The 140,733-nt window shown below is 33.9% G+C and overlaps 15 protein-coding genes, 2 long non-coding RNA genes and 1 pseudogene across 25 annotated transcripts; 9 read left to right on the top strand and 9 right to left on the bottom strand.

Annotated features, from left to right (window-relative positions):
* Positions 1–4,267: 4,267 nt before the first annotated feature.
* Positions 4,268–7,095, top strand: LFY (floral meristem identity control protein LEAFY). The gene is made up of 3 exons (XM_011041984.1): positions 4,268–4,726; positions 5,309–5,643; positions 6,311–7,095. Exons 1-3 carry the CDS (start codon positions 4,291–4,293, stop codon positions 6,671–6,673), a joined length of 1,134 nt encoding a protein of 377 aa, XP_011040286.1. The 5' UTR covers positions 4,268–4,290; the 3' UTR covers positions 6,674–7,095.
* A 12,545-nt stretch (positions 7,096–19,640) lies between these two features.
* Positions 19,641–20,271, bottom strand: LOC105136578 (programmed cell death protein 4-like). Its single transcript, XM_011041983.1, has one exon. The coding sequence runs from the start codon at positions 20,068–20,070 to the stop codon at positions 19,843–19,845; it is 228 nt and encodes a 75-aa protein (XP_011040285.1). The 5' UTR covers positions 20,071–20,271; the 3' UTR covers positions 19,641–19,842.
* Positions 20,272–21,246: 975 nt separating this feature from the next.
* On the top strand, positions 21,247–24,851 carry LOC105136577 (Protein Transporter, Pam16). 4 transcript variants are annotated; one of them, XM_011041982.1, is made up of 6 exons: positions 21,247–21,359; positions 22,021–22,090; positions 22,533–22,659; positions 23,634–23,721; positions 23,859–23,989; positions 24,489–24,851. In XM_011041982.1, exons 4-6 carry the CDS (start codon positions 23,679–23,681, stop codon positions 24,609–24,611), a joined length of 297 nt encoding a protein of 98 aa, XP_011040284.1. In that variant the 5' UTR covers positions 21,247–21,359; positions 22,021–22,090; positions 22,533–22,659; positions 23,634–23,678; the 3' UTR covers positions 24,612–24,851. The 4 variants fall into 4 exon arrangements, with proteins under 4 accessions (XP_011040284.1, XP_011040282.1, XP_011040283.1 ...); XM_011041981.1 differs by lacking the exon at positions 21,247–21,359 and adding an exon at positions 21,475–21,558; XM_011041980.1 differs by lacking the exon at positions 22,533–22,659.
* Positions 24,852–26,229: 1,378 nt separating this feature from the next.
* LOC105136576 (60S ribosomal protein L34-like) lies at positions 26,230–27,895 on the top strand. The gene is made up of 4 exons (XM_011041978.1): positions 26,230–26,398; positions 26,536–26,615; positions 27,413–27,522; positions 27,610–27,895. Exons 1-4 carry the CDS (start codon positions 26,320–26,322, stop codon positions 27,701–27,703), a joined length of 363 nt encoding a protein of 120 aa, XP_011040280.1. The 5' UTR covers positions 26,230–26,319; the 3' UTR covers positions 27,704–27,895.
* Positions 27,896–29,365: 1,470 nt separating this feature from the next.
* On the top strand, positions 29,366–31,034 carry LOC105136575 (60S ribosomal protein L34-like). Its single transcript, XM_011041976.1, has 4 exons — positions 29,366–29,523; positions 29,662–29,741; positions 30,547–30,656; positions 30,746–31,034. Exons 1-4 carry the CDS (start codon positions 29,445–29,447, stop codon positions 30,837–30,839), a joined length of 363 nt encoding a protein of 120 aa, XP_011040278.1. The 5' UTR covers positions 29,366–29,444; the 3' UTR covers positions 30,840–31,034.
* A 5,547-nt stretch (positions 31,035–36,581) lies between these two features.
* On the bottom strand, positions 36,582–44,803 carry LOC105136574 (protein BONZAI 1-like). The gene is made up of 16 exons (XM_011041975.1): positions 44,483–44,803; positions 43,900–43,947; positions 43,574–43,722; positions 43,434–43,482; positions 41,143–41,199; positions 40,676–40,864; positions 40,455–40,589; positions 40,289–40,350; positions 40,093–40,195; positions 39,893–40,007; positions 38,391–38,467; positions 38,160–38,297; positions 37,914–38,078; positions 37,527–37,640; positions 37,319–37,415; positions 36,582–37,236 (listed from the first exon to the last, which is right to left on the bottom strand). The coding sequence occupies exons 1-16, from the start codon at positions 44,606–44,608 to the stop codon at positions 37,139–37,141; spliced, it is 1,722 nt and encodes a 573-aa protein (XP_011040277.1). The 5' UTR covers positions 44,609–44,803; the 3' UTR covers positions 36,582–37,138.
* Positions 44,804–49,768: 4,965 nt separating this feature from the next.
* LOC105136573 (uncharacterized) lies at positions 49,769–55,307 on the bottom strand. Its single transcript, XM_011041974.1, has 7 exons — positions 54,975–55,307; positions 54,231–54,684; positions 53,960–54,116; positions 52,957–53,001; positions 51,436–51,601; positions 50,845–51,215; positions 49,769–50,462 (listed from the first exon to the last, which is right to left on the bottom strand). Exons 1-7 carry the CDS (start codon positions 55,197–55,199, stop codon positions 50,144–50,146), a joined length of 1,737 nt encoding a protein of 578 aa, XP_011040276.1. The 5' UTR covers positions 55,200–55,307; the 3' UTR covers positions 49,769–50,143.
* A 2,446-nt stretch (positions 55,308–57,753) lies between these two features.
* Positions 57,754–59,355, bottom strand: LOC105136572 (uncharacterized). The gene is made up of 3 exons (XM_011041973.1): positions 59,228–59,355; positions 58,684–58,911; positions 57,754–58,049 (listed from the first exon to the last, which is right to left on the bottom strand). Exons 1-3 carry the CDS (start codon positions 59,323–59,325, stop codon positions 57,983–57,985), a joined length of 393 nt encoding a protein of 130 aa, XP_011040275.1. The 5' UTR covers positions 59,326–59,355; the 3' UTR covers positions 57,754–57,982.
* A 109-nt stretch (positions 59,356–59,464) lies between these two features.
* On the bottom strand, positions 59,465–61,752 carry APO3 (APO RNA-binding protein (DUF794)). Its single transcript, XM_011041972.1, has 2 exons — positions 61,260–61,752; positions 59,465–60,616 (listed from the first exon to the last, which is right to left on the bottom strand). The coding sequence occupies exons 1-2, from the start codon at positions 61,634–61,636 to the stop codon at positions 59,728–59,730; spliced, it is 1,266 nt and encodes a 421-aa protein (XP_011040274.1). The 5' UTR covers positions 61,637–61,752; the 3' UTR covers positions 59,465–59,727.
* Positions 61,753–65,425: 3,673 nt separating this feature from the next.
* ML1 (MEI2-like protein 1) lies at positions 65,426–74,085 on the bottom strand. 2 transcript variants are annotated; one of them, XM_011041970.1, is made up of 15 exons: positions 73,592–74,085; positions 72,567–72,742; positions 72,292–72,337; positions 71,343–71,681; positions 70,619–71,025; positions 70,355–70,513; positions 70,093–70,209; positions 69,857–70,005; positions 69,514–69,596; positions 68,962–69,354; positions 67,845–68,493; positions 67,267–67,351; positions 67,068–67,136; positions 66,773–66,952; positions 65,426–66,110 (listed from the first exon to the last, which is right to left on the bottom strand). In XM_011041970.1, the coding sequence occupies exons 2-15, from the start codon at positions 72,645–72,647 to the stop codon at positions 65,958–65,960; spliced, it is 2,910 nt and encodes a 969-aa protein (XP_011040272.1). In that variant the 5' UTR covers positions 72,648–72,742; positions 73,592–74,085; the 3' UTR covers positions 65,426–65,957. The 2 variants fall into 2 exon arrangements, with proteins under 2 accessions (XP_011040272.1, XP_011040273.1); XM_011041971.1 differs by lacking the exons at positions 72,292–72,337; positions 73,592–74,085 and having other exon boundaries at positions 72,567–72,655.
* Positions 74,086–84,527: 10,442 nt separating this feature from the next.
* Positions 84,528–87,669, bottom strand: LOC105136569 (Histone superfamily protein). The gene is made up of 6 exons (XM_011041968.1): positions 87,381–87,669; positions 86,797–86,922; positions 86,614–86,685; positions 85,644–85,724; positions 85,198–85,325; positions 84,528–84,836 (listed from the first exon to the last, which is right to left on the bottom strand). Exons 2-6 carry the CDS (start codon positions 86,903–86,905, stop codon positions 84,771–84,773), a joined length of 456 nt encoding a protein of 151 aa, XP_011040270.1. The 5' UTR covers positions 86,906–86,922; positions 87,381–87,669; the 3' UTR covers positions 84,528–84,770.
* A 1,096-nt stretch (positions 87,670–88,765) lies between these two features.
* Positions 88,766–92,229, top strand: LOC105136660 (uncharacterized). The gene is made up of 5 exons (XM_011042086.1): positions 88,766–88,810; positions 89,015–89,099; positions 89,337–89,420; positions 90,159–90,884; positions 91,762–92,229. Exons 1-5 carry the CDS (start codon positions 88,766–88,768, stop codon positions 92,052–92,054), a joined length of 1,233 nt encoding a protein of 410 aa, XP_011040388.1. The 3' UTR covers positions 92,055–92,229.
* LOC105136568 (magnesium protoporphyrin IX methyltransferase, chloroplastic-like) lies at positions 89,189–94,386 on the bottom strand (annotated as a pseudogene).
* A 3,040-nt stretch (positions 94,387–97,426) lies between these two features.
* Positions 97,427–104,462, top strand: LOC105136567 (signal recognition particle-related / SRP-like protein). Its single transcript, XM_011041967.1, has 14 exons — positions 97,427–97,537; positions 97,667–97,762; positions 97,927–97,993; positions 98,085–98,195; positions 98,678–98,873; positions 99,927–100,012; positions 100,607–100,802; positions 101,168–101,279; positions 101,815–101,942; positions 102,107–102,313; positions 102,459–102,568; positions 102,950–103,079; positions 103,272–103,421; positions 103,954–104,462. The coding sequence occupies exons 2-14, from the start codon at positions 97,672–97,674 to the stop codon at positions 104,173–104,175; spliced, it is 1,806 nt and encodes a 601-aa protein (XP_011040269.1). The 5' UTR covers positions 97,427–97,537; positions 97,667–97,671; the 3' UTR covers positions 104,176–104,462.
* A 713-nt stretch (positions 104,463–105,175) lies between these two features.
* AGD1 (ARF-GAP domain 1) lies at positions 105,176–116,696 on the top strand. Of its 3 annotated transcripts, none has more exons than XM_011041964.1 (20): positions 105,176–105,394; positions 105,771–105,847; positions 105,936–106,036; positions 106,878–106,948; positions 107,085–107,147; positions 107,413–107,457; positions 108,578–108,643; positions 108,768–108,815; positions 108,905–109,000; positions 109,087–109,128; positions 109,848–110,063; positions 110,194–110,325; positions 110,434–110,661; positions 110,845–110,931; positions 111,013–111,336; positions 112,663–112,802; positions 112,918–113,011; positions 114,231–114,390; positions 114,464–114,713; positions 116,227–116,696. In XM_011041964.1, the coding sequence occupies exons 1-20, from the start codon at positions 105,350–105,352 to the stop codon at positions 116,351–116,353; spliced, it is 2,412 nt and encodes an 803-aa protein (XP_011040266.1). In that variant the 5' UTR covers positions 105,176–105,349; the 3' UTR covers positions 116,354–116,696. The 3 variants fall into 3 exon arrangements, with proteins under 3 accessions (XP_011040266.1, XP_011040267.1, XP_011040268.1); XM_011041965.1 differs by lacking the exon at positions 116,227–116,696 and adding an exon at positions 115,835–116,217; XM_011041966.1 differs by lacking the exons at positions 105,176–105,394; positions 106,878–106,948.
* Positions 116,697–117,262: 566 nt separating this feature from the next.
* Positions 117,263–122,059, bottom strand: LOC105136564 (Pentatricopeptide repeat (PPR) superfamily protein). 3 transcript variants are annotated; one of them, XM_011041963.1, is made up of 3 exons: positions 121,737–121,857; positions 118,395–121,224; positions 117,263–117,786 (listed from the first exon to the last, which is right to left on the bottom strand). In XM_011041963.1, the coding sequence occupies exons 1-2, from the start codon at positions 121,763–121,765 to the stop codon at positions 118,842–118,844; spliced, it is 2,412 nt and encodes an 803-aa protein (XP_011040265.1). In that variant the 5' UTR covers positions 121,766–121,857; the 3' UTR covers positions 117,263–117,786; positions 118,395–118,841. The 3 variants fall into 3 exon arrangements, with proteins under 3 accessions (XP_011040265.1, XP_011040263.1, XP_011040264.1); XM_011041961.1 differs by having other exon boundaries at positions 118,395–122,059; XM_011041962.1 differs by lacking the exon at positions 117,263–117,786 and adding an exon at positions 118,192–118,306 and having other exon boundaries at positions 118,395–122,059.
* A 7,780-nt stretch (positions 122,060–129,839) lies between these two features.
* LOC105136563 (uncharacterized) lies at positions 129,840–130,121 on the top strand. Its single transcript, XR_844368.1, has 2 exons — positions 129,840–130,006; positions 130,068–130,121. It is a non-coding gene; the product is annotated as an uncharacterized LOC105136563 (long non-coding RNA).
* Positions 130,122–139,498: 9,377 nt separating this feature from the next.
* LOC105136562 (uncharacterized) lies at positions 139,499–139,763 on the top strand. Its single transcript, XR_844367.1, has 2 exons — positions 139,499–139,648; positions 139,710–139,763. It is a non-coding gene; the product is annotated as an uncharacterized LOC105136562 (long non-coding RNA).
* Positions 139,764–140,733: the final 970 nt, after the last annotated feature.

The following is a 140,733-nucleotide window of genomic DNA, read 5'->3' as shown; positions in this document are numbered from 1 at the left end:
GCTAGAATCCAGCACAGACTTGACGTGTCACTACTCGATTGGCAAATCCCAGTATCCTCCAGGTTGACCAAAGTTTTCCCGATTCTGAAAAGAAGATAAAGATACAATTATTTGTCACCCATCCTGATTGGAATTTATTTACATCACTCAAGGTGTTAAATCCCCAACCACTGCAGAGTCGACACGTAGAAGAAAGTAGCTGCAAAACGCAGAGTCGAACCACACATGTTGATCTGAAATGTTGAAGTAAGTAGACATGGGAGCATTTGATTACGACACATAATGAAAGAATTATGTGTCGTGTTGTTTTTATCAAAGTACGAAGCAGCCTTTTTCCAGGGAGGGAAAGAGAGACCTTCGACAACTGATTCAGCTGTAGCCTCACCTGCGTGGTTCTTGTACTTGCCTTCTTTTTCATTAAAAAACAACTTTGGCCCATGATGAATAGTGTTATACTGTTCCATTAGTGTCCTTTTATCGCCTAGATTGACTGAGGTGCCCCGCCCCCTTGAGAAACTTGGCTGGCAATGAAGGCTGCAGGTTTTTCAGGCTTCAGTCACCCAGCGAGCCCTTTTCAGAGGCTACGCTTAGCCTGAACCTGAGGGTTCTTCGTACTCTTTGTTACTGTCGGGATTCAATGTGAGTGAGATAGTGAATGTGAATCCCATCACTAATCCGCTTTCGTTCGTGCAAGAGAGCATCTAAGCATCCTGGCGGAAGAAGCTCCGATTTCGATATTGATGATGCAAAGATAGAATAATTTATGTTTTAATTTATGATAAAGACTCTTTTTTATTGTTAAAAAGGGATTTTAGATACAATTCATGAACATTAAACAAAGCTAGTGTCTAGAGGGAGCCACCCATCATTTTTGTGGAACTCGCATGGCTCACATTGATCACCAGCCTTCTTTGATGTATGTGGATCAATTTTGTAGAGTTTTTTCAATAATTTTTAGAGTGTTTTCATTTGAGTTGTAGTTTAGCTTTGATAATTTTTTTTTCTTATTTATTATTTATAAAAACTAAAATAACATGGTTTCCATTGTGATATTTAAAAATTATTTTTCCCAACTACACCAGTTTCCATTTTTTCTGCTTTTTTTCTTTGCTAAGATATACCAATATTTAAAAAAAAAAAAACAGTTTTCTTACCATGCAAGCAAAAAATTTGAATCTCTTGACAAGCCGCCATGTTTGTCAAGAAAGACATGCCACCGGCCCATTTTCACTGCAGCCATGCGTACACATTCACTACAATCATCACGCCCACTAGATCATCACTAATTCATAGCACAACAAGTTTGTTGAATTTGGCTTGTTTTCTTGATATTTGAAGAAAGATGATATGAATGAAATAAAGATTTTGGTACGTTCTTATATTTTTGGAGAAAGAGGAGTAGATTTTCTTTTTCTAATTTAATAGAAACTAACGAATTTGTTTAATATCATAATGGACTGTTGCTCAAAAACTAACAAGTAAAATTAGACAAATAATAAAAACATATTTATTTATAATGATGTAATTATATAATCATTCAATCTTACAAAAATCTAGTATATATACTAAATAAATATATAAACTTGTAAAAAATACAAGAAAAGTAATCATAGCATGCAAACTAAACAAACATTAAAGTTATACTTAAACAAAACAAATCTAGAATTAAGTTTTTAAAAGATAATTATGACATAGCCACGGGTCACTCATTAATCCTTTATAAACTTTAAAGTGATGCCAAAACATTTTTTTTTTTTTTGCATAATTAAGGAATTCAAAAGTATCTTTTATGAAATATTAATATATTAAAACAATACTTGATATTTCTACAAATAAAAAACCTAAACTCTAGATTGTATAAAAAATAATAATAAAAGAGTAAGTCTTAAAAAAAACCAACAACAAAAATAAAAAAGAACTAGAAAAAATCTTTAATCCATTGCCACCCATCCAAAACTTCTATATTATTAGATTGGGAACCAAAACATTAATACATATAATTCATGAAAATATTCATGAGAGTGTATACTTCACGAGAGAATTAATGAATATTTATAATTAATTAATAACTCACAATAAAATTTATTTTCATCGCATAACTAATATATCAATTCAAGTACTAAGATATTTTATGAACTAAAAGAAATTATTGATCAAAGAAAGACTCAATAACAACTATTTTTTATTAATCAAACTCAAATCCAAACTCATGAACCCACAAATTCACTACCAAATCCATAAACCTATTTTGGATTTGGGATTTTTATTATTCAAGGGTTTTATGGAGACAATTTTTCATTAACTTTTTATTATTAGCCTTTTTTATTACACACTAATATTCTATGTTAAAGTAATTATAAAATTTAATACGGTTTTAATCTTGGACCTCATATATAATTCTGCTTTAAAACTCCGACTCATATTCTAAACCCAATTCCAAACAATTAATCCAAATATTAGAGGGGATGAATTATTTATTTCTTAACAACACGAAAACTAAAGTATATCACTCTGCAAAATGTAATTAATTACAAGTCCTTCGTGTTTAGGCTAGTTTGAAGATGCCTGTGGTTGAAGACCAGAGACATCAAATTACTGTTTTGTTACAGTAACATGCGCTCAAGTTGCATGCATTTTTCGTACCAACAAAATACATGTAAAATCATCATCATCCATGAATCAAATTGCAATGATTCATAGCATATGCATAACGCATGTGTCTGTGCATGTTCTAGCGGGTTCAATTCTCGCAGATTGTACTGCTAAATGTACGTACTAGCACCTCAAATCACAGTGACCTCCCAAATATTGCACAGACCTCTTTGTTTACAAATTTCAAGCATCCTAATTAATCTCCCAAGTGACATCTGGTGGCCATGTTGCGGCCCTGACAAGCAGCTGAGAAAGTCTCCAACATTAGAGGGATTCAATGTTCTGTTCAATGTTTGGATACATTGATTGTGCATTGCAACGCTAATCACGATCTGTTCTCCGGCAAGGGGGGGAAAACAATGATCAGGGATAAGGCAGCGAATGTCTGGTGAAAACAAGGGTATTTTCATACTTTTCTCAGGTTCGTGTAGTCAGCAACGAACGAAACCAGGCAAATCCAACCAAGTAGAAAAACCTCATGAGTAACGAGAAAGTCGAGGAGACAGTATCTGGCACCCTCAGATGCATCATACCTTGCGATGAGCCAGAAACTAAGATGATTCTAGTGACGTCTAAATCATCAATCCCACGGTTAAAAGGACACCATAACCCAAGCCACTAGAATATCTGCTTACGCAGTAACCACGCTGCAAAGCCACGACGAAGAACAACAAAGATACGGATATAACATGATATAAATATATTAATACTTAATTCTTCAAGGATTATGAATTTTTTTGTTCATATTTATTTTATTATATTGAAAAACTCGAAATAAATAAGACGATAATTATAAGAATTCTTAAATCATGTTTTTCAAATTTTGTTATATGCTATCCATGATATTATATTACACTAGTTTAATATTTTAAAATTAAAATATACATAAACTATTAAAAATAAAATAAAATCTCAGTAGTAGAAAAAATGAAATTGTCCCGGTGAGAAGATATATCCACGACATTTCAAATACATAGTTTAAAGTATTTTTAAAATTTGCTTTCCATGAACATTTGAAACAATGTTAAGAACCAAATATTCAATAAATATTGGATCAAATATCATTTCAAAAACCAATCCAATAGAGAAACATGAACAATTTTCAAGAACTATGATTTAATAATAAATCGATCCATTAATTGTTTGTGGATTAATTCACCAAAAACTTAAACGAAAAGTAAGTTTATCAAAAGGAGCTCAATTACCCTCAATGATAAAAATTGGAAGGCAAAAAATATTTTGAATGTTGAAGTAAACTGTAAAAGAGTGAAAGGGAGGTAGTAAAACAATATACGACCTAACAGCAGAGGAGTCCAATCAAGTAGATCATGTGTCAAGAGATGAGTGGATAGAAGAACTTCAAGTGAAGAATGTATGCAGGGAACCAAATGGGTGAATGACACAAAGATCTGACTAGTTCGATTTCAACTGTCCAGTTCCGAAGAAACATCAAAACCCTTTAATTCTGTTAGCTTCCCAATACATACAAAAAAGAAAAAAAGACAAAAAACTCGTCCTGTTGAGGGCAGTTTTGGTATATAAATAAAACAAGAAGCTCACTTGTCTTTATATATCTACCAAATCCAAGACATGCACCAGTGAAAGATCACAGAGAGAGAGACAAGGGGGCAGATAGATATGGATCCGGAGGCTTTCACGGCGAGTTTGTTCAAATGGGATACAAGAGCAATGGTGCCACATCCAAACCGTCTGCTTGAAATGGTTCCCCCGCCTCAGCAGCCACCGGCTGCGGCGTTTGCTGTAAGGCCAAGGGAGCTATGTGGGCTAGAGGAGTTGTTTCAAGCTTATGGTATTAGGTACTACACGGCAGCAAAAATAGCTGAACTCGGGTTCACAGTGAACACCCTTTTGGACATGAAAGATGAGGAGCTTGATGAAATGATGAATAGTTTGTCTCAGATCTTTAGGTGGGATCTTCTTGTTGGTGAGAGGTATGGTATTAAAGCTGCTGTTAGAGCTGAAAGAAGAAGGCTTGATGAGGAGGATCCTAGGCGTAGGCAATTGCTCTCTGGTGATAATAATACAAATACTCTTGATGCTCTCTCCCAAGAAGGTTTGGTTAGCATTGATTCTACCTTTTAGTGTAATTAAGCTAAGCTCATACTATTACTAGCTATAGGAGTCCATGGCCAATTTGTTGTAGTTTTATAGAGTAAATTAATTCTATGTATACTTGGATAAGATAATTAGCTTATTATAAGTTGTTACTTGCCAGCTTATAATTTCCATATACAACAATCGTTTTCATTCCCTTTTCTTTTTCTTACATATGGAATTTAGTTCAAGTATAAGTGCTTGTACACCAATGTATGTTTACTCTAGTCATACCAATTCTACTTTGCAGGGTTGGTTTCTTGCTAATTAATCACCATGCTCAATATTAGAGTAGTAATTCTCTTAACTAAGTCCAGGTTAGCTAGCTTTTGGTTTCATGTTAATTGCCATACATACCTAGCTTAAATTTGTTCTCAAGGTAATAGTTAGCTTAATAGCTTTGAGCTCATACTGGTTTCTAGACAAATGAACAAAATCTGATTGTTTCGAAAAATTAAATATCATGAACTTATTAGACTTATTTTAATTCTTTTCCTTGATTTTTTATTTTTGCTTGTTTCTTGGGTGACTGTGTGTTCAGGTTTCTCTGAGGAGCCAGTACAGCAAGACAAGGAGGCAGCAGGGAGCGGTGGAAGAGGGACATGGGAGGCAGTGGCAGCGGGGGAGAGGAAGAAACAGCCAGGGCGGAAGAAAGGCCAGAGAAAGGTGGTGGACCTTGATGGAGATGATGAACATGGTGGTGCTATCTGTGAGAGACAGCGGGAGCACCCATTCATTGTAACAGAGCCTGGTGAAGTGGCACGTGGCAAAAAGAACGGTCTTGATTACCTCTTCCATTTATATGAACAGTGTCGTGATTTCTTGATCCAAGTCCAAAGCATTGCCAAGGAGAGAGGAGAAAAATGCCCCACCAAGGTATGAAGAGTCCGCTTGGTTCCTTTTTTATTTAGAAATATATTAAAGTAATATTTTTATTATTTTTTAAAATTTATTTTAATACTAATATATTAAAATAATATATAAATACTAAAAAATTAATTGTTTTGAAAAATATTTACAAAACAAACTGTCTAAAGAACAGATTTAGACCGTTAATTTCTGCAAATCTCAACATTTCAATGGTTCTTGTCTTGGACCCACATAGACCAGCCATAGTATTCTGGACTGGACTGGAGTTATGCCCCCACCTGAATTCCTTTCACAGCTGTCCCGATAAAAACGTGACAACTCATGTACTGGTTTCTGGTCCCTGCATTTTTTACCTGCAATTTGCAGTGGGATACTTATTGGTTACTGTTACTAGTTGATCATCGTTATTTGAATATTTCAAATATTCTGATTTTGGAAGTTCGTACGATGTCGTGTCACGTGGATCTTGTGAAACCTGGTTGATGTCAACTATTGTCGAACTGGACCAAAATCCATTACATTCCGAGTTTCTCAAGTGTTTTCCTGCCATGGAACCTGAAAGCCCATGTTGATGGTTAGGACTTGGAATCTGATTAGCCCTAAATGGAACAGTGAGTAATTATGCTAAGAAAAATGGTTTTTTTTTTGTGCTTTTTTTTGTGTTTGGTTATAGGTGACAAATCAGGTGTTTAGGTATGCCAAGAAGGCAGGAGCAAGCTACATCAACAAGCCCAAAATGAGACACTACGTGCATTGCTATGCTTTACATTGCCTCGATGAGGACGCATCTAATGCACTTAGGAGAGCGTTCAAGGAGAGAGGAGAGAATGTTGGGGCATGGAGACAGGCTTGTTACAAGCCCCTTGTAGCCATCGCATCACGCCAAGGCTGGGACATAGATTCCATTTTCAATGCTCATCCTCGGCTTGCCATTTGGTATGTGCCGACCAAGCTCCGTCAACTTTGTTATGCAGAGCGCAATAGTGCCACTTCTTCAAGCTCTGTCTCTGGTACTGGAGCTCACCTGCCGTTTTGAGTACTTAATTATGCCAAGATAAATACTCCTATCTCTATAAAATTGTCAAAAGGTATGTTGTAGCCAGGTCAGGACAAAGTATTGGTTGATGGAGGATGGTTCATTAAATTTCACATCCTTGACTATTTATATATATCATGATATGCTTAAAGGCTCTAACGATTGTTTACGTCGACGGAACTATTATATTTCTAATTTAGTTTCCAGGGAAGTCTAGGCTGCTGGTGCCTACAGTGTCCATAAATTTGAACAAAATGGCCAAAAGGGGCCAATTGGGACCCACTAAATTAATTTGGTGGTGCAGTCCCTCTTACAATACTACTGCATGTAATACTTGTCCAAAATTTGAGCACAGTTCATAGGCTGTTACTTTAAACAGACAAACACATGATGACAAGATAAAAGGCATGGATAATTCTTGTCCTCTTGAGGTGCCAACATGCAAAATGCCATGTCAGGTTGTTGATTTGATTTCTAATTGTTAACCATTACCGTTTTTTTTTGCCATAACCATGCAATGGTGCTAAAGTTAGATGCCATAAAAGATGTATCATGGCAGCCTGCAACGCCAAATAAAAACGGGGAAAAGTTGCCAGAAATTTCAATTACTAAAAATGCAAAATAAAAACGGGGAAACAATGGAAAGTTGCCAGAAATTTCAATTACTAAAAAAACACAAGGATGCATGCTTAACAAATGGCTTCTCCTTTGTAACTAAAAAAACAAACAAACAAATGGATGCACAAAAAGGGCAATGGCTAAAAAAACATCTGGGGTCCGGTGGAATAATATTGGAAATTGGGCGTGACAGCATTCATTTGGTGCTTAAACCAGAGCTTCACCTTTGAAACTCAATCTTCTTTTGAAGCTTGATTATCTGCAGGCAAAGAAACTGTAGTATGCATATAGCATATTGGCCCTTGTGCTTTGGCCGTCAGAGACCTCTTTTACTACACTTGATGCTTCCTCCACATCAACATGGATCTGAACTTTGCTGTCCTCTCAGATGGTAACAGATGAAGTTGAATCCACTGTTCTTGCATTTCGTTTTCCTATTGATGTACCTGCTAGGAAACTTGACACGTAAGCAGAACTTTCTTCTGGACTAACCTCGAAACCATAGCAGGATTTCTGGTTCTATAGTAATTCATAAGATATCAAAACATAGAAAAATGCAAGAGCAGCCAAATGTGCATTAATTCACCTCCCACTTTATAGGTGCCACGCGATTGGAGGGAAACGGAAAACATTCAACTGCTCGTTGCCTGACTTACTAGGCCTAGGGTAGAAAGAATGCTCATAAAGACAGTAAATGATCCGCCCAATACCAAAAGATGGCTCAAGCACTGCATATGGCATTTGTGTGTGTTGAACAAAAGAGTTGCTTATAGCCGTAGAAGAGGCTTGCTTATGTGGTTATGGGCTCTTTTGTCTGTTATCTTAGTGTCGTAAACTGTATGAGAAGAGTGAAGAATTGAGCTTCTTAACTTTTTTTGTTACAATGTTATTCTTAATAGTATGAAAGTATTAAACTTCAATATTCATATAGAGTGTGCACGATTATTTTACAGGTGAAATTTGCTTATGTTATCCAGTCCTGAACATTCTATAATTATAATCCGGAGAATTAATTGCAAGTTTGTAAGTAGAGTATCTATGGTGGTGTTGCATGACAAACTTGAGAGAGTGGCATTTCTGTTAAGTTGTTCACTATATATGTTGCCGGCTGCTGCATCACATGGATAGGACTGTGATAACAGATTCTATAACCATGTTCAATTAATACTATGGTATTTTGTGATAAGAATAATGTTCAAGAGAAGAATTCTGCAACTCCCTTTTTTTATTATATATTTCTCATTCCATATTCTGGTTTTTTAATAGCCTCGTGTGCAATATTCTAGTTCCTTATGTTTAGTAACTACAACAATCTTCTTCCTAAAGTCTAGGAAGTAATGACTCTATCTTTTGCAACTCCGATCACTAAAAATATACAATCCCACAATTATAGGCCTCTGATTCTCACAGATCTGGTATTAATCATGATGATATGTAACATTCCCTTTTAAGTTGATGATAGACATCATTCATGCCAACTTGTTAAGACATTGGTTGAATGCTTGACTTGAAGTTGAGCCTGCCTTTGTGAGTATAGTCTTGTGACCGTACGTGAGAAATCTCAATAATCTCTGCTTCCAGTTTCTTCTTGATAAAGTGTCGGTTGATTTCAACATGCTTCATTCGATCATGTTGTACTAGATTTATGTGCTATATCACATACTGCCTTGTTATCATAATATAACTTCATGGGATGCACCTCTGCAATTTGTAGTTCATGTATAGTTTTAAGGATGAGAGTTTAAGGACAAATGTTTTAAGTTTAACATCTTAACTAACCTAAATGAAACAATTTAGATGAACTCTCCAACCGTAAAACTTGCAGGAAATTTAGCCAATACATAAGAAAATCCAAGAGTTCTCTGAATTATGGACAAACATTATTTATTTCCTAGAACATCTTTAATGTTTGTTTTATTTATCTAGAACTTTCCAAACTTAGCTTCACACTAATTTATAAGTTATAGTATTTTCTAGAATTAGTCTCAGTCTTCTTTTAAGTGTATTAATATTTTAACACTCTTCCTTGATACACTTAACTGATACTTCAAGTTGATCTCATAGTGCCTTAAACTTGACTCGTGAAAGCACTTTCATAAAATATCTTCTAATTGTTCTTCAACCTTACAATACTCGAACTCGATTTCTTTGTTACTAATTACTTGTAGAAAATGATATTTGATTGATATATGCTTAGTCTTGCTATGGAATATAAAATTTTTCATCATAGAAATCATCGACTTATTATCACATATTATCATTGTAGATCCTTGTTGGTTTTCTTCCATATCTTATAATATTTTTCTAATCCATATAGCTTAACTTGTTGCTCTTGTAATTGCCGAGTACTCTATTTCGACTGATGATTGTACTGCAAACTCTTGCCTTTTAGATGCCCAAGAGAATATTCTAGAATCAAGTGAAAATATATAGCTTAAAATGTTTCTCATGTCATCAACCGATTCAGCTTAATCAATATTTAAGTATTTTTGTTTTTGTATTTGGTTTATACCATATGCCATAATTCTTTGTTCTTTGCAATTATCTAAGTATTTTTTTAGCAACTCCAAAGTGGATTTAGCTTGGACTTAACATGAGTCTCGATAGTAGACTTGTTGATACATTATATTTAGTCTTGTTGTTGTTAAATATAATAAGCTATTAATTAAACTTTTGAATGTTGATGCATTTGCTTTTTTTATACATCTTTATTTTGTAATTTCTTATTAGTCACGAGTGGAGTAGCAATTGCTTTGAATTATTTCATCTTGAATTTTTTTTCAGGAAGTTCTTAGTGTATTTTTTTAAAATAAACATTCCTTTATTTTCTTAACTTATTTATATCCTAAAAAAATAATGCATCATAGCCAAATCTATCTTTTTAGATGTCTTTATCATATCTTTTTTGAACTCTTGAATCATCTCCTTATTGTTTTTCGTATAATTAAGATCATCCACATACAAAGATATAATGGGGGTGTCAGAGTTACCTTGAGTTTTGATGTAGAGTGTTGGCCAACTCTTACTTCTCCAGAATCCTTATTTGCTATAGTAGTTGTCGATTCTATTATACCAGACCTTTGGAGTTTGTTTGAGCCCATATAATACTTTCTTCAATTTTAATACTTTGTCTTTGTTACTTTTTACTACAAAGTTAAGTGCTTGCTCCACATAGATTTCTTCTAATAAAACTCCATTCAAGACAGCAAACTTCATGTCAAGTTGATAAATTCTTCATCTATTTTGAGCAATTAAAATAATTAATATTCAAATAGTGTCTAGTTGAGCAACTAAAGTAAATGTTTCATTATAATTGATCCTAGGTAGTTAAGAGTAGCCTTTTGCTACTAACCTTGCTTTATACTTTCGTATTGAGCCATCAAAGTTGTCACACCTGGACATTGCGGTAATCGATTAAAAATTATCTCGATTGGAAAAAAAATAGATATCTAGCATCTTGTTCTTTTAGGGGAAAAGGTCTTATTCAAGGAGTCGCCACCTAGTATTATGATCACTAGGAATCCTAACTGATCAACAAAGATTCTATGATATGGGACTGGTTACACAAAAAGGAAGATGCTATCACCCCTTAAGCATCCTACCTAAGGTAGGCTGCATTACTCGTTTTGTCTAAAATTGCTAAGAATTTGTTCTCTTTTTTTTCCTTTTTATTCTTCCTTTCATGTTCCTGACTCTGGTGTCAGTGAACAATTCCTACGAATATTTTCAACTCTGGTGTTGGTAAATATCGCACAAAACAAAAAGTACAATACTCCTGACTCTAGCGTCAATGAATATTTTCATAAAAATGAATATGAAGAAACTTTTTATGTCTTTTTTTTCTTATTTATCCTTTATTATTATTTGCTCTTTTTAGATGGAAGTTTTAAAAAAAAACATTGCACGACATATTTGCATTTAACAGTAATAGTCCATAAATTGAGTACATCTATAAAAAATACAAACACAAACAAAAAAAAAGATGCGAGGGTCTACAAATAAATCAACGAAGGCTCCCAATATTTTTGGTATTTTATGTTATCAAAAAGGGGTTCGTTTATTCAAATATCAAATTAGAATAGACATAAAAATTATGGCTAAGACATAAAAATTATGGCTAAGGCATAAAAATTATGCTTACCAAGTACACCTCTAGCAAACACAGTAACCAGTTAATTATTTTAGTAAGAAAGGAAGGAAACTTACTTAGACGTGTGGCTGTTGAAGGCGAAGTCGAGGGAGACTGGGAAGAAAAAGGGTTGAGGGGGGGACGACGGCTAGTATAGGGTTCGCCACCCCCTTTTTTTATGTTTCTCTCTTTTAGGGTTTCTGGTAATGGCCTTTTCTTGAGGTTTTTTCTTTTAGGGTTTCTCTCTAATCGTCCTCCCTTTTTTTTTTGTATACTGAGATCAGTATTTAATTATTTATAGTGCAAGAGTCTTATCGTTTGTGAATAGTAAAGTCTCAATCAAACTCATTCTTTTTTTTGAAGTTCGAGTTAGAATCGAATTCGAAAGTAGACAACTATCATTATCTTGAGAATTATCTTGAATAAGATAAGGATTATCTTGAACAAGGTAAGGATTATTTTGAGGATAAGGATAGAATGACAAATGCACATTGTAGTCCGTAGTTTTCACGCAAGTAGACAAATCATACTTTTCATAAAAATAAATCTCTAATTTTTTAATTTTACATTTTAAACCCTGTAAAATTAAACTAAAAGCCAATAAGCCAAAATTGAATTACAACAAAAGTTAAACTTTGTTTTATACATCCACTTAACTATAATGACCTCTTTATCTTTTAATTAATCTATTAGCTCTCATATCTTATTTTTCTCAATCATTCTAATATATTCTTCTAGTATTATCACTCAAACTTCTTCTATATATGCAGTTTCATAACTTTCAAGCTTCATGACTATGAAGTTGTAACTTTTATAAATATCAATTAGTGATCTCATTTTATTAACTAGTGAACTGGAAGGATTTTTCCCTTGCCCTGTAGTTGATAGTGATGTAGGTGAACTTGGAGGGGTTACTGGTTAGCTTGTTGATGAAGAAAATCTTGGTGGTGATGATGGATTTCTAATTTCTTCAACATCTCCTCCATCAATTTGAGTTTGATGAAAATTAATTGTTCTCTTTTCAACTTTTTCTTCATGCTAATTCTAGTTAGCATTGTTATCAAACTTGATACCTCGATTGATAATTAACTTCTTGGTTTGCATGTTGTATACTAAATAGCTTTTTGATATTGAACTATAACTAAGAAACATTCATCGCTCAGTTTTATCATCTAACTTACTTTTTTTTGCATATAGAATATAAGTGTAACATATACTACTCTATAAACTTTAAGATGTTTTGCTTAAGATGTCCTCCCTGAGCATGCTTTATCTAGTTTTAATTTTATCTACCACTATTTTTGTTGGACATATATTTAGTATATATAATAGTGGATATTGCCTCTACTCAAAATTTATTTAGAAGACTTTTCTCCTTCAACATTGATTTTGTCATCTCTATAACAATCTTATTATTTCTTTTTAATATTCCATTTGGTTTGAGAGCATATTTGATATAAGTTATTTTTCAATGTATTCTTTTTTATAGAATTTTGCAAACTCTTTTGAGTTGTATTTCATACGTTTATCACTCTATTGGCCACTTTTCTTATCAGTATATTTTTTGGATTTTTTGAATATGTGGAAAACTTTATGTAAAAAGAGCTATTAGAGGAGTGTGAGTATTATCCTGCAAAACCTACAAAAAAAAAACATTATAATACTTAAATCAATATAGTGTTTTTACAGGTGACGAGGAAGAGTAAATATTCTTTAAACTTAAATGTTCCTTCAACCTTATTTATACTCCTAAAGATATGCTTATATAAACTTATTTAAGATAAATATTTTATGAAATATTTAAGTTTCTTAATTATAAGATATTTAATATAAGTATTTTATAAATATCTAGAATATTTATAAAAAAATAATGAAAATGTGTATATTGTATAAAATATTATATATGTCTGATTGTTCCCCAAAAATTAATATTACTATATAGTTTTTTAACGTATTATAAGAAAAAAAAATTGATAATATCTCATTTTTCCATCCCTCCGAAGTTCCCAGGCCTAGAGGAAAACCAAGCAAAAGATGACAAGCTATTGTGGGAGATACTGAAGAAGAAAAGAAAATATTGAGTACAAGAGAGCCCGTGGGACCTAAAGTGCCTTTGTATTTTGGTTCCACCAGGGAGCACTAGAAGTCCAAAGGGGTGAGCCCACTGTTCAATAACAGGCCAAGTAGAAGGAGCCGCATAACGAGGCTGAGTCCACAAAGTCCATTCTTGAATGCTCTAATACCTTTGGGCTCATCGCCTTCTGTGGTAAATAACCAGAGGCTTCATCGATGCACATTTCTCACTGAATACTTGCTTAAAGTTGAAGGATTTGGTAGCTTTCATTGTCGATGGGTGGGATTTGTTACCTTTTCAATTAGCATATAGGCCTTGTTTTAACCTTTTAACGGGCTAAAATTACAATGCCATTTCTCTATTTGCACGCAATGAATAATTAAATAGCACAAAAATCCCTTAGTACTCTAGGAGTTCTGTACAGGAAAACAGTCTTGTTTCATTAAAATTTCTTCAATTAGTTACAAGTCAGGCTCATTGCATCATATTTGCAGAACGAGTGCACTCTATGGTGATACTCACAGCCATTGAAACATGGTGTAAAATACTGAAAGGAACTGAAGTATGATTCATTTTTCCTTTTTATTATTAGTGTTTCTAGTCATTCATAGATCTGTATGTTGTCTTAGATTTTTTTTATTTCCTTTATGTTTTTGGATTCATAGTTGTTTTCTAGTAGAAGTGGAGTTTTCTCACATATTTAAAATTCTTATAAACCTCTTGAAAAGATAGCCACCATATATTTTACATTTAAAAAATAAAACTGTGAATTGAAGATTCCAATCTACGACCCTCATCGCTCATTAAACATTATGTGTTTTTCAGTGTTTTTACATTGTTGCTATGCTATTCAACTTACGCCTGCATCAAGTGGGATACTTGTGATCTGCATATTATTAAACATGTTGCTTCTATAGGAAGGAAAAACATAGCACCAAGTGCAGTCGTTTCAAGAAACAAACTGCCTTACAACATTGTATTGAATGAAAAAACATAGGTAAAATAACAAAATTATCTCAAACAGTGGTTTACAAGACCTTTATCTCTTGATGAATTTTAAATAAAACGGCGTTTACAATGTCAGTAGAGGAGGGAACTAGCTCCCTCCTTCAGTCTCCAACCCCTTCTGAGTTTATATTGATACATTCAATCTTGAACTCGATTTCGAGGTCAACTGTTTATTACTCTGATTGTTTTATCTTCATAATACTGAAAAATTGACTTTTGATATTGTTGTAGTAAAGTAAGAGCTGCTTCGTTTATATGTCAATGCAGGAGATAAAAATTGGGAGATAAATGGGGGGAATAAAGGGCTGGAATATATATTGACCCAAACGGAATAATATAAAATGTGATCAGAAGGAATGTTAATCTCTTGGGAATCCAATCCTTGGATGTTGAGGGATTGTCTCCAACTTGGTACTCGTCAAGAGATACATTGATTCTCCAAGGAGTAAATGCAAGACAAGAAATCTATACCTTTTTGTTTGGATTACCCTATTTTCTCCAAAACTAGGTGCCTGAATAGGTTTCTGCAGATTGTGCCGCATTAGAATATAGGTTACAACTTGAGCCCTACAAGTAAAGATTACCAACCAAACAGTGCAATGATTTTCACCTCTCTTTGATCTCCCAACTGCAAGTTTCGCAAATCCATGAAGCAATGCTGAAAGAATATGCAAGCTAGAAAACCATGGGGAAAGGTTAGAACTCATAAGAAATTTCAAGGAACAACAGGACTAAAATAACCTAGGGCCAACCATAGCTTCATTTGACTCGTTGTAAATATTAGATAAAATAAACAAAATAGTCTCAAAAAAGGGTTTCAGTCTCTTCCCTTCATTTTTTGAGTGCTTCATTCTCAGTCCATTATCATAATGTCAATGTTAAATAACTTTCTTCGCATTCTCCTCCTTATGGATACTTTAGATCCTCTAACTTTAATTTCATATTGAATTCCATAATCAGCACCTATATGATTATCAAGGAAAATCAAACAATATAATTTTACTATACTTTGAGAAGTTTGATAGACTAAATATTCTATACAAGATATGATTTTAAAAGAAATTTTAATTTAGTCCTCTGCTTGATGATACAAATAGTAGCTCTGAGTTCCAAAATGTATGTGGTTTGATTAAGAATTAATACTGCTTACTTTAACCAAGCAAATGCGTAACTTTGTACTGCAGGACCTAGCTAGATGATGTTGCTGTAGAAGAATTTGCAGACGTCATTAGATCTGCAAGCTAATCATATCAGACCGTTAAAGGCTGGACGGAATTTGGAAGGACAGTTGCCAGAATAGAATGGTAGAGTTGTTGTTTACTGACAGCTTAATTACATTCTTTATGTTTCTACCCAAGTCTCTGCAAATATGACATTAATTTAAAAGGTTGTACTATGTGGTTTGGCAACTTCTGGACAGGTTCATCTGGACAATTGGAGAGATCAGATGCTTGTGCTAGTCAATTTAAAACCAAGATGGATGCCTTAATGTTCTCCAAATCGCGATATTGCGTGCATGGCTAGCTAGTTTCTTTGATTTATTCTTTCAGCTATGGATTCTATGTCTAGAATGTATAGGTTTGTAGTGGCCTCTTGTTGTTCCCAGATTTCACGAGACATGTTTTTCCATTAATAAATGGTTTTATTATCCATCAAGGTTGAATTCCCATTAACCATTCTCTTGAATTTTGAAGTAGAGAATGAGTCAATTGAATAACTATCTATATTGTTCTCCAAAAGTGGGCAACTATATTGTTTTTGCCAGTGTTTTTACAGAAAACCAACAGTACTAGAAAATATCCGAGTGGAAATTGAACAGCAAGGTGCAGATCTGATACGGTTTCTCTATCACCTTTACAGGTAGTAATTAATATTTGGTTATCTGCAAATGAGATAATGTAACAAGATAAAGAAAATGCTGCTGTTGGGTGGAGGATTCCACCAGAATTCAACGCCAAGTCGGCAATTAACTAATCTATATAAACCCCATGAAGGCCTATATTATTGTATAGCCACAGAGGATTTCATGTATATCTCTACAATGGTTGGAGAAGCTCCCAACTCCCTCAAAGGTTTCCAGCATCACATAATTGCTTCAAGTAATGGGAATGTTGGAAACCTTTTGTGGGGGTTTGAGAGCTTACTCCCCATGACTCAATGGGTTGCTAGATTCAGTAAAAAATTATATATATATAGTCCACATTCCACAATTCATTCTCATCAGCACCTCTATTTGTTTCTCTACAAGGATGCTGAAGATCCAACTTCTTCTGAACTCTCTCCTCAACTGCTACTCTAGATCTTGCCAATCCCTGTCAAGTGTTTCTGTGTAGCAGTCGAGGTGAGAGGTTCAGGAAATGTTGGCTCTTAGCTTTGAACTCCGGGCCATTTGCTGTTAGAAGTTTACACTAGCTCACGTTACAGAATTTTCATATCATGTAACTTTTTTTTGTGCTAATTTTCTTCTCCTGCATGTGCACTAGTTTCTTTGCTTGTGAGGTTTATTAATTAATATTAGCCGAGGTTCTTCTCTTCTTAATGATACATCCCTGAAGTTCCTAATATGTGCTTATAACTTATGAGGAGGAGCTACTGAGTTATTTTTTGTTCTTACAAAAATATGTAACGATTGATTTTTTTTTTTCCTTAAATGGAAGATTTTTCTCTCCAATGGAGGGTTATAGTGAAGCTTTGGTGAAATTCTCAGTAGTGAAAGAAAAAAAATTAAATATATACCTTTGTATTTCTTGAATTAGGGAAATTCTGGTTTATTTTCTTAATTTGTTTATTATTTAAACTAATCTAACAATGAAGAAAAATATATTTTGATGTTATTGTTTCTGCAATATTTGAATGTCATGTAAAAGGGGTTTTTTCCTAAAATAAGATTTAAATTATCTTGATATCCCCTTTATTATTGGGTGATGTATGTGACCAACTAATCTCCGATTTAGTGTTCATAATGTTTTTTTATCTTCATTTTGATCTTTCCCCTTGATTATCATGCTTAACATTTTAATTTTTTAAAATAACTCTTCAATTTATTTTTTTAATATTGGATATATATTTTTTATTACTATTTATTTTATTTAAAATAATTTATAAAGTTAGATTTGTTTTTTCAATTTTATCTCCCAATTTCTTCATCTTTCAAATTCAGTCATCATTCTTTTTATTACTATTTATTTAATTTAAAATCATTTTTTAATTTAATTTTTTAAATAATTTCATCATCTTTCATTTTTTTTCCTATCATATTCTATCTTCATTATTTTTTATTGTTACTTTTTACTTTGATAATTTTTTTAAATTTATATTTTTTTTCATCTTTCACCATTAAAGTGGTTAGAAATTAAGTTTTTTTATTGAGCCCGGGTCTAAAATTTTACAAATTACATGTTTGGGAGGTCCAAGGTTTTGGAGATTCACCCAAGTTTGATTAGGTTTTTTTTAAAAAAAAAATTTAGTTTCATCTTTTAATATTTATTTAATTAAAGATTGGTGGTCCGTTAATTTTTTTATTTGCTTTCTATAGGATTTTTTATTGATTTTGAAAATGATATTGGTTATCTCTGGTGTTTTCATTTGTTGTTCTTTGTTAAATTTAGTTTTTTTTTAAAAAAATAAATTAAATTAATTGATTAAATATAAACATGAGATATTTACTTTGTAATATTTTATTTGATTTGTTTTCTAGTTAATTGGTCTGATAACCTTTTTTTAGTGTGATCAAGTAGTTTGTCATAATAGAGTTAGAATTGTATAGATGAGCCTTTTTTGGTAATGAAATAGTGTTCACAACGATGTCTTTAAAGGGTTTTTCTTTTTTTTTCCTCTAAATATGATATTAGTAGTTTATTTTTTATAGTTAATTATTGCAACTTGTTTTTTATTTTATTCATTGCCATATCTTTTACTTTTTTTAATTATAGTTGAATGAATGTATTGAATTCAATTAAGTTAATAACTCAAATTTTATATTTTTCTTATTTCTTTAAAAATACTAGTATTATTTAAACATTATTTTTTTATATAAATAGAAATTAATTTAACTGGCTCATGGTGTGGCGTAGACCACCCTTCTAATTAAAACCTAGTGTAGGCCAAATTTAAATAAATTTAGATGAAAATCGACATGGTTAAACTTCTGATATTCTGGGGAGTGAATACATTATCTAATCAAGACCTAGCTTTACTTTCAATTTTTTTTTCATAAAAATGTTTTGGATTAATCCAATTAATCCGTCTACCTTTGGAGCTGATTTAATAACTTTGGTATGGAAGGAATATTTAAAATAGTGTTTAGATCAAGTCACATTTGCTTTCGAATTGAAAAGAGAAAGTTGCTCTGTCACATATAATGTCTACTTTTAAAATAAAAAGAATCTAACATTAAATGTGGGGTATTGTTGCCGTTTCATATTTTTATTTCTGTTTTCTAAAAATAAAAACTTTTTTTTTCATAATTTTCAGGTTTTTTCATTTTGTTTTAATGACCCAAGTTATTAGTTCTTCCAAGTATCACTACCTTTATTTTCCGATATTTAAAAGTTATTTTCAAAAACAGAAACCAAAGAAAGAAATCGGCAGCCATGACCATGCCAAAAGGGCTTGAACAAAAGCTCCACAGGACCAATCCACGAAAGTTAAACTCCATTGAATCAAGATTGGGATGTGCTGTCACTGCTGTGCAATGAAAGCCCACGATTATATATATAAAAAAAAAAAATTCAAAGAGAGTGGAATGCTTGACTATAACTGTAAAACCAAGCCTAGTCCAATAAAATTACAAATCTGTGTAAAAATCCGGTACTTCAGAACCTAGATTAATCGCTAACCCAGTTGATGATCATGATTTATGACCTAATCAATTTAATTACATTGATGTTGACCAAGATTAGTCAAGATTTATCTTAGTTAAAAGAAAATGGAAATTCCATAAAATCTTAACCTGATAATCGGGATCATTTTCTACGAGCAAGCAACGAATCTCAAACAAGAAAAAAGAAGAACAAATAAAAACACATTTAGTTAAAATGATAGAGATACGTGAACAGGGAATAAGAATAAACATAATGAGTGCGAAAGAGTTATTGGAATCTTACCAGATATATATATTATTGAGCTGATTAAAGGGGAAATCAGGGCATTTTAACAGGCAGGGAGACTATAATAACCTCAACCAGAATTGTTATTTTGCAAATATAAACAAGAAAGATCCCAATAAAACTTATTTATATGACGATAAAACTAGGGATCATTCTACATCGTGATCAGATCATTATCTAAGAGACACCTAAACGACGACGACGACGACGACGACGATGGTGGTGATTGTAGTCAAACAGTCTGGATCTCTTCTGGGTCTTCAAAGTTAGGGTCCTTCACGTCCACAGCTTCCTTCTCGAACCCAATCTCAGCATTAGAGTAGCCATCACCAACCCAAGTGAACTTGCCTCCATGGCCTCCTTTCTTAGGCGATCCACTCATTCCAGTCCCTGATTTCCTATCTTTCCTCGCGTCGGACTTTGGATTGTTGCTGCTGCTGCTTTTGCTGCTCCTCTTCATTCTCTCACGGATTTCTCTCTTCTTTCAACAAGTGTGACCTCTAGAGTGTGAAAAATGGTGGGTTTTATAGTGAAAGTGATCTAGGTCAGAGGTTGGGGTGTAAGATTTTGATTTGTGAATAGGAAATAGATAAGATCGATCCTGTAAAAAATATTATAATATCACGCAAATTTGTGGGTCTCTATCGATTGATCTGATGGCCCATGATCATGGCTTCGGGAGATTCATATATTTTGCCATCTTTGGCCCATATTTATTAAACTTCATTCCAGTCTATCAAGTTTGACACGGCTGAGGTTTTAAATTGAATCAAATTTGACATTGACTCCGTTACATTTGGGTACTCTAATTAGTTAACTCCACTAGACACTGTTTAAATATAACAAGTGAGAACCAAGAATTTTTTTTTTAAAAAAAAAACAATGTTTTGATAAAAATAATAATGATAAAAAAACAAACTCGAGTTAATACATTGATCCATTCAGACTTGTTTATCTAATTATATCTTGAATCTAACAATTATAATTTGTATTATTTTTATAAAATTTTAAATTAAAAAATTAAAATTAAAATAGAATATTCCTATGAATTAATCACCTATCCTTGTTTATCCATTTAAATACAGCAGAAGTACAAAATCATAGTGTTTATTAACTTGTTTATTCATTTTTAAGTAAAATATATTGAAAGTAACTTAAATTTACAAGCCATGATTCTTTTTAACCAAACCTCAGATCATTCCCTCAACTATGAACTCACTCTGAATGTAGTAGCACAAATGTTTCATTCTCTAATGAAAACATCAATCGTCGTCAAAATAGAGATTTGTTTAAATGGGTCCCTAAAGTATTACACAATCTTCAACTAGCTCCTTGTCTAAGATATTTATATTTCTTAATGGAAAACATCAGGTTTTCCTCAAATTCTTGCCTTTCGATTTCACAAAGCACACAATTAGAAGGAGTTTATTAGCTTAATCGAAGAAAATATAAGACTTTAGGGATCCAATCAATAAATTTCATACTCTAGTGACTCAAGTGAGAATTTCTGGATATCTGGAGGACTAGTTTTAAGATTCTCTATTTCCTAACAAGTTTTCGCGACCCTAAAGTTTGGGCCCGAAGTAACCGCCACACTGGCGGTTACTTTGACCCGGCCTTTTTTTAGCGTTCTGGAAAGATTTGTTTTTATCAAGACTTTAAGACCCTGCTTTTTAATCTCCCTTCAGCAAGAAACCTAACATCCTCAAACGAGACAACCGGCTTTGTCGCAGCTTCAAATTTTCTCCTGTAAGAAATTCTGCTTCTTCTATCTAATACAGCTTTAAAAAAAAAAAAAATTCTCGGCTCAATCAGCTGACTCTTTATGTATACTTTATACGGTTATTTCAATTCTAAATGTTTCAGGCCGCTTGGATTGGTTTAGCTTCCTGGGCTGCTTTTAGAATTGATTTTCTCTGCAAGACAATTAATCGTAACAAATATCTTTGTGGGTTATTGTCCTTGTTTTGTTTTTTCATTGTCATTCAAGGAATTTTTTATAATTATGTGGAAAGCAGTGTAAAAGGATATGTTTTGTGGTGTATTTTCAATTTTACACACTCTTCTTATCTTGAGAGAATTATTGTTGGTAATTTGAGTTTTACTTTTTAGAGAAATGACTTGTTTTGTCAATTTTTGATTTTGCTCTTCTACTTTATTGACGATGTTTGTCATTTATGGTTTATTTAAGGTTAATGATAAAAGCTATTGCATAACTACATTGGTTTTTTTTTTTTTTATGGTTAACTGTTTATCTTCTTAGAAAATATATAAATATATATTTACATTCTTTTATGGTTTGATTGTTTTCTCTTAAATATGCAAACGTTTATGAGCATGGAAAGCCTTTACATTCCAACTTGCTCAAGGAAATACATCTGTGTTTTGACTGCTTGCTATGGCATTGTAGGTTTGTTGAATTGTTAAATAATCTTTTTAGCCTTTCCTGTTCCTGGAATTGTACATCTTCTCAACTGATGGTACGTTTTCTATGATCATGTTATCCTTTTTTTCTTTCTTATCTTCTTGCATGCATTATATTGTTCTCGTAGATCGGTATAACGGGATTTGTTACAAGTTAAAACCTTCAAAGACCAAGAACACCGCAACATAACTTTGGGGAGACTCCCAAATATTTAGTTTGTATTCTTCCTTGTCTCCACTTACCAAAAAAACTATTACAATTTTTGATATAGAAAAAACTACAAAACCCTAGTAATACTGAATAGGAAAAATAAACTAGGAAAAGTATTCATTCAAATAGGAAGAAAAAAACTAGAAAAGCATAATAATAAATAATAGGAAAAAATAAAATTAGCTAAGGAGGATATTTATTTTTTCTAAAAAAGCTCCTACATCATGTTTTCACATTTTTTTTCCCCTATCCATCCTTGACTGTTGATAACTTTATTGTGGTATTAGCCTGTTGATAAGCAAGTGAATGACTTGCTGACAAGAGCCTGGTTCGAGCACCTTAGCTGCTGCTTCCTAGAGTCGCCTAGCCAAGTCCACTATCTAGTTATCGAGGAAAGATGGCCTGCAGCAGTAGGTTAGGCCATATACTTGTATTTATACTTTAAGCTAATGCATTACAAGCCCTGTGTACGTGTCCAGTAGGGTAATACTCCTCTTATAGATACAATTGTATAATCAGTTTGTAAATATAATAGACAATTGCACACGTTAACATCTAGAGATGTTACCAAACTTTGGTGTCTATTTTGTGTTCTCTAGTTTAACATGATATCAAAGCTTTAATAACAAAACGGTCAGGAATCTAAATCTTACCACCTTCATTCTATGTAAAGTTAACTGTTGGTGCAGGGGGTTTTTTTTTGGTGAGAGATAGAAGGCTCCCTTATGGCAGCTTCTTGGTAATTGGCATGGCACTTTGGAAATAACTTGAAAAATATAGATGCTTTGAGATTGAATCTATGTGATATGTTGCTAAATGTTTTACTTCACTCGAAGTATGGACACCAGATATCGTAGGGTTATGTTAGCTGCAAATGAAGCCTTCAATTCCCTTGATAATCTCATCTCAGTAAATGATAGAACATCCAGTTTTTGATTGGTGTTGCATGCAGTTTGCATTCTAGGTTGAGATGGACCATCTTGCCTTTTTGTAATTGTTATATGTTGACATCATTTAGGTATTTTAATCACTTTAATCACTGTACAGTCAGATAAGACAGTTTCCTTGTGCTTCAATTTGATAGTCTGTTGCAGAAACCAAGAGATGATTTGATTTGATTATGCTATTTAACTGATATACGCCTGGTCTAAATTTTGGATAATGCTGAAGGCCTCATTGTTCACAGCAAGACTGGTTGTTGGTTTATTATTGTAAGCCAATGTTGTATGCCGTTTGCATGGAGAACAGTAGTAGAGATTGCTATGTGGTTCATTAGACAGTTCTGATTGGCAGGGATCTTTGGCCCAGTACGCCTCAAGTGAAATTGAAAAGGGGATTATTAAAGAGAAATGACCATGTAGCTAACATGCCTTTATGTGTTTATTCAGGCTGCCAGGCTGCTTGCTAATTTACTTGTTGTGGGCTCTGGAATTATGGTGAGGGCATTTGCTCAAGCATACCGTCAGGCACTTGCAAGTATGGTTTTCTTTCCGGATTCAGCACTTGGAGATGCTTAGATTAGGGGTCACCAACTTCCAAAAGCCTCACTTTTAATTATTTTCATATTTTATTTAGCTGCCTCGATATCTGGTTCACAACTTGACCAATTGCAGATGCTTCAAAATCTGGTGTTGCCCACGAAACAGTGCAGAATATTAGAAGAGGAAGTAAAATAATGGCTGAACCAGAGGCCAGGCAAGTTCTAGGCATCACTGAGCATTCAACATGGGAGGAGATCTTGCAGGTATGTTTTCAGCCCCTAGGAATGCATGTCCTTGGTGGAAAACAATACTAGTAACCATAACACTATAAGTAGATATTATTTGTGAACAGTATGCATTCTAGGAAGTTTAGAAATCCTATTTCAATCCCTTCGTTCCTTATTACATGTCCATTTCTGAGAAAGCAAATCCATTTGGATCAAGCATTTAAGATGGTTAAAAAGAAGTGTTTTTTGTATCTTAGTTTAGCTTTTATATGTTGCATGGAACCTAATCTCCTGGAAATATAAATGAGCATCATAGGATATTAGTGCTTTTTAAATTTAATGTTCCAAAATTCTTATGACACAGTGAAAATTAGGGAATTAACATACAAGTTAGATATCATGCCTGGTTCTCCACCAAGACATGAAATATTAGGAATCAATAGTTAGATCAAACTGTACTCCGACTTTTTGTTGCAGCATCAGATCTGATCTTTCATGATTGCTAACAATATGTCAATTGCTGCTTTGCATGTAGAAATATGACAAATTGTTTGAGAATAATGCCAAAAATGGGAGCTTTTATCTGCAATCAAAGGTTCATAGAGCTAAAGAATGCCTTGAAGAAGTATATCAAAAGAAAGCCGAGGGAAATTCATGAATTATTTAGACGTTGCCTGATCTTGGCATGATCTTCAATGTGCTGCTGCACCCCCATGAAATTCATTTTAATTTCATAGAATTATCTGCTATGAAGTTTTGTTTTTGACTTCCTTGAGTTGATCTAGGATCAAATAGACAATGATCCAATTTTTCAACTTTAATTGTAATCTCACCAGTGCAATAAATTTTTATGGACATTGTGGTTTCTATTTATTGGACAGGATACTTTCGATAGCCTCGTAGGTAGCTTCTCCAATGCCTCTGGTGAAAAGCCGAGGCAATTGGTCTTCTAATATCTCTTCAACGATTTCCGCTTTGGGACAGCCGTGTTCTTAATGTATTCTGGAATGATCTTGACGTTTTGCGACTGGAAATATCCGGTCGATCGCAACAACTAACGACCGGATATTCAATCAAGGCTATCCCCTATGATTTTCAAACAAGGGCATCGGAATTTGTTTTAGGATTGACGGGGTGCACACGCCGCTGGAGGTGCTAGTCTCTATGGATGCTGTTTCATTTTCAAAGTTTATTTTTAAAATAGGTAGAGTTTATTTTTTAAAATATTTTTGTTTAAAAATATATTAAAATATTTATTTTTATTTTTTAAAATTTATTTTTAATATTAACATATTAAAATTATCTAAAAACATTTTAAAAATTAAAACTAAAAAGATTTTTAAAATTTTAAAATCATGACTGGAATTTAATACCAAAATCTTGACAATCGAAATTTACGTTTGGAGATGAGGGCAGCAAGCATTGATTTGTGCGTCTGCCTTCTGAGCTTGATTTTTGGGGGCCTGCAGCCTTGCACCTTGCAACTGATGTCGAGATGACTTGTTTAAGATAGAATGAATTGGTTCGATTTAGGTAGCTCCCAGTGCCATTCACTCCCTGTAAGGAGGACAGACAAAAAAAAAAAAAAAACATAGTGTGAGGCATAGATGTAAGACCTGATCCGGGTTGGATCTTGTACAAGGTTCAAGTAATGTATTGGGAAGGAGTGGATTGATTAAATATATATTTTTTAAAATAATTAAAACAACTTTTTTTTCATGGATAAAAGTTCATAATTTTTTATTATGTTTTTTTTATGGATTTATCAAATTAAGGTCAACTCTAGATTTTTACCAGGTCAAGATAAAAAAAAAATTTAATTTGAATCAATTGGATATCGGATCAACCTACAATTCATGTTTTATAATTAATGATTAAAGGATGATCATAATTTCAAATAAACAAGTTTTTATGATTTTATCAAAACAATTTCATCTGACAAAAAAACCAAAATAAGTTCTATAAAAATTATTACAGGAATTTGTTCTATTCCATCATGGTGTGACTCTCCTACACTGGTCTGAGTCCAACCGATTAAGGTTGTATCATGTTGTTGTTGTTGAGATTTGAGAATGAAGGCTTGCCTGGTTAATGGAGAATACAAGATCAATGAGAAAATACAATGAAATTGTACATTTACTCTAGACCGATTATTGGGCCTCAAACATCAGTTTTAGCCCAGTATACTGGGCTGGAGCATTGCAGTCTTGGACCTGAGCCAATAATCCTAGGCCCACCATAAACTCCACTAGGCGTCTCGTTTTGCATTAGGGTTTCAAATAAAACCCTAGCTAAAGACGCTCTCCCGTCTTCCCCTTTGTTTGCACACCATACACAAACACGGAGACTGAAGAGCTGACCTGAAGATGGTGCAGCGTCTGACTTACAGGAAGCGTCACAGCTACGCCACCAAGTCTAACCAACACCGTGTGGTGAAAACTCCTGGTAAGTTAGCAACATGTCCATTACATCACATGTAATGTTGTTGAGTCTTTCTTTTTCTTCTTCTGTTTTTTGGTTATGCTAAACAAATAGCAAATTGGGTAATGAGTTTTTTTCGCGGTTTCGTTTATGGTTTGAAGGTGGGAAATTGGTTTACCAAACCACCAAGAAGAGAGCTAGCGGACCCAAGTGCCCAGTTACTGGCAAGAGGATTCAAGGGGTATAGTTTTTCTATCATCTTTTTTTCTTTCTTTTTATGCATTTATCTGGGATTTTATTTCGTAGATTGAATATGCTGTTATTACTACATTGGATTGCTGAGTTTATTTGATCTTGTATGGAGATTTGTGTACCCTGGATTATTTTGTCCTTCTACTAAGGATTTTGTATGAAATGATACACAGTTGGTGTAAATGCATCAGTTTTTAAGTTTTTTTTTTGTAAGGAGTTGGAAATATAATACTTCGGATCATTTTGAATTACTTTCAGTTCTAGCCATAGGTCTGTTAATGCCTGTATCGGGAGAGGAGTGGTTGGCTGGGAGTTTAGGATTTAGAGATGACTTTTTTTGTCGTGTTGGTTGGTTTCCCCCAGAAATTTGGGGTTGCAGATTACTGCAGTCCCTATCTTGCAAGTGTTAAAAATTAAAGGGGTGAGTTTCAACTGTACTTTGTCGCAAGCAGTTTCTAAGTCTTCCCTTGAAGCCAGCCCTGCTTAAATGCATTTCATTGCTATTTTCCATGTGCTTGAGAATTTAAGTTACTTAGTCTAGTTGTCTAATAAGATGAATTACTGTAATCCTGATAATGATTTTTGCTGGTATATAAATTTTTTATTGCTTATTTGATACAAGGTTTCCATTTATATGTTATTGGTTGATGGTTTCCTCCATATTGTGAAAGCTTTCTTTGTGAGCTATGAATGATTGTTGGCTGCAGTGTTTTTAACTGTTCTTTTCTTTACAAAGCTCCATCCAGTGGTGCTGGTTTTGATGGAATCTTTACTTTCTTTTTTCAGATCCCTCACTTGAGACCTGCTGAATACAAGAGGTCTAGATTGTCTAGGAACCGCAGGACTGTGAACCGTGCCTATGGAGGAGTCTTGTCTGGAAGCGCTGTTCGGGAGAGGTACGATACCCTGATGGTTTCTTGTTTTTTTTGTTTTTTGAAGTGATGAGACCCGCTTTAAGTGGTTTTGGTGTTTTTATTATGCAGAATAATCCGAGCCTTTTTGGTGGAGGAGCAAAAGATTGTGAAGAAGGTTTTGAAGATCCAGAAGTCAAAAGAAAAACAAGCCTCAAAGAGCTAGATGAGAGGTGTATGAAGTGGAGTTTTCCTACTTAGAGGATGTTTCAGCAAACTTTTGTTATCGCTTAATGGCCAGTCAAATGTGGAATTGATTATTAGCTTGCTTGATACTCTGATGACTTGGATATGTTAATTTTACTTATTGTCAATTTGATTTCCTTGCTTATATTTGGATGGTTTGCCAATTTCCTTTCATTCCATGTTCTTGCATCGGGCCTAAATATATCTAAAATCAGCATGTCTCCAACAAGTCTGAATTCTTCCGATTTCTCCCAGTCTCATCAGGATCACTTATCTCATTTTTTTGCCACAACAATTTGACACTACTTTTCAGTCCTGCATATTTGACATATAATTTTAATAATAGATCATAAGTGAAGTTCTTGTTTCTGTCATCCTTAGCACTTTTAAAGTCAATTTTATTACTGATTTCTTATGAAAAATAAAATTTTAGGGGGCAATCCCCTTTGATTTTCAAACAAGGGCATTGGAATTAGTTTAGGATTGACGGGTGCTTATGCCGCTGGAGTTGTTAGTCTCTATAGAATGCTGTTTCATGTCTTTGCATATTTTGAAGTCTTAAAATATTTATAAATTTTTTTTATTAAAATAATACTTTTTATTTTTTATAAATTTATTTCTAACATCAATACATCAAAATTATCTAGATAAATTAAAAAGAAATTAAAACTAAAAAAAATAATGATTGGAATTTAATACAAAATCTTGACAATTGAAATTTACATTTGGAGAGCAAGCATTGATTCAATGATTTGTGCTTCTGCCTCCCGTATTGTGAGGACCTGCAGCCCTGCACCTAGCAACTGATGTCGAGATAATTTGTATAAGATAGAATGAATTTGTTCTAGTGCTATTCACTCTTGGCAAGGAGGATAGACAGGTATAAAAAAAAACATACAGCTTGAGGTATACATTTAAAACTTGACCTCGGCCAGATCTAGTACAAGGTACAACTCATGTATTGAGAGGGGTGGGTTGATTAAAAAAATATTTTTTAAAATAATAAAAATAAGTTTTTATTTCATGAAAAATAATAATTTATGATTATTTTATTCTGTGGATCGATCAGGTCATAATTAATCCTAGTATTTTACCAGGTTAAGATGAGTCATTTATTTATTTACTTGAATAAGTTTATATCTTGAATTGGCTACATCTCAACCTGACATGCAGTTCAAGTTTTATAATAAGTGATCGAGTACAATCATATAGGACTTGCAGTTCAAGTTTTATAATTAGTGATTGAGTACAGTCATAGAGTGAAGAAAGAAGTTTATATGATTTTATCAAAATAATTTTATGTGATAAAAAAACTAAAAAAGGAAATTCTATGAAAATTATTACATGAATCTGTTCTATTACATCAGGGTGTGACTCTCCTACACTGGTCTGAGTCCAACCGACTAAGGTTGTATCATGTTGTTGCTGTTGAGATTTGAGAATGAAGGTTTGGCACAAGATCAATGGGGAAATACAATGAAATTGTCACATTAGTTTGGACCGGTTATTGGGCGTTAAACTCCAGTCTTTAGCCCAGTCTACTAGACTGGAGCATTGCAATATTGGACCGGACCAATGATTCTTAGGCCCACCTTAAACTCCATTGGGCGTATCGTTTTGCATTAGGGTTTCAAAGATAACCCTAGCTATAAACGCTCTCCCGTCTTCCCCTTGGTCAGCACACCATACACAAACACGGAGACTGAAGAGCTGATCTGAAGATGGTGCAGCGTCTGACTTACCGGAAGCGTCACAGCTACGCCACCAAGTCTAACCAACACCGTGTGGTGAAAACTCCTGGTAAGTTAGCAACATGTCCATTACACCACATGTAATGTTGTTAAGTCTTTCTTTTTCTTCTTCTGTTTTTTGTTTATGCTAAAGAAAATAGCGAATTGGGTAATGAGTTTTTGTTGCTGTTTCGTTTATGGTTTGAAGGTGGGAAATTGGTTTACCAAACCACCAAGAAGAGAGCTAGCGGACCCAAGTGCCCAGTTACTGGCAAGAGGATTCAAGGGGTATTGTTTTTGTATAATCTTTTTTTTCTTTTTATGCATCTAACTGGGATGTTATTTATTAGATTGAACTGCTGTTATTTATTGGATTGTTAAGTTTATTTGATCTTGTATGGAGATTTGTGTACCGTGGATTATTTTATCCTTCATACTAAGGATTTTGTATGAGATGATACACAGTTGGTGTAGATGCATCAGTTTTTAAGGTTTTTTTTATTTTTTTGTTATGAGTTGGAAATATAATACTTCGGATCATTTTGAATTACTTTTACAGTTCTAGCCATAGGTCTGTTAATGCCTGTATCGGGAGAGGAGTGGTTGGCTGGGAGTTTAGGATTTATATATGACTTTTTTTGTCGTGTTTGCTGGTTTCCCCCAGAAATTTGGGGTTGAAGGTTACTGCAATCACTATCTTGCAAGTGTTAAAAATTAAAGGGTTGAGTTTTAACTATACTTTGTTGCTTTGTGGCGAGCAGTTTCCAAGTCTTACCTTGAAGCCAGCCCTGCTTAAATGCACTTCATTGCCATTTTCCATTCCTTGAGAATTTAAGTTACTTAGTCTAGTTGTCTAATAAGATGAATTACAGTAATCCTGATAATGATTTTTGCTGGTATATAAATTTGTTATTGCTTATTTGATACAAGGTTTCCATTTATATGTGATTGGTTGATGTTTCCTCCATATTGTGAAAGCTTTCGTTGTGAGCTATGAATGATTGTTGGCTGCAGTGTTTTTAACTCTGCTTTTCTTTACAAAGCTCCATCCAGTGGTGCTGGTTTTGATGGAATCTTTACTTTCTTTTTTCAGATCCCTCACTTGAGACCTGCTGAATACAAGAGGTCTAGATTGTCTAGGAACCGCAGGACTGTGAACCGTGCCTATGGAGGAGTCTTGTCTGGAAGCGCTGTTCGGGAGAGGTACAATACCCTGATGGTTTCTTTTTTCTTTTTGTTTTGTGAAGTGATGAAGACCTGCTTTAAGTGGTTTTGGTGTGTTTATTATGCAGAATAATCCGAGCCTTCTTGGTGGAGGAGCAAAAGATTGTGAAGAAGGTTTTGAAGATCCAGAAGTCAAAAGAAAAACAAGCCTCAAAGAGCTAGATGAGATGTGTATGAAGTGGAGTTTTCCTACTTAGAGGATGTTTCAGCAAAATTTTGTTATTGCTTAATGGCAGTCAAATGTGGATTTCATTTTTTTAGCTTGCTTGATACTCTGATGACTTGGATATGTTAATTTTACTTATTTTCAATTTGATTTCCTTGCCTATATTTGGATGGTTTGCCAATTTCCTTTCATTTCATGTTCTTGCACAGGGCCTAAATATATCTAAAATCCAGAATTTCTCCAACAAGTTTTAATTCTTCCAATTTCTCCCAGTTTCATCATGTTCTGTGATCTCTCATTTTTGTGCCTCATCAATTTGACTACTTTTCAGTAATGATGCATATTGAATATATAATTTTAATAATAGATCACAAGTCAAGTTCTTGTTTCTGTCATCCTTAGCATTTTTAAAGTCAATTTTATTACTGAATTCTTATGAAAATTAAAATTTTAGGGGGGTAAAGCTACCTAGAAACCTCTTGTTGAAACTTTAGGATGGCCAGCTGATGAAAAGGCTGGAATAAAATGGGAAAGGAAAAGCATTTGTTAGAAGGCTCGTATAATTCTCACACCAAATGATGCAAGGGTCTTCACTGATGACCATGGATCCCAAATGGGATTGTATACAACCATGTCCCACGATGAACATATTTGGATAACTGTTGTGACCTTGTTCATTGCGAGTCCTACTGTTTTGCAAAAGCATGATTAGGGTCTTCACTCTTTAACTGATATTATTCTAGGTGGTTCCTTTGTATCAATTCTTCAGCAATGCGGTTGAATCTTCATTAATCATTCAAAACGAGTGAAAAAACTCACTATTTCAAGTGGGAATCAACGTAGATTTTTTTTTGATTTCCTTGCCAATAACTCTTGTAATTAACGAAGTTTGGACGGTTTGCCAATTTCTGATGGGGACACCGGACTCCAAATATTATTTATGCACGTGAATGATCATAGATGATGGAGGATAGCTCAAACAATTGAGAGATTGGGCTTTAACTTATGTTTTGGGTTTAATTTATGTGAACTTTTAATTGAGTTTTATTAATTTGGCTTTATTTGTTGGGTTTGATTTAATTATTGTTGGGTATTTTATGTAGTGGGCCATAAGCCCAATCACTTATTCTAGTTAGGGTTTTAGTATAAATACCCTACTTTTCTAAATATTAAGGACTTTTGATGATTAATGAAAAATATTGCAGATTTTGCATATCTTCAATCCCCTTTCTCCTCTTTCTTTGCTTTCTCTTCTTGCTTCTTCTCTAAAAGCTTCTTTCTATTCTCGGATTTAATTCTTTTGGTTTGTTGTTCCGCATCAAATTTGGTATCAGAGCAAGGCTTTTAATTGTTCTTACAATTAAACGGTCTATAATGTTTATATTAAACCCTAATTCGGTTTGATCTAAAAAAAGAAAATTCCCTGTTCAAAACCCTACTGTTCTGATTACAAAACCTACTGTTCATTGTTCACTGTTCAAAATCATTGTCACTGTTCATCATCTCCATCATCAAACTGGACGCCGCTACCCACAACACCCATCACAGCCAACATCAATTCGGGTTTACAGCAGCAAAGGCAGCGCCTCAGCCAGTGTCGTCCTCTTCAGCGCCAGCAACCGTCCACAATACCATCGCTGCCGCCACACAACACACCATCCTCACGAGAGAGCAGATTAACAACAGCCGTAGAAATCAACATTGCTCACTGTTTATCATGAACGACAACAATCAACAGCGGCGCCTCAACCTATCACAACCAGCACCGACTGGTGGTTCACCGCAACAAAGGCAGCACAACAGATCTTCATCTGCCACCGTCCATCGTGCCATCGCCTTTAGCAACCACAACAGGTCGCCCACGCCAGCAGCAGTAACTCCTCGTTGGTAGTAGCGCCTCAACCAGTGTCATCCTCTCCACGCCATCAACAGATCTCCATCTACCACCGCCCCCAGTGTCGTCGCCCTCCACCGTCAGCCACAGGCAGAGCAGTAGAACCGACCGGCGACAACCACCACCTTCAACAAACTACAACTATCCTCGCCTTCAGCAATCACGTCGCGCCGCCAGCAACAACAACAAAGGAGACTCAACAAAGCAATTGCAACGCGGAAGAAAAGAGTTAAGGTGAAATTAATTAATTCTGCCACATCATCTACCATGTCTGGACCCATGTCATCTGCCACATCATCACTCCGAAGCCACATCATCACCACATCAGTCAAAGGATGCTACACCAGCTGCCACATCGTTAGTTTCTATCGTCTCAGCTGCCATGTCCATGACTGCCCTTTGCTGCCACATGTCTGCCATGTCATTGTCTTCGCCACATCATCAACATCAAATTCCAACATATTACTCCGAAGCTGTCTAGTCAGTAAATTACTCTTCTTTTTGATTTGTTGATTTTACTTTTGGTATTGCACTTGGTCATTAAAGTTGTTATTAACATTACTTTTGTGTCAAAAAAAAAAAATCACACCTTGCATTTTTATCTGTTCACTCTTGCTTAACCATTTTCTTCTTTGATATTTAGCAACTGGTTTTTGAGCTTGTTGAAGTTAGTAAAAATTGTGATCATTATTTGATTAATCATTTACACTTAAAAGGTCTAGCATTGTGTGTTTATAATTTTCCTGGCATAATTTGTTCTTGATTAATCTTCAAAAAATAATAATAATTAAAATTAGCTTTATTTTTGTATTGTGATTTTACATGCAAGAACCATTTGTGATCTCAATTCCAGTTATAAGTTAGTGTTGCAGGCATTTATGTCATGATCATTTAGTGTCCAAGCTTAGGTTTACACTTACTGTAGACTCAACTTTTAGTGATACTCTCAACGATCATTTAAAGGGAACTGCAAATTTAAGTGATCAACATGTTTAAGAGAATTGAGTCCCAAGAGAGTTTTCGAATAAGGCACTCAAAGACTAAGGAACATCATGAGAACAATCATTATGGACAAGTTCACTCTGAGCGCCACCAGTATGACCATCATTTAGGTTACTCTAAACATGATGACTTTGATGAGCGAGTCTTGAGTCCTAGCAAAATAAAACCCCCAACTTTTGATGGTCGTCATGATCCTTGGATACTTGATATGTGGATTCGTGATATGGATCGATTCTTTAAGTGGCAGAACTTGTCTGATAATAGAAAAGTTAGATTTGCTAAAATGATGCTCATTGATGAAGCTAAAATTTATTAGAGAGATGTTGAGGATTGCTTAGAGATGAGAGGTAAACCTCCTATAACTGATTGGATCAAAATGAAACAAAAACTTCAGGAGAAATACCTACCCCAGTCTTATAGGAATAAACTTTTAGACCAATGGAACAATCTAAGACAAGAGAATAAGTCTATCAATGAGTATATAACGCAGTTCAACGATTACATGATTAGATGTGCCATAAGAGAGAGTGAAGCCATGACTTTGCATAGATTTTGTAGAGGCTTAAATGATGATCTTAGAAAAGGAGTTATATTTCAAGGTGTATCTACCCTTAACCAAGCTTATACATTAGTTCAAGATTACAAGTTGGTCATGAAGAATCATTGGATGAATCGTCAGGGCTCTTATAGTATCACTACTAGGTCCCAATTCAGAAGTAGTGATTCTTTGTTAGGTGCTCCACCCAACAGACCTAATCTTAGCAGCGCCCAACTTTGTAAGAAAGATAAGGGCAAACGAGTTGTCAATGAAGTGTCGAAGGTGAGTTCAAAGGATAAGTGTACTAATTGTTTAGGTTTTGGTCATATCTCTTTAGATTGCACCTCTAAACCATTAGTCATCCAAAAACATAAGGACAAAGGTAAAGAGGAATATTGTAGTGTTGAAGTGTATGAGCCTAATCTTGAGGATTTTAGTGACCTAAATGATGAGGATGTGCAAGAAGAGGGACCTAACACAATAAGTCTACATGAGCTTGAAAATGAGGTTAAGAAAGAGTCTGATATGTTTGCTTTAATGGTAAAGGAAGTTTTAGAGAACTCTTCAGTGGAATCACCTATAAAGATAAGTATGGTCTTAAAAGAGTCTCATAATAATAGTCTCCCTGAATTACCTGATTCCTCACCCCACAGGCTTGGTGTCCAGCACATCATAAGTTTAGAGCAACATCATGTTGAACTTCTTGACCCCTTACCTCATGCACGTGATGAGGATGAGGAAGATGAAGATAATCTTAGTTTACTTGATTGTGTCCATACCATATCTACACAGGTTTCAAACAATGTTTGTCTCATTCCACACCCTCAATCATTTAGTATTCATAGTTACAAACCTGAGAAGCCTATAGAACACCTTCCAATATCTCCTCACGATAGAATGTCTAAGTCAGCTGAGTCGTTACCATATAGGGTTCATAATTTGCATATTGAGATCATGAAACAAATTCAAGCAAGTAATGAACAATACAAATTTCGAGCTAATTTACTTAAGTATCATGATGCACTTAATGTTGGAGATTATTTCATAATACAGATTAGACCTGAACGGTGTCCTTTGGAAACCGATCATAAATTGCAAGTAAGTAGTGCTAGACCATTCAAAGTGTTGCAAATGATTAAATCAAATAATTATGTCATTAAATTGCCATTAAACTTTGATATTAGCTCTACTTTTAACTTGAAAGACTTCAATATTTATAAAATACAGCTTATCCCTGATGCTCCTTTTGATTCCCTTACCTCATTATCCATATCTTTGGCACAAAAGGAACATATTAATGCTACTTTGAATGCACAAGTTGTTTTTACCAGGGATGGTGAACTTCAGCAAATCCCAGTATATGAGCTCGACGACCAGATTCAGATTATACTTGAATTATCATAGAGACATCACAACACTTGATCTTTATCTTTAAGAGCGTTATCGGAGTCGCCTTGGTCTATACTCGACAGGGTCGAGTTCTTCCAACCTCGGGAGAATTGATGGGGACACCGGACCCGAAATATTATTTATGCACGCGAATGATCATAGACGATGGAGGATAACCCAAACAATTGAGAGATTGGGCCTTAACTTATGTTTTGGGTTTAATTTATGTGAACTTTTAGTTGAGTTTTATTAATTTGGCTTTATTTGTTGGGTTTGATTTAATTATTGTTGGGTATTTTATGTAGTGGGCCATAAGCCCAATCACTTATTCTAGTTAGGGTTTTAGTATAAATACCCTACTTTTCTAAATATTAAGGACTTTTGATGATTAATGAAAAATATTGCAGATTTTGCATATCTTCAATCCCCTTTCTCCTCTTTCTTTGCTTTCTCTTCTTGCTTCTTCTCTAAAAGCTTCTTTCTATTCCCGGATTTAATTCTTTTGGTTTGTTGTTCCGCATCAATTTCCTTGCCTCCCATGTTATTGCAGTCTTTAACAACAGCAACAACAATGCCTAAATCCCGAACTAGGTGGGGTGGTCAAAAGCTGGCATGTCTTGGAATAAGTCTAATCTTGTTATATTTGTTTGCTCTTTTTAATGATGTTTGTGTTCGATCATTATTTTGGGGAAGATAGGAGAGTGGAGAGGAAAAATATCTTCATGTACATAAAATTATTTCTGTCATGGGAATTTATCATTTTAACAATGTGATTGACAATACCCTATGTTCCTATGCATTTAGCAAATCCGCCAAATAAAGGATCATGACGTCCTGTTTCTTTAGCGTTTTCATAGCTCAGAAGCTTTGGAGGGCAAAACCACCCAGCACCTTTTGTTTTGACTAGCCAGATGATGAAAAAGGAATAAATCGGCCAAATAATTCTCACACCAAACACTGTTGTTGCACTTGCATCTAGTCCAAGATCATGAATCACAAAGTAGCTTGAAAACAATCGTGTCAAATAATGAAGATATGACTGTTACAATCATGACTTAGTTCCTCGCATGTCCTTCAGCTGATATGGTTGAATTGGATTAGTTGGTTCTCCCATCTGCCTAAGTAGGACTGGCTGGTTCCGGAATCCATGAAAAGTTCTTCATCAATCCTCTCAAACATGTTTCAAAGTCGTGAGACGCCACTGTTTCAAGCTGGGAAAAACCATGGAACTTGTCCAGCCAATGAGCGTGGCGAAGAATGCGCAGCCCAACTTCTGCTGTTCAGCATGAGGATTCTGTTGATAGATCTTTAAGCTCAAGTTTGGGAACGCATTTCTTACTACCTCTTCTAGTAAGATGAACAAGGCCTAATCACCTAAGAGCCATAATGCATTTGGCACCATTTGGCCTACGCAGGAAAACTCGTAGCATGAATCCACAAATAGAAAATTATATGTACACTTGTTTACATAATCAAATGTTTGGTTGGATGTCATCTCTGGATCGCATGTAGGATAAAAACTGGGTAGGTAGTTCTGCCAAAAGTGCTTGAACAACAGCAATCTCTCCACCTGCAAATATTATTCATGTTACCACCCAAAAAAAAATCATTGAAGCTTCCATCTCAAATTGATTTACAAGATATATGCTTACTTTGTACATCCCGAAATGGCAGAAACTGGACTATATCACGTGAAGCAACACGTCCACTTGAACTTTCTAGTCTCTCTCCTTTATCAGCATCTAAAATCTGGGCAGCAATAATTAAACTTCAGAAAATCAGAGGTGGTCGATAAAATAACTGAGGTTTACACAATCAAATATTTCCACTGTGGAGAGGTATTGATGTTAAGAAAGATACCTCCATTTCTTTGAAGTCAGCTCCTCCAACTCCAACTATGAGGATTGATAGCGGTAGGTCAGATGCTTTCACTATGGCATCTTTGGTTTCCTGGAGATCAGTTACAACTCCATCCTGAGACAGTCACGTTTCAGTGCAAAAAAAAATAAAAAATTATAGAAATTAAACACGAAAGTCTTATTCTTCTGAGAATATGCTAAATCCATCCTGAAAAACAAATAATTAAATTCTACATCAAAATGGAATGATATTACATTACAGAAGAATAAGCAATTTCTGAATAGAATGTTTAGAAAGGAAAAAGGTGCTAAATTGTGAAATTGGTGAACTGATCAGCATAGCATGTCTGAAAGACAAAACCAGCCAGAATTTCGGTGTCATTCTTACCGTAATTATTAACAAAACAAAGTATTTTTTTCCTCCATTTGCAGGAGACTGGCTAGCAATTAGTGCAGCATTGCTGATCACAGGTCCAAAGAGTGTTGGTCCGGCAAGAGAAACATTATAGAGAGCACTGGTATATGCTGTCATAATTCCCTGGATTCCGTCAACCTGGAAGAGTGGCATATGCTTAAAACACAGGCATTGTAAGTAAGGTAGGAACATCTGACTTCTGATTTCGAAGTATTTCACCTCACAGTGATTATTGCTTCCATTCAAATTAAAACAATGTGAGACTGGACCATCAATTGGTCGTGCCCCAAATCCCCAGGCTGGAAAGCGCTTATCTGAATCATAAAATTTTAACACTTCTCCAACCTCTAAGATTGCCTGGAAAACAAATTGGCCGATGAGGTGATATATGTACATTGTAAAAAGAAGATAAAAGGAAGTAAAGAATACAGCAGAGAGAATTTCTCTTACTCTTTGGTATGCATTTAGCCGTCCAGATGGATCAAGGTAATGCAAGGAATCAGGGAGGCGGGGATTTCCATTTGAAGCTGTAAGAAGAAAATGAAAGGTAGAAGGATACATTAGAGTTCTTAAAACATATAGATTATGGTGTTATTTAGTTATTTTTATGAACAATTTTTTCAAATGGAAACCTCCAACAGTGAAATAAGAATAAATGTGTAAGCAATTTATCCTAAATGCCATAAACTCCTCAAAACATGACTCTGCTTCCAACTAAAAAGCTCCAGCCTCTTATGCTTCATATATAGAAAAAAAAACACAAATTATTCAGAGGTATCTTTAATAAGAGAGAAATTCTGCTTCCTTTTTTTATCTTTTTACAGGTCTGTAGATCAAGGTCATGTTTGTTTCCTGGTTTCCAGAAAACCACTTTCCAGATTTTTTTATATTTGTTTGCTATTAAAAAAGTTGGTCAATGAAAAATACTTTTCAGTAAAAAAAAAATATAGCTTGGTTTCCAAAAAAGTGTTTTCATAAAAAATTTGGGTATAAAACACTTTCTGGAAGTTATGAAAAATTTAGAAATATTATATTATTTACTGATTATATCAAATTTGGTCCTCAAACTTTTGATTGTTACATATATTTTGTTTTGAATATTTATTTTTCAATTTCATCTCTTAAAATTTAATCTTTATATTAACTTTGGTTTTTATTTTTATAATTGTTATTTGTTTTTCCCTTATCATTTTTTTATTGAAAATTTTTATATATCAAATTTGATTTTTATTCTTTTGATTGTTACTTATTTTATTTGAAATAATTTATGAAATGTTAATTATTATTATTTTAATTTCTTCATCTTTTATTTATTTTTTATTTTTTAGATTTGATCTTTATTATTTTGATTATTATTTATTTTATTTGAGATAATTTATGAAATTATTTTTTTTCCATTTCATTCTCATTCAACTTTTTAATTTGTAAGATTTGTTTCTCATTATTTTAATAAACTTGAAAAAAATAAATTATTAATAAGTTATTTTCAGCTCATTTTCCATAACATAACCAAACACTGGAAAATATTGTTTAATTTATTTTTCATTACACTACCAAACATCAGAAAATAATTTACTTTTTCAGAATTCACTTTCCTGAAATTCACTTTCCAAAAGAAAACTTCTTTCCAGCAAACAAACGGGGCCCAAAATAAAAATTCCTACATGTCATGATAACTTTTATAGATAGCTAAAAACATAATCGTGCCTTTTGTATTTAAAATGAAAGAAGAGAAAACGTCAGGAAATTGGCAGAACTAGAATGAGAACAAGGATACACATTAATTCAAGAACATTAATAAATATTGATGTAGAATCACAAACTAAATCATCGAACCAAAAACAAATAATAATTTCCATTGCATTCCTAATGTTATTGAGAAAAAAAGAGTTTGGTCCATAGGGGAAAAAAATCACACATTGTAGCTAAAGTTAAAATTTGTAAACTGTTACCCGTGAAATCAACTGCCACCATGAAGTTCAGTTCACATCCCCCGGCCAAGTAATCCAAAAATGTTCGTTGACTGCTTTGGGAAAACTTGTCCACAAATAGCTGGCTCTTTAACAACTGCATTAAGATAAGCAAATTAGGCATGCAATAGCGAAAAGAGACAGATTCATGATTCCAGTCAATTTGATTCACATAATCAGACCTTATTCTGATGATTATGCCCAACAGTTGTGGGTAAAAATAAATTCTCTCCTTCGCCATTAGAATGAAGCTTTTCCAACTCAACTAATGATTTTTTAACTTTTCTGATAAATCAACAATGAAGAAGATTTATCAACATGCCAGTTATGGAGGTAAGGTAAAAAATAATAAATGAAGAAGAAGATATCACCGTTTACCCAATTAAATCATGCTTGCCACTGCTATTGAAGTTAAAGCACTCAATCATTAATGGATTTTCCTGCAGTTTCAATTAGAAAGGTAACATTGCCCTGGAAGGCCATGGTGGGTAATGGACTCGAATAAAAATACAAAACATGGACAGCTCATGGAGCTTGTTTTTACCTTGCTTCCAACATGTTGAATGCTCAAATAGATTGGTTTCCACACTGGGTTGTGATCATTTTTTAAGACTTCTGTCTTACACACAGGAATGGGGAGCCCAACCTCAACAATTTTTGAGATTAGCAAAAAAGGGTCCTACAGATAAATGACAAAACAATTACTTATGTTTCTCATGAAATGCCTAACAAAACAACAAGAAACAAGATCTCAATAGCCCATACACTTTTTGAGAACAGATCCTTATGTTCCAAATCCGAGCACCTTAATACCATCTCCATTGTAGTCTTTGAGCTTATGCATTCCTCGGCATGCACAATAAGCTGTCCACAATGTCGAAGATTGCCTGACATGGTAGGATCTTCTCTAAATAAAAGATCTAAATTCAATGACCTACTTGGCCTGGTTACAACCTGTGCCGACAGAAAAAAGACTGGTTCAGTAATTAAAAATTTAACTCCAAACAAGTCTCTCAAGGTCATTTAATTTGTAAACCTGTATCCTTCTTACAGAGAACACAGTATATTTGGTCTAAATTTAGATCTTAGGTTTCATCATAGTTACTATAAGGTCCATCTGGCTAGGATTAGAGTCAGAAGAATTCCCTCCTTTGAATAAAAACACCAAGATTCCCATTCTTTAATAATTACTATACAGAAAGAAGTGAAGGAGGGTGGCATTCAAATCATACCTCAGATAATACACAAGATGCTTCGCCAAGAAATTGTAGCTCTTCTAGCTTAAGCATCTGCATTTGTTGAATCATTAATTATCAATAGGGCAAGCTTCTATTCATTCCAATGACAATAACTTGTGATAAACATTCTCCACTGTTTCTAGAAAACATTTTTCTAAGCACTGGACAATATCCATGTAATATCCAAACAGTGTGGCATGTTTAAATTCATTTTACAAATGAACCAGAGAACACCTTTGATATGGAAAGCATACGCCAGAGAAACAGCCAACAATTCCCTCAAAATGTTATCATGGAAAATCTATTTATGAACAAGTTCCTCTCCCCTGTTTGCACAGAAATACCCCATCAGCCATAAATATGTGGTATAGCTAAATTCCAACACCCCCACCCACCCAACAGCCAAAAATAAAAAGCAACCCAGTTCACAAAAAAAAAAAAAAAATTATCCTGAGACCATTCTCTCTTTGGTGCTTCAGTTTATGTTTAGAGCAGTTAATCAATACCTTTCATGATAACAGAGATCTTTTAATGACAGACGGAAGGTAATTTATAGAATTGAGTGCTATAAATGAACTATCAACATTTCCATTTATTTTCTTGGTTTGAATCCATATCATTCTTTAAAAAATCAATGGTCCTAATCTCTTGACAAATAAATTAAAAACTTTTTAGACTAAAATGTCACTGTCATGTACTGTATCTAGAGACAATATTAGCCACCTCCAAAATAGTCCCTCATAAAATACCAATAAGGATAAGAGCCAGTCCCTAATGGGGTTGAAACTCAAATACAGGGATGAGAGAAGTGGCGGAGCCAAATGGGACAATTGCCCCCTTAATTTTTTTTTTCAAAGTATTTTTTATATTAAATATTAATATAATAGCTTTAAAGGGTTAATTTTCTTTGTTAGCTACTAAATGATCCAAGCTCATTTTCTTTTTTCACTATTGTCCCTGCCTCTCTCTTTTCTACAAAATTTCCCTTCAAGCCCTAAGCTATTAATTAGTTGAGCAAGTAACCTCTTATGCTTTATGCTTTATGCTTTAGGGAAGTTTCCTTCATCTTTTCTATTTGTTTCATTATCTAATTTTAGTTTTATTTTTTTATAATTAGTTATTGAAAATGTTGGGGTTTATAATAATTTATGGGTTTGTTGAATTAATGTGTGTATAGGTAATATTATATGCTAATGGATATAAATTGAAATGAGTTTTGATGAATTGATAAGTATTTTGCTATAAATTTCATATGAAAAATGATGGTGATGAATTTACTAGTGATTAAAAATGAAATACAAGACAACTCAAAAAATTAGAGACATAACAGATAAATTAAAAAGAAAACATTTAATATTTATGTTTAATCCACTTGTACAAGACAACAAGTCAGTAAGAACAACATCAATTTCTGACAATCCTTTTAAGTTATGATTTAAGATGTTATGTGTCATATATCAGCATAGAATTGTTGCCAAGAACTTTCCTAGTCCTTGGAAGATTTAGAAATAGATAAATAAAGGTTTGTTGTATATATTGAGAAAGATATTTTTAATGAGATTAAAAATAAAATCTCAAAGAAAACAATGATAACATAAGTTTTTTTATTTTAAAAGTATTTTTAAATTAATTTTACTTGACTTGAGTTGAGTTGGTACATATATTTCAAATTAATTTCTTTATATAACACATGTCTATATAGCATGTAATTAATATCAAATATTTGTTAATAATTTGCCCCCTCATTTAAAAAATCTTAGCTCCGCCACTGGATGAGAGGCCAGAAATTTAAATGATGAGGAAAGGTTTACTCCAATCATGAAGCTCAAAGCTGTCTCAATCTCCCGATGTGCCAAAGAACCAAAAGCAAAAGAGGAAGAAAAAAAAGTAATATGAAGGACAGGCAGTTTATGGAGCCTCTTTAAAAACCTGGAATTGCATATTTCTTTTCCTTATTTTCCTCTTAGTTGCATAGTACTTTTTTTAACATTATGAATACTATAATTATTTGACCATCCATCTCTTTTATTAATTTCATGCTGTAAACTAGGTCTTGCAGTTCCAACCAAGACTTCAATAGAATATTAAGAATGGTGAAATATTTTAACATGTTGTTCCATACAGAGTTATTTTTGAACAAACATATTGATCTTGGAAAGAGAACTGAGTTTGTTAGGGAGATTATTCGACAGTATACTATTGATAAGAAAATCACAATATAACCAAATTTGCCATTAATAAAGGGAAGCAACAAAGGAAACAGCAATCAGACTATAGAAGGATACCTTTACATCTATGTTGTGAAATTGAGTGTCAACATCATATGCATGGAACCTGTGGTAAATGACACAGATCACAATATAGTGAAACCAATAAAACTTGTATTTGGTTGAAAAGAACATGGAGATACAAGCATAGAACTTACACCAACGTTTGAACAGCTTCAAACTGGAATGTAATCACGTGTTTTGTAATCCATGTTGGATTTAATGAATTAAGAATTACTTCTGTTCGGAAAACTTCAGCAAGTGTTCCATCTTTTCCTTTCGTATAACCAATCAATATAGGATCACTCTAAAGCAGATAAAACTTATATGATAAGAAACAGAAGAAAAGAAATCTGAAGCAGTTGAAATTATCAGGTTATTGCACAAGAACTTAAAATATCAAAAGTAACTAAACATACCCCCCTGATCCCCTAATTGAATTTTTTTTACCGCAACGCATAAAAAAAAAGGTAAAGCCACCAACCTTGGACAGTACATCCCGGTCACGCAAGTTTGTAGCAGAAAATGATAACTGCATAGAAATGGTTTTCACAAAGAAGATTCAGTATGGAGAACGAAAAGGGTAACCTAGACATGAAAATGCAATAACAAATAATCTCATTTAATTGCAGCACATATACTCAACTGTAACATTCTTTTCGAGCAATAACCAACCTATACTCGGATTATAATAATGAATTGAATAATTATAATCATAGAAATGGTTTACATAATTCATATTCATTACCAGATGCCTAATCATTCAAAATGAATTGAATTATCAACAGTTAACAATTCTAAGTCAAATTTAATCAAAAAATTGATTAACCTAATAAATAATCAACCAACTCTGCTTCTGGTAACAGCTTCTATTTAATCAGAAAGTTTTTGCATCTCAACACTAATTAAAAGCTGGAAAAAACTTACTCCAGAAATCAATCTAAATAAATAATGCCACGCCTAATATTATCATGTCATAGCTTCCATCCAAAATTATCAACACTCAACAACTCTAAATCATATTTATTTACTGTACTAACAACAAAAGCAATCGAGGACCGACCGACCTCCATCTGAGAGCCGTACATGCCACGAGACTTGAGGAAATGATCGACAGCGTCATTTCCAGCGGCTGCGCCGCTGCCACCAACTGCCGCCCTACCGCCGGCCACGTCAGAGCAGCAATTCCCCATTATACTCCGCCAGCAGCTAACAGAGTCTACTAATTAGCAGCTAATACACGTTTTTCTCTCGAAAACGAAAAAATTCAGATTCCGAAACAGAAATCGAGAAACGGAAAAATGAATAAAAAGAGAAGACAGAAAACAGAGTCTGATTTTTCCTACTAATAATAATAATATCTGGAAAGGAGGAGTAAGTGCAGCGAGTTGATACGCTTGTGGGCCCTCTCTGTTTCCTTCCTCTATATACACAAATCCGTTTCTATGATAACGCGTTGTAAAATTAAACTACATTTTGATCCCTATAAATACAGAAATGTGACATATTGATCCATTATTTTTAAGTATTTGTAATATTACTCTTATAGTTTTTTCAAAGTATCAGTTTCACCCTTTAAAGTCAAATATAATAAATTATCCTTTTTACTTTTTTATTCTTACTTTCTTAGTTTTCTCTCTAATCTTCGTTATGTTACCACAAAAAAATAATAATTAAAGATTAACTTCTTTATGAATTCTTTTGAAATTAAAAAACTATTTCGATAAAAAAAATTACCTGCTCTAAATACAAATATTGTGCTTCTGAGTTTATTATAATACAAAAAAACTTATAAGCTACAAAATTCAAAAAATAGATTCAAAAGGTAGTAGATATTCAATTATCAAGGATAACATAAGAACTTCCTTGGAACTAGAAGGATAATATTGGAAACGTTTACGCTATGCAGGGGTGGGAATAGAGCTTTGGTAAATCTATAGGGGGCAAAGATGAAGTTTCCGTCGATTTCTTGGGGGGTCTAATAAAGTGAGCAGGACTTATTTGAAGCTAACTAACTCACCAATCAATCTTCGCCACGGTTTTGTAAAGAAGTATAACTGGGTTTGACATTAGCTGGATTTACTGTGATGCCATTGAGATTGGGTTGAGAGCAAGTGATTGGGTGTTGAATAAGGTATGGTAAGAGTCTTAAAATTTTAAAAGTCGTTGGTTTGGAATTTGAATTTGAGAAATTCAGCCAATGAACGCGGAGAGGCGGCATTAAGAGTGTCATGTCGTGGACTCCGCTGTGAATTTGAAACTCTGATAATACCACCACGACTACATCCAATTTTGGAAGGCAATTGCATTGTTAATTCGACCAAGGCACCTCAAATCCGTTGACCATGGTGTTTATAAAGAAATCATGATTTTTCTCCTGATCGAAACTGAGAAATGAAGTTAGAATTTCAACTCTATGATTGAATGGTTAATTCGAGAAAATTGAGAGTTAAATCTTGATTTGAATTAGTTTTTTAAATAAATCGATTAAGATCTTGATTTGACTAAATTTATACATTAAAAAAAAATTAACATTTTAAAAAATTAGTTTATCTATGAGATGACTTAAAAATGTATATATTGACCCAATAATATATATATTCTTTAAATTAGTTCTTGTATTAAATCTAATAATTATAGTTTTAAATTCTTAATTATGATATGATAAGGTTTGTGTTTAACACGTTTCAACTAAAAATTTTGGTTCTTTAATTATTGGGATTTTTTTTTAATTTACTCCATGCAGCTTAAACTTTTAATAATTACTATTTTCTTCATCCCGCACAAGTTAAATCTCTTGTCAAATGTGCACATTATATTAAAAATAATAATAATTAGTTAGCTATTTCTATTTTCTTCATGTTTTGATGTTGTATTTCAATTTGTATTTTATATTATTTTTTATTTAAAAAATATTAAATAAATAAATTTTTAATTATTTTTTAATTATTTTAACATGTTATTGTAAAACAAATTTACTGTAATGTATTTTAAAAAATAGCATATCAATATTAAATAGACTGAGCATAAAAACACCAGGCTATAAATATAAAATCATATAACCAATCAGGTTTTAAATGTATTTTTAAATAGTTATGAGTTTGAATTTTTTCAATACTATTAAAGATTTATAAAATTATTAATTTTAAAATTTATAAAATTAGTTAAGATACAGACGAACTAATATAAATATTCATATTAATATATATATATATATCGAGACCTTTCAAAATGTGGTATAGAAGTCAAATTCATCTTGCATACCCCCCTTCCTAATTGCATTGCAGTATCAAATTGTATTTTTTTTACTAGAAAAAAAATAATAATAACCAGTGGGTCCATCACCTGGAAAAATAACCAATTACTTAATCATTTTAATAAAGAACATAAGGACATAATACAGATTTAAAGGTAATATTTTCGTGGACCTAAGGTTGTAATCTCACGACTTTTTGATCAAGTCTATAAAAAGTGTGTAAAACATTAGAAAGGGTGTTATGTCTTGTAGGAAACATCACTTATGATGTCTATTAGAGTGTTAGAACATGAATAATTTGTCCTTGTTAGCTTAAAAAACAAGTGTCTGTGATGGTTACCCGCCCAACAATCCTTTCTTGTACCATTGCGTGTTCAACAATGGTGAACTTTGTTTTTTTCTTCATTGTTTCTCATGATATAAAATCTTGGGTTGATAGTCCATTTTAGGTATAAGCAATTGTCGAATCCTTGCTAGTTACTCCAACGCTCACGAGTCACGCCTAGACAAGGGGAGAATCTTATGTTTGCCCTTCTCAATGAACAATGATATATATAAAAGAATTTGCAATTATCAATTATTTACAAATATTTATATGTTAATAATTTTTCTAATAATACTTTGTCTTCACAAAATTGTATATTTTCAATTATATTAACTGAAAATATTTTTCATGTGTTATAAAAATTATTCAATATACAAGATAAAGAATATTACTTGATAAATAGCAGCATTAATTAAACAATAACGACGACAATGATATTTTATTTTTATTTTAAGTTATTCATTTATTTGAAAGTGAAGCGAATTTTTATTTTATGTAAATTTTTTTTAAAAAAAGGTACATTTATAAATGATATTTTATCATTTTGTAGTAAATCAACAAGATTTCTTTAAGAATCTATGACCGGAACGGTTTTTGACTGGGATTGTTAAATCAACCAGGACGTTCCGACCAAAAACTCGATCAAATGTAGACCTCGAATCACTGTTTTCCGGTATGCCTGCTTGACCACGGTTTACGATGTCTCATCTCGGATTGTCTGATAACACTGCAAGTGAATTCACGAGCCAAGCTAGCTATAACTCAGATTAGACGAACTAAATACCGATTACATGAAATATATTGGAAAATACTCTACAACGATGCTAGCAGCCACTATTCAATGCTGCCAACTGGTAACCATTGAAAGTGAATTATATAAACATACCAGCTCAAAGGGTGCTGCTGCCTGGTTTGGAAAAATTGGGGAGTAATCATGGTTTTGAGAAAATGGGCAGCAATCATGGTTTGCGTTTGACTTTTATGGGAAGCTGTTGTGGTGCAAGTAGGAATAATTAATCAGAAATGTTTATTATTCATCCTAACCCAAGAACATCCCGCTGGGATTCAATTAGTTTATGTTAGGATACATGAAGCCATTATGGGAGAAGAGTAACTGGGGCCCCAAGCAGCATAAAGAAGCTAGCTGGAGCTTCACAAGAAAAGCAGGGACACCAGAAATGGCAAACAAAAGGCAAAAGCCATGCATGTCCCTTGCTATATGGCATGGACAGGGCTCCAATCAGCGGCTTGCTTCCTCTTATCCCCTAAAAGCAAGACACGATCACTAGACCCCATGCCCACTAAACAATAATGTTGCATGGTGACATAATTAGAGTAGAAAACGAAGAATCATCTCTTCAATCAGAAGCATTGCTTACGGTATAAAGTTGAAATTCAGGCCCACAAGGAAATATATTCCAACTACAGTGGTTTTACTGCTTTCTGTATAGCAACACATGGAGAATCCATCCAGGTAGAGTTCTTTTATGGAAATACTGTATTATAATTATAGCAAATCAAAGAGGGTTAAGATAATGTAAGTAAATGCATTTGAAGAGCACGAAGATTGATCTGATGTTCAAAAAAAATGTGGAGGAGTCAACCAGCACAAAGACCAGGAGGTCAACCACTGGAGGATGGACGGTTGTTGGTGAGGATGGACGGTAGTTGGTGAGGATGGAGACCTGCAACGTGTCCTGAGGTGGTCTAATGGCCAATCTTGGTCTATTGTTAGGATTAGAACGCTATGTCATCTTGGCCCATATAACAAGTGAATCCATTTCAAATTTCAAGGTTTCCCCCACGGGGAGAAGATCCAAAATAGAAATCTTCACGCGTTAAATGGAAGTCAAGCCATTGGGGTCAAGTACTTAATCTTCATCCTTGAACAGGGAAATTGCTCCTGTTTTGTTATTAGTGGGTATGCCAGGTCAAGTCCATGGTTGCACTACATTGATTCTCACTAGCATATCCACGAATATCTTCCCGGGAAAAGAGTCATGGCAGTGACGAGGGAACATGAATATCAAGGTTCCAAGATATGCAACAGCTGCCACCACTTGAAAATTGACTGTTTTACAAGAGAAAGTAGTTCAGCCAGTGAAATTGCAAGCTTGCAGATGATCTTCTAGAATGATGAAAATTATGCATGAAAATATGATAAAAATTATTTTTTAAAATAACTTTTACTTGAAAACAAATTAAAAAAAAATATTTTTTTTAAAAAATTATTTTTAACATTAATATATATAATTAAAACACAATGCTAAACGAGACAGAAAATGATAGTTAGACCACAAAGCACAAAATGCAGGATTAGGGTGGAGCACAATGCTTGAAACCAGCTGTATGCTCATCCAGTCTAGCCCATCACTGAAAATAGCAAGATTGGACCAGTGGAAAGCATCCTGAACTTACAAACCAAGCTTCTAAGTTCATAATCCACTTGCATTCTTCATGAATCAACATGCGTTGTTGATTATTCACATTTATAACATGTCATAAGATAAAACGACCACCGTTCAATTAAGGGGTTTTGAGCCAACAATTTCAGATGAGCTTAATCAAGTTTCCACAATGCCTCTAGCATAAAACGGCCACCGTTCAGTTAAGGGGTTTTGTGCCAACAATTTCAGATGAACTTAATCAAGTTTCCACAATGCCTCTAGCGTGCATCGCCTTATTTATGTCATCAAACCAATTTGATCTTTGCAAGTATTAAATCACTGTAGAATTAAAAAAAAACCTCACTGTAGACAAATGCAGGACATTAGTAGAAAATTGAATATGATAACACTCGAACAAATTGAATGGGTTTGGGGAGTGGAGGCTGTTGCCTCCAACAGTGAGGACAGAAAGAAACGAGTTTCACTGCTGTTTCATTTCGAATCATAAGGCCACCTATAACATGTATCAAGGGCCCACAGGTAAAATCTATCAATTTGGCAACTATTTGTTCATCCCACCAGAGTTCTGTCTCTCTCACAATCCAATGGCAAAATCGTGTCAACCCAAAAATGATCTTAAGATAAGCTTGTTCCTCTTCAAAACAAGTTACATAATTCCGCTCAAGGAAAAAATGAGGAGCACAGCCAACATGACCAACAAAAGGAATTGCATAAAATGTATGAAACAAAGCTTCCAAGGCTAGATGATCTTATGTAACCCGATGTGCAGATCTGAAGATATGGAAATCAGAAGTTGGAGAGAGTACTGCCATACTGCTTTAAAGACTCGTTTCTGATGAGCTTTTATGGACTGGGATGGCTTGTCATAATTGTACCTGATATCAAAGATATGGATCACAGGATCTACTGAACCAGATGTGAGGTACAGACCATCAGGAGACCAAGCTTGATTGATCAGAGCTGACTGAGAGTCGCTACTTTCTTGTTTAAACCCAAAAGAATGAATTTCCATTTGCTTCAGTCTTATATCAAACAGCCTAAGTTGCTTCCCATGAGTCCTGAATATGAGATCTTCTATTTTAACATTCAAATAGCTTATAAAAAATATGAAACTATAGTGAATCTTGTTAGGAAAGATGAACAAGAAACTTAGTTCTATCAACATGCCTCCCAGGTGAAAGCAGGAGTTTCTGCAACTGCAATGCACCTTTAGCACTGTTTTTGTGCTTCAAAGTCCTCATAAAGTGATATTAATTTAAAAATACTGTAGTTTATCTAGAAAGTAGAAACCAAATGGAAGAGTTGAAAGTGTGTGAAACAACATCAAACTTAGTTGACCGAGTAGATTTCTAAAAGCATAATAAGGAGACTATTAATACTAATAAACAGATGAGTTGATGAGGACTCGTGTCAGAACAGAAAAAGGGAGATAATTCTTACCCTGTTTGAACCATGAATAAATTGAAATCACAAGGATTTGGCAGAACACTCATGCACTTGCTGTCGAGTTGATGCTTGAAGTCAGCTCTCCCAACTTGCACATCAAACCCAACAATTCTCTTATCTGCACCAGCAGACAGTACAATCTGCTTTTGCTGCATCCCGGCAACCCCCATGACAGCAGAAGAATGCAAATTCCTGTGCAATATCTTTGGCTTCCACGAGTTCTTATCATCTTTCTCATTCCAAAGAACAACACCATGATCACTGCAACCAGTAACAAAACAAGTATTTTCCCAGGGCATGAACTCTATGCTGTTAATAGTACCCTTAATATGAGGCTTGTCATCCAAGAAAGTTACACGTGCTCTCTGCCAACGCAAAAAGATACAGAATTAAAGATTATTTATCCAAAAAACCCTACATTTTAAATGGAAGTGTATGATCCTATCCTATAGCACGATGGCATGTGCACAGAGTATGCTAACTCCACTGCTGTGAATCCATGCTATACATATGTAATTGAGACATATCTATAAAAGTGGCACTGACATATTAATTCAGAAAGTATATTTCAACCATGATCCATACCCCTTGCATTTTATTCAAATTCAGAATTGATATCTGAGAATCCCCACTATCTGCAGTGTAAACAGAAAATAAGCTATTTCCCAGTGGGTGCCAGGCTATATCTTCTGGCCATCGACGTTGCAATGGAGACACGCAATCAGTGGTGCTAAGTATAGAGGCACCTGACCTGAAATTTAAGAGGGGGGGAAACAAGATGCTAGATGAGCACCTTCACATTACAGAACTGAAGATTAAGCCACGAAACTGCATGTTATTGATACAAACAGAAAAATTAGTCCATGCTTCAACCAACTAAAATGGAAGCAACTGAGGATTATTTCTCTTCCATAATCAATAGCACCTACAAATCTGTTCCTTGTCAATGCAATAGCAAATAAATGTGAAACATTTTTTTGCCTGAATAGCAAATGGGTGCTCATAATTTGAAGGAAGCTGGTTGCTCAAACCAAAGAAATATTGATCTTCTGAGATCTTCACTAGAAGTAATCATTAATGTTCATGGAAACAAATCTGCAGTTAAATAGCATTGGCCAGGAGGTTTGTGAATTTGAAGAAGTTGGAGGCAATTTTCATAGGCAGGTGCGGGCACAATACTTTTCTTTCTTTGAAAAAAACCTAATTTGACAAAAATCAAGAGAAGTACACATGAAGCATGCATGAGACACCACCCTTGTCAAAATCTTTATGAAAGCGATCTTGGGAAACATGATATTACTTTCCATTAACCAGTGAATAGCACCCATAAAAAATTTCCATGACTCATCATCTCTTGTAGTTCAAACACTAATATACAAGAGAAGCGTCTCTCCTCCCTCTCCCCTCCACCAAAAAAAAAAAAGAGGCAAATAAGTACAACTCTTAGTAAAGTGCCTTAACTGGAAAACACAGAAAAAGTCACCAAGAACACAGGCCTGGAAGAGAATCATATTCCTGCATCCATCCTCAACTACTCATGGAATTTTGCAAACAAGCCTAGCAATTTCTCAGCCAAAATGCAACCCTCATGTTCATATTTGTGGAAGTGGTTCAAATACAAAGCATTGATTCTTGAAATTATTCAGACATTACAGACCACCCGTTTCTATTAAATTACTCTTGGAATAAATTAGCATCTATGGAAGGCCTTCTACACCCTAATCTTACCAAAAATCTGGCAACATCCCTCTTCTAATAGCAGGCCAATGTCAATCCATAAACCTTACACTCAAACAATTCCAGGATTTAGCAACTACATTCCTGTTTCATGACATGACAGAATAAAGAGTGAAGATGTAAAATTGTCTGCGCTTATGCACAAAGAATATTCCATACAGTTTCTTAAATGTAAGGAATTGACTGTCTAACTGAAATACCAGTACCAAAGCATCAGCCACTTTTTGCAACTCTCCATCTAACATGCTCATTGTGTTCATGGTTCACCATGTGTTATGGCATGGTAGGCATGCTCTTCACATTGTGGATCATCTATCAGCTATTCATGAAAGTTAATGTAAATAAGTTCACACAAACTTTAAGACTTACCCTCGAGCTTGAAGTTGCCATAGGTGGACCATTCCATCCAAAGCACTGTATGTATTCAAAACATTGGACAAAAGTTAGATTTTGTAGATATTACAAGTGAATACAAGAATACCAATACCATGCCTATTTTACATAACAAACATTACAGATTGGAAAAGTATCAAGTAAAGAAAAACATGCAAAATGAATCTGAGATGAACTTCTCCGATGGCCGCACTCATGCATCTTCTTCCTTAAAACCAAAGAACTCATAGCTGGAACAAAAATTCTCCATGCTTGAACCCGCATTCGAGTGCACTCTATGAGTTAGGAACGATGATGTTTTGAGCAATTGTTATAAAGTAAATGCCATTTTTGTGGCCTTCTTTTTCGGTAAAGAAGAAGATATTTTTCAAAAAGTGATGCTGTTATATTTATCCATCTTTCATCTTTTTTGTTACTGCACATATAGTTCTAAATCTACCACTTCATTTTGTATTCTTCTCTTCATGACTCAATCTCTACCCCCGCTAAAAATTTGAGTGCCAAATATTCATCTCCAGGACCCATGCGTGCTTCAGTTGCTCTTCTTTCTACCTGTGGTTGACCAAGTCCCCCCCTCCCCCCCACCAACAAGCATTGATTTATGATGCTCTATGCTTCTATAGATTTGAAAGAACTAATGTGTTTGATTAAGAAGATGACATTCTTCCTATGGAAAACCACAGTTTAAAATGTCAAAATGAAAAGGGAAAATAGCGACAATTTATCATCAGTCAAATCAAAACAACATCTCTAGGTGATAGCAGGGATGTTCATGAACCTATCTTCAACATTCTAAAGGTGAAAGGATAAAAAATTGCAGGATGAATTCAAATTTTATGTCATGTTCTGTAGTTTGATTGGTTGTCATTTGTAGGTAAAATGAAGGAACAAAAAGTTCTCAAGTCTTCAATCATGTCAAAAGAACATGACTTTCATTCATAACAACTACTTCACTCTCGATGTTAATGAGGTGAATCACCTGGACACAAAAAGCTGATCATTGGCTGGACATACAGCAACACTTCTCAACTTTCTTTTGTGCTGACTAGGGATATGATTACTTGTATGGCAGTGGACTGTGCATGGAGAAGAGCTCCTAGACACCAGTGGAATCAATTCCTTGTGTTCTTTCTGTTCTGAGATTATACAGAAAAATTATGTGAACAAGTAATTAAGTTCCAAGTGAAGTGAAATGCAATCCCGGGCATGAAATAACGAAAAGAAAGGAAAAAAAGAAAGAAAAGAGTTACCAATCTTCCTTTTCGTTCCTCTATCCTGAATTTCAATAACCTCAACATCAGGAGACGAACTTTTGTGAGACCTTTCCACCTTGACATCACTATTAGATTTTTCCACTTTCACATCCGCAACACTATTAAGTTTTTCTACTTTCGCATTCGCGACACCATTAGAGGGAGTGGAAGAATTCGGTTGAGCACTAGAACAACTCGAAATTCTCGCACCTGAACCCACCAATTTTAGTGGTTGAGGAACTTTCGGAATCACAAGTTCAGTCCTAGACTGGGGCTGGCTTCCAGGAGAAGCCTCATTTACATGAACCGGACTTGGAGATTTCCTCTCCACCTTCACATTCTTAATTCCATTCTCTACAGAAGGTTTATTAGGCGCTGTTACATTGCCTTTTCCACTTAGCCGACCCAATTTCACCTGCGATTCCTCTAACCTCTTCTCTGCTTCAACAACCTGCACACTTTTCCAAACAAATAATCAACCACCGATTTATTTTTTTAAGAAAGCTAATTAAACAACTCATTTCAGTTTTTTTTTCCTCCTTTTTTTAATTAATCTGTAAAACAGAATTAAAAAAAAAAACAACGAAACGATCTGTTTTGTTAACCTCCAATCGATGATTAAGAAATTCAAAGAAAAACCCTAGATACTATCATAACTATATAAAAAGAAACTATATTTCATAGAAAAAAAGAGGAAATGAAGAGGTATGAAAATTAAAGACAAGAAAGAAAGCAAGCAACCTGAGTTTGATAATAAGAAACGCGTTGCTTAAGATGCTGAAGTTCACGAGAACGATGTTCGATTAGAGCAATCAAAGCGACTTTTTGCTCCTCCATGCTATCTTCTTCTTCTTCTTCTCTGCCGTTGTTCTCTTTGCATTCTTGATTTATTGACACTTCATTATCGTCGTCGTTGTTTTGCTGCTCTACTTTTGGCTTTTTAAGAATCGGAGATGGTTTGCTCATTTTTTATTTTTTTTTAATTAAGTGCTTTGTCCAGTGCTGTTTTGTGATTGCTTTGTTTGTCAAGGAGCGCGCGGGAGAGGAAGGAGGGAGGGAAGGAATTTGTAATTTATAGGGATTGGAGAGGAGAAATGAAAAGTTCTCAGTCGTTACTTAGTTAACTAAGTACATGTTTGTTTTTTAAAAAATTATTTTTTAAATTTTGTTGTATTTGTTTGTTATTAGAAAAGTTAGTTAATAAAAAATATTTTCCAGTCAATAAAAAATACTTTTCAGTTAATAGAAAACACTTTCCGGTCAATGAAAAACACTTTCTGGTTAACAAAAATATTTTTTAGTCAAAAAAAAAATTGGCTTGGTTTTCAGGACAGTGGTTTTCGGAAAAACACTTTCCAAACTTTTTTGTGTTTGTTTTTCAGAAAGTGGTTTCTAGAAAATCACTTTCCAAACTTTCTTGTGTTTCTTTGCTGTTAGAAAAGTTGGTAAACGGAAACACTTTCCAGTCAAAGAAAACTTTAACTTGATTTTCAGGAAAGTGTTTTCCTAAAAAAATTGGGAGGAAAACACTTTCCGGAAGTTGTGAAAAATTTAGTAATGTCATTATTTGTTGATTATATCAAATTTTATCTTCAAACTTTTGATTGCTATATATATTTTGTTTTGAATATTTATTTTTTAATTTAATTTCTTAAAATTTAATTTTTATATTAACTTTGGTCCTCATTTTTATAACTGTTATTTACTTTTCTCCAATTATTTTTTTATTGAAATTTTTTTCTATCAAATTTGGTCCTCATTCTTTTGATTGTTATTTATCTTACTTGAAATACTTTATGAAATGTTAATTATTATTATTTTAATTTCTTCATTTTTTTTTAGATTTGATCTTTATTATTTTGATTATTATTTATTTTATTTGAGATAATTTATGAAATTATTTTTTTTCAATTTCATTACTATTCAACTTTTTAATTTGTAAGATTTATTCCTTATTATTTTAATAAACTTGAGAAAAATAAAATATTAATAAATTATTTTCCAGTTCATTTTCTATAACATAACCAAACACAAGAAAGTATTTTCCAGTTCATTTTCCACAACACTACCAAACATCAGAAAATACTTTACTTTTCAGGAATTCATTTTTCCCGGAATTCACTTTCCCGGAATTCACTTTTCAAAAGGAAACAACTTTCCTGCAAACAAACGGAGCCTAAGACTGAAATAGCATTGTCTATTAAAATAATATTTTTACTTTATTTTTAAAAAATTATTTTTAATATTATTACCTCAGAATAATTTAAAAATATTAAAATAATATTAACTTAAAATAATCATAAAATAATTTTTTTAAAAAACATGATCACATCGCAATACCAAACAAGTTTTATGTAGTGTATATTGAATATGCATTACTAAAAAATTTTAAAAAAATTCATTTTTTATTTTTATTAAAATTTCATATAATTTATAGGTTTTAGATCATGATATTAAAAATATTTTTTAAAAAATTAAAAAATTATTAATATATATTTTAATATAAAAATTATTTAAAAAATAATCACACTGCGGAAGTAATTAATAGCTTAAGCAAAAATCAAAATATAGTGGTCTCTTTCCCGTAGTTAAATTAACAATGAACAGTGTATCATGAGAAAGGTCGATGCCTTTCAATATTTTCAACAATAATACTGTAATGGTTATCATTACAATTATAATTATATATAAAAAAAACTAAGTAAAATTATGAAAACACTCTACAACCAAAGATAAATAAACATCGTGGATTAAGAAAATGTTTTCTTCTCTCTTTTCTTGAAATATTTTATACTCTAGTCACCAACTTTTTCCAATTTTATTATTTTATATTCCATTAATTGGAATTTAATCCTAATAATTAATTATTTGTTTTAACTTGCTCAGGGTTTTGGGAAAAAATATATTTAGTTAACGGTAAATTCCAAAAAAATAAAATTTGATTTTATTATTTATAAAAAACTGAAATTGCAAGGACTAGATTTGACACTCAAGCAAAAAAACACAACAATTTTTATTTTTTCATTTTTATTATTTTTTTATTGAGGTTTTGGCATTTTCATCGTCAACTTTATTTTTATACATTTCAATCCTTCATTCTATGAGGAAAGAAAATTGTTGAAAAACATAATAAAAAGCTATTAAATATCCTCGTTTTAACAACTTAAAAAAAGTGAATATTTATATTAATGAGTTTTATTTGATAAAACGAATTCATTTACTATGTTTTGAATCCTTTATCTTGCTAAAAAAACTAATTAATGCTTAAATCTTTTTGACATTTGAGTTAATTTTCATTTCCTGACTGATTAAATATTGGATCAAGACCAAAAAAAATTTATTAAGGTTTTTAAATCACAGTCTTTTTTTATATATATAAATTCTCATGTGAAAAAAAGCTTGAAAATAGATTTTTCAAATCTTAAAAAAAAAAAAATCTGACCCATCATTCTAACAGCCTCAAATGTCCATATATATATATATATATATATATGTTCCTCCCAATTTAAAAGAAATTAAAGAGTGACGCGTGAGCGGGCATCATAAACTTGAAGAGTTCTGAACTCAAAGACAAATCTGGATGCTGTGAGTACCACGTAAGGAAAACGAAGCCTTCGAGAAATTATGTTGGGGCATATTGCAAGTCTGATCCATAATTTCAGACGGCATGGTGCAGCTTTGGAACCTGAAAATTTTCAACACAGTTCTTACAATCAGAGAGCTGGCTCTGCACATTGTCACATCCATCTTCAGGAAAGAACTGGACGATCAATTTCTCCAGAAATGACGAACTGAACCGACTTTGATACCAAATTCCTGAAAAAAGGTCATGGCAGCCAGGTGCCGAGCTAGGACATGAGGATTGAAAGGGCCAAGTTAGAAACACTAATTTAAAAGGGGCAAAAGTTAAGAATTGCTAATTTCAGAGTTAAAATTTATAATTATTTCAGGAAAAACCGGGATTTTATTTATTTATTATTAGTTTTTGTTTTTTGGCAGAGCCGGGGTCCTGCCAGCCAGCCCCGCCTCCCCCCTAATGACAATATCTTTCAGCAATTAAATGTCTTGCTGATTGAGAGCTAGATAGATTATGTTTTTATATTTTTTTAAAAAAATATTAATTTAATATATATTTAATATTTATTAATAGTATTAATTTGCTGATGTAAAAAATAAAATAAAAATCTGATTTTTTTAATTTTAATGTATTTTCAAGTGAAAAATATTTTTACAAATTATTTTACAAATATCAAACACATAAATATTCGTAGTTCAATTACATTTTTGAAAATACTTGTATGTTTTTTAGCTTTAAATTATATATATATCGTTTTTGAATAAACTCAAAAAAAATAAAAAAAATGAAAATCACTATCACATTATTATCTTAATACGATATCTACTGCCACCAAATCAGTACGAAGTAAAGGACCAGAAATTAAAATTGTACCAGGTACAATGAGAGCGAGGGAATAAGTTACTGCATGGACAATCTTGATGTCTTAAAGAATGTAGACGTCTTGAAACAGTAAATTGCACCGGGTCCAGAATTTCAAGCGCCATGCCGAAGCTTTGGCACCGAAAATCTCCTACAAAAGGCTTATTTACAAATAAAATGGATTCGTCCATCGTCATCACGCTGCTCCAGTAGAGAACTGAAAAGTCAATTTCTGCACACCTGACAAAATAACAAACTTTGATGTCTTAAAGAACCAGATGACAGGAACACTGAGGACGGAGCAGTCCTTTCAGCGATTTAACCCACGAAAACATAATTTAAACTTTAAAGAGAATGAGATCAGTTAGATTGAAGACAGCCCATAGAACAATGCTTCTTCAGTAGCACAAATATGGGCATTTGGGTGTAAATTAGCAGCGCAAGAGTTGTTAGGCAAGAGCAAAATTGAAACTAACTTCTCTTCTTCTTCTTTTTTACAACTTGATCGCATAGATCAGGATAATATCAAGAAAGTAAAAGCCAATTGATAACTTACCAAAGAACATACAGGAAGATTGCTGAAGGGGGCAAGGCAAAGACAGCATCAAATGAGATAAATTTGCAGGTTACTTGAAGTGGACTTTCAATTTCCATATTTAAAAGGGCTTCTTTTCAAAAAATTTCATGCTCGCAACTCTTCATTCCCATTTCATGTGACCTCTCTTCGTAATTGGCTAGCCCCATGGAGTGATTTCTATTTACAAGGTCAATTATAATTTATTTTTTTTAAAAAAAAAAGAGGGGGGTGGGGGCACCAACCCAGCGGCACAACTGCAAGGAGTTGATCTCGCGATATTGAAGAGAACCAACAACCCAATAATAAACCCTGGACAAAGTTTGACATTTTCCACAAGACAGCAACAGAAAACGAAGAGCAAGGGCAGTGGTACACAGACCATAATGCCTAATGAAGCCCCAGCCATGCATCTAGATATGAAATCTAATTTTCTTCACCATCCACAGCTTGTCTAAAAGCTAATAAAAAGGGACATCGATTCAAGCAACAAGATCAACTTCATCACGGTCGGGAGGAACCACATCTAGTCTCATCATACTTCGATATTGATCTGGAACAGGTGCACCAGCCTGCACACACAGCTCCACTACAGCTGGAGCCTTGCCATAGTACCTCTTCAACTTGTTATCCAGAGGAAGCCCATTCGTATCTCGAACATGCCAAACATAATTGGGGGCCACAAGATCATCAATAGTTGCTTCTTGCCATGCATGCAGACCATCACGATGCTGATGCTTTGTTGCCTTGCACATCCTCACCTTGTGTCCCTTGGGGCCTACCTGAACTTCAGGACAATATCCACAGGTTAACACACCATACTTTTCCATGATCTTCTTTGCCCCAGATATCATTTTGAACCATGACTCCATGGTCCCAATGCTTATTTCCCTTAAATCAGTCACTCCCTCTTGTGATTCTTCCAATGGATCAGTTTCTTTATCCACTATAAAATTTCTTGCTTCATCAAATTTGGTCCCAAGATCGGAACCCATCAGAGGATCAAGGTTCTCATCATGCAAATTATGCTCATTTTCATCACTTTCCTTCGCTTGCTCAAAGTCTACAATTCTTCCTTCAATTGAGTACACGGGTTTTGTCCTCCTCTTTGTAGGGTGCTTTTCAAGGTCGACACCAGCCTGTATACAGAGTTCTACAATGGCAGGGATACGAGGGACCCTGCGACTCTCATCATGCACAACTCTTGGCTTGCCAACACGATCATACAGATGATAGGATTTGGGGGAAAAAACCACATCATGCACTCTCCCCTTTCTCCAAACATGAGTGGAACTCCTCATTCCACTTCCAGGACCAGTGCAGGTTCGAATTTCATGACCCACATGACCAATATGTAACTCATGGCAGAACCTGGATTAGAGAACCTAAGGACAATAAGTAGACCAACAAACTAAAAATTAATACAATTACACCAAACCATATTCTCAGAAATCTTAAATTCTCAATCAAAATTGTAAATTTCTTAATTATTCATTATTTACTGCACTAAGAATAAATTCGAAACAAATACCAAAATGACCACATTTGACTCACTCGGAAATCAAGAGTGAAACAAGATCTCCTTTTCCATTCCTAAAGTAGTATTGTTTGGTTAACCAGTAACACGGATTATAATTCTACAATAAATAATAGATCTTATTCTCAGTGAACGCATTATTCCATTCCTTTAATCAATATCCATCACAGTAATAAGTAAATTCAAATTCATTGAAATTGAAATCCTATTCTCCTTCCAATTCCAATCATTTTAAATTCAAATTTCTAAACAGAAATTCAGAAAGAGACCCACAACCACAGGCCAACTGAGTCTCCTTTTCATTTCATTTTGTCTGAACTTGATAATTTACCTCGTTTCTTTACTAACATGAAAATCAAAATAACAAAATTCAAGTTTAAACCAAATTAAAACACAAAACCCATTTAAAATCCAATCTAAACTCACAAAAGGAACCAGACCCAAAAATCCAAATCCAATCTTTCAACCAGTTCTTACCTGCACTTCTGAACAGGAATGACTTTAACAAGCTTAGAAATCCCAGAAAGCAAAACTTCACGGGCTTCATAAACTTGGTAAGCAACAGGGACAAGTTGAGGGACTAACAAACCATTATCAGGTGGATTCTCCAACATTCTACAGGGTTTTAACTTTCTCGCTTCCTTTTCTTCTTTAGCTCTTTTAATGAGCACTTTCATAGGTGTTACATATGGTTTTCTTTCTGACTTGTCTCTAACAGGTTTTGGTATGTCTTTGTATGATGGGTCATTTGTTTCTGTCCCATAGGGTAAGGGAATGGGTGTTTTTGATGAGAAAAAATGGGTTAGGTTTGGTTTTTTTGAGAGCAGATGTTGGGGTTTTAGTATTTTGTGCATTTTAAGGAAGAATTCGTTAGGGTTTCTGAGGTTAGTGATTTTGTGACTGAAAAAAGTCCAGTGCTTGATTAGTTCAGGAGCAACAAAAAACTGAAGAGGACTAGACTGTAGCAGAAAGATCCTCCCACCTTCAATTTTTTTTCTCTTTTATAGACTTGAGGATACGACGTCGTTTTCTAAGGCTTCAATCATCAATTTTACAATTGATTATTATTATTGTTATGAATTAAAAATTGATAAATTTAAATTCACTCAAAAATATTGGTGATTTAAATAAATTTATAAATAATAAGTTTTTATAAACTATTAAAATTATGTGTGTATGTTATTTAATTACATGATAGAAATAAAAAAATTTGAAAAAATAATTTTTTTAAGATATGAATGGAGGTTCACCTAAAGTATTGGAATAAAAGAATCTTACAATTATATAGTTGTAATTATAATTTCTATACAATAGTTTGTATTTATTTATATTCATTAGAAATCTTGATTTGAATTCATCTTAATATAAAAGACCAAATTCGTACATAATTAGAACTTGAGTGGATTGTTTCTGATTTTATGTCTTAAGAAAACTTGAAGGTTTATCATTTACAATATTGGTTTTTATTTAAGAGTTTGTTTGGCATGATTTCCGTAAACTAATATAAATTATTTTTTAAATCTTTGATTAAATAAATAGATTAATTTTAAAATCAGAGTAATTTTTATAAAGATTCTTAACTTATTAATTCTAGCCCATATAACTTCATATTTACAAAAAATCTTCATTTTTTTCTTTTTTAGATATGCAGTGCAACTATAATTATTTTTATCATAAATTGCTATGTTGGAGTTTGGTTGAACAGGATAAATAATTGTACAAATGATCATCTTTTACCACCAATAAAGATCTCTAACAACACCCTCAAGCATGAAAACTCTATCAGAGACAGGTCTTCTTTACCGCTAACGAGGATAGTATCAGAGACTTCGAAGCTGGGCATGAGGTGGTTTGTGATGGGAGACAATGATACTCTATTTTTTCCTGATAATTTGATTAGGGTTTTATCAAGGGTGAGCATGATCGGTATTATTATGCAGGAAGGAGCACATCAGAGAGTCACAAGCAGAATATAGTTTTCAATTGTGGTATGGCTTATGTTGGTGGTGGATTTGCTACATGTTATCCATCAGCAAAGGCTCCAGCAAAGATGCAGGACAGTTGTATTGAGAGATATCCTGGTTTATACCATAATTTCAAAACTCGGCTCGGCCAAACGAGTCGACTTGTGATCCAACCGATTTAGAATTAGATTCGGGCATGGTTTAAGAAAAAATAGAGAAAGTCAAAACCCAGCAGGTTGACCTGACAACTCGGTCAAAATCCAGTTATAACCATATGCTTTTTGTTTTTTTGTACTAAAACGATGTCATTTTGATTTTTTTAAAAAAATAGAATTGACCCAGGTAACCCAGTCAAAACTTAAAACCCGGGTCTTCGGTCGAGTCGGCCACCAGACGGGTTTAAAAACTCTGGTTTCTGATTTATATAGCTCTAATGAAAGGATTCATGATCGTATAATTATTATTATAGTTTTAAAATCTTATCAAAAATTGATTTATTGCAAAACTCAAATCATTGATCAAGAGAGTCAATCCAAGTCTAAATAAGCTAACTCTAATTTGTTTTTCTTAAAAAAGATTAACACGATGCTGTTTTAATCAAAAATAAATATTTTTTTTAAAAAAAAATCAATAGGGTTTTTACTCGAATTTTTCCTCAAATTAACCTAATTATGGGTCAACTTGAGTTTTTGATCGATTTAGATCGGGTTAATTATTTTTTTATTTTTTTAAAACTGAACTAGTTCTAGTTCAGGTCCAAATCAACTAGATCCTAGATTGATTTTTTTTTATTATTATTAAATTTAAACTTGTCCAAGTCTAACTCAACTAAATCCTATGTTAATCTATCAGGATAGGCATGAGTTTTGTAGTTAAAGTTATAATATTATTATTTAGTTTCAAAACTCAATATAAATTAAATTTAAAAAATAATATATAATTATTATTATTTTAATATGCAAATTTTACACTTCTATATTTTATTTTGTTCATAATCATTCGTACGTCTATCAAATATAATTTTGCGTTCACGTCACGTATTCTTGCAATGTTTGATCTTTTGACAATCTATTTTTGAAAATTTTTCTTGCCAGAATGATTTCTACGGCGACATATTTGGATTCCTTGCAGCTCATCCTATAACCCCTTTAGTCTACTTCCACTGTTTCAACAAGATACAACCAACAATTCCTCACAAGAGTAGGTTGCGAGTCCTAGAAAAGCTCAGGGTTCCGGCCAAACTAGACCCTGCTGCACTCATGCAAAAATCCATTTGCCATGCCAAAAAACGAAATTGGAGTGTATCTGTATCTTGGGGCTGTGCAGTTCAAGTATTTCGGGGCATACTTTATCCACGAGAAATATAAATGATCGCCAGAACCTTTTTCATTTGATACCTAACAGTTAATCCTGAAGGTTTCACATTCAGCAACCGACCGTGCTACGAGAATGTATGTTTCACATTTGTGATTGGGAAAGAGGCCGTCCTTTACAAATAGATCGAGTGGAGGTTCATAAGAGACCTAAACCTTACCTTTACCTATGGGATGGAGTAAGAAAGTTCTATAACTATAGTTTTATTTGAAGTTCCTAAGAACTAACGTGACAAAGTTATAGTTCTGATTTTCCATTTGTGTTTTGAGTAGGCTCCTAGAAGAAACTGTTGCAGAACCTTACCCACAGAGAAAAAATGACACGTTGGAAGTTCAGGTAGCAGAATGCAGAGAAGATGAAGTCATTGAAGCTTGGTGACAGAGATTGAAGAACTTGTTTTTTAATGTGCCTTGAGTAATTGATTAATTTTTTCCACTAGCATCTAGCAATACAGATTTTGATGATAGAAAACTTAGGGTAGCGACAGAAAGGGAGTTAAGCTCATTTACGTAGGATACCAGGATTCAATTGTATAGGTTAGTATTTATTTTATTTTGGACAACCTCAAAATTACCTTTTTCTACAGGAGCAAATCAGCTTCATTGATGAGATTGCATGCTTTCACTCAAAATGCTGGCAGGGGATATGAATCTGTCTGATTTGTTTGCATGTGATATGCTCTAGGCTACTTTGCCCCCTGGCCATGTTTCAGCAGTTGATATCGAATGATGTTCCTTTGTGCTGTAAAAGTGATGTTTTATTAGCTTTTAGACAAGCCGTGGATGGTTAAGCAAGTAAGGTTTAATTGTGTTGGAATTGATCTCTGGAAGCATGGCTACAGCTTCGTTAGGTATTGTGGTCTCTGGACCACAGCTGTGGCCCTTGATATTTTCTGTTGTTGTCTCATGGACAACGTCAAAGTTTGCCGCCAAGGCATCACCAGGAGCTCTTCAGCTCTCTCTAATATTTGCTAGTTTCCTCTTGCACGAGTGCCACCGAATAAGGAATTGCCTCTGCAACTGAAGCAGCAATTTTCGAAGGATATTTATGCCTTCTAGTTAATCCTGTTTCACAACTTTGAATTACTTTATCTTCAATCATCGACCAAAGGCGGGTTATTACTACACATTTTGTAGTTTCATGACGTCCAAATTTGTTCTCGAGTTATTAATTGGTATATAACTAGAATCAACATGCAGGCAGGTGTCCAAGCTCCCCAGCTCCCATTGCGAGAAAACCAAAAAAAAAAAAAGCTCCCCAGCTCCCATTGCGAGAAAACCAAAAAAAAAAAAAATACACAGGAGATGAAATGACAAATAAATAGTATTGTTATTAATAGCATTCTGAGGACTTCAAAAATTTCTACAATCAGGAGGATGCATTAGCGTGCAATTACTCTCCTTGAGAAATCATGCCAGACCTAGGGACTGGAACAAGAAACAGAACCAACAAGGAACCCCAAAACATACAAGGAAAAATGAAATTGCAGAGATACAAAACTTTAAAAAACAGGGAAAATCCCTCCTCTCCTGCACAGATAGAGAGCTTCTGTACATCGAAATTGTTTGGTTCAAATATCCGAAATTTGAAGCCTTTGTTAAGCCATCCTCTAAAAATCATAATTAGGCTAGATGGGTAAATTTGTGTGGGAACAAAGAAAATTCTGAACCCACTTGATTCTGAAGATACACTCTGGCGTTCAGAACTTGGTAAATGGAGTCTCTATAGCCAAAAAGGAAGTTGTCACTTGTCAGGTCACCCCTAATATACAGAATTGGGGTGGATACGACATTTTGCACCCATACAGGGTTGGAGTTAGTATGGCAAAGAAAACTACTCAATCGGAACTGGATGGAGAGTGTATTCCATTTGGAGAGTCCTCTCCATTAGCCAAAGTGGAAGGGCTCCCACTATGGTGGTTCTCCTCACTGCCACTGGATCGAGGTTTACCCAACCTTGATCGAATATGAGTGCCCATGGGGAATGGTTCCTGCAAAGAAAAAAAAATTGTTTTAACAACCATTAAAAAAAAAAAGGTGAAACAATCAGTTATTGAAAAGCTAAAATGCTGAATAACACTGAAAATAGTCCTGAAAAATCAATCCTCTTTCATAAATTTTTGTGTACTGAAGTATGACTAGCCACAACTACATACTTGAAACTTGTCGTCCAGAGAGAGAAGATAACCAGTAGAAAAATCCTAATCACCAAACACCAGAGTTCGCCACAACTTCAACCTTCCTAGTATTCCTAATTTCTTTGGTATTTTTTATTCTCATAATGATGTGGGATTTATCATCTGTGACATGCTTTCAGTTGATCCATTATTTTTCGCTTGTTTTTTGGGAAAAATAAAAATTCTAAATTGGTTACTATCAGATGAACTATTAGAAAATAAGTAACAACATGCAAGCATTTGGTTATTAGCCCTAATTAGATATATCACTTCAAAAAGATGCTTGAATCAGAGGCAGTATTATAGCATTCAAAAGATCTCTACCAGCTAATCTGGCAGCACCATTATTTAGGAAGTAATATACCAGAATCAGTATTCAGGAAGTATAACCATGATCAGAAGACATACAAAGAACAACCCAAGGTAGCCAATGATTAGTCCTTCTGACAGGCCAACTGAATGTCAAAGTATCTTACCGGATCACCAGCATTGGGACCATCAGAATGAAAGAGTATAGGACGACAGCGTTTATCCTCATTCATCAAGCTTGAATTCTGGAAATGCGCAATAAGAGCAGTTTTTCCCTGAATACGAGCATATGCAAGAGATGCCACTTTCTCACTGTTGAACTTCTCCCACTTTTTTCCATTGAATGCCTACAGAAGACGTGTTCAGCCACTGTTAGCTTCTACATCTCACATGCAAGAAGGAGAATTCCTTTCATACCAATGAACACAAATTACTATCATTCCACTCAAGCTAATAACACACCTTATGGAATGGAATGATCTGTTGGGGATCGATCATATTGATGAATGCATAGCCCACATTGCATTTGTTCTGTTAAATCATGTTGTAAATCTCAATTAGAGCTTAAAAACAGGAAAGCAATAAGTAATCTCATATACATGTGTGCATTGTGCACCATAATATTATATACTAAGGTTGATCCACCAGAAAATTCACTTGCCTTGAAGTCAATTGGCAAGTAAATAAAATCATAGGTTCCTCGACACTGCTCATCAATTGCAGCCAGAAGCATCTTTGAAGTATATCTACAAGAGACACCAAATAACATGAGAAGACAAAAAAAATATAAAGTGCAAAGAACACGGAAAATGCACCCAAGGGATCCAAATGCTGTCAGATTCCATAGGAAACCAAGAATAAAAATGGCCAAAAGCAGCAAACTTGACATGCAACGAATGTGAACACCACCTTGTTATGTAATAAGCCCCAGTCTATTAACATGGTTGAATTAGATGGCCTGGACCAAAAACATCCTATTGGTCTGGTGGGGTGTTCCCACATGCTGTAAGGTTGCTGGCGGTTCCAATCAGAGAAATTGAAAACTAACTCAAAACATTACCAGCATGGATGGAAATCATGAAAAAACAAGACGTACATAGCAAGTTTGCCACATCAACCAATAACCTTAGCCTTTAAGACATAATTATTTTATTTTATTTTATTTTTTGGGGGTGAGGGGGGAATTCAGATCATGAAGGCAAACAGGAAAAAGGTTGGATGGGCAGGATTTTCACATACTTGTTTGGAATGTTCTTTATCATCAATGTGGTCCGGTTGTCATCGCCACGCAGTATGCAGTCAATGTCAAGTTCATATTGTTTCTTATCTGAATGATTTGAATTCGATTCAATTCTACGATGTGAGAAGTTCCGCACACGCTCATTAGGAGAACCAAAAGAGGCTGGCATTGAAATCATTGGGTTCCTCCCAGGGAACATTTGGCAAATCTGCGGAGAAGTGGGTAGGCCAGTGCCTTTAGTCATGTCTATACAACTTCCACCATGAGAGAAAATGTTGTGGGAGGCAATTTCCATTGGATGTGGTGGAGAGCTACCAGGAAAACCCACACTCCCAAGAGCACCCAAGTGAAAACTAGAAGCTTCAGGAGACTCCCCAGAAAACGTGTGCCGCCTATCCCATAGAGAAGGATTGACAGCTGGTGCAGATCCAATATGATGGGGTGCAGGTGCAGAGTTCAGCATAACTGTATGTCCTCTAGGGAATCCAGGCATGTGTGGAACATGATGAGCATGAACACCATTGGCAAATGATGGTGGATTTGACCAAATCATGGCATTTGAAGGATGTTGCTGACCTGACTTGGAATTCTTCCATACATAATGATGCCCAGGAAGAGTGCAGCTTCCAGTTCCAGGAGATCCAAAAACTTGAAAAAGATCCCACACAATAATGAAAATAACAAAACAATCAGTAAATTAAAAATTGAGGAAGCTTTTATAGCAAAGTTAAGCTAGATTTGAACTTTTAAAGATAATAATAATAATAATAACTGGTTCAGTTAGCACATGGACCAACAGTACTTGCAGCAAAATGGGTTTTCTCCATTAACGCTTTTATAACAAAGTTAGAACACCATAATTATTCAATATGCCTGAAGCATTACAATAGCTGTTCTTTTATATTTATCTATGAATCGAGGACATATTTTCACATTTACAAGCCCGTCAATATCCAATTTTTAAAAATCCCCAAGCCATCTTCAAAATCAGGAATCTAAAATTCTCTCATCATAAAAAAATTCAGTTACTGATTTTCATCCCTCTTTGAAAAGACAACATGAAAAAGAAAGTATAGATGAAATGGTGCATGGCACATGATGATCATCTGAACTTACCCCCTCCATTAAGCTCCATCATTTGCCCGTTTGACCCTACCCCTCGAATATGTAAGCTGTTAATTCCTTCTGTCACTTTGGAAGTGAAACTGTTGGGCATGTCTCTGATAGTGCTTGGAGAGTTGTATGGAATAGTATTGGCAAAACTATCATGGTACTCTGGCAAGGAATGAGGATGAATACTTGGAATACATTTGTTGCCAAACTTCATTTCATCTATGGAGAATTGTTTAGCAGCACTTGCTGTCACTGGAGATGGTAAGTTGTTTGAAACACTAGAACTCCTGTGAAGTTCAGCGAATGCACCCAGCTGTGATGGGATAGCAGAATGTAAAACCTGAGAAGATCCATTAGCCATGTAGCTAGATGCTGATACTCCAGGAGAAAATGCGGCTGTGAAACATGCTTTCAGAGGATGAGAAAAAAAACTCCTTTAAGGAAAACAAGATGCGGCTGTGAAACATGCTTTCAGAGGATGAGAAAAAAAACTCCTTTAAGGAAAACAAGTTCAGCCCATTTAATTGAAACAAATCGTGTCAGACAAGATCCTACCCAATGGTCCAGATGATAAGTCATTAAAGGGGCTCTGTAAAAGATTACGTTCAGCTTGCTCATGCTCAGGCTGTTGCATCAAGCTGCCAATAAAAAAATTGAATAAATTATCAGCAGCAGATAAAGAGGGAGAAGAACAGTTGGAAATCTGCAAGCAATCCAAGTTCAAGCAGAGGAAAGATAGAAGCAAGGAGTTGAAAAGGACGGAAGGTAGCAAGCAATTTGGATTATGCCTTTTTAAGACCACATGATAAATATTAGATCCACAAAGCCCCATTAGAAGTTAATTTCAATCTTAACAGGAAACTATGATGTAGCAACTGTTACATGTGAAGTGAAATACCTTCTAGTGCCCCCTGGGTGACTTGATTCAATCTTGATCTGCTTGCCAGCAACATCACTCCTATTTAGTGCAGAAAGGGCTGCTTCTGCAGCCCTAATATCATAGTACTCTACGAATTTGTGATGATGCTTATGTGAGGATTCACGGATCTGCAAACCACATACAAATAACATTATGAAGCAGGAAATCTTTCATCTTTATGTAAAAACTGAAATAATACTCCGTAAACCAACTACCTCTTTAATCTCCCCATAAACACCAAATATTCGACGAAGCTCGTCAATTGTAACAGAAGAATCAAGGTTAAAGACCACTAGAGTGCCCTGGTTCACATCTTTCTCTGATGGATTGTCCTGATAGAATAAATAGCCAAAAAGAAACACCAAGCTAAAAAAAGGTCAAATGAGCAGGTACAGCAATCAAATATGTACACAGAAATCAGGCAAACAAACTTAATCAAGCCCATAAGTTCAAGATAAAAATATAATACTGACGCACTTTTGGAATTGAATAATGTATGTCAAGATTCCTATGCTTCAATGGCTTATTTTGAAGTGCACTCATTGCATTTCGAGCTGCTCTTATATCATAATAAGAAATCATCACAAAGCCACGGTGCTTGCAGGCTGTATAGAGAGTTCGAATATCTCCATATTGCTGACAGAACAAAACACAAATGTCAGATGACATGCAAGATAAACTGGATGGACTAGCTAATGCAAAAGTCAAATAAATTACTGCAGAATGTAGAACAATATGCACCTCAAAAAGAGCCTTCAATTCAGAAACTTCAACATTGCTATTGATGTTTCTGACAAAAAGTGTTCTAGAAGGATGCCCAACAACAATCGAACCATTAGAGTCCCCTTGACCATTGGAAACTCCCCTGACGAGACCAGAATTTCCACGGGCCACATCCCCTTCTAATTCCATGCCTCCACCACTGCCAAACAGGTCAAAATCTTCCAGATCATCCAAGTTATTGATCTGAGCATCACGCCCAAATTCAGTAGTCACTCCAGAAAATAGGTTATCTTCAGTGGGGAGGAGATTTCCTATAGTTTTCGCCTCAAGTTCTTCAAGTGATTCAAAAGGCTCTTCTTCCTCATGGGAAGAAGTGATGGTCTTAGCAGGTTGATGAGATTGAATGTGATTTCTTGATGACCTCACTGCAAATATGCAGAGTGGATTTTGTCAAACGCATGGCAATTGGTAACTTTAATTCTTTTAGATAAGGCTGGAAGCAAGGAAAAAAAGAATCAACTGATAAAATGCAGTGCTGAAAAGATATAAGATGACAAAATTTAAACATGTTCAAATATTTATCCCAAAAAAATAGAGTTCGCAATTTACATATACATTCACTTGATGATAACAAGACATCCATTACAAAAGCTCTCCTTGACACATGATACGGTAAGGAATGAAATAAGCGAACACATGATAAAAAAAAAAATTAGATGTATGTTGTACAGAGCAGGCTTACACTTTCTACTGAATATTTCAGAAAATGAGCTCGAGAAGAGACTGCTTTCCCACTGGGTCCCACTGATATCAACCCTACTTCTCCCTGTACTATAGGATGCAGGTTGCATTGACAAACTTGACCAGGATTTTGGATGATGATCCATGGAACTCCATGCATGCTTGGATGTATTAGCACTTCCTCCACTAATGAGTGACTTCTCTTTTTGATCTCTGGTTAGAATTGACCGTGATAACTCCGCATGATGCATTAGAATTGGTCCACCTGGTGAATTTTTTTCCAAAGGAAAAGAAGCTACACAGTTGCCACTGGCAATAGGTATCTTTCCATCCATTCCACCTGAGGGACAAGATTATACAATAATTAAAACAGAGATATCCTCCAGGCAAATCCGGTGAGAAATTAAATAGTTCCGAGAAACTTCACATGTTGTCCCAGAACACAACCAGGCAGATTCATTTAAAAGATTTGAACATATAAGTCACTACGATATTAATTAAGAATTGTTAGACACTGAAGCAGGAACACGATGCCAGTGATTACATTATGAAAAATTTCACTGTTGTTTCACAACACTGCAACAGCAACGGGAAACAAAGATTGAAAAAAAGATCTGAACCTGAGTGGAGTAAGATATAAATCTCCATATACAACAAACATGAAATCTAAACAGCCATAGAAATACCAGCGACAGGTATGGAAAGCTACTGATGATGTTAATTCAGTTTAAAATGACATAAATCATTCACTCAATGTATGTGCTCAAACATTCACTCCATTTGGAGCACTCCAATTCTCCAATGACTTGACTTTCACATAAAAAAGGTCCAAGTTAAGCCATGTTAGCTACGACCCACTACAAAAGCCAACTCCATCGAAGGAGACTTTTAAAGGACACTAATTAGCAGATTGGAGTAGTTCAAAAGGCAAATAAATAAATGGCACCAACCTTGGTGATCAGGCATCACATTAGGCTTCCAAAACCCAATTTGTCTCTGTCCAATACAAATTGCAAACAAATTACTTAAATAACAAACAAAAAGATTATCACTGTACCACTTCTTTTAGGTACAATGAAGGCCACAAAGTCATAAACAGAAAGATAATACCACTTCTTTTAGGTACAATGAAGGCCACAAAGTCATAAACAGAAAGATAATCCAAATACAGCTCACGTTAATACAATGCAATCTCAAGGGTCACCAGATATATATTTGAACTTACCTCAGCAGGATAATGGATGTCATCGAAGTAGTGGGAGGATGCAGCAGTACTACCCCTATGATCCATAACTTCAAACGGCATGGTGCAGCTTTAGAGACACCCAGAAACTCTCAACAAAAATCTCTTTTACTATCAAAATTGTTGGCTCTGTCCGCTGCTCATTGCTTGCCCTTCTTCTGTAGAGAACTCAAAAACGTCAAAAGTCAGTTTCTTCAAACAAAACAAACAGTTAAGAGACTTTGATATCTTTTAAATTGTTACAAAAAAGGAGGGGGGCAGTTTAAAGCCCACATCATTTTAAATTATAAACACTGGAAAACAGTTATCAAAATTAAAGATGCATGAACCCATAAAACAACTACTTGTTCAGTGAAACGAAAAGGTTGGTGCTTTCTTGTCAAGTTAGCAAACCCAAAAGAGATTATGTCAAAAAAAAAAACACCTAGATGAAAATGACTCTTTTACATTCAGTATCGTCGTGTGTGTGTGTGTGTGTGTAAAAAAAAACTGTTGCTAACCCACCAACAACCAAATCATTAATGCAAATGCTTTGATTTCTGAAAACAGAATTATAATTATAATAACTTCCTGATTACTTTTAACTCAAAAATAAAATATTAAAACCTTAATGGCTTTGCAGAAAACAAAGGAGGGAATTTTCCCATTTTTAGAAAAAATCAAAGACAGAAAGAAAATTTAACAGATCAAGCAAGAAGAAAAGGTAGCAAGCAAGCTCCAGTTTTGAAGGAATTGTAATTACTTAAAATTAACCATTTTTAAGACAAACTATCAAAAGCTAAAACACAAAAAGAGCTCAGTTTTTTACAAAAAAAAAAAAAAATCCCTGTCTGACCGACCTAAAGGAACCAGAACAAAAAAAATTCAAACTTTGAAATTGATTATAAACTTAAACCTCAAAATTAAGCTAAAAAATCCCAATTTAAAAAAAACAGTAATCACTAAAAAAAAGTCCAATTCCTTATGACCAGAATTTGACCTAGTCTAATAAAACAGAAAAAACCCACCTTTCCAGAAAAACAAAAGGCTAAACCACCTTCATCACCTCCAATTTCCCTCTCTCCCCGGGAATTGTGAATATTACGAGGAGAAAAGAAGAAGAAGAGGAAGAAATACACAATTAAATAAGAAGGATCGAAGAGAGAAAGAGAACGTGAAAGAGAAAATGAAATTTCAATTTTGTGATCTACAAGAGACTCATTTTTCTTTTCTATTCGCCAGCACAAGCTTTTTGGAATGAAGAGAGAGAAAGATACAAATTAAGGGAGAGAAACAACAAAAAGGAGAGAAACAGAATATACTTTTGTTATGACATAATTTGAAATCCGGAGGTAAAAGAAGTGAAAATTCCGGCGAGAATTGGCGGTCGCCGGTGACTCAGTGAGTTTAGAGAGAGAAACAGAGGGGTTGTTAGAGAGAAGGAGAGATGTTTGTTGAGGGAGGTTTGGTTTGAAATGAAGACAAGGCAGGAAAGAAACAGGCGGGTGTGGGTAAGTATAATGTAAGACTCTGATCTGATGGCAAGGGTTTTTTTTTCTTTTCTTTTCTTTTTTTCTTTTTTCTTTTTTCTTTTATGTGTGTGGATAACACGGAACGGATTAATGCAAGACTGGCATTGGACTTTGATTCGACTTTGATTCGGGGAATAAAAAGGGCATCTTTGGTTTGTGCCATGTAATTATGTTGTCTTTGTGATTAAAGTTCAATCGTATTTTTTAAAAATTTTAATTTTTATTAATTTTAAAATATTTTTATATTTTATTATTATTTTGATGTTTAACTAAAAAATAATAATTTATTTTAAAAAAATATTTAAAAAATAACTTTACCATAGATTTTTAGATAGTATTTGTTTTTATGGTTCAAAATTGTTTTTAAAAAAAATTAAATTTTTTATTTTAAATTAATTTTTTATATTTTTAAATCGTTTTGACTTCCTATCGTTATTTTAATATATTTTTAAATAAAAATATTTTAAAATATAATTATTATCATTGTATTAAATATTACATTGACACCTTTATATTGTAAATATAGTTATTGAAATGTTGATTAGCTTGTTGAATCAACTTAATCATTTGTAAATCTAAGTTAGGGGTTTTTTTATAAATATATTAAAAGTTGTATTAAGAGTTTATTTAATCAAACTCTAGTTATCTAATCAAAATCCTAGTAAGATATGATTAACTATTTTTGTTTTTTAATTTTATTTAAAAATATATTAATTTTATTAAAAAAATAATTAATAAATTAGAGTTATTTTTCCATTTATGAATCTGGCATACCCAGCTCACTATTTGAATTTTGAAGTGAATCATAAGTCAAATCGGTCTAATAAATATGATAGGAGGTTTGACTATTGAAAAATCGTTTTGCGTGTATGGGAATTGTATTTATATTTAGGATTATAATTTTGAACTTTTTTATGATATATTTCATAATATTTTTGTGAAGGGAGTGTATATAATTCCTTATGTATTTAATAATTTCAGTCGACTTCTGCTGCGCTTTTTTTTTAAGTTCTCACCATAATAGTATTGATTTATTTTTTAACAGTGTTGATTAAAAATATATTAAAAAAATATTTTTATTTTAAAAAAATTATTTTTTAAAATTAGTACATTAAAAGAATATAAAAACATAATTTTTTTAAAAAAAAATGACTTCAATCTCATTTCTAAACAGATTCTTTGTTTCTATAATTTGGTGGAAGGGGAGTTATCCATACCAATAGTAAGAATTTTTTTTTTTTTTCTGGTGTAATTAAAGAGAAAGCATAATCACCTGGACAGCTGCTCAAGCCGGTTTGTTTGGCTACAGCTATTACTAGCCAAGACAAAGGGTTGGGTGGCTGTGGCTTGGTGGCTCGATTAAGCTTCAATGGTTGCTGTTTGTTGATGCTTTGAAGTCACGGAAACATTTAATGAGCTGGCTTGCCGCTATCATGTATTCCAACTGTACATGATTTACCTTGAGATTAATGGTGTGTTTTGCAGGTTGTTCTTTTTTTTTAATTGATTTTAATCTGTTTTTTGATTTTTTAATTAAAATAAAAGTTGTGAGTGTATCTGGCTGGCAGTTATTTTGGTTCAAATAAATAAATAAATTTATAAATTGAAGCCAGTTGTTTTCTAACTAAAAAAAGGGATTATTTGGTTGGCAGTAATTTATTGATTTTTCAACTCGTATTATCCATATTTTTTTTAAATAAAAGAATTGGCTATATTTTATTTTCCTCAAGCTCTAAATTTGACCTTGGAGAAACTCTCCGTCGGATTTCATCTTTATCTTTTTTATTTATTTCATCGGCATTCACATATTAAAATTATTTTTAAATATATAAAAATATTAATTTAATATATTTTTAAATAAAAATATTTTAAAGATAAACACTCCCAGTTAAAGTGAGGAGAGACAGTTTTTTCTAAAACTTATTTTCTATTTAAACTGTCTATGCCAGGAGTAATTTATATTAAAGAAAAGATATTTTAAATTATAAATATGAGTTGAACATAAATAATTCATGTTACTCGCATGTGTAAATGAACCGTCCCTTTATGTACTGATTAAAAACTATAATTTATATTTATTGATATGATTTGTCTCCTTTAATAAACATTCTTAACTTCGCTGTTGCGCAAGATTATTATTATTATTTTATTATTTTCATCTGCACAAGGAATTCAGTCCATATCTAATGAGATGCGAATATGTAAATGATTCCAGTCAAACCTGCCCAGGTGGACAAAAAATTGAAAATCAGCTTGCTACCATTTCCTTTACTCTTTTTTTTCATGTATAAGGTCAATATTTAAAAATGTGATGGTGGTTATTTAAAAATATATTAAAATATTATTTTTTATTTAAAAAAATATTTTTAATATTAACATATAAAAACAATAAAAAAATATTAAAAAATCATAAAACATGAATTACACCGCAGCCTCACACAGCCTAGAAATAATACACACGCTTGACGGCACAGCAAGGTAGTGAACAGTGAGTCATAATCTTCCTCGGGTGTAAGGGTTGGACACGTGCGAAGACAACCATGCAATTAAGAAATTTGGGGAGTTTGGTATTAGGTGGTTATGAAATTGAAGGCGAGAAAATGAATCAAATGATACCAGAATACTTGTGAACAGTAAAGCACCCCAACGATGATTCTCGTGGCTGACAAGGTAGAGGGCATAATTATGTTAATTGTTATTTTTTAAAATATTTTTTTATTTAAAAATATATTAAAATAAATTTTTATTTTTTAAAAAAATATTTTTTACATCGATATATTAAAAAAATTAACAATAACAAATATAAAATTTGATAAAATATAGTGTGAAATACAGTTACAGGCTATCAAATAACCATCTTAACCTGAAAACTTAAGTTATTAAGTGAGTTTTAAGATATAATTTATATTATTCTCTAGTACCCCATCAGGTTAAAACTATTTGGGTTTGAAATTTACACAAGCCTGCGCTCTCTTATACTTATTTTTTTATCAAATAAATGAAGACAGTGAGATTTGGACTCATAATTACATGATCATCAAGATGCTGATACCATGTTAAAAAATTATTTCAACTCAAAAATTTAAGTTGTTGAGTGAAATTTTAAGATATAATTTATATTATTTCCCAACACAAACTAAGTCTAAAATGAGTGTTTGCCTGTGAAATATTTTGGATTTCAAAACAAATATGTTTGTTGATGTGTTGACATAGTTTATAAAAAATTAAAGAAATGTTCTTGAATTTCAAGGTTGTAGTCCAAACATGCATTGTTGATTTTTATTCGCTTTCTGTAGACAATTATCTTAAATATATACTTATTTTTAGATTGGTGTTCAATTTTATGTTCATTTATTTTCACTGTATAATTAAAATTAAATTAGGTTAAGAGTTGAGTTAGGAAATTTCAAAATCAACTTGTATAATAAGTTTAATAATATAATAAAAAATTATATGCTACTGATATTTTTAAAAAAAAATTGGTTCAACCCCTAATAAAAACATAAACTAATATAGGAGTTGGCTTTATAAAATGACACAACTGAAAATCATATTAGAAAATTTGTTCGGCATATACCTAACTTCGTACATCTCATGCAACCAATAAAGACAGTGAATAAACCATCTAGGTGGTGCCCAAGTGGTAAGAGCTTGGGATCAAGGGGTTTGCTCCCTCTGTGGTCTCAGGTTCGAATCCTTGGTTGCTCATATGATGGCCGCTGGAGGCTTACATGGTCGTTAACTTCAGGGCCCGTGGGATTAGTCGTGGTGCGCACAAGCTGGCCCGGACACCCATGTTAATAATAAAAAAAAAGAAAGATAGTGAATAAACCATCTAGGTGGTGGCCAAGTGGTAAGAGCTTGGGATCAAGGGGTTTGCTCCCTCTGTGGTCTCAGGTTCGAATCCTTGGTTGCTCATATGATGGCCACTGGAAGCTTACATGGTCGTTATTCGAATCCTTGGTTGCTCATATGATGGCCACTGGAGGCTTACATGGTCGTTAACTTCAGGGCCCGTGGGATTAATCGTGGTGCGCGCAAGTTGGCCCGGACACCCATGTTAATAATAAAAAAAAAGAAAGACAGTGAATAATCATCTAGGTGGTGGCCAAGTGGTAAGGACTCGAGATCAAGGGGTTTGCTCCCTCTGTAGTCTCAGGTTCGAGTCCTTGGTTGCTCATATGATAGCCACTGGAGGCTTACATGGTCGTTAACTTCAGGGCCCTGTGGATTAGTCGTGATGCGCGTAAGCTGGCCCAAACACTCACATTAATCTAAAAAAAAAAAAGACAGTGAACTTTTTGATCTTGCAGCATAATCATGTTTTTCTTTTTAAAAAATTACTCTGAATTAATTTTTTCATTGATTTTAGATTGTTTCTATGTTAAAAATATATTTTTTTAAAAATAATACTATATTTGAATATAACTATAAACATAAAACAATTTAAAGAGTAACTGATAAGCACTAACCATCTCTTATCCATTCCAACATGTATTAATTTATTTGATTTTTTTATTTAACATCAATAAAAAAATACAATGGGAATGCTGCCGCTTGGCTTTTGTGTGGAGAGGAGACAACCAAAACCAAACTCACCGGCACCTTTTTCTGACATGCACCAATCTTAGATGCCCAATTGGCCAATCCCTTTTATTTATTATTAGGAAAATCCTCCCCTAATTGATGCCCTAATCATTTCATGTCGACTAACCACCGCAATATTTTATTTTCCCCAGTAAAATGGCTCGATCATACTCTTACCGCGCGGAGAGCTGTCTTTCAAGATTTTCTTTAATTCCATCCATGCAATCGATGCTCTGCCCCCAAACCATTCATTAGTTGTCCCTGTCTTGAATTTAGCTAAACCAGTAACTTTCTTGCAGCTTGCATACCTTTAATCAACTCGAGTAATTGCTGTTTAAATCAATATAATAACATTTTAATCTCACTGCCGACATGTCCCATCATTACTGGTGGGGTGGGGATCAAATATAATATGATAACTTTGATATTAGCACGTTAAAAAATACTTAAAAAATATTAATTTAACATTTTTTTATAATAAACATGCTTTTAAAACGTTTCCGAACACGATTCGAGACACGAAAACAATAGGTAATATTACATCACATTTTTCATTCACTGTGTTCTTCAGGGGGGGGGGGGGAGAGTGCTTGGCATGATATTAGACTTGGCTTCTCGCATAATTATCCACTAATGACTATTGCTTAACGTGTCAAACCATCTATCTAATCACCACCAAACTGTAAGCAAAACAATAACATGGATCATGTCAAGATGTTGTTTGCTCGAAAAGGAAAGAACATGGACAAAGCCAAGCCATCGAAGCCAAGCAAGAGAGGAGGAAAGAGACCGAGTCGTTGTCATTGCCTCAATGAGGCAATGGAGCTCTGGAGGCAAGAATTTTGAAAGATGGTTTCTGCGTAAAGGATTAGAAAAGCATTTATTCGTAGTTCTATTCTCGAGGATCCCATGTGTTATCTTTTCATTGGTCGAGTTATCAAAAGCTGCGACAGAGCTTGAAGTACCTTCTTTTGTTTTTACTAAGGAAAAGGATCGTAGCCCTTTTACTTTTTCTTCTTCGCTGTAGCTTTTTTAATTTATTTTTTATATCAAATAAAAAAATCATTTTTTGGTCAAATATTGTCTGGAAACGCTACCAGAGATTACTTTCGCAGTGGGATTGTCTTATTTTTATTTTCTGAACTTGTTTTTGCATGAAATGGGAAAGTTTTTAACTCCTACAAGGACATTTCTTGCCGGAAAAGAAAATTGATTTCAAGATTTTTGCTGGCGTGGCAATTCCAGGCTCTCAATTTGACGCAACTTGGAAATAATTAAGGTCCACGTTTTCGATATTTTATAAATCATATAATTAAAAGATTTTTAATTTCAACAGAGCATGATTATTTAATTGACCATTCAATCCCCAGAGCTTAAACGCAAATGTGGAAGCAATCTAGTAGGTAGAGAGATCGGGACATTAAAAAAAAATAAAAAAGGTTTAATGTATTTGATGAAGCATAAGAGATCATTTTCCAGATCAAATTTCAAGAAACGAGCTCCTTTCCACCAGATTTTCAAGGGGATTCTTGATAATTTGATAAAGCCCCACTTACAGGGAGGATATATTTAATAAATTCGAGTTATTGGATGAAAATTGGATTTCGAAATCTGCCAGGTGTCATGAGTTGCCACGTGGTTACATGTATTTAGAGCCTGCCTGAATTAGATGGAGCTGGACTGGTCCCATCTGCCTACTAATTCAAGAGACTGTAGTGTAGCAAGACAGATTACCTCTATTTTTTTATGGCAAGATTTACGATTTTAATCTACAGGTTGGCAAATCCCTGTGTACGTGTACAATCTAATGATTGTACTGAAGCTGCAAACTTTATCCAAAATAGTAGCGTGGATTAAGTTTTATAACCACTGTAACTCGGTCTGGTGGTCAGTCAAATTTAAGATTTAGATGATAAATTATAATTTAATTTTTATTTTTTATAAATTAAAATAATATTATTTTAATAAAAAGTAATTACAATAAATTTTTTGATTGAGTCTAATTTTTAAAAATAAAAACATCATTTTTAGATGTTTTCATACTATTTTAATATACTATTATATTTTTAAATTGTTTTTATCGAATTGCAAGCTTAACATATCTGGATTTCTCAGGGGACATTGTTTTATCCATCTAACATAAACACATTTTGCATCATTTAATCTATACAAGAACCGATCAAATTGAAGGGCATATGTTTTTTATTTAGATGTATTTAAAATTCTAGCAAGGATAGACGGTCCGATCGTGGCATTGCTCGCATGAAGAATCATTTATATTTGCCAAATAGCCTAGAAATATCAATCCTGTCGTATGGGTACCAAAACGAGTAAAACACATGAATAAATCCGATGAAAAGCAGAGCATATCAGGTTTGAGAAATTCAATGGGCATGGCATGGTGTGCTAAAATACACACCCATTATGGAAGAACACATTGTCTTTACGTGGCTACACGAGGCAGGCAGGGTCATGCCGTGACGCAGCAGCTTCTAGTAAACTTCCGATGAGTCGGACGGTAGCAATGAAAGCGAAAGAGAGGGGAGGGGGAGAGAAACGGTTAAAGGCAAAAGGTTCACGAGTTAATGGTGGTTTCCTGGCCCCTGGATCTACAGCTAGCTAGCTTGCTCCATCTTGTTGCCTTGCATGCATGAAAGTGACGCAGGAATGGGCATTGATCATGGAGTGGAATGAATCATTGAGGCAAGAAGAAACGTAATGTTTCGTAGAATTTGTTTTTGTTTGGAATTATATTTAAAAGTATTTTTAATTTATTAAAAATACTCTTGACGTCAACATATTAAAATAATTAAATAAAATAATTATTTATTTTTTAAACACATGTGCCCAACAGCAAAACAAACACGGCAAATGTGCCTTGACCTATTATTTTACTTTTCTTAATTGTTTGAAATTGCTAATATGTAAATAATTTATTCGAAACTGAGCCCATAAAATATCCTTCAATTATCAATTAAATAAATTTAAAAAATATATATGTTTTCATACCATATCCCAATCCCAATGGAATTCTATACACAATAGTTAATGCCTATTTATGAGATTTGTCAGCCTGTCTTATCCAACTTCAGGGGCAAAGGAAAAGAAAAGAAAAGAAAAGGAGATTCATGTGAGGGGAGGTGAGCGAGAGGCTGAAAAGGGCATGGACCACAGCCAGTATTGCTTTTATTTAGCGTACTTTGGGTCATAAATTGGGTTTGGCTATAAATTAATTACAAGGCTTTATTGGAAATTTTGTTTTAGTATAGTGGGCCTGAAGCTTGTACTTCAACGTCCAGCACAGAAAGGTGGAACAGAAGCCTGAACACGAAGGGTCTGATTAGCAGCAGCTTTTTAACTTCCGTTTTAAAGAAAATCCCTTTTTGTTTGGTGTTGTATTTATTATTATTTTTTTAATATTTTTAAATTAAGTTGATGTATTCATGCCAACGTAAATTTTAAAAAATTAAAAAAACATTTTAAATATCAATTGTAATAATATTTTATCATGCAAAAAAGAAACGGACGTATGAATATTAAAGAATAGGAGTAGATTAAATGCTACAATTATTTGATTTCTTTATACTAAAATATGATTGAAACAAAGCATGCCATGCATGCATGCATGCATTGATAGCTTTCTAAAAGAAATTCCAGGTTTAAAAAAACTAAAAACTAAAAACTATATATTTTTTATTTTTATTTTTAATTTTTTTTCAGCAAGACTTAAAATTACAGTGGGTGATAACTAAATAAATATTTTTAACAAAAAAAATAAAAAAATAGGTTTTTTTGGGATTTTTCATGCTCCAGCATTGCTGGGATCTCAGAGTAAAGTTGTAAGCAACATTTAACCAAAGCTCACATGTGCGCCAACCTGATAGGGATCGGACAATAGGTTCCATTACCATAGCTCACTGCTCGCACTTTGACAGTGTCCAAGCACACCTTGTCCATGTGGCTGTAGTCTGTAAATGATGATGGAGATTCACTGTCGGGGGCCCGAAGTGAACAAAGACAACCTCTCAACTGTTCCTTTTGTGCTGTGTAATGAAAAGAAAAAGAAGAGGAGAGAAATTCTTATACCATGATTGGTCGGGTAAGAAGAGAAACCAGTGACCCGGCCCCCCTTCATTTTCATGCGCGTGTAAAGTAGCCAATAGCAAAATAATTTCGATAATGTTTGGAGTGATGATAGCAATTTAGTTTTTAAAGTGATTTTTTTTCAGAAATATATAAATATTTTTTATTTTTTAAAAATTATTTTTAATATCAGCACATTAAAATAATTTAAAATTATAAAAAAAATATTTTTTTTTAAAGTGCATTTTGAAAGAGAAAAAAAACACACACTGTCTCCGTTGTCTCCGTTTCCAGTGAATTAATGGTTAAACCCTAGGTTTTGAGCGCAGTTTTAACTTAATCTTTTATTTTGGAAAACTTATAATTTAATCTCTTAACTCTTGTTCATCATTGTCTTATCAAATCATTTGCTGTTTTTTTCTCCTCATATCTAAAATTTAAAATTTAATGATTAAATTCAGTGTTTATTTTATAAAAAACAAAGGTTACTACAAGAGTCCAGGATTAACATTTATATATATTTTCAAACATGAAGGGCTGAGTTATATCTTAGTTTAAAATTCAAGTATCAAGTATTAATCTACTCCGTTTTACAATTCGTGTGTGTGCGTACACAAGTGGAACAAGAAATTGTCCTTACCGTAATTAAGGTTAAAGTAGCGGGTTGGGTGAGTTACATGCTGGATGAGAGGGAGTTTATTTTATTTATTTATTTATTTATATCTATATATATAATATTATTATTTTTTAAAATAGTATTATTTATTATAAAAAAAATTATTGATTTAATGCCAGTGAAGCCCGAGGGAGTTGCTAAAATGACCGGTTAGGCTAGCCGGGTCTTATAACACTGTTCGTGAGAGGTGACGTTAAATTCATTCCATTGTGATTCTTATATTCCGTTAATCATTAATTTTGTAACTGTACGAAGAAAATAAAAAATCCCATCGAATACTGTATTTGAAGCTGAACACTGAAAGGGAAATCTCTCTCTCTCTCTGCTCTGACTCTTCTGCAATTGCTACTGGACTAGCTTAAAGATTCTGCAAAAAGTATGCGATGAACCTCCCTCACAAATTACGTCATCTATCTACCTTTGGTTTAATTTCAAAGTTTTTGTTTTGTAATGTAGAAGTCTTCTAACTTAAGTGCATTTTTTGAAAACGTGGGCTTGAAAACGAATTCCCGCCTTTGTCGTTGGAGTTAGTGAAAAGCCAGTCTAAAAAAAACGAAAGAAATTTGCAAATTTAACTGCGCAATCATTGCCCTTTTTACACGTTTCTCAAAGGCTAGCTAAAGAAAAAAATAAAACGGAAATGAGACAGTAGATGGTTGGTCAGTGGTCAGTGGTTAGAGGACCAATTCAATGAAGAAATTAGAATATTCCCTGGTAATGGTCGTTTTCTTGGCTTTGTATGATGGTATGTGACATGACCCCTCAGCCTCGCAACCAAAGATTAGAATTTTAGGCATCTTCACGAGGAAATTTTGGGGTTTCCTTGCCCATGGAAGACAGGGAATGCATGGACACCCAAGTAATGTCTGGCAAGCCAGAATACCAGAATATTTCGGGATGGACACAGCCCACTGTGAGTGCGAGAAACAATATGGGCTTTTGCTCAAGAATAGAGAGGGCCCATCGCTCAATTCTATCCAATATCTTTTGAGTAAATGGTGTTTCTTGCAATAATACAAGTCTCTTGCCAGAATACAAGACTGTTTGATGTTTAAATTAGTAAATCTAAAAGGAAAAAAAAATGCATGAGGATGCAAAGAAAGTGCGAGAGAATTGTATATATGAGTATTCTTGTAAGCGTTTGGCCGACTCCATATAACAAAATGAGAAACTTCGAAAAATTTTCCATGTAATATTTTGGAACACGGTCGAGCTTCACATTAAAAAGGAGGAAATTGATTCAATATTGGAGGTCAGCTGTGGCCATATCTCAACACCACAGAAGCAGGCACATACAATCAGCTGAGAATAATGATTGCTGCCCGCGGACTATAGATAAAGACCAGAATCAGCGGTCCTTTTGATGACTTCGTTTTGCTTAGTTTGGTTTTCCACCTGGGAAGTCAGCAAAAGGATGTGAGACGGTATATATGTAAATCTGACAAGACATCCTTGTAAAATAAAATGTTATCACTTCCTGTCCATCCATGTAGAGAGTTATAATAAGCATATAGACTGTGCAAGCAAAGTATAAAACGAGTAGTGAAAAGCACTTGAAGTGGAGTATTTGGTAACAGCAGCAAGTGTGGGGAGGATCATTAGAAATTTTATCATATTGCAAAGAGCTTAAAAAATTAACATTACATCCAGTCCTAATTATAGAAATCATCTTTCTGTGTACATACAATTACAATGCACTAGACATGATTCTCCCAAAAATCGAGATGTGCAATTGTTAAATATCAGGAATATTTACAGCACTTGTAGTGGCTTTATCTTCCTTTTTCGATGTTTTCCTCCGCTTTCTCTCAGATTGGGGCTCCTTTTCTTTCAGATCATTGCAAAATGACCTCAATAACGCAGTAAGATGTTCATTTCTGTGAGCTGAAACCAAGACAAAATAAACGCAGAACATTAGAATGAGGATACTAATGATTTCTCCTCACATTTTAAATGGAAAAAAGGGACGCCTTTCCTTCTCACTCTATTTGAGATCTTTTGGCAGAAGTGTGAGAAAAGAGCAAAAATACCACTTGCATCATAATAATAATTGCTAGAAGATTCATAGCAAGTACATGTAAATCAGATATTAAAAAGTACTCAAACAATGAAAGAGAGAGAAAAAAACAGAAAACAACAACAATGTCATTCTTTTTCATAGACTAACAACACAGTCAAAACCCGAAGAGTCACAAAACTCACCAGAAAGTATGACATCTTCCATGTTCACAGATTTACGACCGGCATGCTGTGCAAATGCCTCAAGTTCCTTCGCAAGTTGTTCTGATTTTCAAAAGAGCACCCACTTCATTAATTTAATCAAGATTTATCTAACAATGAAGAAATAAAACTTCTCCATCAGCTTAGAATTTTTTCCAAAGAAGCATCATAAGGAACTGTATTCATAAAATGCATAATTCTGCTTAGGAACGATTGTTTATTAGTGGTTTTTCCTTATGGCAAGTTCCATTACTGATCAGTTAGTAGAGTTTGACCTGCCACTGAAGAATTATACAAGGAATTAGAAGACAATATGCAATGAGCAGCATTAAACCTCCCAGCTCAGTTTGTTAACATCACAAGAATGAACTGTTACTCGTCAGCTTGACCACGCCTCTGTCAAACTAAGCTCAAAAGAATCAGATAGAAGGATATACTTGTTCCCGATAAGTGTGCAACCATCATTTCATAGTCACACCAAAAAGAATCAGCATTAACTCGGTCCATGCTAGTGCAGGTATGACCCAAAGAGGAACGTAATCATCAGACATGTTACAGTACAGTGTGCTAAATGACAGTGTTGGAGATGATGCACTGCGGTAAGTAAATCACCATAAAATCAGCTTTGTCACATATGCATAATAATGAGCTATTCTGTCAAGTTTGGTGCAATGCTTGAATTGAACAAACATTGGGGAACTTGATGGCTCTGACAAAACCAAGTACTGTACATCTAGCTAAATTTAAAAATCCATTGCTGTAAAGACATACCATACCATACTCAAAACATCGCTTAAATTCTGCTAACTGCATGGGCTAAAGATTTGCAGGTAATGTGAAATGCTAATAAATCAGAAACACACCAATATGAACTGTTCTCAAATGGATAGCAATAGAAACAAGCCCTACAAAACTAAAGCAATAGAAACTGGGTGCAGCTTTAGTCTGTTACCTGTATAATTAAGGGCCAAATCAGCAATGCAAGAAGTTATTGGTTCAGATATCTCCACGCCATTTTTCTTTGCTGCTCAAAGGGCATGTTCACAACTGTTAAAATTGGACTAAGAAATAAAACCCATTTAATACATAAGCAACCAAGTAGCAGTGCAAAGAGTGTCATGTTAACAAAGTGAACCTTCATTCTCGGCAATGGATATGGCAGAGAGTCTAAATCGGTCTTGAAGAATATCGCTCACGGAATCATCTTCTTCTCTTTCTGCCTCGCTTGCATTCCCCCCTTCCATGTTAAACTTCGGAATTACTACAAAATGTGCAACAGCTAAAAACTTTTAACAATGACCAAAGAATTCTAAATACACAAGACACCCTATCAAGCAGCAAAATTCTGAAAAACCCACCTTCAATAGCAAGATTACAGGAATGTATCAAATGTGTTAGTTTCAAACAATAAATAATGACCTTCTACATTGAACTTTTACGAACAGATTGACTGCATTACTCACAATATATGATATGACCCACGCGAAACAACAGTTACCAAAAAGATTCTGAATTCAGGAAACACCCAATAAAAAATACCAAGTCACAAAATCCAATTCATCACTTTTTGAAGAAAATTTAAATAAAGATAATGAAATGGGTTAATTTCACTCCAAATAACCTATAAATTTCTTCTTTGAGGACTTCTTACAAACACATTACCTACATTATCAATAACAGATGATGCATTTAAAGAGTCAAGAGTAGAAACTGACTAACCTTGACGTTGATAGAAAAACCACGATAATTGTGATTATTTGAGTGACTTTAAACCCTAATTAGTTGCAGAGAGAAGAGAGGGAGATGGGAGATCCTTGAAAACAGGGAGGGTGGGAGGGAGAGGGATGGGGGCTGCCTTTCTCCTTTTAACGGTTTCCCCTCGGTCTTAGTTAATTCAGTTGATGACCTGGGCTCCCTCCCAAGCATTGTCATCAGCTTCATCGGGTTATGTAAAAGTTAATTACAATTTACCTCCTCGATATTTGCATATTTTGTCAAATAACTACTTGTACTTTACATTTGTTTTCATTTAAGTACCCGAGTTTTAATGAAGAAGTATTTGACATTTGAAATTGAGTAGATTTAAAGGACCTGATAATGGCAAAAAAATGATTAATTAATCACTTGAAGTTTGAGGTAAGTTTTTTAATTTTCAATTAACCATTTGAAGTTTTTCGTATTTTTCTTTTTATATTATTCCTTGAGATTTGGGATATTTTAGCACCTTACCTTTTCTCTTAAAATAAATAGAATTCATGTACATAAAAATACAGCCACTAAGTTAACAGTGCTCTTCAATTTCTTGATCTTGAAAGGAGTGTTTTTAAAAAGTATGGCTGTGATTGTTTTTTAAAATATATTTTATTGAGAAATATATTAAAATAATATTTTTTTTTTTAGTATTAGCAAATGGTTATTTAATCAGTAAAAAAATAATAATAATATTTTTAAATTATTGAGTGCATGTTCTTCACAGCATATGAAAAAGAAAAAGAAAAGGAAGAAATATAGCTTATTCAAAGTTTGATCAATATTAAGATAAAACAATAAAGTCGTTAGAGAAAATCTTTTGAAATTAAGAAAATATATGGAGCCATAATTATCCTCCAAACATTCCAAGATAGAAAAATCAATTTTCCATCATCCAATGTTCACCCTTCTCACTCTCAAGCAATTAAAGGGGTGAGAGTGTTTGCAATTAGAAGAGGTGAGAGTTTTTTGAAAATATAGTATTAGCTATTTTTTAAATTATTTTTTATTTAAAAATATATTAAAATAATATTTTTTTATTTTTTAAAATTATTTTTTACACTAATATATTAAAATGACCTGAAAATTAAATAAAAAAATCAACTTCCAACCAAAAAGAAACAGGTTAAACCATCCAGCCAAACACATTTAAAGGTTGAGCTCATTTCAAGACTGCACTACTGATATCCTAATTTTACATAAATTATCAAAAAAAATTGTGCAATTGATGAAGGTTTAAATTATGAAATTCATTTTGACATTTGCAGTGGCATCTTGATTATAGAGTTCATTTTCTCCTAAAAGATAGCTTCGGATGTCTCAGAATTATTTGCAGTGCAGGAAAAGATAAAAAGATGTATGCGTTTTGCTGTCCTGTAATGAATTTCTTCCTGCACAAGGTAAGTACATTGCAAGAAATTGATCAGCCAACCGTATATACAAGCTTTATACCCTGTGCCTACAGGGAATTTCTTCATAACTCAAATTATAAATGGAAACGACCAAATTTAGCTTGGCACCCCTAATGAAGTTGGATTTTGGACTTGAGAGCACCTGAATCCCGGTGAATCAATGCGTTAATCAATCATGATTTTTTTGTCCAGACTGTATGCAGTGAAAAACATGGAATGGTGGATTTCTTTGATCTGGTAATCAACGGAGTTCTAAACAACCCCTTTTCCATGAAAGGTAGTATAATTAACCATAGGGTGCTATAGACACAAATGACTCCCCCATGGATACAGCAAATGATCCGCAATGAAGTAACGCATGAAAAATATTGCATTCAAAACAATAAAAAAAAAACTGCAGGAAACGGTCAGGTATTAAACACCAAAGTTGATTATGCTGCGTATACAAAGTTAAGAACTCGCCGTAAATGAAAAATTCCATAAAAGCTGGTTTTGAAAATTGCACTCCCTGCAGTATCTCGGGCTCCAGAATTGCCTTACCAATATCTGCCCCCCTTAAGACGGAGACCACAACGGAGCCAACCTGTGCCAGGATATGGTACTGAGGCTAGCCTCTAACTGCAAAGAAAGTTTTCCCATATTTTAACTCACCTTCAACTATGAACAAAACATTGAGAGATTGCGCGCGCACGCAGACATGCATACAAAAGAGCGCACACGCACACGCACAAGCAAAAGAGTGTGCATGTGCACATGCATGCATGCATACAAAAGAGCGTGCGTGCCCGCACACATACAAGCCACTCAAAAAGAGGTGTAAATACAAGGACACACAATGTTATGGTATTGCTAAACAGAAACTGGATGCCCTTTGAACTTTCCGTGACAAAACAAGAAGGTGACATCCCCATTAGGCAAGAGTATCTCCATTTCTGGTAAAATCTTAAAAAACAACACTAACTATTAGGGCCTCCATTGACCATAATGCCTGGGATTATCCTTTATGTTTTCAATTAAGAGAGATAAGGATGCTAATTTAGGGTATCCAAACCAAAGAAAGTATCCTATTAAACACTGAAATACTTGGGGGTGGGTGAGGTTCCCTTTATAGTAGAAAATTGAATAGATGGAAAAAGTTATGAAACTGTTCAGGGTTTATCCTTAGAAACAAGGCACTAGTCCATACCACATACATGATACTGTCCAGACACAAGAAGTACATCCTTCTCTCCTCTCCTACCTCAGGCAGCAAGTTGGATGGTCCTTTGATTTAAGACCATTCAGACATTTTGAGCTTTACTTACTGTCATACACAGTCCATTTGTCATGGTGTCAGAGTCAAATGATGGACAAGAAACACAGGAATTGTCTAGACCCAATGGAGTTAGTAAAGAACAAGCACTAGATGTGGATGACAAAACTAAAACAAGACATCCTCGATGGACTAGGCAAGAAACTTTTGTCCTCGTTGAGGGCAAGAAGGTTGTGGAGAACCGATTTCAATGGAGTCGCAGATCCACTTCAGCCTTGGGATCAGATCAGATTGAATCCAAGTGGGATTCAGTTTCATCATATTGTAGACAGCATGGTGTGAACCGAGGACCTGTTCAATGCCGGAAAAGATGGGGAAACATGTTATGTGATTTTAAGAAGATAAAAACATGGGAGTCTCAGCAGATGAACGAGGCTGAATCATTTTGGATGATGAGGAATGAGTTGAGGAGAGAAAGGAAGCTGCCCAGTTTCTTTGACAAGGAAGTTTACTATGTCCTGGACGGGAGGGTGATCACTACTGATGCAATTCCATTGTCACAAATCACTTTCAAGAAACAAATGGATTGCATTGATAGAGATGAGGCAGCAACAGCAGAGGAAGAGGAGGAGGAACATGAACACACCAAGGCAAATCTTGACAGCAGTCAATGTGATATAGCAGAAGATGGTTTATTTCTGGAATGGGAACAACCTGGACAGGATAAAACTTACTGGAGCTCCAAGAAGGAAACTACAGCAACTGGGAATCTCAGAAAGACACGGGCAAATCCATTGCCCATATCATCAGGTAGAGAAATTATGTTGCAAGGTGAATTACAGAATACAGTTTTGCTCCTTTTTGTACCTCAATCAATGTCAATTTGGTATGGATGTTTTGCATGGAATTCTGCTAGGGGCTTCGGGTACTCTTAACTCAGGTAACGGGAAAATCTGCTAAATATGATTGCTTCTTAAATTCTCTAATTCTTGGACCTTAATATGGGAAACAACTCACACTTGAAATTCCCAAAACAATTCCTCTCGATTGACTCCAAGGCCTTTGCCTAGTGTGGTTACCAATGTTTAAGGTAAAGGACTCGGTTTCACTATAAAAAAAAAAGTCCATCAGCAGGGCTTTCAATTAAATTTATCTTGTGATTGCCCAATCTGTATTCCTAATCACAGAGCTGCTTAACAGATAGAAGGATTTTCACATGTATTATGTGTCACAGCCTCGTTCTAATCTCCCCCCTGGTAGTTTACTTAAGTCTGAAAGTTTCCATATTTGCAAATTGAATATCCATAAATCACTCACAATCAAGTTCCAACCTAAAATATAACCATTTTGAGTCAACTGTTATATTAAAAGATATCCACTAAGATCTCATTCTCTGTCCAATTTTCTCTTCAAGACTTTTCTCTGCTTATGCTGCATACTGAATTATATCTTGACATGCTCAACAATGTAACCATCTTAACAAAGACTAGCCTGCTATGTTTGTGTAATGTATTAATGTTAGATTGCAGAAGCAGATTTATGTTATGTTCTGTGCAAATTATTTATTAGGCTATTATCATAGTCATACATCATTCTTGTTTCTAAGACCATAGTTGATACTAAAAGTGTACAATAGAATTCAATCTTAATGCTTTTTTGTTGATCACTAAATGATTTTCTTGTGCAGTGCATGCAGGTACAGCCAAAAAACAAAATCTAGGAACTAAAACAAGGAAAGGATCGATGTCTAGGGAGGGGAAGAAGAGGCGCTTATCATCAGATGAAAGTGAGGACCCTGATCTTGAGGATAGATTGATCAACGTTTTAGGGAGGAACATGGGCATGCTGAATTCCCAACTAAAAGCTCAAAATATTAATTGTCAGCTGGATAGAGAGCAAAGGAAGGACCATAATGACAGCTTAGTCAGTGCTCTCAATAAGCTCACAGATGCTATAGTAAAAATTGCTGATAAGTTATAAGCTAATGGTTCAAAACAAAGAGATGTTTGTGAAGCTTCCTACATTGTAGTTGAGCATTATGACATGTGTTAGCCTGGGTTTTGCTCCAGTTTCTTCTTTATGAAAATAATCGAAGTGACTTGCATCACACATCATATTTTTTTTATTGAATAATTCTGCTCTGCTTAAATTTCAACATCAATTCATCTTCGAGCATGAAAATTTGCTTGATAAGTGCTTTTAAATTTAGAAAGGACAAAAAAGATCAACAGGTTGCAGTGCATATCTGTTTAAGAACCTCAAAGGCCTAAAAACTGCAATGCTAGTCACTCTCTTATCATCTAGTTTACTGAAATGAAACATGTGAAATGGACATATTGCACACAGAAGCAAACAAAAAGCTGAAGGAAAAGGATGAACAGCTTTTCCTAAAGTAGCAAATTGGTGTCATCATATGATCACATGAACAATTAAAGGATATTTTAGATGAACAGAAAAATTTTGCTAGCTGTATCAAATGTTAGATACACGGTCATCTAGTACACACTTGAAATACATAACAGTAAAGGAGTATAATGACAACATAGAGAGAAAATTCAAGGCTCTACAAATTAATAACAAACACCCTAACCATTTCTTGCAACAAAGCAAGCGCAATAATGCCAAGTTTCAAACCTAACCTCTATTCCATTTGCACAGGAACAGCTTCGACGAGCCTTGCAAAGTAGAGCTGGGTAGTGATCAGGCCTCTCTTCCTTATTTTCCACCCAACCTTCTTCAATGCCCACTCTACATCTGCCTCTGCATGTAGATAAGCTCTTGTTGCCTTTGAAGGCCCAAGAAACAACTCCCCTACTCTCTTTAATAGATCATAATAAAATGTCTTTGGCGCAAAGCTCAAAAGTAGTCGATTCTCAGCCAATGATGCGAGATGAGCAATCATCCCATCTGCTTTACTTTGTGGGTGATGTATCAGATAATCAGAACATCTAGACAGACTACTGTGTCATACTTCCCCTCTAAACTCTCTAAATCCTTCACTTCCAATTTTGGCATCACAGGCACTACGTTTTCACTTCCTGCTTGAAGCTGCTCTTTTGCCTGCACAAAATTGGAAACCAAGTTAGGTTTCAATAATTTCTTCAGGAATTAATCAATGCACGTTACCAGATAATTTTATGCCATTCAAGAATCCGACTCATGATTCTTAACGAAATGGTCACAAATACTTCAGACCGCCATGTTGTGCCCACTGTCCATTCACAACCGCGCATGTTCAAGTGTGGCAGCCATGATTGCACAGTCGCCAGACCCTCAACCGTCCTCATCATTCTTCAAATTGAATGCACCAGAATCAATTCTGTGAAATCTCCGTTTCATTTCTAAAACAACCTATAAAGCCCATGAAATCAAACCCATCCATGGTAAGCGAAACCAAATTTCATCCACCAAAAAATCACTAGCAATTCACTTTCTTTATCCACAAAAACCAAACATCATTTCCTTGAACAAAAAGCACACATAAAACCCACATTTCAAATTTAAGCAGTTTTTCAAAAAACCCGTTAACACTTGTACACTAAAACAACGAACCAAAAAGAAAACACAGCTGAACAAAGAGCCGCCGCCGCCACTAGCTCACCTGTTTCTCGGCCTCAGCCACCTTAGCAGCAGAAATATCACTAGCTTAAACAACCGCCCCTTCTTTCGCCAGGGGTATAACCAAACTCTCAGTACCACACCCAGCATCACACACACTAACACCCTCCAACGACCCTTCGTCTTTGACATCTTCAGTCAGGTGTTAAATGATAAAAATAAAATATTCGACATCTTCAGCACATTCTCAACAGTCTTTGAATGATCATGCCTAATATCCATCTGCACTCTATTAACATCGTCAGTCTCTCCATGTATCTTCCTCCACCGTTGAATCCCAAAATTGTTGAAGTACTCCCTCACCACCTCCTTGTCTCAGCCGCCCACCTCCTCCGACTGAGGGCGCCGCCGCCGTTCGGGGGCTTTGAGTGATACGGCGGCAGCCAATGCAGCCACTGACCCGCCCCCGATGACGGCCAAGGTGGCTCCGTCGATGTCGGCGGCGATTGAGGCGGAAAGAGGCGGAAGTGAGGCTGCGGTGACGGTGGTTCTGAGTAGTTTTGGTTTATGGAAACTCGGAGAGCACATTCTTTGGTTGTTCAAGGGAATGTGAGAGAATATTGAGGATGTAAATGCCATTCTGATATTTTTATTTTTGGATTTTGGGCTTTTTCAAATTTTCCCGGCCGGCAAGGAGAGGGTTGGTACGTTCGTGGAGATTGAGTTTGGGTTTGGGTTGTGATGATTTTTAATATCTTGCGGATAATAAAAGTTATACAGGCTTGATTTTTTTGGCCCACTTTTGAGTTTGGGTGTGTGTATTTGTTGAGCGTGTTTTAATTAGTTATTAAAAAATGGGTTTAGTTAATTAGTAATACCAACGTTAATTTGGTTTTTTTATTAAAAAAAAGATAGATTGAGATGCTGACTTTGATGTGATTTTCTTTCCACCCCTTTATAGACGATGGACATGAGAAAAGGGTGATATTACGTATTAAAAGAAATCATTCCTCGTGCAGCGATGCGAGCTAAATTATTTTTTTAATTTAAAAAATATTTAAACATGTTTTTTTACAAGAAAAAATAATAATTATGAGCTCTAAATATAATATATATCAAATGATATTATTTTTAAATATTAATACAGTAATATATTAAATTATATTTTTTTTAAATATTCCAGATAAGATGAATATAGTCAGCTTGCAACTCAATCGATATATCTAAATAAATTTATAAAAAATAAGGCAAAAAAACATAAAATTCATTTTTCAACCAAACTTTATATTGAAAGATGGAATAAAAAATCAATTGAAAAAAATAATATAAAAAAATAAATTAAATCAATATAGGTTAATTTAAACCAATGACCTAGGTATTGAGATAAAAAAATCATAAATAAGAAAAAAATCACAAAACACAAAAACTCTATTCTAATTATTAGTGTTTTCTGAGTATAACATCAATAATTTAGCCATCTAATTTAATAATTTGTTAGTGAAATGACTTCCATGTTACTTATTCGACTAATTTTAAAATTGATATATCAGAAAAAATTATAACTTTCAGTTTTTAACTAACATAATATTATATGATGAAATTAAAAAAAAATTAAAAATTTTAAAAAATAAAAAAATAACAAAATGTGAAACAAAAATTCAAGGGGGTAACATTGATTGATCTAGGGGTTATTTTTTAAAAAAGTCAAATGTTCTATAAAAAAATCAAAAGAAAAATTATCAAATCCAAAACTATGATAAAATAAAGAGGAAAATAACATTTTAATATTAGATGACAAAACTTAAAATAAAACAATTTAATAAAAAAACTCCAAAACAAAAAATAATGATGGTATAAAAGAATGAATATCAAATGTTAAACAAACAAAAAAAAAAGAGTGATAATATTCATCGAGGTAAAGTCGAAAAAAAATATTTTACAAAAAAAACCTGAAATTAGAAGAAAGAATATTAAATATAAAACCAAGACAAAAATAAAGAGGGAGAATCACATTTCAATTAAGGGCGGAATAAAAAATAAATTTAAAGTTCACATTAAAATTTTTAAAAAATATCACATATTCGCGGAATAAAAAATAAATTTAAAGTTCACAGTAAAAATTAAAAAAAAAATCACATATTAAAAAACAAGAGGATTGAATTGAATATTTAAACAAAATAAAAGGACAGCATGGATTTTTTGCCGGGTAAGGAGAGAAAAAAAAAAAAAAAAAAGGTTATGAGAGTTAAACCACCAAATGAACCACCACACGCACCACTTCATTTAAACGCTGCATTATTTCTAATGCCATTGTGAATGAATAATTCTGTTACTATATATATCACTTGAAGTGTATGGAGTTGTTTTATACACTGGTGAGTGTACAACACTCATCACCCTAATTTTTTAAAATATTTTTTTTAAATTATGAAATTGCCACTAGCTTGATCTTATAACAGCCATAAAAAAAAACACTATAATGAAAAGATAAATAAACCCTTGGATCATAGTTATAAAAAACGATTTAATGAACGACTCGGGCAAGTACCATAATCCACAAGCTCCTAGGCCCATAATTTCCTACATCTGCGTAAAAGAAAATTAATAAAAAAACAATTCCATAAAAATGAATGAATCAAACCCTGAACACACTAAAATCCCTTCCACACGCCACAGCCATCACTTCCCTTTCCACACCACTCCTAAACTAACCACTGCAACCTTCACCAAAAGCAGAAGCAATTTCATGGTCATAATTATTATTATACTCGGGATATTTCCCTTACTTTGCTGTTGCTATTGCTATCTCCCCCCGAATATATTAATAATGTGGCTGAAGAGAAAGGAAATCGTAGATTGACGACGAAGGAAGGAAAGATAAAGGGGGATTGAATGTAATGAGATTAGTTTAGTGATGATTGTTTTTGACTCTGGTCAGCAGATTTCGGGTCAATCTGTTGGGTTTGTTAAAATTTTATAATTATTTTGTAAATTCAAGTTTAAAAATTTATGATTGAAGAGGTAATTAATTAAGTTCATCATGTATTTTTAAATAAAAAACAAAATGTTCATGTATCAAATGTAAATTTCTTTATTTATTTTGAATTCAAAGGTGTTATAGGTATCACACTATTCAATTAAAAAGAATAATACACACTTTACCTCAATTAATTAACGTGATAATGATCAACTGTTCCTTGTATAATCTATCCACAGTGTATTGAATGTAGATGTATGGTAAACCTACTATATTTATCATTTTTTTTTTGTCAATATTTATCTCCTTGACCTTTTAGGATATATTTATAAGTGCAGTGTAAATTATGTTTTTTTCTATAAATATTTTGATATATTATATTTAAAATATTTTTTTTAAATAAAAAAATATTATTTTAAAACATAACCAAATTTCCAATCACATTTCACTACAGAATATTTATATGAAAACTTAACATGGGTTAATATTTTTATTGTTAGTCTCTCAATATTATATCACCTTTCATGTACATGGATAAATATTTTTACGTAACATTATCTTTTATAATTATCTTTAAAATATTATTTTATTATCACACCAATAAAATTTTTTCAATTTATCGTGGAAATGTTTAAAAGGAAAAATTAGAGAATAATAAGACAAAGTCAAAGAAAAATGGAAAAATAATTACCATCACATTCAAAACTGGTATTCAGATTGTTTTTGTATGATACTGAGACAATTTAACAAACCCGACCCGATCGAACAAAGATCCGGACCGTTTTGTTCTCCTCAACAAAACAATAGAAAACCCCAAAACCCCACACAATACCAAACTCTCAAAAAACAGTGCTCGTTAAAAACCAAACTGAAACCATTTTACCCACCACCGCTAAGCAGCAGGCGGCGCCACTACCACCACCGCAAGGTAGCATCTCTTCAATTCCCCCTCCACTGCGCCTTCTTATATTTAAATTCTATCGCCAATTTCCGGATCTAATTATGACACCTTTTTTTTTTCTTTGATTGTTGTGATTCGCTTTTTGTTTGTTTGAAGGAATCATGGGGAAAGAGAATGACGCGACCGCAATGGAAGTCGACGGTCCGAAATCCAATAATCCTGATCAGATCAATCCGAGATACTCAATCAACGGTTATTATTTTTTCTTATATCTTCACTGTCTTTGTTTTTCACCAATCAAATGAATATGCAATCTCATTTTCCATTTTAAATTAAAAAAATTAACTGAATTAAGCTTAAATTGAGTGAAATTATTTAATTTATTATTTTGCTAATTAAAGTATTCTGGTTATTAGTTTTGCAATTGCTGAAATCTGCGCAAATGCAGCATGGATTGAGGCATGGGGATTATGCACGTTATCGGTATGTGAATTTAGCTTTTAGATTCTGATGGTTGTTTGTTAAGGATTTTTGATTTGATTGTGTAACTGGATGAATTTTATTGGAAGTACAGGAGGTATTGTACTGCACGGTTAAGGAGGTTATATAAATCGTTGAAGTTTACTCATGGCCGCGGTAAATATACGCGTAGAGCTATAAATGAGTCCACTGTTACGGAAGTGAGGTGTGTCTTGTTGATTGTAGCTTTTTTCTTGTTTGTTTTGCGCGCTATGTTTGTTGATATGTATAGCTTAAAGAAATCAGCACTGTTCATTTAATCCTGTATTGTTGTTTTTTCCTTAATTTAATGCAACATGCACTTTGTTTCTGTGAGTCTAGATAGTGAGGGGATAATATAGAGAAATGGGTTGGGATCATTTTGATCAAGTAAGAATTAGAATTTATGAAACAAACTATAACAATTCTGTCACAGAGTACATTTGGTAGCCTAATTTTGTTGCAAGAATCGGTTTTGAGCATCCCGTGCTGGGGATAGTGGTAGTTGTGTTGCTTTATTAACTATTTCGAGGGTCCACTGGTTACATTGTTTTTGAGGTTTCTTTATCTTTGTGGATTAGCAAACATTATATATATGTGAAATTGAAAATGATATTTCTGTTTCATAGTCTGTCAAGATTATAATCTATCTTGTTTGAAGAAGAACAGGTATCTGCATATGGTTCTTTATACGGCAGAGAGAGCATGGAGCCATGCTATGGAGAAACGACAGCTTCTAGATGGCCCAAATGCCAAGCAACGTATTTATTTGATTGGGAGACTGAGGAAAGCAGTAAAATGGGCTGATTTATTTTCAGGATTATGTGCTGCCAAGGGAGATTCCAGAACATCTTTGGAAGCAGAGGTGTGTCTATGATTTTAGTCATCTCAAGTCAATTTGCTTTGATACCTCCTAATAATTATTCAAATAGAAGTTAGTGCAGATTGTGTCTAGTGTATTGATTGCATCAGCAAGAAGTTTTGCTCTAGTTCTTGCACAAAGAATTGGATGAACTTCCCTGTCAAGTTTGTTCTTGGTGGTGGTGAGCATGACCATAGATCATGGTCAAAGCAATTTTTCCTAGCTCTTGTTCATAATTCATTTGGAATTCTATTTCTTATCTTGCAAACAAGTCATTTGGGAAATTGTTTTTCAGCTTTTGAAGCTAAAAGCATAACATATAATAAACATTGCTGTTTTGCATTGGTGAGATGGGATTCAACTAGAGCTTGTATTAGATCGCTACAGAATCATTACACTGTTGCATTGCATTGTTTATGAAAGAATCCATTGAGTTCAATGCTATTTGAATTGAATTCTCTAGTGCTGGCTTCATTGGCAACTTTGAAAGATTGGGTTTTGCCAGGGATGGGAAATGAAGATAAGGCAGATCTTGTCACCGTTCTTTCGTACCTGTTTGCATGGTTTGGCCTATTATCTAAACTGGAGTATGCAAAATGTGCTTATGGGATTGTAAACATGTTATCTAGCTATTAACATGTTGCTTATGAGAGTTCAAATATTTTAAAAGTAACGGATGTAGCTTTGTAGGTCTTTTAATTATAAATGAGATCTTATAGTTCTAACCTCATGCATTGGCACTAAAGACCACAGAATTTGCTCTTCTGTTTTGTCTCAAGAATATCTTGTTTTGAGGAGTTTGAGGATGCAAAAGCATGGATGTGATCATACATACAAGACTGGAGTCTATACATATGTTCTGTCATCTATCATAATTTACCTTTAGATATTTTGATCATTTTCTTGATAACTTAACTGCACCAAGTTGCTTTGGATTCTGTGTTTTGCTAATAACTACTCTATGTACTGCCTGTTGAGGAGCATTCCTCTAATTTAGTTCATATTGAGATGGCTCTTTCATTCTCAATTAACAATGCTTTGACGCCTGATTTGTAGGCCTACGCATCATATATGAATGGGCTTCTGTTGTTTGAACAAGATCAGAATTGGGACACTGCGTTGAAGAATTTTATAAGTTCCAGGTTATTCTCATTTTTATCATATTAAATCATTATCACCAATGTTTTCACATTTGAATAGTGTTTCTCCCTGTCAATAAATGTTTCTTGAAAAAAGGGCCATTGGCCAGCTAGGTACTTCCCAAGCTGGTTCTTGAGGGGATTTGAGTTTTGTATATGGTAGCTATGCTCTAAAGACACAATTCCATGCACTCGAGTTCAGTACCCCCTCCATTCTGCCATGTCTGTCCTCCTGCCTGATTTCATCTTTCCCATAGCGAATGATTAGTGATTATCCACTTAAAATAGTTAACATTGAGTTTGTGTCTGTTTGATAAATTGCCTATTGTGCTTTTTTGATATCAAAATTAAACTAACAGAAAGTTAATATTTGAAACATCACTATTAAATTTGTAAGTGTGGATGCAATGATTACTGTCCCCGTAAAACATTGACACTTTCATAGGCTAACATTTTGATACTGACTATCACTTTCTCAGACCAAATTCCTCTGATCTAATAATTCCCAAGTATAAAAAGATATATTCAGTGCTTGGTCAATAAGTATTTGGCTTCTATATTGAATATTGTGCTTGACTAGCTTAATGTATTGTATAGAGCGGTTTATGAGGAACTGGGGAAATATGGAGATTTGGAGAATCAAGTTTTGTGCCGTGAGCGCGTTGAGGAGCTGGAACCTAGTATTAGATACTGCAGGCACAAAATCGGCGAGTCAAATCTGAAAACTTCTGAGCTCTTACAAATTGGTGAGATGGAAGGTCCCGCACTAGACCTTTTCAAAGCAAAATTGGAGGTGAAATTTGATCTTTTATCAGAATTTGTCCATGACCTATTGTTTCTTTTTGTGTCTCCAGTATTTTGTTCTCCTACTTTTAGTGTCTCCAGTAGTTGTCTGTTTTTTTTCCTGTTGCCTTCTCATTTGAAAAGTTAATACATTCCAGAATGTTTATTTTAGACCAATTGAAATCTAGCCTTTATACACGCATGAGTGATTCTGACAGCATTGGATTCTGTCTAGAACATAATGTTACTCGGTGGCTATTGTATTTCTAAACTCTTTTTTTGTCTATTCTATAGTTTGATTTGAGGAATATATTATGAATATTTATTTTGTTATTTTCATTCTTGCATTTAAGAATGCTCTGCGCTGTTTTGTAGGCTGCTATGGCTGAAGCAAGATCTCAACAGGCTGCATCCCTGACAGAGTTTCATTGGCTTGGTCACAGATTTCCAATTTCAAATGCAAAAACTCGGGTTGCCATTTTAAAAGGTTTGCATTTTCTTTCTATGAGTAAAGCTTTAGGCGGGAATATTATCATGGAGTACTATATTTGTGGTGGGTGTGTAATCACCTCCTGTAATTGTTCATTTAGCAAAAATCCATATCTGCTATGAAATCTTCTCTTTTAGCAGCTCTTGAGCGATTACAAGGATGGTCATTATGCTATTTCTCCTTGTTTTTAATGATTCTCATCTCTAAATTTTATAAACTGGTTCTCTCTAAATTTTATGAACTGATTGTTGATTGATGTATTCTGTTCATGTGTATCTTTGAATGGGAATGCATGATTCAATGTGGGTGATGGCAACATATGCCAAATAGTTTTTTCTCTGCTAGTGATGCGTTATTAGAATTTTCTTAGGTTTATTGAGTGATTGATCTCTATGTTACAATACCTAGATTTCATCAATTTCATTAAGAAGTGGATTGAATGTTCATAATTTGCTGGCCATTTTCCCTCTCACTTATTTTTATGCCTCTGACAGAGCCTGAAACTATGTCTCTTGTGTGATGATTATTTCAGCACAAGAATTGGAGAAGGATTTGCATGGTCCTACAGCAGATTCAATCCCAGCTGAGAAAAAATTAGCTGTCTTTGACAAAATTTTCACGGCATATCATGAGGCTAGGAGCTTCATTCGCAGTGACTTGGTGTGTGGAAGTTCAGCCAAATCTTGTTAATTGTTTTCCTTCTATTTTCCTGCTTGTACCATCATAATTTTGGTTGTTTTTTAAAATATTTTTATAGTCTTAGTTTTGTTAATCATTTTATATTCCAATCCTCCACAATTAACTTTTTGTACACTATTTTTTAGGTCAGTGCTGGTAATGCTGACAGTGTCAAAGATGAGTTAAATGGGCTTGATAAAGCTGTTAGTGCTGTACTAGGACAGCGTACCATTGAGCGTAACCAGTTGTTGGTTAGCATTGCCAAGAGTAAACTTACCTGGCGCCGAGATGACAAAAATGAGAAAGTTACCAAGCCAGAAGAACTTGTTCGCTTGTATGATCTTTTATTACAGGTTAGCAATCTTTCCTTATGCATGTGTTTCCAACATGTATTTTCTTTTTAAAGGAATGATTTGAACTACTGCTGAATACAAAACTTGCCACTATCTCAGCAAAATAACTAATGTCTTGTGTTTCTATTAATGTTATGTTTGACAGAATACAGCTGACCTTTCTGATTTAGTTAGTTCTGGAAGAGACCGAAAACCTGAAGAAGTAGCATTCACTGAAGACTGTGACCTTCAAAGTACGGCTTTCCGAGCACAAAGGTTGGGATTTGAAATTTATACCAATTCATTAGATTGATTTTTTTGCTGCTTCACTTACATTTTTCCCCAATTGATAGTTCTTGATTGGTTGAATCTCTTGACAATCCCTTTCGTGTTTGGGGGTGTTATAAGTGCTATTCAAGAAATCACTTGATGGCTAGATATCTTATCCTCCCATATCATCAACTTTAATCATCCTTTGCTTTTCCAGTGATCTTTTCTTACGTACTTGCCTCATTATGCCCTTCACAATGCACATCAACGATTACATGCCTGCTTATCAGAATTAAACAATTGAAGCTGGTTCTCCAAGAGCCAATCAATTTATCCTTGCCAGGTTTAGGATCTTTATTAATCTTTCATCTCCTGAAATATTTGCAGGTGCTTCTACTTGGCAAAATCATATAGTTCAGCTGGAAAGCGAGCAGAAACATATGTATTATACTGCCATGCTCGATCCCTTGCTGAGAATGCCCTAAAGAAATTCCAAACTGTGACGAGCACTGATGAGGTGATGTAGCCTAAAGAAAGGAGACTAAAACTCTGGGCAATCCTTTTCATATATTGTGGTTTTTTTAGTTGCTTTATACCCTAGGGAACATTTTCTTGTTGATGCTTTCTTGGTGTGATTTTGATTCATGACGTGCAAGCTGTATGACATGCCAAATATCTGTCTTGGACTGTTAATGATTTTGTATAACAGGTAATGATCAAAGAGTTGAGAACGCTATACAACGAGTGCAGAGCTAACAGTTGCATAGAGCATGCTACTGGGATCATGGAGCATGAGAAGGTTTCGGAGAATCTTTCAAAGAAAGTTTCCACGATATCGCTCGGCGGAGTGGACAAGAAGGTAAACCATCTGGGCTTTGTTTTTCCGTTTTGCTTCTCACAGAATAGACGAGGACCACCATTCCTTGTTGTTTACTAAAAGAGAGTAAGCTGGCATACAGGATGGGTAATATAACATTATATGTCAACTTCTCATTTTTTGCGTCTTATGATGATTCACCTTACATTAGCCAGGTACTGGACAAGGATGCTCCGAGTTCTATGTTGGTTTCTATAGACAGATCCTCTGATATAAGCTTTGCATTAACATTCTGCAGATACTTTAAAGCTATCCTGACCATCTATAAAGTTGATATAAAATGTCATGAATAAATATATAATGTCATGAATAAATTATAAATTCTAATTAGTTAGTTTGTTCTAATATGGGTTCTCCTTATCAGCTTAATAGCTTCTCTTTTACTTCAGTGCTTCTATTTGTCTGCGATCATTACATAATGTTTGTTACATCCTATGAATAATTTGAGGGAGTCGCTTCAGCTCCTGCTTGTGCACGTCTGATCTTGGTTGACTTGCTGATTTGAATGAATCAGGTGGAGAAATTCCTCCTTGAGAATCTTGATGTCTACGAGTCAGCAGTTGGGGAACCAAATGTCAAAAGTGTTCCGCGCATCGAAGTCTTCCCTCCAGCTTTCCAATCAATACCTCGAAATCCTATTGTTCTAGACCTTGCCTATAACTGCATTGATTTCCCATCTCTAGAAAACAGGATGAAGAAGGACAAGAAGGGCTTCATAAGTAGGCTCTGGCGATGAGTTCTGTTGATGAAGCGTTTGATTAGACACCTCCTCCCCCACCAAAAGAGAGGCGGGGGATTCCTTTTCGAGGCACTGGGTGTATTCATTTCGTAGTCAGATCAGCTGGAGGGATTTTAGTTGTATTTAATTTATTTCCCTGTTGACAATTCCTTTTGAATTTTGGGATTGATTTTTTTGTTTTTGTTGCTTTTTCCAAACTCTCATAAACTAGCTGAACATGGTGGTTGTGCCTTTAATATTATGCTGTCTGAAATGGGATTCCAAATTTTACGTTGGTGATGGAAGAGGGCCTTGTCTTTTAGTACCAGGCCTAAATTGGCTTCATGTGATCTTTCTTGTAGGTGTTTGGATAAGTTGGAAAGATTGTATTTTGATTTTTTTTTTGAAATACATGAAAATAATATGTATTTTTTATTTTTTAAAATTTATTTTTAATATTAATATATTAAAACATTCAAAAATTAATAAAAATATCTTGAGACAAAAAAAATATTTTTTAAAAAAAACATGGTCTAATCGCAGCGCTAAATACTCCTAATAGTATGAGAGTCTATTCTCTCTCATTTAGAATTTATAAATAATACTGCCAATTTTTGGTTGTAAAAGGGGATATTGAAATCCAATAGGGATTATTTGAAACAGCTATTCAATAACACAAATAACTAAACACTTTTGTAACCTAAGTTTTCCACCATGAGTTCTTTCTTTCCTGTTAAAGCCAAGCAAGCCAGCCAAACATGCAATGGATTCTCATCGGGTGAAACTGACAAAATGTGATATATTACAGGACCAAATGTGTCTCATACAGGGACTCGTTTGCTAAATTGATACAAAAAAGGGACGAAAATGAGAGGTTCTTCTTTTTGTTTAGCGAGAGCGAAAACAGAGGGCGGGGGCGCTGTTTTTGAGAGACAGCCATTAAAGTTCGCCATAAAAGAAGGCTGCTTTGATAAATCCTTCTAATCTAATCAACGGAAAAATTCCATCGATTGCGGCCGTTAATCAACTGCACGCATTTTCTCCTTTTTTAGTAAAAAAGAAAAAGGAGCTGTCTCCTCTCCGCCTCTCTCTTTACGCACACAATCAAAAGCTAAAACGACAGAACAAACAAAGAAGAAGAAGAAGAAATTCGAATTATTATTGCAGAAAATCTTCAAAAAATAAAATAAAAATGCAGTTCTCTAAACTTGACGATTCGCCGATGTTTCGGCAACAGGTTTCTCTCTTCTTTTTGTTTCGTCGCCGATATTCTGAACCGAAACTTCCTGTTTCTGATCCGTTAATCTCCAGGAACCACATTGCATTGATAGCATTCTGAACGCAGTTTTTTTCTTAAACAGTCTTTTTTTTTTTGCATTAATTTTCACTGGCGGACAAGAAATTATAATTCCAAATGCTAAGCTACGTTTTTAATTAATAGTTTTTAATTACTTAGCATTAAGGATTCTGCTGTAATTTTTTTTTTTAATTTTACTTGACATGTGTTTGTTGTGAATTTTGCACGTGAATAATATGAATTTATGCACTTTTTTTTTAAGTGTATGTCTTTGTTCGGATTATGGTTAATTTGTAGCAAATTGGTGTGAAAATAGATGCAATGCATGGAAGAAAGCGCGGAGGCATTACGAGGGAGGTGTTTGAAGTTCTACAAGGGATGTCGAAAGTACACGTAAGTCTAAGTTGTCGTTCGTAAAATGTCGAGTTTATTCTGTGATGTCGAAAATGTTGCTTAGTGTTGTGTTTGTTGAAATTTGCAGAGAAGGGCTTGGAGAAGGATATGATGGGGATATTGCTTTTGCGAGTGCGCTTGAAGCTTTTGGAGGAGGACATAATGATCCTATTTGTGTTGCTTTTGGAGGTAATATCCACGTTTTCTGTTTTTGCTTATTAAGTGAATGTGTTGTTGCTTTTTATGTTGCTGGATAAGAGCAATGCTCTGCCTGTAACTCTGCTCGTGCCGCTATGTAGAGAGTTAGCTCTTGCCCCAATTGAGTGAACTGCTTTGTCTTGTAACTTTGGCGGATAGAAAGCATACATGGTTACTTGCTCTGAAGCTTGTGGACTGACTTGCATTTGAAATTCAACATCTCCCTCCAACTGAAATCGTCCCTTATTTTTATCCTGATATGATGTGAATATAATCACTGGTGTAGCTAGCTGACTTGCTCCGTAGTATGGTGCAAATGTTCGTGCGGCATGTCGAAATTTTCTGTTCATTTGTTGCATGCATGCATTTAACTGGTATGGATAATTTTATCATTAGTTTAGGGGCATAATTAAGTGATACTTAGCCAGCTGTAATTGAGCATAGCTTAATGTTGAATCATTTTCATGACAGGATCAATGTTAATAAAATCACATTAGCTTTTGAAAAACCAGTCTTGAGTTCAGATTTGGGTTTTTTTACTCGGAGTGCAAAATATACTCAAATTACATTAGCTCTTGGCCAGTCAAGATGAAGTAACATGTATTGTTGCGCAGCCTGTTACATGTATCTTACTCATGCTTTTATCATTATCACTTTCTCTTTCTTTCCAAATGCTGTTATATTTACCATAATTTCTGGTATATGTAAAATTCAAGAGACCTATTCTATCAAAAAAGCAAAAAAAAAAAAAAAAAAATCTAAGGGACCTAATAAAAAACTCGATGCATTAGCTGTTCATAACCTAGTACTGCATTTTTGTGGTCGTTCTTAGGTCCTGTTATGAACAAATTCACAATCACGTTGAGAGAAATTGGTACATACAAGGAAGTTCTTCGGTCACAGGTAGACAATTTATAACACGGTTTGCATGCTTCCTGGACTTGCTAGATATGGTTTTCATTTTGTCCATTTAAATACAGAATATGGAAAACTGTTTTAAGTGATTTGCTGTACCGCCATTTGAAATTGGCTTTCTCAGGTGGAGCACATGCTAAATGATAAGTTGCAGCACTTTGTTAATTTTGATCTGCAAGACATCAAGGTACTTTGTATTTCCTGTCAAATAGATGCTTTCTTTGTATAAAAAAGTCAATGCCTGCAAGTTTGGACTTCATAATACTGTTGCTTAAGAAGAATTCCTTATACACTGACTTCGTTGTTTATTTGTTGAAACTATAGTGTGCTCATAATATATAATCAGAAATATATCCATTTTTCATTGACCATCATCTAAGCTCTGAGAACAATCTTGGACTTCTCTCTAAAAAGACTGTTGCTTAGCTACAGTTAATCTTTTATTGTTGCAGGAAGCACGGAAACGTTTTGACAAGGCTTCCGTGATGTATGATCAGGTGGGTTGTTCATCTAATACTATGATATAACTTTGAAGGTATGCATGTAAATTCCGTGTCTTGTCTGCTGATGATCTCTGTTGCAACCTTATTGAGGTTTTCATTCTCTAAATTCCATGTAATTTGGCTGGCATTGTGATGGTATGCATTACTTGTGATTGCATTTTCATTCCTGATTGGGTCATATCTCAATGTTGTTTTTGCACAAAGGCATTGTAAATGCACACTAACATTTCAAAACATGTTTTTCTGGTTTCCTTTCTAAATGTTGAGGAGAAATTATGTGTTACAAAGGTACTAACAAGCTTAACCCAAGAATCATCATATAGAAAAGAAAACTTGAGTAAATTATTTACCAATATCTCTCAATTTTTGGTGATATTGGTTTCCTTGTAAATGCATATGTTTTGCATGCAGATAGATATTTACATATCCAGATTCTTAGTAAACCGATAGAAGCAGCAATTGTGAAATTCAAAATTTCCAAGTGTTTTATGTACAAGTATGGAAATAATTACAAATATGGTCCAAGTAATAAATTCCCTTCATAATAGATTTCCTCATACTGTACCTTTCCCATCTGCCTTATGGATTCATTTGCTCTGTTTTTTTCTGGAAGGTTACTCATATACCTTGGACTCGAAAGACTAATACTGGGGAAAATATACTGGTAGTTGCAGGAGAAAGGTGCTCATGGTAGATGCTGCTTATTACCAAAACGAGAATGAAAAAACTCATAGAAAAGGGACATTAGAGTTGATTGATTTATATGCAACCTGTAATCCAAGTCCACCTTATGTTTAGGTTTTCAATCTCTTGATTATATATTCTTCTTTATCCAATAATAATCATACCAATAAAGCTAATAACAATACATCATTATCATCTTCTAGGTCTACACTTGCTAATTTCTTTCAGATTAGTTTCTATCTCCTTGTTTTATAGAATGGTTTTTCATTTCCATTCAGAAGTGTTGCTAGGACTTCTTTTCTTTTCTAAAGAGGGTTCTTCTGCATGAGTAATTATTTATGGTTAATATACTTCAATTTTCGAGGATAGTGTTGCCCAATATATACTTGATCGTGACAAAATTCAGTTCCAATTTGATGTTGTGCTGCAGGCGCGTGATAAGTTTCTTTCACTGAGGAAGAGTACTAGGATGGATGTAGCTTCTGCTATACAGGAGGTACAATCCATAGCATCTGACTTCTAATACTAAAGCACCATCTAGTTTTGTGTGTAGGTTGTTCAGGTAGTTAATCATAGGTAACCATCAGTTTAAATCTAATTTGGTAGAGAGACCGTTCCAGGAACTGCACAATGCAAGATCCTCTTTTGAGCAAGCACGCTTTAATTTGGTAAGTTTATTCAACCGAGTAACATGGATCCTATAAATTTTTCAATAAGCAGCTTGGATTAAATATAATACATGATTTTCTATCTCCAGATTAGTGCTCTTTCTGTTGTCGAGGCCAAGAGGAGATTTGAGTTTCTGGAGGCTGTTAGTGGAACAATGGATGCTCATCTTCGATTCTTCAAGCAGGTACCTCAGTGATCATGTGATGATGTTAAGGTTGAATTCATTCTCGAATCTGTATGTTGTTGACTTTGAATTCCTGATTGTTTCAGGGATATGAGCTACTGCACCAGATGGAGCCTTTCATTAACCAGGTCCTTTTTAATTTTAATTGTTCCCTCACAAAATTGTACTGTTAAAAAATTATATCAGTTTCCCTAAAAAGCACATTTTACTTTTCAAAAACAATTTATCAAGTCCTTAATTATTGCATCGTGGAGTTGTCCATAAGTGACCTGGAAGAAGCTTTCATTTTTCTCTTCATTTTTCTTTTTTATGGGGTTGAAAAGGCATTTTTCGAAGAAAACTACAAGATCCTATAATCATTATCACCATCATTCAACTCTTATTTAAGAAGATCTAATTGACCATGTGAACAAAAGATTGTCTATGCCATCTGGGACACCTTTAGGACTGGTTAAAAAAGTAGAGTATAAAAGTTTCTGGTCAAACAACATGAACAGAAAGGGTAAAGCCCTTGATGTCTGGTTTATGAAGGGTTGCTTGAAATTGAAGTGTACCAATTAAGCACTATGTCTTTTGACTCCACTAATAATTGACCAATTCTGCCCCACTTATAGAGGGCACTGACTTTCAATTAATAGAATTTTTCGTAAGGTTAAGTTTGTGGCTTGCCTCCTACATGAGGTTTTAAATTCCAGTATCCATTAATCTGATTAAGCCAGAACATTCTTGTCCTCTTCTTTGATTGTCTCTCCTTGTTGCAGAAGTTGGCTGCTTCATACTTGTAGCCTCACCTTTTAGATTTCTCTTAGTTGAAACAATATATGAGCCATTGGCTGTTATGTTATAGGTCTTGGCTTATGCACAACAATGTAGAGAATGTTCCAACTATGATCAAGTATCCCTTCATGAAAGGATGCAAGAGTTCATGAAGCATATTGATCAAGAAAGTAGGCATTCTGTAAATGACATTTTCAGTTCTCCTCATGAAGAGAGTGTGCGACCTGCTGCTAGGAGTTCACAAAAAGTGATAGAGGAGGTTATGCAATCTGCTGCTAAGGGGAAGGTAGTTCACAAGTGAAGCTCACCTTTAACATGATTTTGTCTATAAGTTGAAAATTTTGTCTTTTCCCCACAATTACTTCATCCTCATGGTATCTCTGCTTGAATGACTAGCTAAGACTACAATTATACAGGTTCAAACCATTCGACAAGGATATCTATCAAAGCGTTCCTCAAATTTGAGAGGTGATTGGAAAAGAAGGTTTTTTGTTCTTGATAATCGAGGAATACTTTACTACTATCGCAAGCCATTCAACTGGTCATCCGTAAGCCATTCACTGGAATATAGCCTGTAATGTTGAGAGCTGTCAATTATATACCTCTTTTAGAGTCTGATATCTGTTCACTGGATGTTATGCACTGCCCTATTTCAGTCAGGTGGGAGTCAATCCGCGGTACAGAGAAATGGTTCTTCTGAAAATGGTCACGGCTTGTTGAGTCGGTGGCTTTCTTCTCACTACCATGGTGGTGTGCATGATGAAAAATCTGTTGCTCGTCACACTGTGAACCTTCTGACATCAACAATAAAGGTTGATGCAGATCAATCGGATTTAAGATTCTGCTTCAGAATTATTTCACCAATGAAAGTCTACACTTTGCAGGTTTGTCATCGAAATGCAATTCAAACATGTAACTGGATGTTGACTGTTGAATATAAAAATAACCAGGAAAAGAAAAAAACTTATTTTCCTTCCAGCTGTAAATTACAACCAGGAATGAGTTTGTAAATTTGAGAAATAGGTTAAGTTTGTAAAGGTTCTCAATTGTATTGGATTTTAATGCAGGCAGAGAATGCACTAGACCAAATGGACTGGATTGAAAAGATAAATGGGGTGATCACTTCATTATTGAGTTCCCAGATAACTGAAAGAGTAAATATCTACAGTTTTTCAGTACTCTGTATCTTTTGTGTCGATTTGTATATTAATGAACATGGCCCATTTATCTGTCAGTTTCTTTCTTCTAGTCCGATGGGAAGTGGTGACCATCACTCTGTTAGTGAGAGTGGCTCGTTCATAGATTCTCCTGATCAGACAGAGATTGAGGAGTTCACATTTGATACTGAAAGTCATTTACATCCAACCAGAAGTTTGCGACGGCAAGATTACACCATAAAAATTGAAAAGCCAATTGATTTGTTAAGAAGAGTACCTGGGAATGACAAATGTGCCGATTGTGATGCACCTGAACCAGACTGGGCATCCTTAAACCTTGGTATTCTTATATGCATTGAATGTTCTGGTGTTCATCGTAATCTTGGGGTACATATATCAAAGGTAATTTATCAATGCTTGATCATGTCTGTTTCATTGTTTCTGAATGGAAGTTTCAGATAAGAATTAGGAAATTTGTGCGTTTATCTGATGAACCTAAGACATGAACCTTAGAAGCATTGTATTTCAAAGTAATGTTTAACGAGAAGCACAGGCAAACATGAATGAGGGGTCCACATGTCTCTACAACCAAGTATACTAATAGAAAACTGTGCTTCTGTTTACCAGTTGACCTCACCAATTCTTGAGTTTATGCACAAGCCACCACTGTTAAATACACTTTGATCAAAACTGAACCTAGATCAAATGAATCCTTGCTTTATTCTTCTTACATTGTGTATACACTCGACTCCTTTTCCATACAGTTCTGTTCTCTCTATCTCTCTCACTCTCTCTAATAGGAGTAAGGTGGTTAGGGCATGTAAGCGAGGTATTACTAACTTTTCTGAGGGTACTAGATCATAGATTTGTTTAACTGTTACATTTTTGTGGTGCTGAATGTCCAAGTGATCTATAATTGAGGTTGCCAGTGATATTCTCATTTGGAAATTAGATCAGTACCGAGAAAATACTTTATTCCTCTGCCAGTGCAAAAGTCCTCTTGCAATTATATTGTGTTCCTGGATACGCCTTTACTGTTTATAGATAGTCTATCTACTTATATCAAAAGTGAAACGAAAATAAAATCAGTCATTGCTTCACTTTTCTTACTGTGTGCGTACACTCGACCATTCCATTCAATACCACTCTCTCTCTTAGTAACTTTGAGGAGACTAAACTGCAGATTCATTTAACTGTTACTTTTTACTATTCCTGAAAGTTGATTTATAATTGAGGCTGCCAGTGATATTTTTGTTGGAAAATTAAGATCATTACTGACAAAATATTTGTATTCTTCTGTGTGAACAATGGTCTACATGCAACTATAATGTGTTCCTGGAGTTGCCTTGACAGTCTTAAATATAATTACATCAAACCTGAACCTAAAACGGATGAGTCTTTGCTCCATTTTCTTACTGTGTGTGAACTCAACTCCTATTCCATACAATTCTCTTCTATCTATCTCTCTCTAATAAGTTTATAGTGAATAAACTTTCACATCATGTAAAGTCTGTCACTGTTACAGTTGTTAATATCTGAATTTGGGTGTGTTGGGAGAGAGAAATCCAGGTCTTTTATAATTGTTTGATGTTTTTTGTTTTATTTGCTCTCTCTTTTATTTGAGCTAGGCCTCTTTGATGTTTGAGTATATTTACACTTATGATATTTTGCTCTGTTCTTCCTTCTTTTTGCACATTCATGTTGCATTGTGGTAATCCTTCAATGCAGGTAAGATCACTAACACTTGATGTAAAAGTGTGGGATCCATCTATCTTAAACTTGTTTCAATCACTGGGGAATTATTGTGCAAACACAATTTGGGAAGAGTTGTTGCATCCAACAAGTTCTACTTCTGACGAAGCACTCAGGTCAGTAATGCAGAAATTTGATATGCTTTAAATTGTTGTGTTTTCTATTCTTTTTCTTCTTTTTTTCAAGATTTTTTTTTTCAATACTAATAATTTTGAAGTTTTGGTGGCATAGATTTTCTAAGTCTGATAGACACAAGCAGTTCCGTACAAGGAAACCCAATCAAGATGATCCTATCTCAGTGAAGGAGCAGTTTATTCATGCGAAGGTATTGCTCTGAATAATTCCATTTCTTTTGGACATCTCATGTTTATTTCCCCAGTCACATTTAAGAACATCCCAACCAATCAGTGGAGATAGTGACAATGTGACATTTTTCTCTTGCTCCCTAGATGACTTTCATTCTGAAAAGAGAACATGTCTAATATATTTTTGAACCCAAGATGGATTTTTTTTTTTGGAGAATGAAAAAGAAATGGAATTTGTTAGTAAACTAATTGGTCATTTATCATAATGCTTCTCGAACCTTAGGATTTAGTAGATATACATACCATTCTCACACTGATAGTTCTGTAATGAATGCCTGTAGCTAGTTTATGGGCTTAACTTGGGAATGGGTGGGGATAGACCCGGTTCTTGGTCTAAAGGTAGATTATGAAGGCTCTTAGATACTTTTCTCGAAGTAAGTAGACAACAAAAAAAATGGTGAAAGATTTGAATGAGATTTGCTCGCAACTAGGAGAAAAGCATAAGTACTGAGCTGTCTCATATGTGGATTCTTTTACAACAGTAGCAGTCTTTTGATGGTCTTTAGCTCCTAATCTAACCATCATAATACTCTTTAAGCATTTAACTGGCAGTGTGGGCCCAAGGCTGTATGGTCCCTTTAGGGGATTATGCATCTACATGTCTGTGTTTAGAAGTTTGGTTAGAGTGGAAATTTAGGTTTTGGTTTGTTTCTTCCTAGTCAAGACATGCCGGTGCCTTGGGAATAACTATTACCTCGCATGAAGTGACTTGATCATTATTCCATCTGTTGCTTCAGCAGTTGCGAATATATATCAACTTAAGTATTAAAGAAACAGATAATTTGGCATCCTAATGATTTGTCTTTCTGGCCTCCTTCAAACAACTTGACTTTTCAGCCTCTTCCTAACCCATTCAGATGATTGCTTTTGTCACCTACATTCATGATTGGGAAACCATGTGCTCACCAGAAGGCAAGAATGCATGTAAAAATTCCTAATTTTAAATTTCAACACATTTTGCAACTTCCTCTGATATGCATCCTGAATTTGCAATGTTTTACTCTTTACTTGGCATGTGTGTTCATCCAATTCCTGTCATTAGCCCTGCTGTTTACCTTGTCAATTTTTTTTGGCTTATTGATTGAAATGTCTCATTAGGGAGTAAGTGTAGGTTAGCTGTAATAAGCCAGTAGATTATGTCATTTTTGGACTCAATCTGATTGTTTTCCTGTATTGCAGTATGCACAAAAAGTTTTTGTGTTCAAGTCAAGGGACAATCAACATCCAGTGGTGCAACAGATGTGGGAAAGCATCCATGCTAATGACAAGAAAGGAGTTTACCGCCATATTGTCTGCTCTGGGATAGATGTCAATGCCATCAATGGACAAGCATCATTTAGTACGTCCTTAAAAATGGCCAATGTGGTTGGAAGAGCTGGAAAACCTTGATCTCAAGTTTGATTGCTTTGCAGGTGATTCTTTGAACAAGCTATCAGCAAGCTATCTGACGTCATTAAATAGAAGTGAGGACCAGCTCATAAAGGAAATTTCTGATGGATGTCCTTTGCTTCACCTTGCCTGCCTAACAGCTGACAATGGCATGGTAGAACTACTCCTACAATATGGTGCAAATATAAATGCTTCTGATTCAAAAGGTCATACAGCACTGCACTATTGCATTATCAGCAAGAGGTATCCTATTGCAAAATTGCTTCTTAGGAGGTAGTTCTTTCTTTTCTCTAGCCCTTGCTTTTCATGTCCTAACCAGCAAAAATTTGTAGTTCATCTTGTTCTGGAAAAGGATCTATCACTTCTTCCATACGCTTTGCTTTTAACTTGGTAAAATTATACATTGCACTTGGGTTCTTTAAAGTAGTTGTATTGGCTTTGGTAAAATGGAAAGTTTTTTCATCCACTGTTAAGCTGCTAGCTTCTTGAATTTCCCTACCAACATCTGTCTTTCTATGCCATGATTAAAATTCCATCTTGCTTGCTATTTTTATTGTGGGGGAAAGGAATTTGATAAGTGTAAAACTATGAATATGTGGGCAAGCCTCCATGTTGTGTATTTTTGTTTTATTAGGTTTTTGTCAATAGTTTCCTGGGTTTATCTGAACTTATTCATGGTTGGAGGCTATCATTTCTCCTTGATCTCTCTAAGAGCTTCTCTTATGAAATTTTATGTTCTTTTCGTTTTCCTTTCCTTTTATAATGCTCCATGCACTGAACATTTTGATATAAGGCCATTAACTAGTTATAGCCTATAATGGCTTTGAAGTATGGTTTTGAATTCTGGAGGGAGAATTAGAAAATCCTCGTGACATTTTTAAACTTTCCTCCGTTATGGTTGCAAGCCAAAGACTTTAACATTGTACCAAGAAATGGCTTATACCAAATATCTTGAAGATCTGGCTGAGACCTTTATAGGAGTGAACAAGAATGTCAAGGTCTTCCAGTACCACCAAAAAATAGCTTCCTACAATTGAACCATAGATTTGGATAGTTCTCAGTGTCTTGTTTTGTAACCTCTAATGTTGATAGCTTGATATAATGTCTGGACAGTGAAGTAATGACATGAATACAATGTCAGATAATTTCATTGAATGTGAAGTGTCATGAAACAAGAAAAGGCATTGCAAAAATACATTTCTTTGTTTAACACACGGGCGTCTAATATAGTTGTTAGTGCTCCTATTTCTGTTTTCTCTCTGCACTTTTTACAGCTCCTCGGACATTTAGTTTCAAGATCAAGTGACTTCAGTAGAAGATTCCTTCAGAATCTCCATACTTCTTTCTTTGAGCTACCATATAATTATGTCATAAGACCTCTGGTTGGGTTGCAGGTCACTAGGCCAATTCCATCCGCAATGTTTTGTAGTGGCATTAATGGCGCTATCCACATAGCTGCAATGCAGATCTTTATGATTCTGAGGATAAAATCGTACACAATTATATTTCACTTCAAAGACTATCCTAGTGTAGGAGGGAAGCACCTTTCCTTCATATCCAGTCTTTATTCCATGGACACTTTCATGAAAATTGAATGCATGTTCTTTTTTTTTTGGAAATAAATGATCATCAGAATTCTTTAGAGCCAAACTTGATTCCACTGAAGTTGTAACCGATGTTCTCTCAAGATTAGCCCTTTGCAAATAAATTGGATGAATTTATCATCTTTTCAATACCAAATGCTTATCATTTTCCATTTTTTTCATTTACAAATCTGGCGATGCAGGGGGGCCAATCCACGAGCTGTGAATGGCGAAGGTAAAACAGCACTACAGCTTGCACCAGGATCATCCATTGATGATGGCGAGCTTGTTATTCTGTTAACAGGCAAACTCTTTACCGAAAGACGGTGAATGGAGTCTCCAATTCCAATCAAGGGACAACTTCTGTATCATATTCTAGTTATTGTAAAGTGGTTTCTTGTATAAAAAAATGAGACCAAAATCTGTTTGATTACAAGATGCGGTGATTGTCTGTTAAGTCAATCTTCCATCTTCATGAGATATATACGAGTTCAGTCTCTGTGTAATAGCCAAAATAGGTGCTTAAACTTTCCCCTTCAAGCTGACCTTTTTTAACCCATCAGGATTGTGTTAGGTTATAGCTGTAAAGTTATTGCTCAGCCTTATCTTCTTAACTCCTTAGGATTCTGGCATGATGTTGTTGTAAAGTTACTGCACTTCTGTTTCCAAGTTACCCCGGTCGTTCTTCCTCCAAAACTGGGTTTCAGTGTATCATTGCACTCTAGAAAACGATCAAAAAACAACTCATTAAATTTTATGATAAAGAAATTACTTACGATCAAGGAATAACTCTCAATCAGACGGAATAATTGATTCTCTGAAATTTCTTCACGTATAGATTAATTGATGAAATATCCCATTATGAGTTGAGAATCAAATATTCTATTAATTTACGTACTATACGTGTTAGACATGTATTTTGAGGTGAGAAGGTCCCCTTCGCAAGAGTCTCTGACCTGTCTTCCAAATTGAGACATGAACCGGTGGCTTTGTTGGTGATAAAAAGATCGGGAAGTATTTCAGCACGAATTTCGGCAGCCTGATCCCACAACTTGAGCACAAATGCAGAAAACCAGGTGAGCTGGAGAGAGAGACATTTTCCACCACTCCTCGTGTCTCAGAAAAGTAATATTTGGCCACAAAAACATACTTCCACTGTCACCGGTGCACGTTCAAATCCCACCGGCAAAAGATGATTGGGCAGATAATGGCGTATGCAAGGAGGGTGAGAGAGAAGGATGGTCCAAGAGCATGTCTTGATCATAATTATAGTTAATACATCGAGTAACAAAACATCAGTACAACGTTGTCCTTGCAGGTATCCTCCAGGTCGCTAGGTTTCTTCTTTATTGTTTAGCTGGATACCACAAAAGAATAAAATACTACTACCCATGCAATGCACCTCGGATAAAACTGCTTTAAATTTGAACATTGCTGAGGTCTAGACCTTTAAGATACAAAAGAGCATCATTAGATGCAAGAGGGCATACAACCTGGCAGCTCAAATACACAGAGAACTGGAAGACATGACAGAAGTTAAAATCATGGTCATCTTCTGCCTGGCGCTGCTCTGCTCGCTTTCAAAGCCATAATCTTAGTTGCCTCAGCTGCATGTTTTTATGTTTGCAGCCAGTGCCAAAGGCTGGTGGCGATAGCAGCCAGTGCCAAGCCTTCATCTGCTATCTTGGTCAATGGCAACTAAACCAAATCAATGCCTTATGCATTTGTTCTTATCCCTCTGACTTGCTATTTTCTGCTTTTACCTGTTCCAAGTAAAGCAGCTGTTAGGACAGATTTCACAGAGGCAAATTGTCAGAACAAGCAAACCTCCTTATCATTGCCCAAAATTTCGCAAGGTACAACCAGAAAAATACATTTTTTTGACATGTGAATTTTTTATAGCTCCAATTGAAGTTCAATTATTTAGAGATGGGAGACAACAGAAATATCATCAAGTAAAATCACCGTTTACCATAAGATGGGAAAGAGAGAAAAGATAATAAATAATATAAGATCATTAACCAATCAAGGCAAGTTATTGAGAGTTGAGACAATTTTTTTCATGTCAGGAGGCAGTCAGATTCCTACACTGCCTGATTTTCTTAATAATATTTTCCTGCTAGAAACAAAGTTAACAAGAAAACAGAGTCACTAAACTTATAAGGACTGGCGTGCATTCCTACAACGCTACAATAAAGAAAAAACAGCTTAAAAACGATGTCTTGCCCATTTCAAACAATGGAATTATTCAAACTGTAGTGAAAATCCAGAAACCACTTCTGGCTTTATCTCCAAGAAAAAGAGAAATGAGAAAAAAGAATATCAAAACAAGGAGATATTCCAATTTAAGATGAAGAGTAGAAGTCATTACTTGGTGGAGAGATTAAGGCCTTGGCTTCTAACCAATGGTGGTCCTTTTCAAATTCTGAGGGCCAGCATCTCATGGAAAACTGTAGCTATCCCCGAGGTATTAAGTGTCCCTCTGTGATGTCTGTAGTTGGCATTCCTTTCTCTCCAAATTCTCCAACCAAAACCTTGTTTTGGTAACCTTCCGAGCAAAGATACATGGTGTAAATTTATTGCTACACCGTTTTAGTATTGAAGTTGCATTGATTGCAAGTCTTCCAATGTGACTTAATAACTAGTTCACAAGGAAACTCAACATTGTATGAACATGAGACTTAGCTGCCACCATTGCTGCCTAAGCCCGTCACTTAACTCCTGGAAAATGTTGCTCGGATTCATAATCCCATGAAACCACAGGAAGAAAACAGTTTGAAGGATTACAACTACAATTCCCTCATCCAATTACAAGGAATCAGGCCCGCACCTGGCAAGCAACTTCCCATGCCATTTGCTTTAAGAAATCACCAGCATTCTCAGAGTCTGTACTGCCTTGTTCCTCATTGATTAGGTCATTTAATCCAGTGGAGTCTGGAACCCATTTGAATCTGACCATGCTCTTTAAGACCCTGGCTGCACTGTCCATTTTGCCTGCTTTGTGAAAACAGCGTACTAAAGCGCTGCAAGTAGCGAGACTGAGATTTAATCCTTGCTCTTCTATTTTCTCAAGGACCTTCAGCACTTCAGAAATATGTTCCTTTCTGCACAATGCATCAATTAGCACATGACACACATTTTTGCTCAAATTACCACCCTTCTTCAACATGTCATCCACCAGCTTCAAAGTTTTCACATGGTCACCTTCTTTGAGATGAGCATCAATCATTACACTCCAGGTAACACCATCAGGTTCAATATCTTTTGCAATCATATCATCAAAAAGAGCAAACATCTCAGATCTGCGCCCCGCCATGTTGTAACCACTTAAAAGTGCTGTATAAGTTAAAGTATTTGGCATCAGATTCCTCTTTTGCATATCAACAAAGAACTGCTCTGCTTCCTTCAAAAAACCTGTCTTGCAATGATAATCAATCAGAATTGTGTAGGTCACATGATCTGGTTTGACATGCTTATCAACCATGTCTTCCAACAACTGATTAGCTTCAATCACCTTCCCAGACTTGCAGAACCCATCCATCAAAGCATTGAGAGAAGAAGTAGAAGCAAAGCCCTTCTGCACTGATTCTAAGAATAGGGACAGGGCCTTTTCAGTATTTCCTTCTTTGCGACATCCATCAATGAGGGCACTGTAGACAAAGCTATCAGGTGGGACCCCCTTCAATGTCATCTCATCAAATAACCGAAATGCATTGCTTAGATTTCCAGATTTGCAATATCCATCTATGATAGTCGCATAGGTCACAGCATTATGAGCCAAACCCTTTCCTGCAATTCCATCAAACAGCTCCCTGGCTCTTTCTATCTCGCCTGCCTTGCAAAGTCCATTGATCAAAGCATTGTAAGTGATGATGTTAGGACTGATGCCTTTTTGGCACATGTATTCATGAAGTTGAAAAGCCTTCCCTATACCACCTTGCTTGCAAAAGCCAGAAATAATAGAGTTGCAGGTAAAGACATCAGGCACCAATCCCTTTTCAAGAAATTCGGATAGCAGCTCCATTGCTTCTTGAAGTTTCCCATTCTTCAAGAGACCATGGATGAGGGCACTGTAAGTCCGCACATCTGGGTGTGCTGACTGTCCTAGCATACATCTAAAAATTGTAGTGGCTTCCGTAGTGCTACCCTCCTTGCAGTACCCGTCGATCAGGGCTGTGCAAACAACATCATTTGGTGCTATACCACAACCTAGCATCTCCTTGAAGTATCTTCCAGCTACTTGCATTTCCCCTGACTTGCAATATCCATGTATTAAAGCCCCATAAGTATACACATTTGGCTTAAGTCCCCTCTCAGTCATTTCAACCAAATAATCCTTTGCTTCTTCCATTTTTCTAGCCTTGCACAGGCCAATGATTACAGAATTATAGCATAATACATCAGGTTGAACCCCTTTATTATCCATTACCTTTAAAATTCTCACTGCCTCTTGAGATCTCCCTCCCTGAACATGACCTTTTATTAAAGTTGTGTAGATTACAGCATTCGGTTTCACACCCAGAGAAACCATAATCTCAAACACTCTACTGGCATCTTCAATAGATCCATGACGACATAGACCATTGATTATCATGCCGCAAGTGTATGCAGTGGGCAACAAGTTCCTCTTCTTCATCTCAGACAATAAATCTTTAACCCGTGATGTATTCTGTTCCTTCAAATATCCCTCAATCATGTTATTATAAGTCTGAGTATCAGGTTTTATCCCCGCCATAATCATTTCATTTAAAAGAGCATTTGCCTTCTCCATATCACCTAACTTACACACACCTTTAACAAGAGCATTGTACGTAAAAAGATTCAATTTAACTCCACGAGCAAGCATCTCCTCCTTAACCCGAAATGCTTCCCTGCTGTCACCTTGTTTCATGAACCCATCAATCAAAGCAGTATAGGCAACGTGGTCAGGTTTTAAACCCTTGCTAAACATCTCTTCCAACATCAACTTCGCCTCAGTACATCTCTTCTGTTTACCAAACCCATCAATAAGTATACTATAAGTAAAAACATCAGCGACCAAGCCCTTCTTGTCCATCAACTTCTTCAACTCAAACGCTTCATCAACCTCCCCAGCCCTACACAACCCACCAATCACCACATTGTAAGTAACCAAACTAGGAATACATCCCTTCTCTTCCATTTCAAAAAGCAAGCGTTTACCCTCCTTAGCATTCCCTGCTCTAAAATGTGCATTTATCAAATGGGTATAAGTATAGACATCATGCAACACGTTAGCCTCTAACATCCCATTATAAAACCTCCAAAACAACTCCAATCTGTTAGCTTTCAGCAAATCACTCAACAACCCATTGCAACACAACAAGCCAACAACAAAACCATTCCTTTTCGCGCCCAAAAAAAAACTAACAGCCTCATCAAAAAGCCCTTTCTTTTTATACCCATCAATCAACAACTCAAAAACTACCCCGAGATCATTATTATTACTATTTTCATTACCATTACCGTAATTCAAATCAAACTCTTTACAAGACTTAATTAATGAATCCAAAATCTCTGAATATCCACCACCAGACATCATTATCATTTGATTTACAACACTATCAGCCCTAGAAAAGAGCCTTGAATTGCATAAAATTAATGCAAGAATCGAAAAAGATTGTAACTTTTGAGAGAAACCCATTTGAAACTGAACCCAGTTGAAGAAATCTAACAAACGTTTAGGATCATTTACCTGTTTTGTAATAACTGCGTGAACAACATCTGGGCTCAGCTTATTTGATACCAAAGGTAATAAAGACTCCCAATTTTTTTGGTTGAGAAACGTTGTGATTTCATTGACTATGTTGCTGTTGTTTTGGGTTTTGGTGCAAAAGTTGTTGGCTTTACGATTTTGGGTTCTTGGTTTTAAGGTTATTGTGTATTTTAAGAAATTGAGGTTCCTCTTATGACAGATAAGATCCATCTAAAAGAAAGAAAAAAAAAAAATTGACGGGGATTGGATGAACAGGGGAATGTGAAATTGCAGAGAGAAATTGCAAGCTTCACTTCACTCTTGGTAAGCTGCCTGTCTTTCCGGTATAAAACGACGTCGTTGAGTCAAATCTCATTACAATTTGGGTTTTTCACGGGCCAAAAGAATAATTTGTGGCCTTTTACAAATGGTGTTTGAAACAACAGAGCCCAGTGGGTTGTTTTTCAAATTGATTTTTTTAACTCTAGATTTTGGCTTTCCATTCTTTTAATTGATTCAATAAACATAAAACATATAATATAATTCTCGGTAATTCATTCTTCTATAAGCTAAAAAATAAAATTTTATTTTTTCTATAATATTAATTAAATATTAGGAATAAAAGACTTTGAATGTTTTATTTTTTAAATTATTTTAAGTTGTGGATGTTATTTTTTAAAAAAGAAATTGAATATAATTCATCAATATAGATCCATGTTTAAAAAAACTTGAATAATCCATGTATGATTTAGGAGATGTCCCTTTAATTATGACCATGGTTGTTAATTGTTGCTGTTATGGTTATAAAAAAAAAAAATTGACCTTGAAATACTTTTATAATATACTCAAAGGTCAGAAGAATTTATATTGTGATTCCTCGCTTTTGACTCTCAAATAACTTTTATATAGTTCTTAAGACTTCACAAAACACCCTTTTCATTTAATTTTGGGAAGAAATAAAAAAAAAAGAGGCCTTCCCTTTCAAACTAACTCTTGAACTTTTGAAACAATATATATATATATTAAGTTGCGTGTATGTTATAGTCTATTTGAAGTTGCAAAAGTTGAATAAATCATAATCTTTTCACCTCAACAACCGACCCGTGTTACTTGTTAGAGTGAATTTATATATATATATATAGGATAAGAGGATAGGATAGGGTTGAAATAATTGTTATGGTGATAATGATAATGATGAATTAATCAATGATATTTTATTAATTGTTTTATTAAATGAATACAAAATAAAAACATAAAATATAAAATTCATGACTCACAAGAAATTATTAAAAAAATTGATAATTACTTCTATAAAATAATTATTAAAAAATCACTAGTTACTTCTTAAACATTCGTTAAATCATGAGTGATCTTTTAATACTCCAACGAGTTAATCAATTAGCCGCTAATTGTTATTATTATTATTATTATGCTACCCAAAAGATCTCTTGCATTGAATGGGCTTTGATTAATTTAAATTTCGGATTAATGGGCCGTGGGCTGCCCTCTTAGCTCCGTGAGAGCCCAACAAGCTTTCGTTTCTTCTCTCGTCTTTCAGTGTATAGACACGCACACACTTCTGTTTTCGTGCAATGAGAAATTTGAGATGCGAAAGTGATCATCACAAAACACGAATGAACATGACGTGGTTACACCGTAGGTATTTTCCTTCGATTCAACCTCTCAGCAAGAAACACGTAACAAGTGTGTCTGCACACCATCCTCGTGGACGGAGGAGAGATTGATAATTTGCTTACTCTTCAATTCCTAATTCAAACATAACTTTCTAAAAAAAGAAAAGAAAAAGAAATCATCACAGTCCCCTGACAATCAGGGTGCATGAACGTTTACATTTCCCCCCCTTTTAGGTATTAATTCTTGTCAACGGAATAGACTTGTTGTGCCACGTGTATACTTTCACCCTCGGCAAAGATAAAACTCCCAAAGACTTTCCGAAAAACAAGTTTAGTAAATGCGTGTCTTGTCTTTGAGGAGGTTAAGAGAGAGCGGCAAGTGAAGGCGTCCACACAAATAAAGACGTGGGTAGGTAAAAAAATTGAAAAATTAGTTAAATTGAAAAAAATTAAAAAAAATTTAATTAAATAAATTAAAAATTTTAAAATATTAACTGGTTTGATTTTATAAGTTTAAAACTAAAAAGACCAAATCAAATCTAAATAAAAGAAATTAAACTAAACTTAAAAAAGAGCCAAATCAAGTCAAAATAAAAAAATCAGTTAAATTAGTTTAAACAAATTTTTTTAAAAAAATTAAATTAACCAAAATGAAACCAATTGATTTAAATCAATTTTGGTTTTTAAAAAAATTAATCTAATTATTTTTTTATAAAAATTAAATTAAACTAAAAATGATTACCACTGATGAATAATCATCCCTTCTAGAAAAGAAGAAAAAAGAATTTTTTTTCTTTAACTTGCCCGGACCATATTTTTTTTTACGTTGAAAGATTACAAAAGTTAAGACTTAGACAAGATTATGTGAGCTTTGTGTTTAGGCCTCTAGGGTGATGATGCTGGATTCTACATTTTTTAGTGCCGTGTTCGGGCAACATTCCCTCCAAAGCAATAGCTATAAAACAAACTTTACACGGGTTGAGTTCATCCGTCCATAACCATATCATTTTAAGAGTTTTTTATACAGAAAAGTTTAAATGATATTATTAAAAAAAAAAAATTCCTACTCGGTTCAATAAGAAATCTAACTTGAATTATGCTCATGTTAAAGAAATAATTATATTAACTTCATTAAACCTGATTAATAATACTTTTTCATAGCGAATATAACTATACTAGAGTGAGCACGAGCCTAGTGTATAGATGGAAAATATTATTTGGTACAAAATACTGATCAATAGAAAAAAATCCATTCAATTATAAAAAATATTTTTAGATTAGTTTTTATTTTAATTAAAACTAAAATTTTGCTTTTAAATAATGAGCAAACAAATTGATATGACCATAATAAAATGGTTGTGATTTCATAATTACTAACTATTATACATCTGGCAAGGGATCAATCTCCCATCATCGTCACGTCAATTTAAGTAGAAGTTTCTTTGCATATTTTGTGGGAAACCTATATTTTTTGACAATTATATTATTTATTATAAGCATGCTTAAGCGTAGTTTGCTCGCCATATTAATTAATTATTAGACATGAAGCTGCTCCACCAGGAGCTGCCTGACTTGCGTACCCCGTATAGCACAAGCAGAAATAATTTGGAAGGCTAGAGTCGCCGTATTAATTATTAGACATGAAGCACAGCCAATGAAGATCTCCGACCAGTCATGTACCAAGTTAGTGTAGAAGATCCAGCTTTCAAAAAGTTTTCTTTTAATTAATAAAATATTGATACATATTTTTTAAAAAAAATAAACAACTAATAATACTTAATTAATAATTAAATGTGCATAACTACATGGAATCAAATACTCGTAACAGTTAACCATCTAGGTGGTGGTCAAGGGATTTGCTCCCTCTATAATCTCAAGTTCGAGTCCTTAGTTGCTCATATCATGGTTATTAGAGGCTTACATGGTCGTTAATTTCAGGGCACATGAGATTAGTCATAGTATGTACAAGCTGACCCGAACACTCACATTAATTTAAAAAAAAAAATAACCGTAGCAAACATGTTAACTTTATAGACACCAATTAATTTCCAGTTTTAAAACTTATTGTATATAGTAAGCTACTTATTAGACTAATTACAAAAGGATTAATGATAGGTTTTTTTTATTCAAGTAGTTCACTGCTGGAAATTATAGTGATAATTATTTTATTTTATTTTTAATTTATTGGGAAAATAAATAGCAGTTCTTGAATTTTTATTTTAAATCAATAGTCAACCCAAAGCAACTATAACATGCATGTTTTTACACCAAAAAAAAGAGTTAATTAAAAGAAGTGGAGAAATCGTTTTAAGCTTTGTTTGAGTTTTTACCCTCAAAAAATTCAAATTTAAATTTGGATTTTTTAAAAAAATAATAAATAACATCAAAACTTATAATGCCATGTCATTCACATGTCATTTAAAAAACAATATTATTTTTTTTGTTACTTTTTTTGGTTAATGTATCTCTTCCTGCACACATCCTTATCTTTTTTAACAGCGCAAATCATTAATTAAACCCAACTTAGATGGTATAATGCAAAGCATTATACTCATAAGTATACAATTGCATGCACTTGCCCTATCTCACCTCTTCTACCCCAAACCAAATGCAATTCAGGCAGAGTTTGAGCTTAGATAATTAAAAAGTTGGACGCGTCACTAAATTCAGGTCTGAAAATGAGAAACCTGCCCTAGAAGTGAAGTCACTACTTATGTAATAAGCATGTGTAGGGCGGTGGGACTTAATTTATGATCATGTGTGATGTCCCAATAACCATAGCAGGTGATGACTGCCTTCCTTGACAAAGACAGATAGCTAAAATGTGTCATAAAACTCCTACCCTTTTGAACAATTATTTGTTAAATTTTGCATGCAAATGCAATCAAATGGTTCTTGTAGTACAACTCCCTCGACATGGGATTAACATCAATTTATTTTTTTAGTCTCGAGAAGGAGAATTATTGGTCGATGTCGGCAAATGGAGTTTACTAATACTAAGGTCTAAGTAAGGGGTGATTATATATAGCAGCCGATTAATCACATGATTCTTGACATATGGACATGGTATCTGGGTTGATAAAAAAACTGGGTGACATATGCAGTACTATCTTCTGGGTGACATATGCAGTACTATCTTGCTCATAAACAATGGCATTTCGGCCGGCCATGATTTTCTGATCGGCTTGTTTAATTCGTTGTCTTTGTGTAGAGTAGAAAGAAGCGTGGCCAAATTGTTTAAATTTCTTTATATTTTTTTAACGTAAACTTGAGTTGACTTTGAACAAGCCAAGTGCTCAACAACCAGAACCACCAAAAGGGATGGAAACCCACTTAAAAAATTGAACACATGAAAAATATGAGCAGGTGGCTGGAGGGTTTCAAATTTAGTCTCTTGGTTTGGATATGAATAGCAGAATAGGCAGTGTTCATGCCCTCATTTCCTCCTTCGCAACCCAAAAGAACGCCCCCACCACAAGCATTCCTCCACGACCTATGACTCTTTCCACGCCGCCTGGATGCCATGCCCCTACCATTTCTGTTGTCTTTCTACCAAGTTTGTTGAATGGTATTCTTGTTTACATTCATCGGAAACCATTTTATACTCCTGTGATAATCTTGCTACCATTTTAATTTATTCGCTAGCGGCAGGCATTAGATCTCTTGATCATGCCTTGCATGCCTCATCTATGTATGTATATTATATGGAGTATTTAGAGTTTGTAACGATTCTTGAAATATTAATTTATAGAGTTTATATTGTATAAGAAATATTTAGTGTTTATTTGATATGAATTTTTATTTTATTTTGAGTCATAATTAATCAAAAGTTGATTTTTACATATAACTTTCAGCAAAAATGAGTTGGAGTAATTTTAAGTGACCCAATTTTTTTTAAAAAAAAATTATATGGTATAAATCATAATTCAAAAGTCAAAAGTTTTAATTTTTCATTAAATTAAAATTCAAAAACTATATATACTACTTTTATTTGAGTCAAAAGTGAAAAACAACTTGGGTAAATTTACAAGAATTGTACCAAAGATAAACTTAATGATTAACCCTGTAAATTATATATATATATATATATATATATATATATATTATCTTATCTTATCTCCTAGAACTATCGAACCAATGAACTATATAAACTAAATTAATGATCGATGAACATGAAGCCATCACATTACTTTCTTGCCACTTGGAAGTTGGAAGCTTTGATGATAATGTATGTCTCGAAAGACCTTGACATTACGTATTTTTAACTTTGATTTCAAAGAGATGTGGGGCTGAGACAACTCTGTCCATTGAAATACGATCCTCTACTATTCTTCAGCATAGGACAAATTCAATCCCCTGCTCGCTAGGTTTGAACTTTGTGAAAGAGACCCTACTATTTGTTAGTAATGGTGATGGGGTTGAAAAAAACTTTAAGTAATTATTTTTTTATATTTATTGGAGAAAAAGAAAGATACTAATAAGATTTTATTTCCAGCATAGTTGGGATACCTAATTGACCACACGTGTTGCTACGCCCTTTGTGTATAAATTTATATTATCTGGCTACCAGTTGCTTATTTCACTAAAGACATATATCATCACATATAAGGACCGTAAACAAAAGCCAGCAACTCATAGCAAACCGTCCCTGCTAAAATCTCAGGATGTATCAGGGTTTGTAGTTTTTAGTAAGATCGATAGTTTTTGTTATTGTAGTTTGGAAAAAAAAATTATAAGTTATAGTTTTTTTTATCATAGTTTGAAAGAATAATTTGCAGTTGAATCCATATAGAATTATAATGTGTATTAATTGATGAAATATTTTTAAATTTATAATTAAAAATAATAAAATACTGACTGCATCGATCACACTATACTATAAAAAATAATCGACACATACGTAAATTTTATAATCTCTTTATTAATCTCAAACAATATTTAGGAGTTTCAGCACCATGAATTATTTACAGTAGTGTTAATTACGAGGTTTGACAATTTGGTTTTCCTTAATAAAAAAAACTTTGACACTAATTAATTATCCTCCCATTTTCCCTTGACGGGGGAGTAGCTAGCTAGCCTGGCCATGCATGCCCACCTGCTCGCATGGTGTCTATCTATACCTAGATGGGTGAATTTTGTACTTTTTATGTAGTGGTTCAAGTTAGGCTGTCCACCACCACCATTTATGGTGATGGCAAAGGTAACCAAATACCTCAAGAGTGAAATTAAAAAATATACATTATAGTTGAAAGCAGCTAATAATAATGCAAAAATCATGGGAATTAATACTGATCGAATTAACCCAAAAAAAAGTTGGTAATTTCTGGTTGTTAATAATGATGGATGTTGATTTATTAACCCTAGCTAGCTCATTGCATGAGATGATCATAAAATGTCAACACTTCTTTTTCTTCTAAACAGAAAGTCTACAGGTTTGGTTCCTACATGTCTCGTGATCTCATCCCAGGTAGAGCAAGATTTCTTCTTCTTCTTTTTTTATCCACTGAGATACTCCTGTTTGGTAATAACTCTCTCCTTGCATATACATGCCTTTGAAGTTCATGAAGTTGGGAGTCTGTTTTAGCTTCTAAAACCAATTAATATGGTGTTTATAAATTAATTAAGCAAGCTTCTACGAAGGGATAATTCTGTGTTTGGAATGGATATTGGTATGTGCATGCATGGATGCAATAAACTTCATGGCGACAATTATTGACATTGCTGATCTGCATCTTACTTCAAAGTTCACCAAAACAAGGTTTTGGATTTGGAAAAGAAATCGGGAAAGTACCAGATAATCTTAGCAGACATGCTAGAGGGATGAGAAATGAAATAGAGTTAGCAGTTATATATATATCTTCTTATATTTATAATAAATAATATTTAGATAACAAATATATATCCATATGAATATCTCTAACCCTATAGATTGTATCTAAATCTTCTACGTATCTATTGAAAAATAAATTATATATAGATATACAAATTCAACTAATAGATACTCGTTATCATCCATAACTACATGCTATCAAAACTTGAACTTCAATTACCATCTTGGTTGCAAGAAGTTAAGAATTTGCACCAGCTAATTATAACTCCTATATATTCTCCAACTTTCTACAAACAACTTCCATAGAAGTTGTGATTGTGTTAATAAAACGAAGCATGCAAGCAGTTGCATCAAAAGAAAATTAAATAAAGCATCCAATCCTTTCAAATTATCCAGGACGCCAAGACACGAACTCCGAACAAAATTTGCATTTTTTATTCGGACAGTTAAAATTGTATTTTTTAGAAATTTAATTTTGTTTTGTTTAAATTTTATATTTTTAAATTATTTTAATCTATCAATAAAAAATAAAAAATATATATTATTTGAATATATTTTTAAGTAAAAAAATATACTAAACCATAGATATTACCACAGCACGAACAATCATAATCATTTAACTATAAACGTTGAAAATCAATCGATGTTATCGTCACCAGTGCCCTCTCATGTAAGAAATTTGACATGAACTGCCACACAAACACTCATTTCTTTCATTCACATTTGAAAATTTTCATGCTTATCAACAGAGCATGCATTTCATCAACACGTCTTGGACTCTCAAATTTCAACGAGAATATAATTTTGTCCCGACTAGAACTTGTACAAAAGTCCATTTTCTTTTTTTTGGAGGTCACCAAGAATGAGAGGCCCTACTAGCTAGAAAAACGATGAACTTGACTGCATAAAAACACAAACAGGAAAAAGCTAGTGGTGGAAAAAGTAAACCAGATCCATGGAAGTGCCTTTCAGTGAACTTACGAGGCGTTTCCTCGTTCATACAAGAATACAGCAGGCCTTTCTTGTGTCCCAGTGTTGAAAATAAAGTAAGGCAGTCCATGAGCAAGAAATATTACACATGGGGGGCCATGGTATAAACGGGGGTCCATATTTTTGTGAAACTTTCTTCATCTTTATGACCTGGTCTCCCTCTTTCCCCACCAATCCACCCACTTAAAAATCAAAGTATATATTTATGCAAATAAAAGTCTCATTTTATTGACCTAAAGTGTAAAGCATACGTGCAAACTGATCTCTGAATCACTAAAATTAATTTCAAAAATATTAAATCAATTAACTAGAGATTATTGACAGTTAATGTTTCCTGTCCTCTATCCTCTCTGCATCATTCCTTGTGCAACCCCATCACCCTCACGCTCTCCTGTCTTCCTTTTTTGAGGTCCAATTTTCCTCGCACCAATGAGGATTGCCGCCATTGTCATTATTCTTTCCTGGAGGGAGCTCACCATGAAAACGCCCTCATTGATTATTTATTAATTTGTTATGAGTTCCCTCAAATTTTAAAGGCCAACATTGTGTCACTGGAAAGCATTGTATATTATTATTATTATTATTATTGTAGTGTAAAATTGAGGATGATTGAAGATAAGGTTGCGTTGGCAAAATTACATTGGTTTAACATTTGGAATAAAAAGTTACAATGAAATTTGCTGTTTTGCAGCTGATCAAGGATTGATGGGAAAATAAGATTCCAGTAATTAATCTAAGTTTGATTGATTTCCAAAAGTCTATGAACTATATTGATTGTAATTATAGTTATTATTAATTCAAAGAATTATCTCCTCGGATTAAATTACTTACAACACTAACACTTATAAAATTAGTAATAAATTGGTTTTATTTTGTGGCTTGTTTAAGTGAAATTTGTAATTACAAAACATGGATCGGTTGTAAGAACTTGAGATCTCGGGTTTAATTATAAGATTTCAAGTTTAACACTTTTTTAATTTCCTCAGCCATGAAATTGACACAGCTTACACGTTTTCATATTTTTGGTAATAAGTAACCTATATTGTTTTAACTATTAATGGCAAAAACCATAATTACAGTATTTGAATTCATACTTCAATTAAGTTTAATCTATATAGATCATGTGTTTGCATTTGGTTCTTCAACATTAAATATATCTACCAACATGTTTATAAACAATAATATTTACTGAATAATTGTGATTGCACAAAATATATATATATATATATATATATATACACGTGTGTGTTTTATTTTAAAATTATTAAATAATATATACATTAATATATTATTAAATAAAAAATATCTTTAAAAAATATCATATACTATAATACTAGCTAGTCTTGTTCGACATTATTATTTAGCCATGCTTACGAAATTTTTTATTTTTTAAAAACTTAAATTATTTTTTTATACTTTTAATTGTTTTAATGTGTTTTTAAAAAATATAAAATATTATTTTAATATATTTTAAAATAAAAAACATTTAAAAAAAACATCTTCCATAATCTCAAATACACAAAATTACTTATCGCTACTTCTGGATAATCATTCATTAAAGTTAATTTGTTCAAAAACATATAAATGACGTCATTCGTACCCTGTATGACGTGATTCCCGGGCGTCCTTATCTTCACCTAACCACGATCACGATACGTGCGTGACAAGACGTAACCAAAGTCCAAAAGATACCCACATGGCCCTTTCTTGGAATATATGGAAACGTGGCAAGAAACTATTGCTTCACTTAGTTTTCTGTAAAAGTTTGAATTGACCGCAATTAAAAAAACACTAGCAATTTGAAAAGGCTAGAGCAACTAACTTTGGGTTTCTGACAGCGTAGGGTTTTCTTATTTTTATTTTTTTACAGTGTTTTAAAATATATTAAATAATATATTTTTATTTTAAAAAAATTATTTTTGATATCAATATATCAAAAAAATTTAAAAAAATTAATTTAAAATAAATAAATAAATAAAATTTAAAAACACTTTAAAATAAAAAACAAACAATTTATTTATAAAATAGTATTCTAATTCAAGTTAAAAAATAAGTTTTGCAAGTATATATTAAAATAATATTTTTAAAAATTTTTAAAATTTACTTTTAATATTGATACATAAAAATAATTTAAAACAACAAAATAAATTTTAATAAAAAACAAGCTCAAATTTAATATCTAACAAGCACAATAATGAAATAAATTCTACTATTATTAAACAAGGATAATATTTATTTTTTAAAATATTTTAAAATAAAAAAAAAATTAATGAAAAACTAGTTCAAATTTAATATCATAATAATAAAAATAGATTCTACTATTATTAAATATGGCCAGTGTTTATCTATCCTTTAATCTGGTCATGTGTTTAAAAAAATCAATTTTATATTGACTTGAATAAAATAATTAAAACTCAAATTAACTATTTTTAATGATAAATTCAAAATAATATTATTTTAATTTAAAAAATTAAAACAACATCCAACATCCACCATACAGATCTAATTGCTTTGGTAGATTTTGCTAAAGCGTCACACTTGTCATATTTATTTAATGACCGGATATTTAAAAAATTAATTAAAAATATAATAAATTTATAAATTTAATCAGATGTGTTGGGATGAGCATTACCTTTTCATTTTAATATTTATTTCGAATAAAAGTGTTTAAATACACATATAACTTGATCACAAGTAAATTATTGCTAGATTTGGATTTTATCAGTTTTCTGTCCATTGTGATAGTTTTTTTCAATATATGTTTATATACACGGTTAATAACAGGTAACAGTAAAAAAACTAAACAATATTATTACTTCAGTTGGTAAATAATTGTTTGTTTTTCTGTTATATATATATTTAAAAAAATTTCAATTTTTCGATTTTATTTTTTTAGTTTTAATATGTTGATATTAAAAATAAAAAAATATTATTTGAATTTATTTTTAATTAATTTTTTTTTAAAAAAAAACATGATACAAACACCCACCCGGTAGAGAAAAAAACATCAGTCAATCAATGATTGGATCAGATTTCCATTTCTACCCGTGATAAGTTGACCGTTCACCGAGAATTGGTGACATGGTGGGAGGTTGAACTACTACCATGGGTGACTTTAACATTGGATGATGACTAGGCAAAGAAGAAATCTTGTTTTTGTGTTTTAAAAATGATTTTGAAAATTTAAATTTTTTTTTTTACATTAATATTTTTTAATATTTTTAAATAATTTTTAAAAAATAAAAAAAATATTTTAATATATTTTTAAAGATAATTATAACCATATTCTACAACATGCTATAAAATAATCAAGGGCAGGTATGGAATTTGAAGAGATTAGTACGGAGAGGGGGACATGGGGTTTTGGTCTGTGGGTTAGGGATCAAAGAAAAGAGGATTAAGGTATTGTCTGAATTGCTAGATGTAAGGAGGCAGAGTTAAAGTGGGCCCACAGCCTGGATTAGTGTAAACTAAGCATGGGACAAATTTGTGGGTCCCATTTTGTTGGGTTCGTTCTAAAATATCTTTTTTTATTTTTTCTGCTTGGCTCTCTCTCTCTCTCGTTCAAGGCTCACCTGTTAATGTTTTTTAATTTAAGTCTGTTACGTCCAGCTGACTTCCATTCCATTCCATTCCATTCTCTTCCATCACCGACGCTGATGTTTCATCTCCTGCTTACCTCTGTGTTATTACCAAATTAACCACGCCATCATCATTTCCCCGCCATACCTAACTTTTAATTGAGTGTTTCACAATGTGGTAATTTATATTTTTTAATATATTTTATTTGATGAAATATAAAATTAGTAAAAAACAAACTTTACACGGGTTGAGTTCATCCGTCCATAACCATATCATTTTAAGAGTTTTTTATACAGAAAAGTTTAAATGATATTATTAAAAAAAAAAAATTCCTACTCGGTTCAATAAGAAATCTAACTTGAATTATGCTCATGTTAAAGAAATAATTATATTAACTTCATTAAACCTGATTAATAATACTTTTTCATAGCGAATATAACTATACTAGAGTGAGCACGAGCCTAGTGTATAGATGGAAAATATTATTTGGTACAAAATACTGATCAATAGAAAAAAATCCATTCAATGATAAAAAATATTTTTAGATTATTTTTTATTTCAATGAAAACTAAGATTTTGCTTTTAAATAATGAGCAAACAAATTGATATGACCATAATAAAATGGTTGTGATTTCATAATTACTAACTATTATACATCTGGCAAGGGATCAATCTCCCATCATCGTCACGTCAATTTAAGTAGAAGTTTCTTTGCATATTTTGTGGGAAACCTATATTTTTTGACAATTATATTATTTATTATAAGCATGCTTAAGCGTAGTTTGCTCGCCATATTAATTAATTATTAGACATGAAGCTGCTCCACCAGGAGCTGCCTGACTTGCGTACCCCGTATAGCACAAGCAGAAATAATTTGGAAGGCTAGAGTCGCCGTATTAATTATTAGACATGAAGCACAGCCAATGAAGATCTCCGACCAGTCATGTACCAAGTTAGTGTAGAAGATCCAGCTTTCAAAAAGTTTTCTTTTAATTAATAAAATATTGATACATATTTTTTTAAAAAAATAAACAACTAATAATACTTAATTAATAATTAAATGTGCATAACTACATAGAATCAAATACTCGTAACAATTAACCATCTAGGTGGTGGTCAAGGGATTTGCTCCCTCTATAATCTCAAGTTCGAGTCCTTAGTTGCTCATATCATGGTTATTAGAGGCTTACATGATCGTTAATTTCAGGGCACATGAGATTAGTTATAGTGTGCATAAGCTGACCCGGACACCCACATTAATTTAAAAAAAAAATAATCGTAGAAAACATGTTAACTTTATAGACACCAATTAATTTCCAGTTTTAAAACTTATTGTATATAGTAAGCTACTTATTAGACTAATTACAAAAGGATTAATGATAGGTTTTTTTTATTCAAGTAGTTCACTGCTAGAAATTATAGTGATAATTATTTTATTTTATTTTTAATTTATTGGGAAAATAAATAGCAGTTCTTGAATTTTTATTTTAAATCAATAGTCAACCCAAAGCAACTATAACATGCATGTTTTTACACCAAAAAAAAGAGTTAATTAAAAGAAGTGGAGAAATCGTTTTAAGCTTTGTTTGAGTTTTTACCCTCAAAAAATTCAAATTTAAATTTGGATTTTTTAAAAAAATAATAAATAACATCAAAACTTATAATGGCCATGTCATTCACATGTCATTTAAAAAACAATATTATTTTTTTTGTTACTTTTTTTGGTTAATGTATCTCTTCCTGCACACATCCTTATCTTTTTTAACAGCGCAAATCATTAATTAAACCCAACTTAGATGGTATAATGCAAAGCATTATACTCATAAGTATACAATTGCATGCACTTGCCCTATCTCACCTCTTCTACCCCAAACCAAATGCAATTCAGGCAGAGTTTGAGCTTAGATAATTAAAAAGTTGGACGCGTCACTAAATTCAGGTCTGAAAATGAGAAACCTGCCCTAGAAGTGAAGTCACTACTTATGTAATAAGCATGTGTAGGGCGGTGGGACTTAATTTATGATCATGTGTGATGTCCCAATAACCATAGCAGGTGATGACTGCCTTCCTTGACAAAGACAGATAGCTAAAATGTGTCATAAAACTCCTACCCTTTTGAACAATTATTTGTTAAATTTTGCATGCAAATGCAATCAAATGGTTCTTGTAGTACAACTCCCTCGACATGGGATTAACATCAATTTATTTTTTTAGTCTCGAGAAGGAGAATTATTGGTCGATGTCGGCAAATGGAGTTTACTAATACTAAGGTCTAAGTAAGGGGTGATTATATATAGCAGCCGATTAATCACATGATTCTTGACATATGGACATGGTATCTGGGTTGATAAAAAACTGGGTGACATATGCAGTACTATCTTGCTCATAAACAATGGCATTTCGGCCGGCCATGATTTTCTGATTGGCTTGTTTAATTCGTTGTCTTTGTGTAGAGTAGAAAGAAGCGTGGCCAAATTGTTTAAATTTCTTTATATTTTTTTAACGTAAACTTGAGTTGACTTTGAACAAGCCAAGTGCTCAACAACCAGAACCACCAAAAGGGATGGAAACCCACTTAAAAAATTGAACACATGAAAAATATGAGCAGGTGGCTGGAGGGTTTCAAATTTAGTCTCTTGGTTTGGATATGAATAGCAGAATAGGCAGTGTTCATGCCCTCATTTCCTCCTTCGCAACCCAAAAGAACGCCCCCACCACAAGCATTCCTCCACGACCTATGACTCTTTCCACGCCGCCTGGATGCCATGCCCCTACCATTTCTGTTGTCTTTCTACCAAGTTTGTTGAATGGTATTCTTGTTTACATTCATCAGAAACCATTTTATACTCCTGTGATAATCTTGCTACCATTTTAATTTATTCGCTAGCGGCAGGCATTAGATCTCTTGATCATGCCTTGCATGCCTCATCTATGTATGTATATTATATGGAGTATTTAGAGTTTGTAACGATTCTTGAAATATTAATTTATAGAGTTTATATTGTATAAGAAATATTTAGTGTTTATTTGATATGAATTTTTATTTTATTTTGAGTCATAATTAATCAAAAGTTGATTTTTACATATAACTTTCAGCAAAAATGAGTTGGAGTAATTTTAAGTGACCCAATTTTTTTAAAAAAAAAATTATATGGTATAAATCATAATTCAAAAGTCAAAAGTTTTAATTTTTCATTAAATTAAAATTCAAAAACTATATATACTACTTTTATTTGAGTCAAAAGTGAAAAACAACTTGGGTAAATTTACAAGAATTGTACCAAAGATAAACTTAATGATTAACCCTGTAAATTATATATATATATATATATATATATATATATTATCTTATCTTATCTCCTAGAACTATCGAACCAATGAACTATATAAACTAAATTAATGATCGATGAACATGAAGCCATCACATTACTTTCTTGCCACTTGGAAGTTGGAAGCTTTGATGATAATGTATGTCTCGAAAGACCTTGACATTACGTATTTTTAACTTTGATTTCAAAGAGATGTGGGGCTGAGACAACTCTGTCCATTGAAATACGATCCTCTACTATTCTTCAGCATAGGACAAATTCAATCCCCTGCTCGCTAGGTTTGAACTTTGTGAAAGAGACCCTACTATTTGTAAGTAATGGTGATGGGGTTGAAAAAAACTTTAAGTAATTATTTTTTTATATTTATTGGAGAAAAAGAAAGATACTAATAAGATTTTATTTCCAGCATAGTTGGGATACCTAATTGACCACACGTGTTGCTACGCCCTTTGTGTATAAATTTATATTATCTGGCTACCAGTTGCTTATTTCACTAAAGACATATATCATCACATATAAGGACCGTAAACAAAAGCCAGCAACTCATAGCAAACCGTCCCTGCTAAAATCTCAGGATGTATCAGGGTTTGTAGTTTTTAGTAAGATCGATAGTTTTTGTTATTGTAGTTTGGAAAAAAAAATTATAAGTTATAGTTTTTTTTATCATAGTTTGAAAGAATAATTTGCAGTTGAATCCATATAGAATTATAATGTGTATTAATTGATGAAATATTTTTAAATTTATAATTAAAAATAATAAAATACTGACTGCATCGATCACACTATACTATAAAAAATAATCGACACATACGTAAATTTTATAATCTCTTTATTAATCTCAAACAATATTTAGGAGTTTCAGCACCATGAATTATTTACAGTAGTGTTAATTACGAGGTTTGACAATTTGGTTTTCCTTAATAAAAAAAACTTTGACACTAATTAATTATCCTCCCATTTTCCCTTGACGGGGGAGTAGCTAGCTAGCCTGGCCATGCATGCCCACCTGCTCGCATGGTGTCTATCTATACCTAGATGGGTGAATTTTGTACTTTTTATGTAGTGGTTCAAGTTAGGCTGCCCACCACCACCATTTATGGTGATGGCAAAGGTAACCAAATACCTCAAGAGTGAAATTAAAAAATATACATTATAGTTGAAAGCAGCTAATAATAATGCAAAAATCATGGGAATTAATACTGATCGAATTAACCCAAAAAAAAGTTGGTAATTTCTGGTTGTTAATAATGATGGATGTTGATTTATTAACCCTAGCTAGCTCATTGCATGAGATGATCATAAAATGTCAACACTTCTTTTTCTTCTAAACAGAAAGTCTACAGGTTTGGTTCCTACATGTCTCGTGATCTCATCCCAGGTAGAGCAAGATTTCTTCTTCTTCTTTTTTTATCCACTGAGATACTCCTGTTTGGTAATAACTCTCTCCTTGCATATACATGCCTTTGAAGTTCATGAAGTTGGGAGTCTGTTTTAGCTTCTAAAACCAATTAATATGGTGTTTATAAATTAATTAAGCAAGCTTCTACGAAGGGATAATTCTGTGTTTGGAATGGATATTGGTATGTGCATGCATGGATGCAATAAACTTCATGGCGACAATTATTGACATTGCTGATCTGCATCTTACTTCAAAGTTCACCAAAACAAGGTTTTGGATTTGGAAAAGAAATCGGGAAAGTACCAGATAATCTTAGCAGACATGCTAGAGGGATGAGAAATGAAATAGAGTTAGCAGTTATATATATATCTTCTTATATTTATAATAAATAATATTTAGATAACAAATATATATCCATATGAATATCTCTAACCCTATAGATTGTATCTAAATCTTCTACGTATCTATTGAAAAATAAATTATATATAGATATACAAATTCAACTAATAGATACTCGTTATCATCCATAACTACATGCTATCAAAACTTGAACTTCAATTACCATCTTGGTTGCAAGAAGTTAAGAATTTGCACCAGCTAATTATAACTCCTATATATTCTCCAACTTTCTACAAACAACTTCCATAGAAGTTGTGATTGTGTTAATAAAACGAAGCATGCAAGCAGTTGCATCAAAAGAAAATTAAATAAAGCATCCAATCCTTTCAAATTATCCAGGACGCCAAGACACGAACTCCGAACAAAATTTGCATTTTTTATTCGGACAGTTAAAATTGTATTTTTTAGAAATTTAATTTTGTTTTGTTTAAATTTTATATTTTTAAATTATTTTAATCTATCAATAAAAAATAAAAAATATATATTATTTGAATATATTTTTAAGTAAAAAAATATACTAAACCATAGATATTACCACAGCACGAACAATCATAATCATTTAACTATAAACGTTGAAAATCAATCGATGTTATCGTCACCAGTGCCCTCTCATGTAAGAAATTTGACATGAACTGCCACACAAACACTCATTTCTTTCATTCACATTTGAAAATTTTCATGCTTATCAACAGAGCATGCATTTCATCAACACGTCTTGGACTCTCAAATTTCAACGAGAATATAATTTTGTCCCGACTAGAACTTGTACAAAAGTCCATTTTCTTTTTTTTGGAGGTCACCAAGAATGAGAGGCCCTACTAGCTAGAAAAACGATGAACTTGACTGCATAAAAACACAAACAGGAAAAAGCTAGTGGTGGAAAAAGTAAACCAGATCCATGGAAGTGCCTTTCAGTGAACTTACGAGGCGTTTCCTCGTTCATACAAGAATACAGCAGGCCTTTCTTGTGTCCCAGTGTTGAAAATAAAGTAAGGCAGTCCATGAGCAAGAAATATTACACATGGGGGGCCATGGTATAAACGGGGGTCCATATTTTTGTGAAACTTTCTTCATCTTTATGACCTGGTCTCACTCTTTCCCCACCAATCCACCCACTTAAAAATCAAAGTATATATTTATGCAAATAAAAGTCTCATTTTATTGACCTAAAGTGTAAAGCATACGTGCAAACTGATCTCTGAATCACTAAAATTAATTTCAAAAATATTAAATCAATTAACTAGAGATTATTGACAGTTAATGTTTCCTGTCCTCTATCCTCTCTACATCATTCCTTGTGCAACCCCATCACCCTCACGCTCTCCTGTCTTCCTTTTTTGAGGTCCAATTTTCCTCGCACCAATGAGGATTGCCGCCATTGTCATTATTCTTTCCAGGAGGGAGCTCACCATGAAAACGCCCTCATTAATTATTTATTAATTTGTTATGAGTTCCCTCCTCAAATTTTAAAGGCCAACATTGTGTCACTGGAAAGCATTGTATATTATTATTATTATTATTATTGTAGTGTAAAATTGAGGATGATTGAAGATAAGGTTGCGTTGGCAAAATTACATTGGTTTAACATTTGGAATAAAAAGTTACAATGAAATTTGCTGTTTTGCAGCTGATCAAGGATTGATGGGAAAATAAGATTCCAGTAATTAATCTAAGTTTGATTGATTTCCAAAAGTCTATGAACTATATTGATTGTAATTATAGTTATTATTAATTCAAAGAATTATCTCCTCGGATTAAATTACTTACAACACTAACACTTATAAAATTAGTAATAAATTGGTTTTATTTTGTGGCTTGTTTAAGTGAAATTTGT

This window comes from Populus euphratica, unplaced genomic scaffold (assembly GCF_000495115.2).
Source record: "Populus euphratica unplaced genomic scaffold, PopEup_1.0 scaffold133.1, whole genome shotgun sequence".
In the NCBI taxonomy this organism is placed as follows: domain Eukaryota; kingdom Viridiplantae; phylum Streptophyta; class Magnoliopsida; order Malpighiales; family Salicaceae; genus Populus; species Populus euphratica.
Note: the sequence above shows the minus strand (reverse complement) of the source record. Positions and strands in the feature narration are given on the sequence as shown.

Coding starts and splice junctions, on each gene's coding strand:
- LFY (XM_011041984.1), top strand. CDS start 4,291: ATGGATCCGGAGGCTTTCACGGCGAGTTTGTTCAAATGGGATACAAGA. Junction 4,727..5,308: donor TGATGCTCTCTCCCAAGAAG/GTTTGGTTAGCA, acceptor CTGTGTGTTCAG/GTTTCTCTGAGGAGCCAGTA. Junction 5,644..6,310: donor GAGAAAAATGCCCCACCAAG/GTATGAAGAGTC, acceptor GTTTGGTTATAG/GTGACAAATCAGGTGTTTAG.
- LOC105136578 (XM_011041983.1), bottom strand. CDS start 20,070: ATGAAGAGGAGCAGCAAAAGCAGCAGCAGCAACAATCCAAAGTCCGAC.
- LOC105136577 (XM_011041980.1), top strand. Junction 23,722..23,858: donor ATACCGTCAGGCACTTGCAA/GTATGGTTTTCT, acceptor GACCAATTGCAG/ATGCTTCAAAATCTGGTGTT. Junction 23,990..24,488: donor CATGGGAGGAGATCTTGCAG/GTATGTTTTCAG, acceptor CTTTGCATGTAG/AAATATGACAAATTGTTTGA.
- LOC105136576 (XM_011041978.1), top strand. CDS start 26,320: ATGGTGCAGCGTCTGACTTACAGGAAGCGTCACAGCTACGCCACCAAG. Junction 26,616..27,412: donor CTGGCAAGAGGATTCAAGGG/GTATAGTTTTTC, acceptor TTCTTTTTTCAG/ATCCCTCACTTGAGACCTGC. Junction 27,523..27,609: donor GGAAGCGCTGTTCGGGAGAG/GTACGATACCCT, acceptor TTTATTATGCAG/AATAATCCGAGCCTTTTTGG.
- LOC105136575 (XM_011041976.1), top strand. CDS start 29,445: ATGGTGCAGCGTCTGACTTACCGGAAGCGTCACAGCTACGCCACCAAG. Junction 29,524..29,661: donor CCGTGTGGTGAAAACTCCTG/GTAAGTTAGCAA, acceptor TATGGTTTGAAG/GTGGGAAATTGGTTTACCAA. Junction 30,657..30,745: donor GGAAGCGCTGTTCGGGAGAG/GTACAATACCCT, acceptor TTTATTATGCAG/AATAATCCGAGCCTTCTTGG.
- LOC105136574 (XM_011041975.1), bottom strand. CDS start 44,608: ATGGGGAATTGCTGCTCTGACGTGGCCGGCGGTAGGGCGGCAGTTGGT. Junction 40,196..40,288: donor GGCAAGCATGATTTAATTGG/GTAAACGGTGAT, acceptor TTGATTTATCAG/AAAAGTTAAAAAATCATTAG. Junction 40,008..40,092: donor GGCATAATCATCAGAATAAG/GTCTGATTATGT, acceptor ATCTTAATGCAG/TTGTTAAAGAGCCAGCTATT.
- LOC105136573 (XM_011041974.1), bottom strand. CDS start 55,199: ATGAGCAAACCATCTCCGATTCTTAAAAAGCCAAAAGTAGAGCAGCAA. Junction 54,117..54,230: donor AGGAACGAAAAGGAAGATTG/GTAACTCTTTTC, acceptor GTATAATCTCAG/AACAGAAAGAACACAAGGAA. Junction 50,463..50,844: donor TTATTCATGGTTCAAACAGG/GTAAGAATTATC, acceptor TCTCATATTCAG/GACTCATGGGAAGCAACTTA.
- LOC105136572 (XM_011041973.1), bottom strand. CDS start 59,325: ATGGAAATTGAAAGTCCACTTCAAGTAACCTGCAAATTTATCTCATTT. Junction 58,912..59,227: donor ATCTTCCTGTATGTTCTTTG/GTAAGTTATCAA, acceptor TTATTTTGTCAG/GTGTGCAGAAATTGACTTTT. Junction 58,050..58,683: donor CCTCGCTCTCATTGTACCTG/GTACAATTTTAA, acceptor ACCTTTTTTCAG/GAATTTGGTATCAAAGTCGG.
- APO3 (XM_011041972.1), bottom strand. CDS start 61,636: ATGCACAAAATACTAAAACCCCAACATCTGCTCTCAAAAAAACCAAAC. Junction 60,617..61,259: donor ATTCCTGTTCAGAAGTGCAG/GTAAGAACTGGT, acceptor TCTCTAATCCAG/GTTCTGCCATGAGTTACATA.
- ML1 (XM_011041970.1), bottom strand. CDS start 72,647: ATGCCGTTTGAAGTTATGGATCATAGGGGTAGTACTGCTGCATCCTCC. Junction 70,514..70,618: donor AATTGAAGGCTCTTTTTGAG/GTGCATATTGTT, acceptor TTGTTCTGTCAG/CAATATGGAGATATTCGAAC. Junction 67,137..67,266: donor ACTTGCCAATTGACTTCAAG/GCAAGTGAATTT, acceptor ATGATTTAACAG/AACAAATGCAATGTGGGCTA.
- LOC105136569 (XM_011041968.1), bottom strand. CDS start 86,905: ATGGAAGGGGGGAATGCAAGCGAGGCAGAAAGAGAAGAAGATGATTCC. Junction 86,686..86,796: donor ATCCATTGCCGAGAATGAAG/GTTCACTTTGTT, acceptor CCCTTTGAGCAG/CAAAGAAAAATGGCGTGGAG. Junction 84,837..85,197: donor ATAAAGCCACTACAAGTGCT/GTAAATATTCCT, acceptor CTGACTTCCCAG/GTGGAAAACCAAACTAAGCA.
- LOC105136660 (XM_011042086.1), top strand. CDS start 88,766: ATGTATGCGTTTTGCTGTCCTGTAATGAATTTCTTCCTGCACAAG. Junction 88,811..89,014: donor TGAATTTCTTCCTGCACAAG/GTAAGTACATTG, acceptor TTTTTTGTCCAG/ACTGTATGCAGTGAAAAACA. Junction 89,421..90,158: donor CCAACCTGTGCCAGGATATG/GTACTGAGGCTA, acceptor TCATGGTGTCAG/AGTCAAATGATGGACAAGAA.
- LOC105136567 (XM_011041967.1), top strand. CDS start 97,672: ATGGGGAAAGAGAATGACGCGACCGCAATGGAAGTCGACGGTCCGAAA. Junction 97,763..97,926: donor TCCGAGATACTCAATCAACG/GTTATTATTTTT, acceptor TCTGGTTATTAG/TTTTGCAATTGCTGAAATCT. Junction 101,943..102,106: donor GCTTCATTCGCAGTGACTTG/GTGTGTGGAAGT, acceptor ACTATTTTTTAG/GTCAGTGCTGGTAATGCTGA.
- AGD1 (XM_011041964.1), top strand. CDS start 105,350: ATGCAGTTCTCTAAACTTGACGATTCGCCGATGTTTCGGCAACAG. Junction 105,395..105,770: donor CGCCGATGTTTCGGCAACAG/GTTTCTCTCTTC, acceptor GTGTGAAAATAG/ATGCAATGCATGGAAGAAAG. Junction 110,326..110,433: donor AGCCATTCAACTGGTCATCC/GTAAGCCATTCA, acceptor GCCCTATTTCAG/TCAGGTGGGAGTCAATCCGC.
- LOC105136564 (XM_011041961.1), bottom strand. CDS start 121,967: ATGGATCTTATCTGTCATAAGAGGAACCTCAATTTCTTAAAATACACA.